Genomic DNA, 142078 nt, shown 5'->3' on the forward strand with positions numbered 1-142078 from the left:
TATCAGTCACGAAACCTGTCATTTCTTACCTGTTTACCTGGTGCATTTCCCATCAGTTACTATGACATTTCCACTTCTAGAAATCCATTCAATTTGTTTGCTAAAGCAAATGCAGGACTAGATTCACCATCAAAATGTCACAGCTCCATGACAGTGATGCTGCACTGGAGCCAGGGGTGTAAAACTGGCAGGTTTCAACAGAAGATTCCACTGAGGGAAATAACTTTTATTTTAATATTTATCAATAGTCTTGTAGCAAAGCAGAACGAGAGAGCTTTGGTTAATGGGAAGCTATTTTGGGAATACTCAAACCTCTCATTCAGCTGGATAAATCTTGATCTATGCCCATTTAGTGAATGCTTATGCGATATTCATCTGAGCCTGGTGGTAGTTGCGCCAAATTCCTGCTGGCTTTCTAGGGAGCACCCTGTCTATTTCGCACAATGCCATAAATGCCCAAGCAGCTGGTGGAGCCTGTCAGCCCCCGTCACGCTTTTTGTGTGGAGTACATGTGAGCAAACACCCCGGCAGTGAAAGGCCAAGCCAACAGCTCCTAGCCTCACAGTTGTCAGCCAAGAGAACAGAAATGAGTTTGTCTTAACTTACAGCTGAAAATCAGACTGCAAATCCTCTCTAATCAGGTTCTCTCACTTCAGCAAGACCCCGGCTGCTCGAAAGGCAAGACACGCTATCACACACATCAAGACACAGCCCATCTGACCTCTGAGCAACAGCTGGATATTGGTTTTCTCCAAATTACTCTGGCTGCAAGCACTATGCAACACAGTGAGGGGAACAGGGAACTCTTCATCAATGGGAATTAGCAGCTGATGCTGCTCTCCCTTTACCTTTCTACATCTCTGCACCCTTAAAATCCCTGACACCAGACCGGCTGCCAGCCCCTGAGTACTTTTTGCTTTTGCCACAGCTGTGCTTTGCCAGGCCTGCTGCATCATACTTGTTTTCTCACTCTGGTCCTATTGCATCAGAAACCCTGGGATGGAGGAGGAGGCAGGATGACAAACACAAGTACCCTTTGCTGCAACACCAACAGAGGCGGAGGAAGGTGCCGTGCCAGGGTGGGGGGGTGGCATTTCCTAAGGGCAGGGTAAAAGTTGTGTGGCACTCCCAGCCCACCCCACATTTGTGTCAGCCTTTTGCTGACATACTTGTAAGCTTGTCGTTGCTGAAGTCTTTTTGGCAGCCAAGTCTTAAATATAGTCTCTAATCACAACTGCACATGCTGTACAATCAGCCTAAAAACTGATTAACTTTTGTATAAGCTTATGTTCAAGGGGCAATTCAAGATTTGGAAGCTGGCACCAGCTCAGGGTCTGAGAATGTGTCTCCTTGTCATGCATACCATAAAAACATAGTATGGCAGACTTAAAAGAGAACCAAATAATATATAATGGGAAATTAGGAGGGAGAACCATGAAACAGCCTTCATAAATTAGGTGGACCATTGGCCTACACTACATATACGTAATACATAATCTGATGGAACAAACTGCTGTGAAAATGCTTATTTCACCTAGGAGTCTTCACATGTTTTATTATTCAGTAGGGGTTTTTTTCCACAAACAGGAAGGTTTTTATTTAATTTTGAGAAAAAGGCAGGAGAGAGAAAAAAGCTCTCTGGTTCATTTCATTTCTGTGGAAGGAAAAGAATGGTGTGGGAGGAGGCATTTGTACTTATCCAAGCCCATCACCAAGGCACCCTGTGAGTTCAATTCAGACACATCAGGGGAGATGTCAGTAACACAGCTAGTTAGGACAGCAGTCATACTTCATGACATAAGCTGATCTACAGCAAGGTCTACAGCTGAGGCCCAGAAAAATAATTCCCCTCTGGAACTGGACTCCAGAAAAATCTTTACCTTTGCTTGAAAGATTTAGCTCTCATCATGCTGGGAGGCACAGAGTTTGACTGGATGGCCCTTTGATCTCTCCTGGTTCTCAGAAACACCATGTGTTTCTGAGCAACTGGATATTATTTTCCATGCGATTCTCCCTACAAAAACACCCCCTTTGTTGGTCCATAGTTCCCACTGGTCATATTTCATATCCCAAGTCCCCAGTGCTCAGTGCCACTTGGTGCACTGAAAGTGAACTGTAAAGCAGCTAGTGTTTGAACAGCTGCCAGGAAGAGCTCCTACTCGAAGGGCTTGCTTTCCCAGGCAGTGGGTGCTTCATCTTTAAAATCAATCTGATGCATTGGCACAAGCCCAGAGCGTGTTAGTCCATCTGCTGCCTAACTCTCCCAGTTTGTTTGCAGAGGCTTGCTGTCAGCTGTTCAGATCCCTCTTTTTCCCCTCCAAGGAATTTCCTTTTTTTTTTTCCCCCCCAAGCCTCCACCAGGATCCCATTAATCCCCACTTTACTTTCACTCTTTTAATCAGCTTCCTGAAAGCCAAGGAAAGAAGCTTAGGAGCACACAGAGCAATTAACACCACATCTTATTCAGCTGGCATGGTGAGCACTGCACAATGGGGTAGGTGAGGCAGGAGAAACTCAGGTTTCTGAGTTTTGCACGGTCAATCCTCAAGCCAAACACTATTTCCTTGTGGAGCTAGAGAACAGGATCCTACATCCCACACTTTCTTCCCACCTACTGCAGAAAACAGTAGACTTCAAATCATTCCTGGTAAGAAACCAGAAGCCTCTCACCTGCTGCCTGGTGGTGGTCCCAGACAAACTCTCACCACTTGGGCACTTGTCTCAGACAGTCAGCTCCTGCAGTGAGTGAGGACTTCTGGGGCTGGGGAGGAGAAAGCACTGCTGATAGATACAGCAATGTGTTCTGTGGCTGCTAGCCACAAGTCTGAGGGCATAAGCTTTTCACAATCCAGGGGTGCCTGGAGTCCCTAGGGAAAGGCTTTCCAAGCTGCATGACAGGTTAACTGCCTGCCAAAGCACAGCCAAACCTGCTCCAACACAGTTTGGGGTAGCATCCACCACTTAACACCTGGCTGAACTCAGGTGTCTGCTAAAGGAACAAGTCTCTGCACTACACTTGGCATTCTACCTCCGTCCCTACCATCCTTCACCACCTTCTGAAGGCTTCATCGCGGGATGAGACCATCTCCCAGGCAGGTTAGATTTACGACTCTTCAATCCCTTGAGTGGAGCCCAAGTAGCTGCAGGAGCAGGATGCAGCTTGTGCATGCCCAGGCTTACTCCTGAAAGACCTCTGGCCATAGTTCTCTGGGAAGAGCTGTATCCAACCCCTTCTCCCTGTTGTCATCTTACTGCAGGGGCTCCACACTGTTGTCTCCTTATCACAAGAGTTTCACACCTTCTTGGTGTTTTCTCATGGACATCTCCTCCAAGCACTGGCTCTTTCTTCTTCACAAAGCAGCCAACTGACTCCAGCTCCCTTCTCACCCAGCCACCCACTCTTCTATAGCACTCTTCTTCTCATTGTTTACAGCTGTAGCCTGTTAAAGTCAGGCCTGTTCCCAATCTCTGATAATTGGCCCTGATGCAACTCCTTAGGGGTAAGATTACTTTCTACACTATCTTTATTTTCTTATATTCTGTCCCCCGACATCTCCCCTTGTCAGTGCAGAGCAGAAGTGAACACCAGCATGGACAGGCCCTGGCCTCAACCCCACAGGGCAGCCACTGGAGGATGGTGTTGTTTTCCCTTTAGGACACCCCAAGGCTGCCAAACACCTCCCCTGGCCAGGGGGAGGGATGGAGCAGGCTATATCAGCACCCAGTTTCTCTCTCTCCACACCTCCCTTCAGTGGCCATGCTGTGTGACACAGAGCCTCAGTCCAGGCTGCAGAGCTCCTGCTGCCCCAGCCCTGAACAAAGGCGGCCATTCAGGCCTGGCCGTGCAGGCCTTTAATGCTACACATGAACATCCACCATTGTTGCCAGCACTACAGCCCAGAGAAATTAAATGCAAATTGTCTTTGCTCCCGAGCACAGATCGCCATTTCTTCAGCCCTGGAAGCCAAACAAACACCCTCTGTACTCCCCATTTTTTCCCTGCACATCACCTGCTTGTCAGCTAATACAGGATTTAGCCTTGGGCACAGCCTGTCCACATGCAGCAGCATACAGATAATCTTCCAGGGCTGTAGCTGCACATGTATCTGATACACTGGGATGTGTCTCAAAATAAAAATATCAAACATCAGTCAGGAGGTCAACAAACAACACATCTAAAAGGCAGCAGATTTCCTGCTTGTAAGGGCAAGCATCACTGCTTCAAAGACTGTCCATCCACAACTCCTCCACAGCCGGGGCAACAGTGATACCATGCTGCCAAACCTTGATGCAAGAAATACTACTTCTCCTGCCATTGTTCCTTTTATCCAGAAATGAGAGGATAAAATTGAACCGATGAACTCAGGCTTGAGATCAAACAAAATTTCCCATGACAATAATCTTTAAAGGTAGGAAATAACTTCCTGAGGATACTGAGAAAGCCCTAGTTTTGGAGTACTTAATCCTGTGACAAAAAACAAACAGCATGCAAAAATTCCCAACTTTTGACAGAACAGGTGACACACCACGTAATTTAAAGAGTTTGGTCTGCCAAGACACTTCTGATGTAAGAGACATCCATCTGTCCAACTGTGAGACCCCTAGATACACAAATGCCTGGATTCCCATTCAACTGGACTTCTGTCAAATATTCTGAACCTCTGCCTACTGCAGCTCTGTCTCCTTGTGACTGGATGTCAATTACCACTGAGATTGTTCAGTGGCACAGTAACAATGATGTGCCCTCCACTCACAGTTCAGATATTTGATTAGCTGCTGCAGCTCAGGAAGACACTGCTTATCAGCCAAGCTGCAGCAGCACACTGCACGCACACTTAGCCTATCACAAAAGTGAGATACAAATGTATTTGCTTAAATCTTTTTCATTGTGGCTTATGCAAACATGCTTCTCCTCAGATTTGGTCACAGTGCACTCGCCTGCCTGAGCCTCCAGCTCATAGCAGGTTGTGCTTTTAGATCCACAAATCTCAAATTCAAGCCTAGATGATGATGATGCCTAAGGCCATGATGTACCAACAGAGGGCACAGAGCTGACAGCAAGACTAAGATTTGGATTTTATATCAGGCTTATCTCTATGGTATCTGATCAGCTCTATCCACTCCCTGCTATCACTTACCTCTGTAAAGCAACAACACTCAGCTTTACAGTTCACAAGCAATGAGGGAGACAAATCTCTAGTTTAGAATAGATGGATCTCCAAATGGCTGATGCACAAAACAAGAAGCTTAATTTAAAACAGCCAAATATGGGGTTTTCCCCCACACTTAGAAATCTTCATCACCTGCACACTACCTCTCTAGCTTCTTCAAAGACACATAGATATTCGCTCTCACAATGCAACAAGGAAAAACTCCATTTCCATGAGTCAGTTCCCGGTGGAGAGCACAGAGAACTGGATAGTCCTCTGCCAAGAGGAAATTATTAAAGCCAGAAATCAGCCAAAACCATATGGTTACAAAATGTTGGGGTTCCCCACCCTCCCAGGGCAGGGAAAGGCAGGGCAGAGTTCTTGCAGATGTTGAGAATCTTTCCTTGGCTCACAAAATGAGATTAGCGCATCTGATCAACTCTTAGCTGTGAAAATACCCAACCCAAGACAGGAGGAACTAAAGGATGAACACAGTGGCATCTGGCTTGATGCAGATGGCCCATCATCAGACTGGCAAATGGCAGGGTTTATAATTTTCATACCACTGCAGAAGACCCCCAGAAGTTGTTGTCAGCAGAACCAGGGAAGGAGAAAGCATTTTGGAAGGTGCACATTGAAAATGAGTTTAAAAAATTGAAACATTCAGAGCAGGTGAAGCTGCTCAGAAGTTTGCTATAGAGACTGGCTTCACCTCAAGTTGTCTTACCCACCACCTTCATTTCTCAGACCAATTTAAGCTCTCAGAAGACTGAGAGTTATGGACACAGTGACCACATCTGGCTGGGGGAATATTTCACCCTCAGTACTGAGCTGCAGCTTTGCTTTTATTTAACAATCACAACAGCAGCCCGCATTTCTGGAACCTAAGGAATGCTGTAGTGCAGGCAGAAATTATTTCTGTAAGCACTGTGCAAACAGAGGAAGTGCACGAAGGGGTGAAACACGGCAGATGCTGGGACATGGCACTTGGGCAGGAGGACAAGCTGCCTGACAGGCGTGACCCTGCCCAGGGCTGAAGAGTAGCACCTGGGCAGGATGCAGGTTCAGGAGCAGAGCTATCCACAGCAGCTGAGCACAGAGCCACCTCAACCTTTGCTCAGTCAGAGAGCAGTGGAAGGCATTACCTTTAATAAAGGCTACAGGAGCACACACCACGTCCCAGCTTGTGTGGCTGCAGTTGGGTAGGGCTCCCCTCGAGTGCTCAACACCTTGAGAGGGAAAAGTGCCTCTTTGGGAAGTGGGAATCCAAGGCAAGGAGAATGCAACCACCCACACTGTAACATATGCCACATAGTCTTCAAGAGCTGCTCTTCAGAGCTCTGGAAGGCCACCACACCAGCTATCATCTGTCAGCTGCAAGAAATTAGTCTCACTGTGGCCTTGCTCACCTGCAGCCTACATTGTCTCCAAAAGAAAGGGAAGACAGGGCTACCATGGCAGGGCTTTTTTCTTTTAGCTTTTTAGCCTAAACTTTTCCCATTCCATACTGAAATTCTCATCCCAGCTGTCTTTGAAAAAACAAAATAAACACATTCTTGAAGTACTATGAATAGAAACAGCAGGGCAGACCTTGGTCTGAACTGAGTTGCACTGGTGATTTCTTCCAGGGAGATTTTGACTTTAACATTTCCTCCTAGCTTGAAACAAAATCCTGAAGCAGACCTGCATCTGAACTTGTGAATGTTTCCTTTTAAAGTTGTCCCAAAAGGATGGACTCCCAAGCTGTCTGGTTCCTAAACAACAGGGGTATTATCACTGAACCTTGAAGTAACAAAGCCTCAGTGGTTTATCTCATTCTCTGAACAAGGCTTAAAGCTCAGTTCTAGCTATAGAGGGAAACTGCATTATAAGCCTTTCAACCATAAACTTTATTTTGTTCTGGTCCAGTTTCACTCCCCTATTTCTCTTTTGCTGCAGAACAACACCCATGTTGCTCTAAGAAAGACAATCCATTCCTGTGTGGAGTCCAAGGCAAGTCTTTAAAGCCAAGGCATGTCTGTTTCGCCACCAAAGGTGTAAATAACTGTAGTACATCTGGCTATCCTTTGGCCAGCTTTAAACAAAGTGTTTGTGATGGCAACCCCTGAGGTGCCAGGGTAATGACAGCTAAAGGGCACCCCCATAACCTCCAAGGGAATTAGTGGCCAGGATTGAAGCTTCACTTTTGGGCTTTGGCATCTGTGGGGAAACAGCCCAGGGCTAGTTTGCCTGCTGGTGCTGTGAGTGCCTCCATCTGCAGCACACACATAGTGTGGGGCAGAGTGGGAGGTGTGACAGGGCTGAGCTCCACCCGGAGCATGCAGGACCAGCAGTGCCCTGCCATTCCAGAGGCAGCTCCTATTGGCTCCATTGACCTAGCTGCATCTCCTTCAGGTGCTACCTTGAGTTTCACCAGCTGTGTTTGTCCTGCCTGTGTGCTAAAGACTACCATCCCACGCAGGGACAGAGAGAGCAGAAGTGTGTTACCTTCTCTGCAACTCAGCATTTTATTTTTAACCATCCTCTCCAGGGTTTTGGGGTAATAGATATGGCTTGGAGTTGTAGGGTCTGAGACAGGACCACAGCTTTGCTCCACTGATGCTGCCATGGGGAAAGTAACCTCCAAGTGAGTGCAGAGAGATTGATACAGCCCTGCACTGCTTTGGTTAAACCAGCTGAAGCTTCTCCATCCCAGGGAAGGGGTGTAGGAATTGCTGTAGGAAGTGATTGCAGTGGTGGAGGGGGGCACCATTCCTGTCACAACAAATAAACTCCGGTCACTTCTCAGTGCACATGTTCATCTCACCCAGTCCCTTTGCAGCCTGCCTGCAGTCCATGGCAAATTCTAGACAGCCAAAGGCAGCAAGGGGAAGAAATGAGCTCCTCTGACAGCCAGGCAGGTGGTTAGGAAGGTTTCTTCCATTCCCATCACCCTGTCCTGTCACAAACACTTCTATTTTAAGTCAAGGTTTTATTCCTTCAAGATTTCAGACTAGGTTAGCTCTTCCAGTCAAAGAGGATGCTGACAAACATCTCCCTGGTCTGACAGAGTCGGAGCAAACCTGTGGGCGTGTCAAATCCACATTAGCTGAAAGAATTCTTACAAAAAACCCCAACCTGCTCCACTTGGCCAGCTACTTTTCATCAAAATGGCACAGGCAGACTCCTTGATCCTTAAATTGGGAATTAAGAGATAGAAGAATAGGACTGATTCCCCATGTTTATTAAAATCTACATTTGAGACTCAGAGCATTTACCCTGCATGCCATTAGCAGTAACATTTTTCTCCCTTACTGCTGTATGGAGGTCAACTTACTCACAATCTGCATTGCTGGAGAGCAGCTCCTGGCTATGCTGGTTTTGGGGTTTTTTTACAACCTCCTCCACTGCATTAAAGAGCCCTTCCAATAACTGGTCTGCTGCTCTGCAAAAGTATTTGCATACCAGAATTGAAAAGCCAGCTCTTAGTCTCCTTTCTAAAAGCTATGGTTCATATACAGTGGCTGGATTCACAGTTAAAAAGAAAACTCAAAACAACACAATCAACCTAACAAGCTTAACCAATAAAATATTAATAGATCTTATTATAATTAACATTATTGGTATTACCCTTGGTGTTATTTTTCTTGGTGTTGATCCTGGTTTAATAGCACTGCTGAGAATCTCTAATTAAAGCACGGATAAAACACAACTCCTGCCCTGAAGAGCTTAATGTCAAAAATTTGGCTTCATGGAAGATATGCTGCAACCACCCACAGGTTATTGGGTTCACTACAGCAGTAACTACATCAAGCTCAATCGACTGTGATGTGATACACAAGAGGTCTGGCAAGATGATCTAGTAGTCCCTCCTGGTCTTAAGCTTGTGAATCTAAATAAACAAGACAGGAAGAAGACAGAGGTGAAATCACTTGGCAAATGGCAGAGCACTGCAAAAAAATCACTAAATCTACAGTGCAGCATCCCAGCCACTAAGTCACTGAGTCTCTGAACTTTTTCAGGAGCATGTACTTTTGCAGAGAAAACCTTTTACATGCTTCCACCAACATTTACTGTAAGAGTATGAGCAAACTGCATGTGTATGATAGCAACCACACATCATGCATTTGTGTGTGCTTTAAGGGCATGAGCAACAATGCTTGAAGGACAAAGATGGAGAAAGATTTCATTTGCTTTAGATGACAGCTTTCAACACCTTAAACTCCGTGACACAGTCTTTCATGACCTTCCTCCACCCCTGCAGCTCACCTGCTGTGAAACACTGCTAGATTATACCAGTTCTCGTAAAAACACCTAAGATACAAGCATATGTAAAAGTCAAACATTCACATAGGCTTTCTTCACCTTGCAATTGCAAGCTATTTTCATGTTCTCCTTTTCTGCAGATCCCAGTCATCCATGACCTCCTTTTTTTTTTTTTGCATTTGCAGGTGCTAGCATAAATGTTACATAGATGTGCAATTCCATGTAGGTTAGGGAAGGCAGTAGCAAGAAAGCCTGCACAGCTGTCAGCTGGGAATTGCAGGGGAGGTGGAGTTACACCTAGAATCAAATTGTTCCTCTCCTTTCACAGCACAGCTTAATTTGCCTTGGTCTCCTGTTCTCATCTCCCTGTTCTTTTTATGTCTTTGCTCTTAAAGTTATTAGGAAAATTATTCATTCAATTGCTGGTAGAAGCTGCCCAAAGATAAATACATTCAGCTTAATAAACCTAGTTAGCAGGATGGAAGGGGAGAATGCCTAATTAATGTATTAATGATTATAATGCCCTTTGAAGATAAAAAGTGCTGGGAGCTCTAAGGGCAAATTTCTGCCCTCTGAAGTCCGTAGGAATCATGTGCAGAAGCTCACTCTAAACATTACCATTGCTACAGTGTGGCAGCAAAAAAGGTGCATGTACCACAAGTCTCCTCATCATCCCAACCTGGATGCAAAGGTGAGCCCATCTTCCAGATACTGCCTGCATTAAGGCAACACAGCTACACAATCTCCTCCAAAAACAGGATCAGAGGGGTGCTGCTATTGCAGGGAGAGGGCATGTGGGTCAAAGGAGGTTTCCAGCTGGTGAAGTTTCCATGGCTCAGAAACAAAACTATTTCTACTCCATAGGTTTATCCTCATCCACACAATACAGCACAGGCTGACATCTGAAGAACAGATTTGCCTCTTGCTGCAGTAAGAAATCTTCCTTTACAGCAAGGGAAAATAAGTTGCTTAGAAAGCCCCTTAGATGTCACTGCACAAACAAAATACAAGCTGCTAATAACAGGTTTCTTAGTCACACTTCCTTTGCATGCAGTACCAGGAGGCACATACTCCAGGCTCTCAGAATTATGGGCTTAGGTTATGGAAACTTTCATGAGCATATTTTAAATTTCAGTCTGAAGGAATCAGGTACTAGCAGCTGACATTTGCATAGCTGTCTCCTGAAAACAGTGAATAATCTCAACAAAGCCTAGAAAAGAGAGTAAAATGCACACTAAAACAAAAATTCACTTACATCTTGTGAGAAGACAAAAGGGGCAGAAATTATGCAGTCAGTCAACATATTTTCTGGTCATCACTGGGGATACTGTGGATCAGCTAAATAATGCTGTATCACTCATCTCTGTAGCAGTGTAAAAAAATATCTCAGCTCCCTTAGATACCCACAGAGCATTAAAAATTCTTCAAACTTCACAAATCTCTTATAGGGAAGCCTCCTGTTTGTGTCAAAGGCCAAAGAAGGCAAGGCTCAGCAAGCAAAGCACACAGGTGACTGCAGCAGGTGCCACACCAAAGCCCCAAGCTTTACTCCAGCCACAGGTGCCCAAAATCAGGTGCACTCCTGAGCCTCAGGAGCAGGAACAAGCAGCAGCCATTTTCATTTGGGCAGACCAGCTGTGCTCAAGGGGCAGTGGTTTTTTGCCAGGCTAAAATCAGCATCTGTTTGTTCTGGTGTCTCTCCTCAAGTGATAAACACGGATGGCTGCTTTCCCTTCAGGGGATTATGGGCTGACAATTACTGGATGAAGAGTGATAAATCAGCCTTCCCTCCATGAGTTAATACACTCTCTGATAAAGCTGAGGCTTTGTTTGCAAAGACCACATAATTTACCGATGGTACTATTGATCAAATTGTCTTTTATAGATTTGTCTCTTATGCCCCAACATGATTTTTTTTTGTTTTGTTTTGTTTTGTTTTTTTTGGGTAACACAGTCCTTTACTCTTCCTTTCTTTTCCTGGAATATTAACAATCCCCAAACCCAAGAATACTTTTCACTGGGGTTACTGGAGGGAACTCCCACGTGCTGCTCTAAAACTGGCATAAAAAACTAAACACAAATCAATCACTTTTTCCTACAATGTTGTTTCTTCTCCCACCCACTGTCTCTCACACCTGGCAGTGTGTTGGGACAGCGAGTGCCCGCTCACAGTTCACACTACTGCACACGTGGTGACCTGCTGCCCAGAAAGGTTTCTAGGTGCTTGGAGCAGACCAAATAAAGCAATAGATGTTTAAGATGTACTGAAAATCAGGAGCAGCCTGGTTTTCAAAGCTGCTCTGCTTTCAGCTACCAGAAACCTTTTTCTGCCTTGTAAGCTGCTGATTCCTAATCAAGTCATCTCAGCAGAGTCTTGATAATGGACTGGATGCATCCTAGACGTCCATTCTTGATCTTTTCCTTCTCTCCCTTCCTACAGCAGAAGCAGCCCATGGTTGTCATGCAATGCATCAGCTTTGTGCGCATTCCTGAGCAGCCCCAGCACGGCTCTGTGAAAGCCTGGAGAACCAGTCCCTCAAGCAGGGGCTGTAAAAACAAAAGCAGGGACACCTGAACCTAACAGAAAACTTGAATGGATGAATTAACAGGGGACCTGTCCCCAGTTTTATCTCCTTTTATTCTTTGCTTAATTTCCAAATCCCCTCTGCCAGCTACCAGCAAAAACACCCTGTCCTCTCGTTTTAGGGAAGAATTTGAAAAGGCATTAGAGGGACCTCCCAGCTGCAAAGAGGGCAGCCTCCACAAGAAGACATCTAATTCAGAGCAGAGCATCTATGGAACTTTTTCCAAGAAGCAATTCTGAATCCAACTTCTACAAAATTTAAATAATGACAACTGTTTTGGGGCAGAAACTGTTCTCCACCAGTCTTAAAAGAGAGGCCATAGAAGGACATGTCAGAATGAAGCTGCCCTGAAATAAACAAGTCTATGCCTAGAAAGGACCAAGCAGTCACCACTTGAAAGCTATTGCAGGCCTGTACCTCTTGCCACTCTACTCTTCCATCAGAAGATTCCTACAAAAGACAAAACTGCTTTGGTCATTTTTGTTTGCTACCATCTTCAGATATAGGTACAAAATGTGAGTATCCTTCTTTAGAAGTAAAGGGATGGCAACACAGCTGAGACACTTGGAGGGCATTTATTTATTCTTCCCAAATTCTCTTGAAGAACTGCCAACGGGTTTGCTGGAGGGCTCTCCTAGACTAAAACTTCTGAAAAGGTCACAGGGACACATTTTCTTTCCCAATTTTTCCATATTTTAAAGTCAATTTACAAAAAAATCTAAAAACTTTCATATTTTTAAAAAAAGATACGTGAATACAAATCAGTACTGCTCCATAGCAAGTCAGGTTTCACTTCCCCTTGTCTGTAACATAAATATTAGTGGGTAGGTACAATAGGAGGAGCCTTCCTTTCTGGAAATTTTGACTGCTAGCAGAATACATCACTGATCATTCAGCAGCAAATGTCAGTACTGCCTACAATGGCACTTTTGCATGTTTCTCATTGAAAAAAAATCAAGCATTCATTTAGCTGGAAAAAAAAATTGTTCTAAGTTGAGGACTCAACCATTTCCCCAGGGAGATTATTCCAATGGCCAATTGTTCTCTCTGAAAAATTTTCCTCTTGCATCCAATTGGAATGTCCCCAGTTTTACCATTACCCTTTGTGTTGTCCATGTGATTCCTTGCAAAAAGAGAGTTTTCATCTCCTTTGTAGACATCCCTCTAAACCTTATCTTCTCAAGGCTAAACAAACCCAGTTGTCTCAACCTTTCCTCCCATGGAAAGCTTCCCTGTCCTTTGATCATTATTGTAGCCCTTCCCTGGACCTTCTCCAGCCTGTCTCCATCCCTTTTGCATAGTGGGGAATGAAATTGATCTCATTATTCCTGATGTGGCCTGACAAGCACTGAATAGAGTGGGATAACCACTTCTTTCCTCTGCTGGTGATGCCCTTGTTGATGGGATTGCTGACTTCTTCCCTCTGCTTCTCCCCACAAGGGCAGATCCCAGCCTGGGCTGGACTCTTGGATTACGTTTTCCCAAGTGCAAGACCCTATGTTTGTCTTTGTTGAACTTCACAAGGTTTTGTTAACCCAGCCTTCCAGCCAATCCAGGTCTTCTTGCAACTTGGCTCTCCTGTCCCAAGTGTTCACTTCCCCACTCAGTTCAGTATCATCAACAAACTGTGTCACTGGAAACATTTAATGGTTCGGTAATAATGGTGTAGAAGTCTCTCAAAGTACTCCTTTATTCATATTATTATGCTTTAACCCACAAAGGTGGCTTTGGAAGGAGGCTTCTGTTATCCAGAAGCTCTGGAACTGCATCAAGTAAACAAATAGGAAGCTACTGATTCATTTCAAGCTTAAAGGAAAGTACTCAGTACATAGTCTCTTCCGAAAAGATATGATCAGGAAAAACAAATTTTGAACAAGTAACACAACTTATAACATCTTAAACCATCATCTTTTTTGACATTTCTATCCACAATTTCAAGGTAAATCAAGTATTAAGCCCCACCGCCAGGCAAGTAGAAAAATCAGCTGATTTTCACAGCAGCTACACAAAAATAAGGGGTAAATAAACCCAGCATGATTTTTGTTGGTTGTGACTGTTCTTGCCTTTCCTGTTTCTTGCTATTTGAGCCAGTTTTGGCACAGCAGACTTGGGCACTGCCCAAGCACCAGGAAAAACACTGCACACAGAGTCACAGGCTGAGCCAGCGGCACAGCCAGCAGGACCCTGAGATCCCAGCCTCCGAGTTCTGCCTACAGGAGGAATTTCTGTCCATGCTGCAGCAAGAAAAGAAGAGATGTGCTGCATCAACAATTGGAAACCTGGCCAAGAATATGTGTTGCAGAAGCCTGTAAGGCCTGGAGATTCACGTGCACAAAGCAAATTGTGATTCCTGGCTTTCACGCGAGACGGTGTTTCTTCCACACCCTTTACCTTCCCGATGCTCAGAGCCCGCAAACTAACCCAGCCTGGGAGGAAGGGCTCCAAAAGTGATTTCAGGCGGTGCTTTGTACCCTTGCAGGATGGCCCCATCGTGTGACAACAGAGGAAACTGCACCCACGTGGGAATGCGCTCGGGAGCACAAAGCCTGCTTTCTCAGCAGGTGGTCCTCTGCCAGTGATTTAATTTAGTCTAGCTAAAAAAAAATCCGGAGCAGTTCTTGGACAAAGACCTGGGATTAGCAAGTGAAAGACAGCCTTCCTTTTAACCCCTTTGCCACTTCTACACAGAAACGCCGCTTTGTGCTTCAGAACTCCACTGCTTGGCAGGGAGAAGGAGGGGGGCTGTGGGGTAAGTGGCAGTTGCACGGGGTGTGTGAAATAAAGGTTTAATTGTGGCAGGATTTCAGATTTTCATTCATCCAAGCACTGTGCCCTTTTGACAGCGGGGGTTTGTTAATTCCATCACCCCTGTACATCTAAGTCAGTTACATATTTTCGCTTCCAAACCAAGAGGTTAAAATTGGTAATAATTTAAAAGTTAGTATTAATGAAACACAACTGATCTCAACTCAACTAGTTTACCCCCTCTGGCTAGTGTTATTTACTGTGGTCTGCACTCAGAAGCGTTTGAGCTGTGTGTGTGGCTTGCACCATATGGCTGCACCAGGGGAGCCCTGACACTCACACGCCAGAGATGCTACCTCACTTCCTTCCTCCCTCCCTTCCTTCCTCCCCCGCTCCAAACCCAGCTCTCTTCTTTTCTGCTGTTCTTTCCACATCCTCTCCCAGTGCTCAAAACCTTCCTTCGATTTCCAGTGTATTAAGGTCTCCACCCCAGAGACCTCCCCTCTTTGGTGCCTCTTTGGATGCCCCCAGCTCCTAGATGATTCCCTTCTGTCACCTATGCCCCACTTCCTGGTGGGGCAGAAGTAATTCCCCTTCCCATTGCTGGCCCACACAAAATAAAATACAGAAGTGGCCCAGTGGTGCACAGGATCCAGCTTGGACAGAGTTAACTTGCTGCGTGGCAGCTTATATGCCACTGTGGTTTGCATTGGGGACTGAAAAAGTGTTAATAACATAGCCCTATTACTTCTGAACATCGCTTCCACAGTACCAAAGCCCTCCAAGATGCTTTTCCAGGATGAGAGGAGGGTCATCCCCAATCCAAAGGATGAAGTTTAGCAAGCCCTGGTCACCTCCCTCATCTGAGCCACACAGAGTCTTTTGACCCAGACAAACTTCATCCTTTGGACCTTGCTATGAGGCAGATGGACCCAGAAAAGTGCTAAGCCACATTCCAGTCTCCCTCTGTCCACACCCTATTTATGGATTAAAGTAAATAATCGTATGAGTATTGAGTTCTTTCTACTACCTACATGTACATGTGAAGACTGTTTTACTGTGCACATAAAAATTAGATCTTAGTATGTATCATTAAAAAAAAAATTAACTTCTGTCATTTAGCCAATGAAAGAGAGTTATTTGATAAAACTTGATAAAGATTCCTGTCAGAAGCTGAGCTGACATGCAAGAAGTCGAGGGCTTACTCTCAACCTATAGTGAATAGAAAGCAACAAGGCTCAGCTTAGACCAAGAAGAGTCTCAGATAGTAACAGTGGTAATTAACATCTGTCACAAGCTAAGCAGAGAGTGACCACAGCTCAGATGACTAAGTGTAACTGCTTAATGACAGTAAATTGAACAGAGCTCCAGGTAGTCAGTCTTTTTGATTATCACGAGATCACAGGATAATACAGTTGGGAAGGAAATTCAATAGGTCAGACCAGGCTGCCCAGGGATGGCTGGACAACAAAACCAATCAAGCAAAGATATATAATCTTCCAAATTTTTTACTTTTACTTCTGCAGGTTTGCACAGTAACCTACTGTACGGCTGTGTGACACTGACAAAGTTCTTCAGTTACAAAATGTAAAATAACAGGGTACAAAATTAAGCACTTTAACTGCTTTAATTGTGCTTACCATGTAAGCAAAAGCAGGGGTTTTAGCCCTCACTGGCTTTTAGACCAGACTATTGCTTCCACAGGAAAGCACCATGACGTGCCAAAGCCTGAAGCCTGACATCTGCTGCCAAATTGCAGTGAGCTCCCCAAGGCTCCCACAGCGTTCACCAGGGGCCAGCAGAGGCACAGCAGTTCTGCCATTTGTGGCACAATGCAGGACCAGAACCAACAGCACAGCACATCCATCCTCCCTCCCTCCCCAGTTCCCTTTTTCCCCATTATGAAGGCTGGCTGTATAGGGATAAATGCAATCCATGTTTAGGACCCTCCTCAAGTTCAATCTTAGTCTTTATCCCAAGCCAAACAGCAATCCAGCATCATCTGAGCACTGCAAGAACAATTCATAACTGATCACGCAGCGCCAGGCAGGATTCATCACGCAGTGTACTTTTCCTCCCCCTGCTTTTTTGCTTTGTGGTAGTGGTTGTAATCATTATACAGATCCTTGAAGACCTGCCTCACACCTGCTGGGAGAGATGCATTTAAGAACTTGATGTCCCGTTCAATGCAAAGGTCAAGGATGTGATATATTCCCTCTGTGAGATGTGTCTTCACAGCTGGATGCAAAGTCACCTGCAAGAAGAACAAAATTGCCTTAAACTTGAAGACAGAAAGGCAAGACAACACCAGTTCCACAGTCAGTATACATTAAATGCTGACAACATTATCCTTTGCATGAGACCATCTGGAACAGCCCATTAGATAAAATCCAAGATTTTGACTTGACTGCAGTATTTTCCTGAATTTTGCAAACGTTCTGCAAAACAAGCACTCTTGCAGTAAAATCCACAGGAGTACTATACACATTGCTGAGGTGGCAAAGACACTAATCATCCTGGAATCACATGGACACTCCTCAGCACAACAACTCTAATTAAAAAACCCTAAAATACTTGCCTTGGATCACACATTTTAGTAGATTCTGTATGTCTTGTATAGCTGTATGCTATTATGTCAGTTTCAAATGAGCACTTCATTTACATTGTGTAGAAACAATTTTGACTTATCACTTAACAATTTCATATTTATCTAACAATATTTTTCTGAGTACTTCAATGTGCACACCTTTATAGAACAAGCCTTCAAAAATCTCAGAAATGTACATTTCCTTAATCTGTTTTAACACCAAGAATCAGGTACCTTGCCTGAAGTCATGCAGAAAGTTGGAGGAATACAAGAAATGAGTCAGGACTCAGCACCCTGCTCCTGACATTACCTCTGCTCAACCCCACAACCAGTAGAACTGCCACTAACAACCAGAAACATCAGCACTGACTCCGGAGCCCTCTGCTGCTCTAGGCTAATTGAAATTTGTCCTGTGCCCACAAATCACTTGCTAAATACTTCACTGCCCAAGACAGTAGTGGCCTCTGGCATCATTGCGTTATTTTTGCTGCAGCACCATGTCTTATCTTTGCTGAATCCCAAAATTAGCTTTATGCCTCCAGATGTGAGCCTCTGCACTCCAGGCATAATGAAAATCACATAAAAAGCCGTCATTAAAATTCAGGCCTCTTTCTTCCTTAGGCAACTAATAAACTTTCTGCTAATGAAGTGCACTCCTCATCACTGTGACAGGCTCCCGCTCTCTTTCTGCCCTAAATGTGGAACAGATAATATGTTTTGTTAGATCCACTAACATAGCAGGGAAAAACATATAGCAGGCATTAAAGCACATAAAATTTCTTTTAGATCTGTGACCCTACAGAGTTTACATGTGCAAGAGGTTGTAATTTTTCCCTTCCCTGTCAGTTGATCAATTGGTTTGTTTACAACAGATGCTATTTCTCCCTACACTGCACAATACAGTTGGAGAACAGCTGAGCATCACAGCTCCCAGTGAATGCACTGGGCTGGGTTCTCCCTTCCTAGAGTAGAGGAATGACTGCAGAGAACAAGGACAGGAAAACCCACAGCTATTGACAATATGGACCAGATGGCCCACTTGGTGATAAGCAGCTATCTCAGAGCTGCAGTTAATGGAACTGCATCCCACACATCACAAATTCATCTGGACCCAAGCCTTACTTGGGCCATTCTTGCTTTGCAGTTTCCTATAAACACCAGTAACACCATGGGAAGCAGAGCCAAAGATTTAAACAGCTGCCACTACTGGCTGGCAGTTAATTATACTTGTAAGTGGTTTACGTTCTATACAGTTAGCACAACCAATTTGTCAAGCATTACAGAGTTCTTGATGTGAGACATTAAATGTGTGAAGAGGTATTCCACTATTGCTGAATTAAGCAACAGCTCACAGGCAACAAGCAGAGAGGACTGCCAACAGTAAGAAAGAGATGCCACCCACTCCAGTAAGGAATCTTTCTAGATTAATACAAAATAATTCATGGTATAAAGAGGGAGGACTGAGGGAGCTGTTACACAACCAGTTTAGGGGTAAGTGACTGCTTAGGCCAGTAGCTTTCATCAGCTCTAGTTCACAGACCCTTAAAAAGGGTTCCAGTAAGTGTGCAGATGCCTACAGAAAGACTTATATCTACTAACATGTTTTTCTCAGTTATCTTTGATGGACCCACGGGGTCTTCATATCACAGGGAGAAAGCCACTGATCCTGACTCGGAAGAGATGAATGGTTAAAAGAGCTTTTCTCTCCCTCTGCAGAGCAACAGGAAAGATGTGTACATGCCCCATTTAAGACAGGCATCTGAGGGCCCTCTTTCCTCTGATATCCATCAATTCTCAGCAGTCTAATGAGCAAATAAATCATCACCTACATGTGATCTATCTATTCTGTCAGACAGAAAACACTCCTTTGCCACAGTGTCTAGAGGCTCACTACACCAATTTCCCCTTCCACACCCAAAGGTTCCATGCATACATTACTGATCTGTGGTTTCAGCTATCATCCATCACTTTCCATTTCCCAGTGAACATCTTGCACAAAACTTTCCTAGCTGTCTCATGAGACTGTGTACTCCCGCTAATACTGAGACAAGTGTCCTTTCAACTTAAAAAGGTTGTTTGACAATTCAAGTCAGGCTTTTATTCAGTGATGACCAGATTACAGATTCACAGACGGCTAAAGGGAACAGAAGCAGTCTTAACAGCAATTTTCCCTTTGCTGAACTACTACATTCACTATGTAAACAATGACCAACTAACCTCTGTAATAATCTTCACGGTTAGTTACACTGGTTACACCACAATCCTTCAGAAACACAGCACCAGTTAGGATTTTCTTTTTGTGAAACAAAAGCTACATTTCCTTTCTGTATTTCAGCCCATTCCCCAGGCCAGAACCACAAATAATCAGTTTGCAGGTACTTGCACCACAAGCAGCATTCAAACCCTGGTGAAATCTACATCTATTAGGCTAAAGAAACTGACAAGCTAAAGTTACCTCTGGGTGAGAGAAAATACTGATCTGGCTCTGGCATCCATAAGAGTAGAAGTGGTTGCTTTCACTAAGGATCACAATGATATCTTTGGTACAGAAGGAGAATTATTGAAAAGCCAGCAATTCTTGCCTGGGCAACATTTTTTTAATTCATTTAATCATTTACACCATATTAAAAGATTCTTTCCAGGAGAATCTTCCACCATTACTTTGCCAGATTTAACTGCTATCAGTCCTGGAGACTATTTGGGAGATAAACTTAACTACCAGATGTATAAGAAAGACATTTTTAACAGTGATAGTGCCAAAACTCTGGAACATGTTGTCCAGAGAGGTGGTGGATATCTCACCCCAGGAAACATTCAAGGCCAAGTTGGATGCAGCTATGATCTATTTCAAGATGTCCCTGCTCATTGTAGAGAAGCTCGACTAGATGACCTTTCAAGGTTATCTTTCAACCTTTTAACCCAAACCATTCTATGATTCTATGAAGAAATGCAACACCCAACATGGCACTAAAGCAAAACAGCTTTGTACCTGGGCAGCCTGCATCTCTGTGAGGTATAACAACTGTAACTTCACAAATTTTACAGAATTTAACAGAGTTGCCTTTGGAACAGAAACACCAGAGCTAGCACAATACCATGGCACTTTCAAGATGGATAAGAACATACCTTCTGCAATTCAGTCACATAGTGAGCCACAATGAAGGCAGAAAACACAGTGAAGTCCTCCATTTCTGCAGCAATGTAAGTATACATCCGTTCCACCAAGTGTGCACATTTCAGTATCATTTCAAACTCATCCATGTTGCCTAAAACACAAATTGAGATGCAGCTTGGCATTTGAGACTTAAAAACATTAGGAAAAAAACCCCAAATAATCATTCCATTTTCCATGATCCTTGAACAATATGAGGCCAAGGACAGCTTGCCTATTTTATCATCTTTTCTTATCAAACCACAGCTAGAGGCCCCCCACAACACACAAAATACATCTCCTAGAGTGGCTACTTTGTAAGAGCATACTGATTCCAATTTCATGTGCACTGCAAGACAAAAATTACTTGTTATAGATGTTGAAGTGCTCACAACAGCAGTTGCAGTCCCTTCCACAATTCAGTCCCAACCAGCACTGTGGAGGAGAGAATGAGGAGACAAGAAAATTGTATTCCCTGCCTAGAGAAAATCAGAAGATGTTTCTTAGAAACAGCATAGTAAGAAAGCTCTTTGATGAGTTCTATTATGTGGAATATAGCAGCAAAAGCTGCATCACTGGAGGTATCTAAAGTGAGACTGCTGAGATCAGCTGAGAATTAACTCAGTAGGCAGAGAATGAAGAGAGCTAGTACAAACAAGGGAGAAGGGAAATCCAGAAATTACTTCCATGTTATCTGTTACAAAACCAGAACAATTCTGCAAAGATAAACAGGATCATTTTCAACATGAGGATGCCATGTACCTGTAAGCTTCATGGGATGATTGCCTTATGCAAATACATTGCAAAAGCAAGAAAATTCTCCAAATCTGGCACCAGTTTAACATACCTTTTCCTCTATCACTGAGCCTCAGCTAATATATTCCTCTACAATGAATACATACACTTATATTTCCCCACAGTTGTGGGCAACGCATCAGCTGAGATAGATCTGAACATGGCACAGGTTGTAGGACATCAGCAAAAAGCTGGGATACAATCAGTTTCAGGCCATGAAGTCAACTTGTCTCAAAACTCCACTATTAATGACAGAATATCTGTGTCCTGACCATCTTAATCATTGTGGACATTTCTGACTTGTCTACTCTGACTATGTAAACTCTTTAATAACTTCCAGTAATAAGTCTGTTTTTCCCCCTTCCTTTTAGGATATTTAATTACCCTTATTTCAAATCCTTGGCCATACAGATATATAATCTAATCCAAATTAATGCTTCAGATACACTTAGCATACAATGGTGACAACTCAGCTCTGTAGTACACATAGTTCCGATCTCAAAAAATTTCATTTAGTAGCATCCATTTGGGATTATAACTGACACACATTAGCATGAATCACTGGAGCACACAGCCACCAATGCCTGCAGACACAGGGGTTGATAGGAAGAGCAGAAATTGAGCACAGTAAGCCTTACTGCTTCCTGTCTACTTGCCAGCCAGTCAGTGAAGAATAACTTATTCACCTAAAGCAATGCTGTCTGCATGCAGCACTCCAGGAGCCCCAGTTATCTTCCTAAACCCACAACCACAAAGATCAGTTTTTCATAAAACCCCAGTTTTTCATAAAGGACAGGTAGAAATGACAGTTTCAATGCCACAGCTAGGTTTTGAGGACTTTGTCCTGCTCAGCATCTCCCCTTCTAAAGTGTATGTATATATAAAGCAAAGGTGGAGAAGATATGGTACCTCTGTCTCCTTTCTGACGCCCCTCATGCATGACAGAAACAACCAGACGATGGAAACTGCTCAGAAAGGATGGTGCTGCTTTCAACAGCACCTGAAAAACACATGAAACAAAAACATGTGAGAATACATAGTATAGGGAGTGGAGAGGGTAGAAACTATCTTTTCATTCTGCACCCTGAGCCATTTGTCCTTCTAGAATCAATCACAGAAAAAGGAAATGTTTTCTCCTAAATCATAAGCAATCCACTGCCAAAGAACAACAGTGCAGGCACAAGCAAAGCAGGAGAGCAACTGAAATTATGTGATTTTAAATGACAAGCAGTACAATGCACTTTCCTACTGTCAAGACAAAATATTTCAAAATAATATTAAAAGAAGTCTATCACTAATACATTTTCTCTTTCAAATCTTTCCCCTTCTCCCACCCAATCACAGATATACCTTTGGATGACACTGCACAATAGAGAAGAGCACTTCATGGACCCCCAGGAAGACACCATGATAGTCTTCTGTCTTCAGATGATCCAGAGGAACTGTTAGAAGAATGCTGAATGCCAATGAAACGTGATGTGGATTCACAAGAATCCCTTCTCCCTGCCTTAGCAGAGTTGCTACAGTCTCTAGAATAGGTATAGCTATGATGGAAATCAGTGCCTGGTCCTGACAGGCCTCTTTGGTTTGCAGCTACAAGACAGGAAACAGACAATGAGAAATGCATTAGCCACTTATCATTAGTTGGAACACCAGAGAACCCTAACCCTGACTGGAGTCAATGGAACTAGACCTGTGCTAGCTGTACTGGCAGGGAGACTCCTGCACCTGAGCCATTTTCATGCACTTGTGCCCTGGGTGAGGATGCATATGATGCATTTCAAACAAACACTGCTGTGAGCATAACTGGAATGACAACTATTCCCCAGCCTCCTGAAAGCCAGCACCTCTTTGCACCTTTCGCACGAATCCAATGATGCAGCTCACTCCTTCACATGCATGCAGACCTATCAGAAGGGGCAGAAACTGCAAGCTTATGATTCCCAGGCACTGCAGAACCAGCTGCTGATAAATTCTTGCCTAGAGATATCATCCCAAGAGAAGAAAAACCTACATCACTAGCTTTATATGCTGTACAAACGAGGGGCAGGTTTGATTTGGCTTGATTAGTTTCATTTAAGTTTCCTTTTCATAATTCAGTGCATTTATATAATTACTTTTTTCTATAGGCATTTGTTTTGTTTTGCTGCTGTTGGCTTCGGCTGCAACACATGGCTGATGGTTATCTTTTCCTTTGGACAGCAGGAAGGATAGGAGACAGACTCCACTCTGCAGTCTGACAAGTTTCTCCCAAGCACCATATTACAGTGGAGTTCCATAAAATTACTGTGCATAAGAAATGGATGACCTGCACACTGCACTCACAGGAGATTTACTTGAGGAAGGAGGAGAAAAAGGGTCTACACAAAAACGCTCAGATGAATCTGGCATGGATGTGTTTAGTTTTTGTTCCTGTGTGCCTCTGTGCACTTTAGCTGTATCCACTAGAGAGTCTAAGGGATAGGAGGGGTAGGTAATGAAGTTACAATAAAGAGATACTTACAGCTAAAGCTGTGATTATCTGTGGGCTGGCAAACCAAAAAGCTTTCCCTTTGTCTCCACTTAATGGGCAGCTGAGCAACAATTTGGTTAGCGTAACAGCTGACAATACTTCCTGCAGAAAGCAGAGGGATCATCAGTCAGGGGTACAAGGCACACTGGCTCCTTTCAAGTACAGAAAAGCTCTTTCAAGGTCAGTGGCACTTCTGAGCATTACCAGAGCCCTGACACATGAAAGGCCTCCCACCAATACCTCTCTTTGGAAATTGTGAAGAAAGCAGCAGCTCAACAGAATTGAATGCACTCAGCAGCGCTGACCCAAATGTACTTTATGCCACATTTGCTTCACAATCAACTTACTGTACAAAAAAGCTTACATGACTTTTGAGAAAGGAAAGCCCCCTCATACAACTGCCACTACGTAACAGAAGGAAGCAGAGGCAATACAAGGATATCGGTACACTATAAATTAAGAATGCTGCTTTTGGCAGCAGGGTTTTTTTAATTGCTAGTTGTTTACACAGACTGATACAAGAAGCATATTGCAAGCTACATTCAGGTGGCAGGAATTCTCTGTGCAGTTCAGGCCATTCTCCAATCAGTGGGTTTTCTATGAAGCATACAGCACACTTTTTTTGCCAAGTGTTCCACACATCAGCACTAGTGCTTAAGCTGCTCTGAAGAAGGGCACATAATTTAAAGATACTGAGTGCTACCTGGGTATTGCTGAGTAGTCTTTAGAGCAACAAGTACCAAAAGTACAGGTGCAGTTTTGGTTTTACTTAAAAATGCCAGCACTTCTAAAAGTGCCTTTAACCTTGTACAAAAGAGCCACAGACAAACACTGACTGCTGGTATCTGTTGTGCAGGAGCTCTGAGCAGCAAGTAGGAAAGAGCTTTCAGCATGGCCTGTAAGACCACAGCTGTGTGATTTCTATTGACAATAAATGGACTCAAGACTGCTGAGTCCTTACAACAGACAAAAAGTTTTTTGAGTAGGTTTCCATGATTTTTCTACCTCTCAATTTATATACAGAACATAATACAGTCAGAAAGCCCTTATCCATGTAAATTAATTTGACCTGATTACTGAACATAAAGCAGGAAGAACAAAAAAAATATTTACAAATCTCATTCAGCCAACAACCTTTTTTTCAAGATACAGCAGACTGCAGAAGGAAGTTGACAACACATTAAACTGTTAAGAAGGCCTTACTTTAGCCTTCTGCTGCCAAATATTCCTCACTTCCAGTCCCTGCAGCACCAGCCTCATTATAGCGTAGAACTCCTCGTCAGAGCAGTTTCCCAGCACCTGGACCAGCACCTCTGTCAGCTCCATCTCCATACTTCGGATCACCTGGGTTGTAATTGCAGGACCTGCATATTCAAGAGACAAAAGCAATCAATTCCCAAGAGAAGGACTTCCACAGGTAAGAATAGGGCAAACTGAAAATAAAACAGTTCTGGGGGTACCTTTTTAACACTCAAATACATAGAGGGCTTGATACTTTACCTTTCTCCCCACTAGTGCACTAAGATGATGATCTCAAGTATATCCTACCCTCAGGTTCTGAGCAGTCATCATACCAATAGAAACTCTTCAGTAATACAGAAAGACTAAACCAAAGGAGCTGCACAAGCCAACGGAGCAGGCTAAACAAGCCACAGGTCTTTTCTATAAATGGTGGCCACAGATCCATCACAAATTATAAAAGCATAAAGCTTTTTCTATGACTACTTAATGGCAATACAAACACTGAGATCACAACTGGACTTCACTTGAACAGTAGTCTCCAAAGCAGGGTGTGCACACCCCAGGGTATGGGAATTATAATAAGTTAAATATTTATTGGGGTATGGGAATTATAATAAGTAAAATATCTTTAATACAAAAAGATATTTTAAATAGATTTTACTTCACCTTTATCTCATGCTTTTGAAACATTTTCTGTATGTGTACTTTACAGTATACATACTGGAGTAGTACATGTATAATTTATAAGTAACTTATATTCAGGCTGTGAGTTCAATTTCTTAGGTTTTTTAAATGATGGGTGTGTGCAATCAGAAATGTTTGGAGATCACTGCACCAGAGCATGCCAGCAATAAGTCTGACAAATGCCAGCAGTTTGAGGAAGTCAAAGAGAACAGTTATTCCGGCTCTGTGTTCATCTCTCTTTCTGAATGAGACAATGTAAAGGAGCCATTAGGTCACACAGCTGCCAGCAGAGGGTTTTCATGTAATTTCCAGCCTTGGCTTTTTATTTGGTGAGGATAAAGGAACCAACCTGTCAATATCCCACAGAATTTATCAGAATTACCACATGGTGTTCATCATCCGTAACAGTTAGGTAACTTCCACTGCTCTATAAATTCACCTACCAGATACAAAAGCAGATGAGTATTTTACTCTAAGATCTGGCCTGGTGCAGATCAGCCGCTTCAGTGGTGCCTACTACAACAATTACACAAGCAGGACACTGCACTTCAGCCCTACCTCCAGTAGTATTACCATGTTCCAGGTACTTTCAAAATGTTCTACCAAGGATGAGTAACTCAGGACCTCAACTTTATTTAAAGATGTTAACATCTATCAGAAGTTCATTGCCACACTAGATGGTGGCTGTGGTCCAGGTACTACAATATTGCCTCCTAGAAAATTTTCCTGTTATGCATTTAAAAAAGGATAGCCTGCTCTTTTAACACAAGTAAACAAATGCAGACTTTTAAAGAAACTGTATGCTTTGCTAAATGGCTTTTAACTCACAAAATTAGCAAAGGATGTGGAGAAAGAGTTTTCATACCAGAGAGAAGCTTTTTTATAGCAAAAACAACCATGAGTGCAGTTTCTTTTTCAGGACACAGCTCTGGCACAGAGCAGAAGACAGTCAGGAACTGCAATGCAAGCTGAAGGAACTGCAGATTGCTCCCTGCACAGGGCAGCTCTTTCAGTATCTGAGAGTAAAACTCTTGGTACAGTTTAACACGGGGCCGCTTCAAAAATCCACTGGGCTCCTTCTGCCAGTCCTTCTTGACAGGATGGCTCAGATCTGCTTTGAGGAGAGTAGTGACAGATGGTATGAATGCCACAGGCAAAGGCTGGTTTGGGGTGCTACTCTGAAGCCCGTGTTCAACAGTTCTGACCATCTGCAGAACCACTGGTTCCAACAGAGCACAAAACACATCCACAGAATGCAGCTTCTTTTCTGGCAGCTGCTGGAGGTGCAGTGTGACAACATGACAGAGTGTGGTGAATGCTGTGAGCAGCAACTGCTCAGCTGCGGGATTCCAGTTTTTCCAGTCCGTGCTTTTGGCTGCACCTGTGTCTGGCCTGCAGCTCACCAGGAAAGACATGAACTTTTCCAAGTTGAGCTTCACACTTTGTCTTCTTTCAATAATCATCTGAAGAAAGTTTTCCAAAAACTCTTGGACTTCTTGGACATATTGTGCCCAATCAGGACCAGTCAAGACATCAGTGAAGAATTTGCAAGCTGTAAGCTGGGAGGTCATGACAGCCTCAAGAACATCACTGGCATGTAACACCTTAAGAACAGAGTTGGAGTTCCTGCCAGCTTGCAGGCACCTCAGGAGGTGGAGGCAAGTACTTAAAACCTTCAGCAATAACAATTTGCTGCAAGAGACACTAGCCCTGGCATTAACTAGCAGGGACAGCAGCACCAGAAAACATCGAGTACAGTCAGAGGGAAGAAAACTGTCTAATTTCAGGAGAGAAACAATTTCTAGTAAATCCAGGCATCTTTGTAGCTGAGGTTCTTTCAGCATGACAGGGCAGCCATTTTTTGCTAACAATACTATACATTGGGCAACTTTCTCCAGTGTTTTCCAAGACAAGCTCAGCTCATCCTTCTGCACTTTGTTTTCTGATGGTACTTCCAATGGGTCAACAGTTTTGCAAGAAGCCATAATTTCTTCATGCCAAGGAATACTGGTCACAGACAGCTGCTGCAGTGGCAGATCTACTGAATCCCTGGGAGCAGTGGGGAGCACCACAGCAAACTGATAAATAAGATGGGTCAGAAAAGCACAGTGCAGGACCCTCATTTCTGGTAGTAGAGAGCTGTGGATGAAACCAAGCGATATCTTTGCAATGCTGATGGAAGGCTCCTGATCCGTGGCAGCTTCCTGATCTTCAGCCAACATCAACGTTTCTAGAAGCACCTTTGCAATGTACTCAACATCTTTTAAGGAAATATATGGCAACAGGATGGTCAGGTTGGACATGATGAGGTGCCAGTGTGCTGTGGGGTAGCTAAGCTCAGTTATTGCACTGATATCTCCATCCCACAGTTCAGATTCTCCTCTGCTCATGGTAGATCTCCCAGACTCCAGGATGAAAGCTGCGGCATGCTGCAAGGCCTGTAGGTCAGCTTCAGTCTGCATTAACATCATCTTCATTTTCTGAAGTGTGAGGAGTTCTAAGCAGTATTTACTAGTGGAGGCAAAACTACTTGCAAGTTCCATAACTCTCCTCCAACTCTGATCCTTCACACCAGGCAGAAAAGCTGAAACGCCCCAGTGCCTTGCAGCAGGTTCAGTAACAGCAGTTTCAGCTGCTAGAGACACGTATTTACTGCAGCTAACACCAAACAGAGCATCTACCTCAACCCAAGTGTAAACAAGGAGGAGAGCAGCATCACTGGCCTTTCTTAGCCAAAGCTCTGACTTTTCTCCCTCTCTCCTAGGAGCCTGCAGCAGCTCCATCAGTGGCAGAATTATTCCCTTCTGTATGTTTGCCATCAAACACTGAGTGCGAAGCACCACAGGGGATGGAGTGACATCATCCAGGCTCCTCATGTTGAACAGAAAGGCATGCAGCACCGAGCACACTGACATCAGCTTCAAGGCCATGTCAACTGACCCTTCAACAGCTGGAATGATAAGGGCCTGGCATTTCTCCACGAAGAGACACAGAATGTCCAGAATCTGGTTGGGTGGCAGTTCAAGAAGGCACTCACGAAGCTTTGGTGTCAGGCCAGCTGAGAAGATAGGCGGCCTCAGTTCATCAACAGCTGGCCGGCAAATGACTGTCAGCACCTCTTCAAAGAGCCGTGGGAACTGCCTCAGCTTGGAGTAGGTCTGGAATATGGTGCTGATGAGAACCTCCTGAGGCTTCTTTGTATGTGGCTCAGAGGCCTCTGCATCAATCCAAGCTGACGACACCAAGTCATCCAGGTCTGGCTCTACTATAAGGTGGTTTAATGACATCAGGAGCTTGAGACACCTGAACCAAGCAGGGATGGAAGCTTGGGAGTGTGTCAGCAGCAGCTGTGCTAGCTTCCTGTAAAACCCAAACTGCACCTCCTTGTGCCGGATACGGTCACTGGCGACATTATAGATGTCATTGCTGAGCACCAAGCTCAGAAGCTGTTCCAAAGCAAACAGTTCCACGCTCCAGTCCACAGGGAAAAGCAAATCACTCTTCCCCTCCTCTTGCAGGTCAGAGAGCCTGAGACAGCCAAAAAGCCTGCTGAGCATGTGGAAACACACAAGGTAGTTTTCTGCCTTACAGTACGAGTCCAGAAAGAGCTTATACAGCAGGGACACCGAACCAGCAACAACTGCTCCATGGAGGGCAGGTTCACACAAGTCACTGCCCAGCTTGGTCTGCACTGTGTTAACTGGTAGCAAAAGAGTTTTCCAAGCTCCTTTCTTCTTCTCCTGGGATTTCTGCTCTGACAGCAGTTCTTCTTTGTAGGATGAGAAAAGCTCAGGCTGAAATAACCCAGCCTGCAGCAAAGTCTCTATTTGGCTTCGTATTTCTCTGCTCAGGTGCTGACACACATGGTTATCATCCGCTTGTGTCCAGCTCCTCACAGTCAGCAAGTGTCTCAAGAGCAAGCATGGCTGGAGCAAGTGACTCGTCACTCGCCCAAACACACGGTTTGGGTTGGCTTGCTGCCTCTGGATCAGCAGGTACTGAGCAAAGGTAAGATGGAGGACGTTGAACAACTGCGAGCCCACAGCATCATCAGAAGCCAGCTGTTGACATGCCAGCTTGGACAGCTTGCTGAGGAGATCAACCAGAAGTTCACACTTTGCTGTGTAAATGATGGACAGTGAAGAAGTAGAAAGAATGCCACTGGAGCAGCTCAGCACAGTGCCAATGTTCTGCTGTGTCTTCTCAGAATAGGCCTCTGATAATCTTTTGTTTATGATCTGAAAAAAGAAACAAAAACAAACCCCAAAACCAGTCAATTTAGCATACAAAGATAAAGCCCATCATAATGAACCAACAACACCTTGTGTGAGCTGCGGCTGCAAGCAAGGGGGTTGTGCCAACAGCTGCTGCTGAGCCTCTCACATCACAGGTTTCAAACTAGAAGCTCCACTGTCCTCGCATTTGTTTGCAGCACCAGATGAGTAAGGAAGCCCTCACGCACACTACTAGCAACAGCATAAGACTATCCACACTTGATCCTAACAGTTCATCCTGCAGAAATGGAGTAGGGGAAAATTTCTTCCCTTCTTGAACGGTCCCCAAAATTACACTCCCAACAACAACAAACCTATACACACAACACATCCCTGCTCTGATACAGAGAGTTTATTTAATAAGAATGTCCATGACTAAATATCATCTTTGTATTTGAAAATGAGACAGTTTCTAGTTCTGGTATCTGGAATGTGAAGCACTATTCTCTTTTCTCTTTGAGGGATACACATTTCTAGAGAAATTATGTTGCATTTCTCTTCCTTTTCTCAAATTTTATGTGTATTTCCCTGCTGTTCTCTTCTTCAATCCACTTTTCACTCGCTCCCTTTTCTCAACTTCAGATAATGTCTGCAAACAACTCAGTAACAATTTTAAAATCTACATCTATTTTGTTAAAAACCTTACCTGTCTCCTTACACCTTATTGGGGATGGTTCATCTCCTCAGCTGCAACAGTGATGGACTAAAACAGACCCTTAAATTCTTCCCACTGGACCCTCTATACCTCTGTCCTTGGTGTTCAGGGTACCCTGTATCTCTGACCTGATCTTCATCCAGACAGGTTTTCACACACAGACCACCTTTAAATTTGGCACACTTTCTGCATAACATCTCTGAAGCCCAGATTTCATCCAACCAATTCTTCATACTTCACAGTTCAATTTCTACATGTAAAGACAATCTTTTCTTGCTTCCCTTCAATCTGATCAAAACTAAAAGGATCATTTCCCCAGTCATTTTCACTGCCTTTGCAGCCACTCACTAATTCTGCCATTTTTAACCTTAGCGCTGCACAAATACAAAATGTACTGCAGGACAGAAATAGAGAAACTTTCAGTACAGGTCCTGCAAACTATCAGATTAAGACATATTTCAGGCAATCTATCAGATTAAGACATATTTCATGCAACATCTGACACTGTGAGGGAGAGTCAAGTACTATAAAAGATACATATTGCTATCCAGAATTTTTCCAGATATCCACAGTCATAGTTACCTCTGCAACTGAAAAACTGAGACCAACTGTCTTCCCACTCTTTAAGAGATCCTGTAGTCTTTTACTATGGATAACATTGTCAAGATATGCCCAGAGTTTTTCAACAACTTCATCCTCCAGTTCATGTTTCTTGTTGTAGTTGGAAACCAACGCTTGGGTTACCCAATCGAGTAAAACCTGTTAACAGAAGGGAAAACAAGAAATCTTTAACAACTCCCAAGCAAAAACAGGACAAAAGCAGTACCTCCTCATAGTTACAGCATTTGTACCTTGAGAACTGTGCTACATCCAAGCAGAACAGCCTCTGAGTGAGCAGCGAAGTCTGCTCCCAAAGGTTTCAATTCCTAAGAGCTTACGCTCTATACCAAATGTTGGACCTGTGCTTGCATGTACCATCCAAAAACAACTTTCAGAAGTGAACATCTTTACTCTCACAACATTCTAATTCTAACAGTTGATACTGGTTGCAAATGCAGTCCTTTAAATCAGTGCTTAGAGAATCAGCTGGTTTTAACTTTCTGACAGTTGCTATTCCACTCACATCCTTCTCTTCATATGTTTAAATTCACTACCTAGAAATTCGGGCCCAGGAATTTAGATGTGTGCAAACTGGAAAAGATTGAAATATACTAATTACTGTTTTAAAACTGAAGTTGTGGTGTATGGCTAAGTTTAATATTTTAAGTAACTTGTTATTTCAAAACTTCTTGTTTGAAATAACAAGAACCTGAAACACAGACCTCAGATGTGCAAACCCTAGGCCCGAAAGTACTACCAGGGCTGGAGGAACAGGACAAGACACCCCTAACCCAGGGAAACACAGCACAGACCTTCAGCAAACAGGATCAAAACAAAAGACTGAGGAGACAGTGTGGGTTCCATGAAAAGAAAACCAAATCACCCTCCAAGCAGCAGTCCATGAATGCACTGTGTGCTCTCTGCTCATGCACAGCAAGTTCTGAGCACCAGAGAACACACATACAGCCTCAGTCAGTCCTCCCATCCTCAAGTTCTTGTTTTTAACTATGCCCAAAAGCATCTGACTTCGGAGCATCCTGTACTGGACGTAAAACCAATGGCAATGACTGTTTGAAAGATGATGATTTCTCATCTCTCTGGGAGACAGAACACAGGCACTACCCTCTCTTAAAGAAAGATTCTTCCATCCTGCACGAATGCAGGGCTTTGTGCTGAGGCTACCTACAATATGTTGTTATAAAAATATTTCCTGTAACGACAAAGAAATCAAAAGCTGATCACAATCCTAAACCAGTGCTATATTTACAGTGCTAACCGCTAGCTAGAAGCTAGATCTGGATTTTAACAACTGATTCATTCATAGCAGTAATCCACCATCGGTATTTTCTTCTTTCATCACTGTTCGCCAGTGAAAAGTACTCACTTGCTCCTTATTAGGCAGGACGCACTGGTGAGAAATCCACGCGAACCGGGCTAGTTTGAGTTTGTCCTCCCAAGAAGTCTTGGCGCTTTTGAGCTTCAGGTAAATCCCGGAGTAGATGGCTGCCATGGGGGCGGCACGTGGGCACAGCGAGGCGGCAGACCCACGTCTGGAAGAAACGCCGAGTAAGGGGAAGGCGGTCGGACGGACGGACGGGCAGCGGCTCCGCACCGGGCACTCGCCCGGCACTCCCGCACGTGGCACCGCTCGGGGCCCGAGCGCCTCCGCCCGCCAGCCGCCCACGGCCCCGCTCCCCAGCGCCCACCTCTCCCCCACCAGCCCCCGGTCCCACTCACCTTCCCCTGCGCTCGCAGGGCCGTCACTGCCCGCTCCCCGCTCCCGGTACGGCCGGGCCCTGCCCGCCGGCCTCCGTCCCCGCCAAGCCGCGCCAGCCGAGCGCCGAGCCCGGGAGGCGGCGCGCTGGGGCGAGCCCGCGCCCATTGGCGGCCAGAGGGCGCTTGCGCGGCCCCGGCCCCGCTCCCGCCCGCCCCAGCGTGTGTCAGCCGGGCCATGGAGCGGCCGCCGCCGCCGCCCGCCGGGCCCCGGGCAGCACCGGCCGCGCCACCGGCACCGGCCCTCAGGGGAGGCGGCAGCGGCGGCGCGCCCGCCGGCAGCGCTCGGCTCCGCTGTGTGCAGTGACAGCGCCCCCCGGCCGCGCCGGCCCCCGCCTGCCTCCCGCCGCCTCCCGCCGCCTGCGATGCTCAGTGAGTGGGGACCGGCCCGGGGCCGCGGCCCGGGGCCCGCACGGGGGGGCGCGGGGGCGGGGCCGGCGGCGGGAGCAGGGCCCGGGCGTCCGCGGGCCGCCTCGTGGCGGAGGCCCGCAGGCCCGGCGCGGCCGGCGGCTCCGGCGGCTCCCGGCAGGGGCACCTCGGGCACGGGCGCGGCCCTGGGGCAGCCCCGGCTGCAGACGGGCCGAGCGCGTGCCCTGCGCCCGGAGGTCGTGGGGGGGCCTCTGGTCGTGATATTCTTCTTTCCCTTGGAAAGTGCGTGGGTTTAATAAGCCTCTTCTTATCGCGCCATCTCTCTTCCCTTTGCTTTTTTTTTTTTTTTTTTTTTTTTTTGCTTTTTTTTTTTTTTAATATTGACAGGAGAAGGCTTTAAGTTTGGCGTCCCTTCAGCGAGCGCCCTTCGGCCCGCGGAGCAGCCGCAGGACAGGCGCGGGCCCCGCAGGGCTCCCGGCCCCGGTGACCCCGGCAGGGCCCACAGGCCGGCAGTGCCCACAGGCCGGCAGTGCCGGGTGGGTCCCGCGGCTCCGCTCGGCCCAGGAAGGGCCCGGCGCTGGCGGAGCCCGAGCCGAGGTGGTGTCAGGGGGGTTGGAGGAAAGCGTGTCCCGCAGGTCCCGCCGAGGACATCGGTGAAGCGCTGCTTTGCACCGACTTGGGGCCGCGGGGGGATCGGGGGGAAACAATGTGGAATTGGCAAAGCGTCTTTCGTGGACGGTGAGCCAGATCTCGGTCCAAATGCAAATGGATTCATGCTCTTTTAAAATCACAGCTGTTCCCTCTCTCCCTCTTCACATGAATGCCACTGCTCAGGCGAAAGCCTTCTCCGTAGTTCCTGCTGCCCTGTTTTCCTATTTTGCACCACTACCGTGCTCTCCAAGTCAACTTGTCATGTTTACTTGCCTGTTTTTGTGAATTGCAGCTGCTGCATGTGCGACATCCTTGGCTCTTAGGTCATGGTTATCTCCATATCAGTTTATCCTTATGTCATTTATTCTGAAATTTTGTATATTTCAGATTATCCTAATGTCACAAAATTAAAAATTGAGACCTATTATTGTTGGTAGGCCCCACATTTCACCTGCAGTGATAAAGGATAAAAGATTATTTTTTGCTGTCCAAAACTGAGGCCTGAGACAGAGTTCTTATTAGAGAATATTCAAAATATGCTTTTGTTTTATGCTTTTATTAGTTTGGGGGTTGGGTGTTTTTTAATCTAGCTCTCTGGTGCTCACAGGTCTTTCCTCAGTCTGTTGGAAGAAAGAGACTGCTGTCCCAGTGTTGGGACAGGAATCCAGAGTCTTTAAAAGCAGTGTTTCCAGTGCTAGTTTTTAAGTTCTTTTTAGTGTGTCTGTACTGGGATTATTTCAAGGCCGTGGAATCTGCCTAAACCTGTACCTGAAATGTAGCATAGGCGGGAAAATAATTTCCTTGGCCCAATGCTTAGTTCACAACTAACTTCCAGCTTTTCCAGGAAGGAGGAATTTGCAATGTGTTTTGTGTTATTAGCCTCTGCTCTGTTCTTTTTTTTTTAGTAGTTCTGGTTCCTCAAAAAAAATTACCTAAACCTTTTTTTAGTGCTCCAGTTTGGAACACTGCAGAAAATGCTGTATTGTAGCTCTGCATTCTCACAATGTGATCTTTCTTCTCTCTTTTCTTATTTATTTTGCTTATCAGTGAAATTAGTTAGCACCATTAGTATTTATTATTCTCTTTGGCTGTTCAAGGAGAATGAGACAACTGGGACTTCTGAACAATTGTTTCAAGCTTAATCCATTTTGTGAACAGGGAACTCTATATGCTTTCAGTTTATTACATATTTTGGAGATTATCCTCAGTTATGAGAGCTAGAATCTTAAAATTGATTGGAAGTTAAAAATTGGAGGCTTGTCCTTTAATGCCTTTAAATTCTGCATCATTGACGTGTTGTGAATTGGTGTAGCTTGGACCTTGAACCAGGCTGACAGTATTTTGGGAGGCCATTCTTATGTTTATTTTATGATACACTCTAATTTTGATTAAAGGCTCAATAAAGAATATTTGTAGGAGCGTTGCTTTTGCTCTTGCACTTTTCCTGAATGCTTTTCCTGCCTTGGTGGCATTGTTCTTTGTAATGCTGAGTGTGAAGTATAAAGGCAAAGTGAAGGAAGAAGCAAAGAGCTGAAATTAGAGTATGGGTGACTGCTGTTTCTGATGCTAATGGGTATTTCTAATGAAGACACACAGTTCCCGTTGTGTCACCTGGGAGGAGGGAAAAAAATCTCCTTGAGATGCTGCTAACATCCCCTACTGTGATTGCAGAGGGGAGTACACAGAGGAGCAAGGAACTGTACAGATTGCATAAATGCCTCGGTGTGGGCCTGGGCAAATCGCCTGCACATGAGTCCGTGCAGCTGGCTGAAATGCAGAATGGTAACAGTACCTTATGAGGCTTAGTTAAAGGGTGTTTTTTAGGAGGGTGCTACATTGCTGGTCCATCCTTGGGTCCACTCTACGTGGTGATCTTGGTAAGAGTTCTGTCTTTCCTACAGTTTTGTGCAGCAGAAGTGTTACACTTGAGACAGTGTCTCAAATACAACTTCTTTGATTGCAGATGAAAAGGAAGTTTGCTTTTGGAGTGAAAGAAGGTGTTGAAAACTTTTTATTTTAATGGGTCTATCTGAAAATGCTTTGAAAACTCCCACCTGTTGATGCCCCTTCCCCACACTCAACAGTTACTTAACCTGTGGGAACAAATGGGAATCTTTTTACGGTTTTCACCCAAGCATGTGGATTTGCAATTCCACATATCTGTTGAAAGTGAACTATTGCTGAAACCTTGCATCCTCATCCACTTGTACCTAACTTCACAGAAGGGTTATTTTTCTAACAAGTGGAATAAGCACTAAAATGTGCATGGGTATTAGAAAAAAACTCATTTGTATTTTTAAAGCTGTCCTTTTGGTAGAAATAAGGGTTCTTACAAAAGGAGGAAGGGCATCCTTGTCTCTCTCAGAGAAGCTGAGTTTCATCAGATTTAGCTGCTCAAACCAGGAAGCACTAGCGCTCAGGAAACATTCATGTCATTGGTAGTGGGGCTGTAAGGTGTTAAACTGTTTCCAGGCAGGCTTTACCTGGTGTTGTGATAGGAAGAAACCCCTGTGGCTTAGTTGTGCTTTTCAGGTTATCTAAACTTGTGTGTAAAGTCAATGGCTGTTGTGAAGGATTGGTGCAGTCAGCGATTACCCAAATAGCAAGGGAGCGGTAGCATTCATCTTACTGAGGTTCCTTTATTACAAGCCAAGGACTAAAGGTAACCTTGGGCTCATTTTGATTTTGAGGTACTTCCAAGCAGTGTTTGTGAGGATGGGTTCCTAAATGTATATTTTAAAAAAAAACCTTCAAAAGATTATTTCTGTTTCAAACTTCTGTAAGAGGGAAGCCTGCATAGGTCAAGGCAGATGATAAAGAAGGCTCTGCTTTTAATTTCCCTCTTTTTTTTCCTGGGGACCGTCTGAGTGAAGTGCCAGAAATCTAGCTCTAACCTTTAAGTTCAGCCAATAAGCTTTTGCTTCTTGGCCTCTCCAAATAGGTTTGCTATATAAAGCATTATGTTTCCAAAATTTCCATCTTTGTATGTTAATTTCTCATTCCACTGAGTCTTCTGGAGGTTTTTTTTTTTGTTGGTTGGTCAAGCAGAGAAACCAGAAAGTGAAGATTACTCAAACTGCTGCTGTCAAAACTCAAGGAGGAGAGATATTCCCTTTTTATGAGCTGTTTTTAACAAAAATGCTTCAGTTCACCATTGTGGTTTTAGTTCAGAATCCTCAAAACTGTTTTTGATTCCTCTGTGAAATCAGTAAAATTAGGCAGCAAAATATCTTCAGGAATCTACAAAATGTCTGGGCCATAGTACTGAGAGGCAAATCCCTGAAGGTTCTGTTTCATACCTCAGCAACAAAACTACAGAGATGTTTGTTTTCTATCAGTATCGATGCACCTGCAGGCTAGGTGGATCTCAGGCTGCCCTGCAAGAGTCTCATCATCTCTTTCCTTCTTTCGAGGTCATGAAACGCGTACGCACAGAGCAGATTCAGATGGCAGTGTCCTGCTACCTCAAGCGCCGTCAGTATGTGGACTCGGAAGGTCCCCTGAAACAAGGGCTGAGGCTATGTCAGACGGCTGAAGAGATGGCAGCTAATCTCACAGGTAATCCTATCGTGTTTTCCATGACTACCTCTTGGCAGAGTTGTGAGCGCGTGTGCTGGCAGCTGTATGAATTTGTCTGCACATGTGGACATTTCTCGTTTGAAATTAAGAAATTTCTCACTGTTAAGTTGACGTGAATTGTGAACTTTGGAAGAATGAAAATGTGGGTGGAAGTGTAACAAGGTGACGTTCATAGTCAATGAAACATCAGGCTTAAATGCCATGTGAGGATAATGGAAAATACACGTTTTATCCCAAATAACATGAAGTCTTGGTGAGTAGTGGTGCTTTGGAATGGAAGGGAGAAGAACCTAGATGAAAAAGGAAGTAGAAGCAGGAAATTCTGCTGTACCTTTGTACTCCAGCAGAGTTATATAATGTGAAATTAAAGTGATAAGGCTGGGTCTTTTTCTGGCATAGTCAGCTTTGTAGTTGTGAGAAGTCTGCTCTTGTCATTTGGGGAAAAAACCCAAAACCTTCAGTGAACGAGAAAAGGCATGGAGGGAGATAAATTTCCTTCTCTTTCTTAAAGACTTCAGAATCCTGCCACACTGCTTGCTTTCCAAATTCTGTCTATGAAAATTGTCATTGTAATTATTATTTTTGTTTCAACAAACTCTGCTGCTGCTTGAGCACATAGAAGTATTGAAAGGATGAAAGCTATGTGGATGTTATAGAGATTAAATTTACTTGTAAAAGTAATAGAAAATACTGGGCTGACATTTTGGGTAAAAAAGCAAGGAGAAACTTTTTTCTCTCAATGAAACTGCCTAGATTATGACAGTATCTCAGACAAAGGGGAGTGGTGGAGTTACTTGTAATATGACTTAATTTGACAAAATATTAGTAGCTATTTAACTGTGTTTGTGGTTAGATAAGGTTGGATGCAGGAACAGATAAAATACTGTGGTAAAATAAAGGTATTCCTTACCTTTACATCTTAGTATTTTTCCTTACCTTTATGTCTTAGTACTTTTCATTTCCTTGCTTTTTTCAGCCTAACAGAAGTTTATTGCAGTCTCTGAAAAAGTACTGGGAAAGATGGGGAAAGAATGAAACCAAAGTAAACTGCTGAATTGTTTTTCAGTGGGAGATTTTTTTGTGAGAAGTGGGTAGAAAGGTCGGTGTCAGAACATGCTCAGAATGTGATACCAGCCATATGAGGAGGACACAGAAGTGTCTGAAGTAGTGGAGATGAACTGAATTACAAGCCCCTTGGAAAAAAAAATAATAAAGAGTGTGAATGAGTGTGTGTTTACATTTTGTCTTTTTTTACTGAAAAAATAAAAATTCCACAAAATATTATTACTAAATTTCATGGTAGTCTGAATCCTCTTGCCAGTGCATGTTTTTTGTAGATGGGCATTGAGAATTTAGTCATCAGTTTTTGTTAGAACTGAAAATGGGCTGCTCTCATGTGTTCAGCTGCTTACTACTTCTTGTCAGATGTGCTTGCAGTGAGCTGTCAGTGAGCATTCTGCAGTTCCAGTAGTGACTGTTAGAAAAATGTCTGTAAAAGTAAACCCAAGCCTGTTACTTAATCTGACAGCAGATGCTGAAAATACTTTCTGCTGCAGTCATCTTAGTTTTGCAAACTGAGTAAAAACTGAGCAGATTGCAAAGCCTGCAGTGCTTTATTTTGGGGAAAGTGATCAAATGTGTTTTTCTGAAGATGTTTTTGCTTGTTCCTTAGCAAAGCTCACCTTCTTTTTTATGTTCAGCTCTACTGTTTGACTTTTAAATTTAACTAGCTTGTGTGAATGGGAGACTTGGAGGGGACTTCAGAAGGTGATCTGGTGCAACCTTTTCTGTGGGAGACGGAGCCCAGATAAGATTATCTAGAATTCTGTCTGATGATATCTGCAGTAAAATATAGCACAGAGCTTCCTTGTGATTATGCCATATTTCTCTAGAAAACAAGAACAATGTCTGAGGACAGAGTGAGTGACCAAGGAACACTGCCCATAGCACTGTGTATGAATATCTGTATATTGTATGTATGTACATAATAATGTACAAAAATATGGACATAAATAATGTACAATTATACATCATCATACTCACCTAAAATAGGAATCAGTTGCTGTTACACAACATTTACAGTAGTCCCACATTTGTTAGCTGGAAGCAATTCTGCTGATAGCCAACACACAAGACCAGGAGGGTACTGTCCATATCCCTGAGTTAGGAGTGAGCTCCTTTGAATATCCTATCAGGTTGCATAGCTGGCTGCACTTACTGGATGTGGAGGAGCAGATATTTCCAATAGATGTTCTTATGACCACTGGGGAAGGTAGAAAAGAAACTGTGGTGGGTTTATTAACATATGAGAAAGATACAGCCAGTGTTTTATTTCTACCAGGTGGAAAATGTGCATGAAATTTTACTCTTGTTTTGGAATCAGTTGACTTCTTGATCCTTTTTGCAGTTCTCATTGGTTTAAAGTTTTGGGAAGGCAAAGAATTAGAATTTATTAGAGCTGTCTGCTATGTAGGGTTCATTTAGCATTTGCTGGATGGGAATAAGCTCTAGCATCATTTACTGCAAGAATAGGCCATAATGGTTACCCAGTCAGAGTGTTTCAAGACAGATAGACAAAGATGATACTCCACTTTCTGAAGCATGAAGTACACCTTAATTTTGGAATTAAGTTGCTTATGCAGAGAAAGTTGTGCCCTGGAGAAAATACCTTATAAAGTCTAGGCCAATGAGTTGTGCTTGCACAGCATGAGCAAGGTGGCAGGCCATTGCCATTCCTGCAGAAATGAGGTCACCAGATCTCTGTGAAGAGTTGATTGTTGCATGTCATCCTGTGATAGACAGCATAAGAGACAGGCCCTCATATTTCTGTATTTCTTGGCTTTTACAAAGAGTTGCATGGGTGACATTGGAAACTGTCAGTGAGTATTCTAGAGTTACTATGTGTGCATACGTGTAGTTTACTTTCTTGTGCTGAATATTGATTATATGCAATTTTACATACAAATAGCAGAGCTTTTTACTTTAGGTATTGAGTCGTACCAGTTTGTGAACATGGAGTTCTTACCATCTTTGAGCTTCTGAAGCAGCCAGGCTGTAGAAAGCTCAGTGTAGCTGTGCCTTTCAGCAAGTTATATTCGTTTATATCTGAACTGATTTAGGAGATGATATCATATTGGTGCTGGAATCTGGTTTTGTTTTGATTTTATTTTTTCCCAAGAGAGAATGATGAGCTCAGCCCATTTCTCTGTTTCAAGAGCTGAATTCAGCTTGCCAAACATACCTCCTGTATTTACATGAACTGAAGGAAGGTAAACCTGTGTCTTAGCAGAGAGAAAGAGAGAGAGGAGTGAGGGAAGAATAGCAGCAGGCTGCCTGTGTACCATGTGCTGATCTCTTTCTAATTAGAGGCATTGAGATGAGCTGGAGGCTGGCCTATCTCTCTGTAGCGTGTGAACATTTGATAATGTTGTTTATAGACTTCCAGGGCTGTCAGACTTGTGCCTCTGTGCATGAGCCAAATGCTGGAACAAAAAGGCCCCCAGTCAATCAAGAGTAGAAAGTCAGAGGATGGAAAGTGGTGCAGGGCAAGGAAGACCAAAATAAGTTGAAGTGAAAGTATTAAAAATAGGGGGTTTGGAGGGGATGAGAGTTATAATTTGAAGAAAAAAAACTGAAAGAGAAATAGTGAAACTCCTTGCTTTTTTGTGCTCTACTTAGAACAGCAAAACTTGGGTTTCTAATCACTGGCATTTGCATGTGCCTGGGGTTCCTTGATGCATGTCTGTAAACTTGCATGAAGTCTCCTGTGGATTCCAGGCCATTAGCAGAACAGGAAAGGTTTGGTGCCGGAGAAGGAGAAGCCAGTTCCCTTCCTAAACAGTTCAGAACCGCTTTTTCCAGAATCTGGTTCTGAAAAAGAGTTTAATGTGGTCTGAGGAGATTGTAACAACTGGGCTTGTGGGCAGTTGTCAGCTCCCCCTTAACCTAAAATCCTCAGGGAGGAGGGAAGATTTTGGTTAAAAATTACAAAGGGTTTGCTTAGACATTCAGTGTTTTCTCCCCCACCTCTGTAAGACTTAATAAATGATAATAATTTGTTGTAAATTATAATGACCGGGACAAGAAATTTGAGAATCTGAAGTAGTGTCACTTTAGACCTTTTCATGATGGTTGGTGCGACTCACTGAAAAAGAAACTTTAATTTGGAGAAAGTTGTATGTTGCTTTCTTCATCTTTTCTGAGTGTAAAGTTGTAAAACCACAGTTGTAAAACTTCTAAGGGGTCTCTGATGGTTGTTACACTGAACTTATTGAGAATTTAATGTTGTATTTGAAAACTTGAAAATGTGTTCTGGGTGGAGCAGGTGAGTTGCTGAGATTTTTAGGGTGGGTTTTAGCTTTCAGTGAGCTTTCTCCTTCATGATCTGTCTAGGTGGTTAATGCCATGTTTAGATGCTTTGGACTATGTCATACCTGAATGGTTTTAAAGATGAAATGTCATCTGAGTGGCTGCATACCTTGGACTTTATGAGAAGCTTTGTTTTCAGACACATATGTAAAAAACCTTAAATCCTTATATAAGTTTTGCTTTTTTTATTTCACAGTCCAATCTGAGTCTGGTTGTGCCAACGTCGTGTCTGCAGCTCCCTGCCTGGCAGAGCCCCAGCAATATGAAGTACAGTTTGGACGATTACGCAATTTTCTGACAGGTAAATCAAAAAACACAGACTGACTTCTTTTGTCATTGAAATGAGTAAAGGGTAATATAGTAAAATTTGAAATCATGTCTCTAACAATGTTTTGATTTCTAGTTTTGAGATTTCAGTTAAAATAGAAATATTTCATTTTTCTGGTTTTGGTTGTTTTCTATGTGCTGAATAGCTTTGCCTTTTATAGATGGCTGGCTCTTTGCTCTTTCTTGTTCAAGCATTTGCACTTTGTAGGTCTTCTAGACAGCACCATTTTTACATAGGACAGGAAGGAAAATCAGTGTTTTATGTGAAAGGCAAGTAACTGAGAAAAGACTGTAGTTCTCTGTTGTATTCTAGTTTAAGGTTTTTAACTTTATCCATAATTGCCTTGTTTTTATGATGATCTGGATTTCTAAGGGAGGATTTGTTCCTGTAAATTTAGCTGTACTAGCTTTGAGAGTGGAGCAATACAGCAAAGTAAAAATTATCTTACTCCATAATGATGCAGAAGTCAAATAATTATTTAATTTTTTTAATAATTATTCTATATTTTTTTAACAAGTACTCTTGGCAATGTCCTTATTTCTTCTATAAGTCTCCAGCATGGGAAGAAGAAAGCAGACAGAATTTTTAAAGAATAGTACCAAGGAAAGTGATGCTGTCGCACACAACATTTGTCCAGTGTAAGGATTTGATCCCACTGTGCATAACATTGGGATTATTATTTCTGATAGTTTTGGAAGGGAAGGGAGCAGGAAGGCAAAGGCAGAAAATAGTGAATTCTTGGAGCCTTGTCATCTACAGCAGTTCAATACCTTTGCACTTTAGTATTTGAAGTAAATCCTTATGGTTTAATAGATTTTTAGAAGTATGATAGCTCTGTTCAGTGCTTGGTGAAGTGCTGGCTTAATGTTTGATGAAGTGCTAGGTTTTGGTATTCAGGTGGACTGCTTTCATCTTTTTTGTCCCTGTTGCTCTAGTTTGATATCTTACACAGATGAACTACCTCTGTTTGTTCAAGGGAGTAGCTTGCCAACCAGCCACAAGGCACAGCAGGGCACTTCCCATTTCTGTGATGCCTGCCCCACTGAGGAGTGGGCAGGGGATTAGTGACACAGAGTAACTTAACTAAGCAGTCTCTAGTTCAACCACCTGTTCAAAGCAGGGCAAGATGGGTGTTTGATCAGGTTGCTCAGAGCCTTTTCCAGTCAGATTTAGAAAATCAAACACTCTGGAGGTTGCTGTGCATCTCTGGGGCCCTGCTGCAATTCAGTGGGAATTTCCCTTGCAGCAGCTTGCCTGTTGTCCTTCCATTGAGCACCTCTGAGAAGAGCTGGCTCCTTTGCCTCTATAATGCCCCACTGGGTACTGAAGGCAAGCAGTTGAATACCCCCTTATTCTTCAAGCTAGGCAGACCCAGCTCCTGTAACCTCTTCATATGTTCCTAGGGAACATTTTCTTTGTTCCTGTTTCTGCTAACTTCCCATCTCTTCCCTTTTTCCCCTACTGCAAAGTGAGGTCCTTCCTCTTGTTTCATTTTTGGGCTAGTGCCCCTGGAGAAAAAAAGAGACCTGCTGACTGCTTAGAATTTTTACTACATGCAGACCACTGTTTTCACTGGCTTTGGCCCAGTTTCAGTGGGACAGGAAGAAGAGTGATGCTCAAGTATGCAAATATGTATGCATACACTGCACTCCATGCATAATCTGTAGTTAGTCCTGTAGAAATGAGACAGAGACACAGTATGGACTAGAGAAAGTCTGGCAGAGTGCTCAACACGAAGGAAAAATAACGTAATGGAAAGGGAAAAAAGAGATCATGCGTTGGTGAGTGGCAGGAGGGAAGAGCATGTTGAAAAACAGCAATGCTTTCTGCATTTTGAGGATCAGCAAATGTTTTTAGGATCAGCAGTGCCTATTTGTTTTCCAGTAATTGGGACCATTTGGTCCTGTAGTAGTAACTCGTTGTGGCCCTGTTTGTTGCTATGGTGTTGGGCAGGCTCTGCTCCTCACAGCTCCCTGCAGCTGGCAAACAGCCCCAGAGAAGCTGAGGAAGGAGGGGTGGAGCTGTTGCACAGAGCAGCCTCTGCAAGGTACTGCACAGCCTAATCGGGGTTTGTTACACTGTGTACTAGGAATTACTGCTGGGATTTGCCTTGGCAGAGACAGAAAAGCATGTACATGGGCAGGCACAGAAATAAAACAGGAGCACAGCATATTGCAGTACATTTTGGAAACTGTAGCTTCCTTTCCCCTGAAGACAAATCAGTTCCATCCAAAGCACCACACTCACGTTTTACTGAAGCTGAGAGGAAAAAAGCTCAGGCCAGATAAGCTAGATAAATAATTTTGGCTTAAACACTTAAAATACTCTTTTAAATATAATTAATACATTTTAAAGTTCATTTATCACAATAAACAAAGGATACAAAGAGCATGCTTTTTCTTTTGAAATAAATGGGGAAAATTCAACTGTCATGTATTTTATGAGGTGGTATATTATTAGTTGTCCCACACCTGAAAAGACTTTTTGAAATATCTGCGTTTTGTTCTGACAAGGTACCTCACTGATGTGGCAATCTCTATTGTACCTCTTTTAGATGACAGAAGTTTGCTTAGATGTGACAGCAAATGTCTCTTTTTTGCTTGCTTTCCAATGTCACTGTCAGGGCTTTCTCAGTAGTCATCCTTGCTCTATTTTATTCCCAATAGGAAGTGGTTTGAGAAGTCATTCAAAGTTTTTTGGTTTTTTTTAATATAGATTCAGATTCTCAGCACAGCCATGAAGTGATGCCTCTTCTGTATCCCCTCTTCGTCTACCTCCATCTGAACATGGTCCAGAATGGCCTAAAAAGCACAGTGGACAGTTTTTACAGCCGCTTCCATGGCATGTTCCTGCAGAATGCCAGCCAGAAGGATATCATTGAACAGTTGCAGACTACCATGACTATTCAAGATATCCTGTCCAACTTGAAGCTCCGGGCTTTTCTGGACAACAAGTATGTCATCCGCCTTCAAGAGGACAGCTACAACTACCTTCTTCGCTACCTCCAAAGTGACAACAACAACGCCCTGTGCAAAGTCCTGACCTTGCACATTCACCTGGATGTGCAGCCTGCCAAGAGGACTGACTACCAGCTCTATGCCGGTGGGAGCTCCTCACGCAACGAGAGCAACGGCCTGGAGCCCAGCGACGTGCCAGCTTCCATTCTGCAGAATGAGGCAGCGCTGGATTTACTGCAGGACAGCATTAAACGCGTCAAGGACGGGCCCCCTTCCTTAACCACCATCTGTTTCTATGCCTTCTATAACACAGAGCAGTTGCTGAACACTGCAGAGATTTCACCAAATAGCAAGCTGCTCGCTGCTGGGTTCGATAATTCATGTGTGAAGCTGTGGAGCCTGCGCTCCAGGAAGTTGAAATCTGAGCCCCACCTTGTTGATGTGTCCCGCATCCGTTTGGCTTGTGACATCCTGGATGAGGAGGTTTGGATACCCTTTTTCCCCCTTCTTCCCCTTCTACTGGCCTGCTTTGAGCATGGAGTGTTGAGTATGTAGTCATGTGCTAGGGAACTCTGAGGCTGTTGCACAACTTGCCTGCCTTGATGCACAGATTTGATAACCTACTGTCATCCTTGTTCTTCCCTGCAGTGGTTGTAAGTGGTAAACTGAGGTGCAATCAGTCTGTGCTTAGGTCATAGATTGTTAGTCCTGGGTGCTGATCCCCTTCCTCCAGCTGTCCTGGAAGAGATGACAGTAGACAGGCAACCCAGAAAGGACAGATGACTAGAGTAGGCTCTCTTCTCTGAGGAGCATCGAGCCTTCTTTGGGATGAGAAGTAGCTCAGAACAGCCAGGCAGAAGGGTGGAGAGAAGGGCAGACGCACAGGAAGAGGAAAATATAGACACGGTAAGGAAAAGAGCTAAAGAAGTCTGATCAGATGCCTGTGCGCAAAACTGTATTTCAGGTGTCACCTTAATTTACCAGAGGTCAAGAGTTATGGAAAAATTATGCAAAATGTCTCTGTTAAGGAATCTGAAGTAGAAACTTTTGAGGTTTCCTACTCCAGAATGCTGGAGAGAAGAACGGGGATGTGTGTACCATTACTTCACATGCAGTGCTAAGTGGCACCTTTTACTTGACCTTTTTTTTTTTTTCTAGTCACAGCTTTTCTTCCCTCTCCACACAACTGCCCAAGCAGCAACTTCTATCTGGTTAGAGATCAAAATTTTGACTCTTCTGTTATTTAATCACTCTTCTCCTTAAAAAAAAAAAAAAACTAACTCATTTGTTCTTGTGTTGAGTGTTTAGCAGGAGAGACCCCTTTTTTCTACTGTTTTTTCTTCTAAAAAATATTTAATGGCAAGGTTCTATTTATTTTGGAAGAGTGCCGAGAGCTTGGTGATTTAGGGATCTGTGATTAGGGATTGCTTTGTTAAACAGCTTGAGAAAAGAGGCAGACATCAAGGTGAGACAGCACAGCAGCATGTTCACTGTTTCCCAGGTTAGCCTTTTTGCAGAGTGAGCAGGTAAGTGGGTCAGACTAGCCCAAAATAGAGTTATGGACTCATTTTCATTGTAAACTGCAAGAGTTCATAGGGCATGTGACTGTGTATTGCCCATCATAGAAGCCAAATATCAGCACCTGCAATAGAGAAAAGTTTGGTAAATCAGCAGGTCACCTTCTTTGGCTCTGGACTGTGGAAAAGTGAGATACTGCCAGGTTATCAGGAGTGTGTGTATTAACTTTTTTTGGCATGTAGTCATAGACTTGCTTATTATACATGTATTAGGAGACAGCCATGGAATCCTGGAATTCATGGAATCCTGAATAGCTTTTGGTGGCTATTGGATGTTTTGTGTACAGGTCTGAAGCAAAAAACTGGTCAAAACCCAGCACAGATCAAAGTAATCATTGCCCTGAATAATTTCCACCACTGACAAAACAAATAGTCACCTGAGCAGGAGTTCAGAATTGAGGGAGGATACCAATACCAGCCTCAACACAAATTTGGTTACCAAATGCAAATGAAAGCTCCTTGACTACAAGAAAATAAAATCAGTTATCTGGGAGCCCTAAGTGGAAATACACAGGCACCTACAGCATTGCAGGTGGGAACAGACCAGCAATTGCATTGATTCCATGGGAGAGGAAGCCATAGATACCAAGACCAACCAGACTACCTTGACTGGGCTGCTGCAGCTCAGTGTGAGCAGGGACTGTATTTCAGATTGTCACGGCAGTCTGATCAGCGGCAATTCAAAGGGATAAAGCTGATTCACACTTTGACAAAGAACAAAAATTCTGAATGCACTTTGACATTACTTCTGTGAGTTCTATGGAATAACTTATGAGGATGTTAAAATTTGGTTTGGTTGATTTCTGTATTGTATAATTAGCTTTGGATAATGTATTTAAATAGTAATGAATTAAATAAGTAATCTTCAGCATGGTTTTTTATTTTCTGCAAGGAAACGGGTCCTTCCTTTTGTGCAGTCACAAAGGTCTAAAATCATGCTAGTTTCAGTGGATGTTGTTCAAGGTGGCACTAAAGCTACTCTGTTGGGTTTATTAATTCTTCTTATGAAGGAGAGTGTGTGTGTGTATATATACATATATGTAAACCAAGGTGAGACTTAGCAAATGTGTTAGAACAAGATTTTTCCTAGTCCATGTGAAGCCTTTTGGTCACTAAGGTCAAAATCATCTTCTAGGTGTAGTTTTACTAAATTTTGCTCAGTGTCATGCTGCAGTGTACTTCACTAATGTAGTCTTGCTTCTTGCAAATAAGAGAGGCTTATTATTTTGGAATACAGTAATTCTGTTTTCTTTATAGTAGCATCTCATAAATGCCACTTTACAGTCTCTCTTACTTTGGGTCCAGTATAAAAATGGAGTTTTGTAGCTGTACAAATGAAAGTATTGTTTGTCTCTGCAATTTTACCATGCTCATTGCTGGTACTCCATAAATCAACATCAGAAAATAATGCTCTGTTCCAAGCGACAACAGTGCCAGCCTTTAAATCCTGTGAAGACTAAGACTTGACCCCATTTAGCTCTGCTTCTAAGGTTCTGCTTTTAAGTGGCAGTGGTCCTTCAAGTGATAATGAGTGGGGATGATGCTTGCTTGATGGCAGATAGGAGGGAATTCTGGAAGTAGCAGTAAAAAATGTCCTGCAAAGTGTGCCATCCTTCTTCTTCATTCCCTGCTAGGGCATCTCTGCTACAGGCAGATATGAGGTCTTCCTTTTGGCATCTTTAGAGCACTGCAGGATGAGAGAGATTATGACGCCCAGGAAAGCCTGTTACTGGTTAGAAAAAAAAAAAGAGGAGGAATGTGAGCTTATGGTTTGTTTCTCCTTGAGGCTATCATTGTTGCTTTTTGAGGCTTGGTGGCTGCACTTGCAGCTGCCTTGCTAATCTGGTCAGCAGAGTAACTTGGATAGGGAGGAAACTGAAAAATGTGGTGACTCAGAAGCATTATAGATGTGCTGTTTTCAGTGAGCTGTGACAGGAGTGTGCAGTTGTGCTAAGTGAGTGTCAAACAGAAAGATAAGATTTGCTACCTGTGACCATATAGGAGTAGGAGTTTCAGTGCTGCAGAAGGTGTTGTCAAGTCTCCTGGTACAGTAATACAAGGAGGGAAGAGGAGGTGCTTGCAGACAGCCCATGTAGCCTTGTATTTGAATGCACAAAATTAAGTACCTGGACTTGCAAAATTTGCAGAAACTGTAGTACAATACAGGCAGCTTGAATGGGCAGTGGTAACTTGTCAGAAATCTTATGGTCATAATTAAATAGTACAAAATGCTGCAGGTATCAGCCATTCTCTTTTAATGTGGCAACACAGCCTAGAGATGCTGTAGATTCCAGTAAGCCATGCTCTATCTGAGGTAGAAAAGCAATTTGAATAAGAATGGTGCCTTGCATGCCAGAGCCTGCAGTTTGTCTCTGCCTCACCTCCATAGCAGAGAGGAAGTTGGCTCCCAGCCCCACCATAACGCTCCCATGGGCACTGAGGAGAAGCAGCATTGTTAAAGATGGCTTGCTGCCTACTACATTCTGTGCTGTTGAGATGGAGAAAGGCAAGGAGATGGCCAAGTCAGAGTTTGCTCACCTCCAGCATGAAATTTGAAACCACTGGAGGAGAAGCACTTTCTGGGCTATTGCTAAGTCCGAAGCCAAACTGTCTGTGGGTCCTGAGGTCTGGGGTGGGGGTGTGGGAGATAGAGGGCTGCTTACAACACACTGACTTCTGCTGCTCTGACTTCTGCTGGTTGTCAACAGTCCAGCAGCCCTGGGGAATTGGGTTTCCTCTCAGGGCAGGAAGTGCTCCTTCTGCAGGAAATGGGCCAGTTCAAGATGATAAATGATAAAGGGGCTGCTCACAAACAAAAGGATGTTGTGTTGAATTTGATATGCAGAGATTGTCTGTGAATGAGTGTTACTGATTCAGTACTAAGGAAAAGTGTCCTCCTGACAGCCCTGAGGAGGGCTGGTGTCAGGCTACTATGCAGTTGTACCCCAAGCAAGGGTCATCTTGTACTGTCAGTGAGACCCATGCTTGTCAGGCAAGGACACTTCTGAGATCTCTTGAAACCTGTGTAGTCTGTAGCCTTAGAGTGTCAGGAGGTGCTACCTGAGTAGGCTTTTAGAGACTCTTACCATCCATCAGGAGATTCCTTTAGCTCAGCTCCCTGAATAGTCTTTAAACACAAAAGTCTTTACTTGTTGACTGTCTGCCCTGGTACTTGAATTGGAGAATAACAGGATAGAAAGGTTTCCAGTGCCATCATTTTTGTGATTGTTCATCTTCTCCTATGCCAAAATAGATACATTGGCCTAAATAAGCTGCATACATTTGCTATTCTCGAAGGTGGTTCTTGGAGGGTGAGGATGTGAAAGCATCCTGATGGAGCTTGGAGGTAGAAATGGGTGTTAGAGCCTTGCTGCATTTCTGTTCACTTGCGGGATTGAGAAAGAAGGTTAAGCAGACAGCTTGTCAAATATGCTTTGTCTTTCCATCTCCTGCCTTTTGTTTAAGATGTCTCTGATTGTTTCCCTTCTCTGGGAGATTCATTTCCAACAATGACCACACAAAAAGAGTAGATGCCAAGAACTGCTTTCAACATCTTAGCCAAGTGTTTCTGTAGTAGAGTGGATAGAGACTATGCATATGTTTTGCTGAAAACATATTTTAGCAAAAGGAAAAATGTCATTAAATATTTTTTCCCCTCTGTGCCTGCAGTCTCAGGTTAGGATGCCTTCTGGACCGAGCATAAGGCTACCAAAATTAAAGTCTTATCTCACCATCTCTTTCAGTATTCACTTGTAGCAAATGTACCAGCAATGTTGGTGTCTCAGAGTTGCACAAACTGTGCCACATCTAAAGTAAATAATCTAACTCATTCTGTACTAGCACCCTCCTGGTTTTCTCGTGGAGGTTTTTATATTTGTTGAACAGATAAACATGCTTTCCTTCCTTGTTTCTTTTTCTTCTTCATGACCAGGAGGAAGAGGATGACAACGCAGGCACAGAAATGAAGATCCTGAGAGGACACTGTGGACCTGTGTATAGCACAAGGTTCCTTTCAGACAGTTCAGGACTCTTATCTTGTTCTGAGGACATGTCCATCAGGTACTGGGACCTCGGAAGCTTTACAAACACTGTGTTGTACCAAGGACATGCCTATCCTGTCTGGGATTTGGATATTAGCCCCTGCAGCCTGTACTTTGCCAGCGGTTCCCACGATCGCACCGCGAGGCTCTGGTCGTTCGATCGGACGTACCCGCTGCGAATATACGCGGGCCATTTGGCCGACGTGGACTGCATCAAGTTCCACCCCAATTCCAACTACTTAGCCACGGGCTCCACGGACAAAACCGTGCGCCTGTGGAGCACCCAGCAGGGCAACTCGGTGCGGCTTTTCACCGGGCACCGGGGCCCCGTGCTGGCGCTCGCCTTCTCCCCCAACGGTAAGTACCTGGCATCGGCAGGTGAAGACCAGCGGCTGAAGCTGTGGGACTTGGCATCAGGAACTCTTTACAAAGAACTGAGGGGGCACACAGACAACATAACTAGCCTTACTTTTAGCCCTGACAGTAGTTTAATTGCTTCGGCGTCGATGGACAATTCGGTTCGGGTCTGGGACATTCGGAACACGTACTGCAACGCCCCTGCAGATGGGTCTTCCAGTGAACTGGTTGGTGTATATACCGGACAGATGAATAATGTACTGAGCGTACAGTTCATGGCCTGTAACCTTCTTCTAGTGACTGGAATTGCACAAGAAAATCAGGAACATTAATTTTGCTTTTTGTCTTAGGGAAGTGGGTGAGTGTCTTGTATGCCAGAGTCCATTGCAAACTGAGATTACTGACTGTGAAACACTTCTCTTCCTCTGCCCCCTTGAAAGGCATGTTCAGAGTGATGCAAATGCTTTAAGATGTCACAAAAACGCCTGTGCTGTTGAACAGAATAAGGAAAAAAAGGAGGATTGATGAAAACACATACACATTTTAATTTTGTACTTTTAGGAATGGGAAAAAGGGGAGTAAATCCAGTAACTTGAGGAAACTGAAAGCCTGGCCCAGACAAGTGAAGCTGCCAACCAGATAAGCTGGTGACCTGCACTTAAATATCCTTCATTGATTGATGGGCACATCTTATCTACTGTTAATTCGGCTTGAGTGTGTGGAGAACTACTGGCCCAGTGGTTTTTGTTTTGTTTTGCTTTTGCTTTCCTGGTATTGCAGAGGACCAGCATTTTTAAGGCCCTTCTATTAAAAGAACATTATGTATTTTCTACAGTGATAGTAGTCCTAACTATTTCAGCTCCCTATAGCACTTCTGGAATATTTTGGACTAAATAAGTAGAAAATACCCTTGTTCTTTTTCAGTAAGGGCAAGGAAATCTGACCTCAGTTGGGGCCCATCTCTGCATTGTTGTTTGGGTTTGGTTCCTGGTACTAGCTGTGATTATGTGTATTTATGTTCCATTAATTAGGAAATTTTCTGACTCTGGTTGCACTGTGTTTTGAGGATGGGAGGACAGTGGGGACAGAGTGGTGGCTTTAAGAATAACAAACAACTTGCCTTGTCTGGAGGGAGGGCACCATAGAATGGAAACAGCCATGTTTGGACTCCTAATGGAAACAGGGCATGGCAACCCACCACTGCACCTCACAGAAAGATTTCCATAAATGGAAGTTGGCAGTATAGGGAGAGGGGGATGAGGAGAAACACACAAAGTGACATGGGAAAAATAGTATTACTAAATTATTGTGTGTACACAGAGGCAGCTCTGCCAGTGTTGGATTTTTCTCAAATGTTGCAATACCGGTTTCATGAACATTTTGTGAGATAAATCATCAGCATTTACAAGGATCTGCAGAAAAAGCACGTTCTAGTTTGTCATTTGGAGAGATTAAATATTTCTGCTTTCTGGAAAGAGTTATTTTGTATTTTGTTTTCTATTAAAAGCATTTAGTTTAAAAAGAAAAATAAAAATTGTTTGGTCCCTTTCTGGGAAGTTCACTCTGACTTTTTGAGAAGAAGAGGGCAGCAGCTTCCCCTACACTGCATGAGACAGATGCCCTTTGAGGCTTTGAGGCTGAATCTGGTGGTCTCGCTCACTTGGTGCTGTTTTGATATCACCCTGCTTGCTTTCCACAGAGCTGATGGGACACATCATGGAATGGGATATTGATCCAGCTTTGTAGGCCAGCTGATATGTATGGGAAGGATCTAGGTACCCCCTGAGGTTAGCACTGCACCTGAAGGCCTCAGTCTGTAGTACTACATGACTTTTACTTTGTGGTTTGATGTGTCAAAATGCCTCTTTCAAGCAGATGTCTTCTAGACAGACTGTGGGTATTAAATGATAATTCCCATCAGCTTCCCTCAGCCCTGCTGGATTTTCATGAGAAAATTGTCTTGAATGTCTAAACAATCTAAGAGTTTAGACAACAACTCACAGTTGCCATTTTATTTTATTGTCTATTTACAAAACAGTAAACTACAAAAATTTTTTATCAGACAAGTGTTTGACCATTCTGGCATTAACCGCGGCATGTGCTGCAGCTCAGTGCTGGGAGTACCAGAAACCCCTCTGTACCCCTTGGAGTTGAATGGCACTGCTGATCTGATGGCTGCATATCAGAAGTGTGAAGCCAGACAAGAATTGGGCATGTTGGGGAAAAATGTATGGAAGACAGTAGTGTTGCTGATGTTTTGTGCTATGCAGGTCTTTAGAGAGACCTCCTTCAGCTCTGTTGAGTCAATACTGACCAAACACATGGTATTTTTCAACCTGCAGTAATCCCTTTGTTTTGAGTGGTTTTGCTGGATTCTGTAGATTCTAGCCCAAAGATTTTATTGTGAAATGACTGTTTTGGCTGAATGCCTATGTGAATACCCAGGAAGGATATGGCCCACCAGTGCTCACTGGAACTCATTTTGCTGTTGGTTGCCGTATGTCCTGAGCAGTGTTTAGATTTAGAGCAGCTGGAGTTTTGGTCCTGAAGGAGAGCAAACAACCAAAAGGGGAGGGGGGAGGAAGGGAAGGGGAGGAGGAAGGGGGAAAGAGTAGGGGGCAGAAGTAAGAGTGAGATGGGCTGAAAACAAAGTTTCCCTTTAACATCTTACTTCTACAGCAGAATTGGGCTTATTACTACTTGGGTTGCTCTGAAGTATTGCATGTAGAAGTGACAAGGGTAACGAGACTTCAGAAGCAAATCCTGTTATATGCACATAGGCTAAAAGATGTAAAAGTGATTCCTGAATTGTTGGAAAAACAATCATTACTTACATGCTTCAAACATATAAGCAGCAGTGTACTGTGTGGAGGGTTTTTGGTGCTCTTTGAAGGAAGCTAGGAAATAATCTAAACTATGAAAAATGTCTGCAGTTGATTGACAGGCTGAATTTTAAGGCAGAATTGGGTGAAAAGTATGAGTGGAAGGAAGGAATACCATAAAGTCTAGCAAAATTTGGACTGTAGTCTCTATTAGCTGTCTAGTTCAGAAATAAGTGTACTTGCATGGACCACTTCCTATTCTAAATATATACCAAAAACCACAAAAGCACTTAAGTTGACATAGTTAAGCACTCAAATGTTAAGAAACATCATAGCAGGATCTTGCAGTTTGTGTGTCCATGTGCAACATAGTTCTCAGCTAGGTAACTGGGTTCTCCTTCCCTTGCAAAACTTTTACTTCATGTGCCTCCTGGATGATGCCCAGGGCACAGGGTGCTGCATGGTCCCAGCCAGTGGCTGTCAGGAGACACTCAGAGGACAAACAGACAGCGGTCCTTTCCTGGTTTACAGAATCCTGTCTTCTCACAGTTAAGTGTGCTGGGGTTTGGGGTTTGTTATAGTAGACCCCTGGCACTGCATGCTATGTAGCTGCTGATGCACTTAGTTTCATCTAAAATAGACTCATCTCTTTTATTAATCATCTATATACTTGTAGCTTCTTCCACAGTTTGCTGCAGCAAGAAGTTCTACACCTTGATTTTATGAGGGGGTAAAAATATTTCCTTGATTTTGACATTTGCTATCTGATAATTTTGTTCTGTTCCCTAACCTCTTGAATTGAAAAAGACAATGAAGAGCAAAACCCCTTTCCAGAGTGTAAGGTAGTCCAGGCCACAGCAGGTATAGACAAAGCTACGGTAAAAGTCCTGATGCTTAGTCACTGAATACTGAGGAAAGGAAAGGGTATGTGCTCTAATAAATTGTTACACCTATTCACAGGTCTAGACTAAAGTTTCCCTTCTCACTTTCAACATAGGCATCTCCCAAGCAGTGTGCTGCCACCCTGTTCAGTCTAAATGTCTTAATTCCTAAAATGGTAAAGTTCATCCTATTCCTCCCCATTCTTGTCACTTTGTGAAAAGATTGTCTCTTAAAAGTGTTTTTAGGTCTAAAAACATTTTACAGAAATGGTATTTCCATTAACAGGTCCCTTGGGTTTGCCAAGAAAAATAAAAAGGACATCAGGCCATGTTGCTAATCTTGTTTCAACACTTGCTGCCTTTTGTTAGACCTCTGGGCTCTGTGGGTTCTTCAAAAAAGTCCTGAAATGGCCTTTCTTCTGAGTGGTGTCTAGTTGCTCATGGTGAGCCAGGCTCTAAAACTGTATCCCTACAAGAGACCGATGTGACAGTAAAATTAAGTGCCTGGATGTCCCTTGCCAAAGACTATCCTGGCATGTTGCACATCAGCTATGGGTTTGGTTTTTTTTAAAGTACTGGATAGGAGCCCAAACTGAAATAAAAACGTTCACCCTGCTCAGTGTACTTCAAGTACAAAATACTTGAAGTAATAAAACCTTTCCTCTGGACTCGTAATTTTTTGCAACAATTTTAAACCTCTGGCTTTCTGTTTCATGGACACTGCTATAAAACAGCACTGAGCAGCAGGTGAACAGAGAAGGTGCTACATTCCAAGTGCATGGTTTAAGGCAAAGTGTTATCTACTGTGTGTTATCCTGAAGAAGCAGTCTCTCGAGACAAGTAGCTGTAGAAGTTATTTCTATAACTTGCTATTACAAGCGTTACTCTTGCATTAAGCTGAGGGTTAGGGGAGGAAAGAGACAATTTCAGAAGCCTACTTTATCAGTAGCCCTGACTTCCTGCCTAGTCCAGTTCCTTTTAGGATAAAATTGTCTTCTTTGCACACACTTGTGATCTTCATTGACGTTGTGGTCTTCTGTTTATGACAAGCCTGATAACAATATTTTAGCATATACAGATGGGAGATCAGCTAACAGCAGGGCTTTATAGTGTTTAGTGCTGTACAAGCACATGGGCAGTGCTCCTCTGACACTGCCTGAGAACAGGAGGAAGTAACTCCATCCTAATCCCTCTACCGGGCTGCCAAAGGGAGGAGGTCTGCTGGAATCGCTATCCCAGCTCTGGAGAATGGCAAGGGAGGCAGCTCAGGAGCTATGAGTGTTAGGGCACAAGACAAGGATCGTGATGGTATCCAGTTCTATTTCTTTGCTATCACTCCTTTCCCCAACAGAGTAGCGATGCTCCTGTTCACTGCCACACATCATGCATCAGCACTTACTCCAGCAGCCCTAGTAGGGCAGCAGTGGGGCTGGTCTGGTCAGGCAGCTAATTGAAATTATCACCCTGCATTCCTTGTAAATGGCCTGTAAATATCAAGCCTGGGATTTGGGTTGGGGTATTTCTTGTTTGTTGTTATTTTGTTTGTTTGATTTTTATTTACTTTTTTATTGTTTTGTTTGGTTTTCCTGTGGCTTAAAATTATTTAACAGAGGTAGGCTGTAGCAGACTGAATTGCCTGTTTCTATCTGAAAGAAACCTTTGATCTTGGGATATTCTTTGGGATCTTGGGATATTCAGGGCTATCTTGAACCCCCTACGCATAATTTGGCAGCTGCCAGATCAGACTCCATTTTTACACTTAGGCAAGTGGGCTACCTAAACAGCAGTGAGTGTCGTAGCTCTAGTCGTAGATACAGCAATACCCCACTGAAATATCCGAAGGCTGGATTGCACATGAATCTTGGGAAGTTCCTGGTAGGAACTGAGGTAGGTGGACACTAAGGGGAGAAAGGCTGCTAGATAACAAACCACTCCTGCCAGGTGTTCCTTGTTCTCTGGACAGCAGTGACACTACCTGTGCCTGGCTTTGCAACAGCCACTGGTGCTTTGTAGTTCATGGAGAGGGACGGGGCAAATAAGGGCAGAAGCTGCTGTGTGCCGCTGCAGTGATAAACTGGGGTCATGCTGTAAGACAACTCCAGACAAACTAGTGCCAACTGCATGTGGAGAATGGCCATTTGTCTGGCATCCAGAAAAGCACAACAAAACTCATGTACTGACAAGCTGCCCTTTAGAACTAGCACAGATCCTTCCGGACCTGCATGTACTTCAACAGCAGGAATCTGCCAAGCCCTAAACACTCGCTCCCAGGGACTGGAGTCGTGAGTGCACGTGTCACTTTGGAGTATTTTAGGGTAACACGTCACAACTTCAGCCCATTACTGCAGTTGAAACAAGGCATGTTTGCACAGCTTTTTTTTTTTTTTTTAATTGGTGACTAGCTTAGCTGGAGACATGTGCAGGACTGCTGCTGCTTTTTGCCATTTTTGCTTAAGGCAATAGCAGAGCAATCTGCATGTGGTTAACAGACTGGAAAAGAATAGCCAGAATTTTAGGCACTCTCTTCCCCCCTGGCAACTCCACTCCACTAGTGCAAATATTTCATGACCTTTTAGGATGACTGTGGAACCATCTGTGAGTTTGGAGGTGATTGTGTGTTTATATATTATTATTTAACTCAGAAATAAAGCCTAAACCAAACAGGACTATAAAGCTGTGCTGCACCTAAACTTTCTGGTGCCTTTGCTAGGCAGATCTCCTTGACGTGCAGGAGGTAGGAAGTGCTTGGCTTTCTCTTTTCTTTTTAAAATTATTTAACCATAAGTTTCACTTCCCCAAAGTCTCTCAAGAGAAAACGTCCTGGGTTTTCCGACAGCCCTCATCCTGCAACCAGCATAGGATAAACATGCTGAGAACCTGCCTTTCTGAAGGACTGTTTGTGTCTCCATGGATAGTTTTACTGCACAGAGAGATCACACACAATTTTAGTGACATTTACATGCAGAGATGCCAGAGCCCCACCTTGCACACCTCACTGCTCAGGTACACTGGGAACTGCATGCTTCATTCAGGTTTAATTTCACAATGGAAATGTTTCATTTTCCTTTAAACGGCTCTTGGAAACAACATGTATGATGGGATTTCAATGCTCTGTTGCTTTTGTATTGATTGCTTCACTCAATGCAAAAACTTTTGTCCCGAAGTGCCTGTTTTTCTCTCCCTGAAGATGCAGAGGCTACAAAACTATTTCAGTAACATGCAATAACTAAATAGAAATTTAATGTTTGCAGTTTAATCTACAACATCTAACCCCATCAGCTTTAGTGCACTCAGTCAGATAACCTGGGGACAGTACAGGTTTAACAGCACCTGAAGCTTCACTGCAAGACACAAACAAGAAGGGTGTGCCCATCTTGTGGTGCTTTCACCTGTATCCTCCCCTGCATTCACTGGGTTTCCCCTCTGCACCTTCCAGCACCCCATATGGGCCAGTGCTGCGGCAGGTCTGGCAAGGCCCTGGCCCTTGGCATCACACCCAGGTTTGAAGTTTGCTCTCTCCTGTGTCCCAGACCCCATTTAATCCCCAGCCCCCCGAGATGAGGGCAGCCACCCGGCAGGTGTGGGGGACGCAGTGCTGGGGAACATCATGGCACACAGCCTGCAGTGGCGTGAGGCTCCTCAGGCCACAGAAGGGTCAGTTCACCAACCCTCTCACTAAAATGCACTGAGTGTTTCTCCCTTTAACAGCCTTGTGTAGCGTTGCCCTAAAACTACACCAGTAGTTTTCCAAAACTAGGTTGTTTAGCCTACGGGAGGCTCAGGGGTGACCTTATTGCCCTCTACAACCACCTGCAAGGAAGGTATAGCCAGGTGGGAGATGGCTTCTTCTCCCAGGAAGTCAGCGACAGGACAAGAGGACACAGTCTTCAGCTGTGCCACGGGAGGTTTAAAGTTGGACACTAGGAGGAATTTCTTCACAGAAAGGGTGATTAGACACTGGAATGGGCTGCCCAGGGAGGCGGTGGAGTCACTGTCCCTGGAGGTGTTTAAGGAACGACTGGATGTGACACATGGTCTAATTGACAGGGTGATGTTTGGTCGTAGGTTGGACCTGATGATCGCAGAGGTCAAACCGATTGATTCCGCCCCTCTGTTTGGGAAACGCGAGTTCGGTCGGGACAATCCCGCGAAAAGGCACCGCCCGGGCCCTCTCCTGGCCCGCGGGAAGCGGCCACGCGCTGCACTGCCTTTTCCAACGGGAGAGAATTACTAAAAAAAAAAAAAAAAAACAAATCGCCCTAAACCTGGGCATGGGGATAGCGCAGCCTAGGCTGCACACAACCCCCACCGCCCCTCACAGGGAGGGCGGCTCGGCCGGCCCCCGGGAGCTCGGCGCGGGAAGCGGCGCCCACAGGCGCCCCGCGCAGGCCGGGCCCTGCCCCCTGGCGGCCTCCGCGCCCGGCGCGCCGCGGTAACACCGGCCGGGCGGCCGTGAGGGCCCCCGAGCGCCGGGAAATGGCTACGGGATTGCGGCTCAAAACACCACTGAGAGGGGGCCGCATTCATGTGTGTAAATAGCTAAAGGTGGTGTGAAGAGGATTTAGCCAGGCTCTTCTCGGTGGTGCCAAGCGTGAGGCAGTGGGCAGATTCTGATACACGGGAATAGATTGTCCAGACAGGTTGTGGGGTCTCCCTCTCTGGAGATGTTAAAGAATCATCTGGACGCAACCCTGTGCCAGGTGCTCTAGAATGATCCTACTTGAGCAGGGAGACTGGACCAGATGACCGTCCATGGTCCTTTTCAGCATGACCCATTCTGTGATTTAATACACAGTACATACACCATGCCCTCCTAGCAGGGCCTGAGAGCAGCATTATGGAGGGCAGGAAGGCTGGGTGAGGGAAAGGAGGAAACCCAGGTACAGGGGTGAGGCTGTGGAGCTACTGCCCTTGCACTGCACGCCTCCCGCGAGGACGGTTTATGAGAATTCACTCAAGTATCAAGGGAGGTCTATGCTAATTCACTCAAATATCACGGGAAACTGCTAAGGTGCTTTTCCCAGGAGGAGGCTTCATTCTTCAGCACTGTTGCTGGGTGTGCTAACCCCTTGATTTCCCTAAATACTGGGAACTTGGCTATATCATTTGCAGTAGTAAAAGCCTGTTTATGTTTTCCTGTTATCTTTTAATACAATTTTACTCATTTGTAGACTTGAAAGCGTGATTGTTCAAACCACTGTGGCAAACCTAGTCTCACAAAATGATGTTAACTAATTTATACGTAAGTTTGACCCAAAATTTTAAAGTACAGGTATCCCTATACTGGGCACTCTGGTGGGGAAAACAGGACAGTCAGTTCCCTGCTCTGGCTGCAGGTACTGTGTGGCCTCAGGAAAGTTATGACTTGGTTTCTTTTTCTTAAATCAGGTTTGGGGCAGGAGATTGTTTGGTAAATTGTTTGCACCTTGAGCAGTGATATTAAAAAAAAATAGTAACGTTAAAGGGGTAAGAAGGGACCTTAAAGACCATCTAGTCCCACCCCCCCTGCAACAGGCAGAGACACCTCCCACTGGATCAGAGCTGCATCCCAACTGGCCTTTAACATTTCCAGGGATGGGGCATCCAGAACTTCTCTGAGTAACCTGTTGCAGTATCTCACCACCCTCACAGTAAACAATTTCTTCCTAATATCTATACTAAATTTCCTCTCTTTCCATTTGACCCCTTTACTAATTCTAATACTGTGGGCTCTAGCCCAAGCATGGGCTCATAAGGCTAGTTTATATCCATTCCTTAGACACCAGCCTGAGCATGGGATCAGGCACATGGTGTCCCCAAAAGGCAGCTCTCCTCTGGATGCACAGTTTCCCTTGTTTGGACCAAGACCAAACCCATGGACACAGGCAGGCAAGGTTCAGTGGCCAGCCTGAGATGGCTGGAGACATTGTGACCCATGCAGGCCTGGAAGGGGGGAACAAGGAACAAGGAAGGGGGCCAAGTCCCTGCTTTCTTCTCCTGGCATCAACTGCCTCAGCTCCCCTTCACTTCCAGGTGGGTCTCTGCCATCACTGGGCAGGGCAGGGCAGGCTCAAACAATCATAGACTTGTTAGGGTTGGAAGGGACCGCTGGAGATTTTCAAGTCCAACCCCATGGCAAGGCAGTCACCTCGAGCAGGTGACACAAGAACACATCCAGGTGGGTTTTGAATGTCTCCAGACAGCTAAAATTCACGACCTCCTCAGTCAGCCTGTTCCAGTGCTCTGCCACCTTCAACGTACAGTTCTTCCTCACATTGAGATGGAACTTCTTATGCTTTCAGTTACAGACACTGCTCCTCGCTGTCTCACAGGGCACCACTGAAAAAAGTCTGGCACCATCCTCTTGGCACCTGCCTTTAAGATATTTGCACGCATTAGCGAGGTCCCCTCTGTCTTCTCGGGCGCCATTTCGGCAGGCCCCGGCCCGCTCCCGTCGCTTCCCGGGCCGGGCGGCGGCAGAGGGCGCTGGCCGGGGCGGCGGGAGGAGGCCGCCAGCCGCAGCCTTATCAGCGCGCCGCAGGCCGGGCCGGTCCCGCGCGGTCGCGGGTTCCCTGCCGCCGGCCCATGGGCGGCGGCGGCGGCTCGGAGGCGCCTCCTCCTCCTCCTCCCGCCGCAGACCCGCGCGGCGGGGACCTGCGACCGCAGCAGCAGCTCGGGTGCCGCGCCGGCCGCATGGCGGGCTACGCGCCGCGCCTGCCCTGGCTGCTGCCGCTGCTGCGCCGGGCGGCGCCGCCCCCCTGGGCTCGGGCGGCCGCCGGGCTCCGCGCCCCGCCGCTCCCGCCCGGCAGGTGCGGAGCGCACCCCGCGCCGCCGCTGCTGCTGCTGCCGCCGCTGCCGCCGAGATCCCCGTCCTACTGCCGCCGCCTCCTCCCCGCCGCGGCGGCGGCGGCGGGCGGCGCCCCGCGTTCCCTGAGCAGCGCGGCGGGCACGGAGCCGCCGCGGGAGGCTGCGGGTGCTCCGCCGCGCTTCGAGGCTCGCAGGCTGCTGGCCCTGGCGCACCCCGAGCGCCGGAGACTGACAGGTACCGGGGCCGCCCCGGGGCTTTGCCCGAGCGGGAGGGGGCGGCGGGCGCCCCGCCCGGAGGGGCTGCCGGGGCCGGGCTGCGCGGCCGGGGTGCGCCCCCGGAGCGGACGCCGCCGGGGCGAAGGAGAAGGTCGTGCTTCCCTGGAGAACCGGCCCTGCTGGCAGCATCCCAGCACAGCGCGGAGTCCTGGAGCGAGCCTTCAATACATGTGAAAAGCTAAAAACATACATTCTGTCCCCTCTTCTCACTTTGCCATCTCTTAATCTGTTCGTTTTTGAAGGGAAGGCAAAAGTTTTGGAAGTTAAAAGAACTCGGTTCCGTTTGTTTAATGCCTCTGTGCATGTTCAGCGCTGGCCTCACAATCTCCCTGAGATAAAATTGAGCACAAGACTACATGAAATTAAGTAAAAAGGGGAACCTGATGAGTTTAATTTTTAAAAATAAATTGGAATTCTTTCCCTCAAGAAATTTTTACTTAAAACTTTTGTAAGGTGTTTTGATGTTTTAGTAAGATATCTAGTGCCTGTGCGGTGAAACCAAAACACTGTGGCTGTATAAATTGCACCCTTAACACCGATATTTTCAGCATAGTATAAATGAACTTTTCCTGACATTTCTTCTCATGGGTTAAAATGATAATAGCTGTTGGTAAGAAAACAATGTCAAATTATTATATGTTTTGGGTTTTTTAAGGTATCTCTGTTGGCAGACAGTATGTGCACTGTCTCATGAGTGAGAGGCCTGTAGTCCTCTGTAAAAACATAGGTAGTTCCTATGGACTGAGTAAATGGTGTTTGAGAGGTGAGGTAGTTAGACATATAAAGAGGTGGTTTGTGGAATGAAAAATACTTTGCACAAAATTTTATTCACACTGGATATTTACGGAGTTTCATTACATGTTGGTACTATGTAGCCAACATAATTTGGATCCAAATGAATGTTTATAGATTTTGGGCTACCTGCTGGTTTTACAATGAAGTTTTAAAAGCCTGTGGTTTTCCCATTTAAATTTAATCAAGTAAACAAATCAGTTATTTTAAGGCTGGCTTTTAGGACCCTAGGCTTCTGTAGAACTGAAAATTTAATTTAGTTCACTTTCCTGGGCACTCGCTGCCAGCTTGTTTATCACAGGCAGGGTTACGGTATGCTTGTTTGTAATTATGTTTTGAAATAGAGAAAAGTATCCTTAGTCTGTGCAGTCTGCTGATGGTTTTATCTAAGTAATCACCTATCACAGTTGCTAAAAACATGCTAAAAACAAAATGGCTTGAATTAAAGTTTAAAAAAACCCTAACACAACAAGTTGATCATATCAAGTCATGATAATGGAAAAAATATGGAAATATAATGACTGCTTTTCAGTGTTTGGTTGGTCTTCATTCTGGGAGAGGAGTGAATTTATGTAGCATTCTTCTTTACTGACACCCTGCTTAAGGGAAAATTTTTAGTTAAGTTGTAATTAGGTGGGGAGATGGAAAAGCTAACAGGGAAAATGCTTTTGGTCATTATAGAGTGCAGGGATAACAAATATGGGTAAAGTGCATTATAGGTGTTTGTAGGGCAATTGCAGGTACCCATTGTATCTAAAATATGTTAAAATAGTTGCATTTTGTTCCTGTTGCAGCTTTGTACAGAGAAGCTAGTCCTCAAAAACCTAGTATGTCTAGGTTTGCTCCATTCAAAAAAAGGAAGATTAACGGTTTCACTATATAGCCGTTAAGCAAATGCTGTGAGATCTCTTCAGAGGTGTTGAGATCTCTTCAGGTGCTGTTCAGTGCTGCAGGAAGGCCGAGTTCTTCCAGGTTTTCTGTATTGTATAGAAGAGGCAGCTGGTAACCTAGGGCTGTAGCAGTACCAGTGTGGAGGGCTGTGTGCCTTTGCTGGCACCCCGCATGGCAGGAGTCAGGATGCTCTGCCTGCTCCTTGCGGCTGTGAGTTGAAATTCACAGTCTCAGAAGGTGAGGTGATGCCGTGAGGACAGTGGAAGAGACTGGGAGCCGAGGAGGATTTATGAGGAAGTTGAGCAAGCCTATCTTCACCTGTCTTGGTGCGCTGGGGAAGTGGTGTCAGCTGATGAGGTGCAGGTCCAGAGGTGAAGGTGACCTGCTCCCCTTGTGATTGGCAGCAGAGGAGAAGGTCCCATCTTGCTCTGTGCAGGACCTCTTCACTGTCCAATGGCTCAGGAAGAAGCGGTGTGCTCTGGCCCAGACTTCCCATGCACTGGCACACAGCACCTCTTGCAGCAGGAGCTTCTGACCCTCTGGAAGCTCCTAGGAATGAAAATTAATGTATCAAATGTCATAATGTCAAAAAAAAAAAGTATCAGCATAATATGTTCCGTGTCCAGTTACTTCTATAGTGGGGTAGAGCTATGAATGTATTTTAAATGGGACATGTGTGTTAAATTTTGTTGTTTGCAATTAAAGTGGTAAAAAAAAAAGCCCAAATACTATGGTGGGAATTCACTCTGTTAGTGACCACAGTTTTGTGTAGTGATTAGGAGTTTGTAAATCCCGTAATACCTCCCAGGTTTAACAAAGGAGAGAAGTAGTTGTAGGAATTCCTTGGCCGATCTGGTGTAGTCAGGTAAGGTAAACCTGCATCTTCAGTTAAATTCAGTTCCTGGGGAAGAGGACAGGACCATTGTTGGAATTATTAAATCCTGCTGTGTGTGTGTGAGACCACAAAAATGCTTTTTCAAAATGATCCCTTTTATATCTTCCTGCCTCCTTGTTTCTCCCCGTGAGAATCTGTCTGTTGCACTTTATCCAAACCACACTCGAAGGAAACAATAGTTGTATTGAATTGTAAAGTAAGCACAAGGAACTCTGAGATTTTTAATCCCATAGCAAAGTGTGCGCCTTCTCTCTATCAAACTTTATATGCACTGAGTAAGAAGTCTTGTTTTGTACACAGGTCTTCTTTAGAGGTATCCAAGAAATGCCTCTAAGGAAGGCATTATTATCTCAGATATTTTATTTGGTAATTTTTGGCAAGTTTGTAATAGCTGCTTTCCTACAGATTAAAATTTCAATTGAGTTAGGAGAGCACAGTTTTATTCATAATCGGATTTTATTTTACTTTAAAATTACACCAGGTGATGCACTTTGATTTTGTTGGAAGGCAATTCTTGTGGTTTTAAAATCGTGATTCCTATATGTATATATATGTAGAGGTAACTTGCTGAGTGTTTTCTCATGTGCAGTCCACCAATAAAATATAGGCTAGGTGCTTTTTGTTGCTTCTCTCCCTAGTTTTTCTTCTGATTTTGTCAATGTTTGGTATGAAATTCACAAAAGGTCCAAGCAGCCTTGCAGCTTTATCACAGAAAGTTTGTTTTTCTGTGTAATTGGTTGTTTATTTTATACTGGGGGTGAACTGTTAGTGAAGCTACTTAAGTAAGATACTGCAGAAACAGTAGCTGCTTATCACTGTGATCAGTTTGGTGCTTAGACCTTAATTTCCTTGGGAATGTTGTTGCTGCATTATTTGTGTGAACTGTAGATATAGAAGGACTAATAGCTAGGTTTGTCTGACATAAAGACTGTCTTCTATACAGGCTAAATGTGAACAAGTTAAATGCACGATAAAAAAAAAGAAGCCATACTCTCTCCTCTAAACCTAGAATTATTCTGTTACTTTCTAGCATTTTGCGAACTGTATTTTTTTTTCTGAGCACAGTAACACCGTTGTTCTTAACAATGTAAGGAGCATGGTTCTAAAAACTTCTTGCATAATAATAGATGCAGTGCAGATGTCATGTGTGAATTTACTTTAACAGAAAGAAAACCACACCACTCACACCTAACCTAGAGCTATACATAACATCATTAAGTGCTCATAATGTACTCTGGAAGAAGATTTTCATCTTGTAGTAAGTATTTGCAGAGCTGACTCTTTGCAGGGTTGATACCCAAAAATATTGTGGTTCAGGATCCACCAAAAGGAAATGAACTTTATTTGACCAAGAAATATAAAATTTACCAGTGCATCTTTCTCCTGTAAAACGGCAATTGAAGAGCCAAATCATCCTGAATGCACATTATAATGTGGTAGGTTTTATTCAGCACTCCAAATGCCCTTGTGGAAGGCCAGTCAGTGTTCAGCTTTAAAATTCCCCACCTATTAAGTAAAACTGCACAGATAACTGATAAAGGATAGACATTCATTGTTACTGGTAGAAAGATATTCCTCACAAATCCAAAGCTTGTTTCTGACCCACCAGCCCTCCATATTTAAATGAAACCAGGACAGTAGCTAAAAGATTTCAGGAAGTAATACTCATAGCTTGTGGAATAGTAAAATCTAACTCCTGTGATCTGTTGCTGGGTTACTATGCCCTGCCAGATCTCATCAATACCTCATTGTTCTGTCTTTCATTCCTGAATGGCTTGGATGATCTTAATTCATCTTTGGTAAAATCCTTATGTATTTGTCTTCAAAACAGCCCCTCACCAAACAGGCTTGCAAGTATTTTCTCTTCATACACTTCCAGATACTCTAGTGGGTGAGAAGGGTGCTCTGGTAAAAACCAGCAAAATTAGAAACATTCACTGTCTTGGTGTTGTTTTTGTGTGTAGAAAATTAATTTATGATTCTTTGGAGTCAGTCTATGTTCTGAAGAGAGGTTTCTGATAGCTCTGCCTAGTTATTGCTTATAAATATCGTGGTTTATCAGTTGACAACCTCATCCTCTTAGGAAGTTGCAGGTTTGCTTTCAAGAAGCAAGTCATGGTGGCCTTAACAGAGAGTATGTTCATCTTAATAGTGATAAAGGCATCACTTTGTGTAGCAATCTGGATTTCTGTGCAAGTAGACAAGCAAAATGTTTGCTTAATGTTTCCAAGAGGGGTTGCTCAGCTGCTGCTGCAGCCAGCTTTCTTTGTCATTGCTCCTGTTGCCACTTTGAAGTCCTGGTTTTATAAGTTCCACTGATCTGCCTCACATTTTGTTTACTGTCATGTCAGAGCCTACCAAAAATTACTTTAAAAAATAAAAGGGTGTGTTGTGGGTCTTTCTTTGATGTCATTTTCTGGGTGACAGAATAAGCCATGTGAAACTAACACTATAGAGTTTACTCTGGCCTTTTTTTCTATCAGCAACAACCTTCAGTGTCACTGGCTTGTCTTCATATCTGGTTGTTGAACACATTGAACTCCTCCCTTCAGCCAGTTATCACCATGACAGCTGCTTTGAAGGAGGCCATGCAATGAATCTGCGCTGGTTCCTATTTTTTCAACTAGTCAACATTTCAAAAGAAACAAAAAAGAGCAGCCACTTGGCAACAGTGCTATTTTCTACTTGGTCTGCTGGCATAATCAATGTGAGAGTTTCAGTTAGGGAACCCTATTGTACATGTGATTTGTGATTAAATTAATAAAGACATGTATGTTGCTTAGTTCAATAGTTTTCAGTTTGGTTTAGATAGTAGTATTTGCTTTTCATTCAACAGTTAAGGCTGTTAGAAGTAATTACAGTGAAACCTGTGCTAGTTTGAATGAAGAAGAACTGAAGATAAATTCAAGCCACTAGACAGAAACATATGAGGGGTTTAGCTATACAGTCGTCTTCCTTCTGTGAATATTTATATCTGCAGTTCATATGTACTGTTCCATCCATAACTGAGAAATTGTCTGGACTCATGGAGACTGAGCTGGTGTGCAGTACTGTGCTTATAATCAATGCTTTTGTCCATCTCCAGCTGCCTTGGAGACCAACCAGCTTTTCCTGACAGGAAATAACCTGGGTTTTATTGGATTTTTCCCTGCTGGCTTCACAGCTTGCATCACCAGTGCTGCCAGGCTGTTAATAAGGTCATTCATTTTTAGCTAATAAGTAATACCCTTATGAGATGTGCCTATGGCATAGATCAATAATTTTGCACCAGAAAGTTTTTCACTTTCTCCTCTGGTTTCTTATAGTTTCTATAGCTTCAAATTAAAGATCCAAATCCTGTATCTTTCACACACTTGCTGGCTGGACTGTAACACAAGGGAAAGATTGCAAATAAATCTTGGCTAAGAGGGACAGGCTGCAGCTATGCATTTTTTGTACACTGAATTCTTCCTTATAAATACACAGCTCTATTTACAGCTCAAGCACAAACTGAAACAAAGCTTTCCATGTGTGTGAAGGTGGTAAGAGGCATCAAACCATTTGTGTCAGGTGTTAGAAATACTGCTTACAGCAGTGTGCAACAGGGAGGCTGGCTGCTGTCTTCATCACAGAAGGGATACAAGAAGCTCAGTAGAATGGATCTAAACTTCAGGACTTTTTCAGCACAGTATATTTTTTGTCTTCAGAGACATTATTTGCTAGTAGTTTTGCAGCAATCCTATGAATGGTTGCTGTAAGTGGGCAGTTCTTGGAAAATGATGCTATATAAATGTCATTGTTTGTTGTGGTTTTCATATCAAGTTTGTTCAGTTTTCAATTAAGATGTGGTTTTTTCTAGCTCTTAGTCTTCCAAGCTTGGCTTGACTTTTTAAAATTAAACTTTGTTCTTGGCTCAAGAAATTTCTTTGCAGATTTAAGTTCAACAGGCTAAGTTGTGGTCCAGTGTAATTTTCATACTTTGTGATACACCTTCAAAAAGCTATATAGTCTGTTCCATGGCTGATCCTGAACCTGGGATTCAAGAACTCTGCTCATCAGCAAATGTACTTCTAATCAAGACTTATGCTATTTTCCTTTTAGACCAATAGTAAAGAGTAAAACTAAATAAATGTTTATAAAATTTAAAATTAAAATAAATCCTCAAGTTTATCAGTTAGGAGGAAATCAAATTTGGGGGATATGTTGGTTTCTGCTTTGTTTGGGTTTTTTTCCCCAATAAAATTGCATAGTTCTCAGATCAGATCTTTACTTCAGACCATTGTTACCTCAAAAACAGACAACTGGAAGCTTCCATACAGTGACAAGCATGAATAATAAAACCCAAACCAAACAGGAGTTGAAGGATTGTAAGAATTAGGTAACTGTCAACGTTCTGTAAGGGTTACACCTGTGAAAAGTTAACCTTTTTGGATGGTTCTGTTGAAGATTAGACAAGAGAAGCGATTCCAGGACTGTGATTGTATGCAGAGGCTTTTCAGAGTCTTAAAATACGCCTTGCCTAAATGAATTTATACAGTGGTTTAAAATACCCCTTTCACTGGGTGTCAACGACTGCTGATTATTTCAATTGGCACTTGCAAGCTTAATAGAAATTTCAAGTGAAAAATCATTTCATTTGTACTATTAACAATCTTGTAAGTTCAGAATAACTTTCCTTTTTCTTGTTGATTTGCAGCTGCTGTTGGCTTTCTGGCAGTTTCCAGTGTCATTACCATGTCAGCTCCTTTCTTTATGGGGAAAGTTATCGACATTATTTATACAAATCCCAGTGAGGATTTCACAGACAGCCTGACCAGCCTGTGTGCCTTGCTGAGTGGAATCTTTTTATGTGGTGGTGCTGCTAATGCTACACGTGTCTACCTCATGCAGACTGCAGGTAAAAACAGAAGCAAAAGTGGTACTGAGAGTCATCTTGTTTCTTGCAGTCAGGGTATCTAATGATCTTAAACAAATTTTTGGCCATGGCCAAGAGATGATTTTGGAATCAGTGCCTTTTTTTAACCAGAGCAAAGGTAAACTAATAGTGCAAAGATAAGTATGCTGGAATGCTCATTTTTATTTGCTGTTAGGTGAGATCTTAAAGATCTCATCTAACACATCTTACCAGACTCTATTCCCTGTAATGTGCCTTGTTCAGTGCTGTGCAGTCCTGTGATTTTTATATTGTTGGTGTCTATGTAAAGTCTCTTGTGTCATGCTTGACTGACTTATGCTTTTGACAGGACAAAGAATTGTGAAACGTTTGAGAGCAACCATGTTCTCCTCTATTGTGAAGCAAGAAACAGCTTTCTTTGACAAGACCAGAACAGGAGAGCTGATAAACCGCTTATCTTCAGATACAGCCCTTTTGGGCCGCTCAGTGACTGAAAACCTTTCCGATGGGCTCAGGGCAGGAGCACAAGCATCTGTGGGGGTTGGAATGATGGTATGGTGGTCTCTTACTTGCTTGACACTACTTGTAGTTTCGCATTTGTTTCAGTTCTATTAGGTGAGTGTGAGTCAGACCTGTAACAATTGTGTGCTCTTGGGTTTGAGTGTATTTCACTGGTTATTTACAACAGATGCAGAGATTATTGCAGTAGGTGATGTGCCTGTAGCCAGCCACTTGATGTTTACTCACAAGCAAAGTTTGGAGGATGATGGATTGATATTAGCTACTGTTCCTACCTAAAGTTATCAAGCGAAATGTAGTAGGCAAATTGCTGAATTCCATTCTTACTGAAGATACTAAAATCAGTGATAACATTCCCATGGTTGAAGGTAAAATATGGTGTAATGGGCCTGATAGGAAATCATTTAAGTTGGTTGATTCTAGTTAAGCAAAGGCAGCACTGCATATCTAAATAATGCCAAGAATTTTTACAAGTATCAGTCTTTCTGCTTTAGTCTGTCAGTAAAGAATATGTTTATGTAGGAGCCTTGTTGATGGAGGCTTCCATTAACAAGGGCAGGGCATCAGTCAATATTCCTTGGTGGTCAGTTGGATTACATGAACATCTGACTTCTCTTAAGGGTTTTTTTTTTGGTGGCCTTAATTTTTTTATGCTTATGCATTGGTGTGGTAATTTCTGCTGTCTGCGTGGAGTTAAAAACAGACAGCAAATAGTCTCCTCATAAAAATAAGCATCCATATTGTCATGAGAAACTGTTGAGAGTTTCCACTATGAAACTTTAAAGCTTTAATATTTAGTCACTGATAAGAATTGCTGATAAGAATGGCTTTCTGTGCTGTCTTACAAAGGGACTCCAAGGCTTTATCTTACCATAGATAAAATGAGATAACTTTATATAATGCATCCTGCTCCAAAATACTGCCATGACACAGTTGTAAGAGGAGTACTATATAAGTTTGCCAAGGAAAGGAAGAAGATATTATAATTAAATAATTATAAAGCCTATCAATTGTGTTGATTTTGAATCTTTCTGGAGATTTTTGTTTTCAATAGAGAAAGCAAGCTGAAATTAAAACACATTACATCTAAAGTCAGTAAATCTTATGAAGAGAACCTCTTTAGGTTCATTAGAAGCAATGGTCATTACAAGTGATAAGTTTTGCAGCAATAAATTAAATACCCTGTTCCACCCGTTCGTGGGTGCTAGGAGTAATGGTGACTCCATCTGTTTGTTCCTCAGTTACCCAGAAGTACTGTATGGTATTTCTCTACTCAGAGCTTCTGTATTACACCATCTATGTAATAGTTGTGAAAGCACTTTAGAAACTGTGTAATAGCTTATGTCTTTCAGCAGCCCCAAGAGATTTCCTGGTAGGCCTGTTTAGTGGCAGGTTAAGGTGCTTGACTAAGACCACACAGAGAACCAGTGAGAAAGCTAGAAATTAAATCCAGATGGCTTTGTCTATAGTCCTTTGTTCTAACTTCCCAAATGCTGTGAAAGAATGGATATTTTGCCTGGAAAAAAATTAAAACATGATAAATGAAAGCATGGCAGCACTAAATCCCTACTAGTTTTAGAAATGTAGCAAGCGAAATTGCACTTCAGTACTCCAGGGATTATTTTTAGTCTGAATGCTAAACTCTGACAATACCTTTTTCTTCTAGTTTTTTGTTTCCCCTAGCCTTGCTGCATTTGTTCTGAGCGTTGTGCCACCCTTGGCTGTCCTGGCTGTGATTTATGGCAGATACTTGCGAAAGCTTACTAAAGTTACTCAAGATTCTCTTGCAGAAGCAACACAGGTAACCTTTCCAGTTAACTTAAAGTTGCTCTAATGTATTGAAGTTAGTATCTCAAAAGTTACAGATCTTCTGAAGACAGTTGTACTGTTAGTTCTGACACCGTGGTTCAGCACCTGAGTAGTATGACAGGTAAATGTCAGTAACACTTATTCACAGATCTCAAAAACAACCATGCTTCCTTTGTCCATAACAATATAACACAGAGATACTAGGCCTTGAGAATTTGGAAACGTAAGAAATTACAAGGAGCTTAGGCTTTAGCTTTGTGAGAGAAGAAAAAAAACAAATCAGCCTATGAAGTCCTGTGGAAGTTGGTACCTGGATTTGGAAACCACTTGGATTATGGTTTTGAGCTTGAAGCTATCTGGAGCATACTAGATGAATGCTTCCTTTGCTAGCAATTCCATCTCTGAAGTGCATCCCTGATGCTTGATCTTACTGTCAGCTCTTAAATGTTTATGGGGCCTGTTTCTTAAACATTTTCCTCAAAGGCTTAGCATGGGGAAACATTATTATAAAGCATGGAAATATAATTAGGAAAGCTGTAGTTAAAATAGTCACAGTTGCCAGCTGTTATAAACTTGGGATGTCCTTTGTAGAACTGCCTAAAAGGAACATTAGCCCTCTTCCGTTTGTCTTCTTCAGACTGTGTTGGTGGGAAGCTTGTGCTTTTGTAAACCAGGTGTGGGACTTCAAATGAACAAGCAATTGTTGTATTCCATTCAAATTTTCAGGTTGAATGGGAGATGAAAGAAGGAACATTATTTTTTGTATTATACTTTTACTTACAAAAGGGGAACTTGTTTTTTCTAAGACCATCACAATGTCCATTAACAACTTAGTGTAAGTGGATACAATTGAGGTATTTTAGAATTAATACTTTGCTGTTTAGAAGTTAAAATACTAAGTTGAAATGAGACATTCCTAGTTGGGCTAAATTAATTCCCAGCATTGCTTTGATCAAATGAGTGGAATTGTTTTAGGAAATAACTGCAGGCTTTTTTGCATGACTTAGTATGGAACAGATACTCTTTATTTTTTCCCTTCCCACATTGTTATTACATATTGTGAATAGTAACTTCCCTATGGGTGTTGTTCACACCAAATTTTTTAACCCTACTTTTATATTTTTCTGTCTCTGCTAGCACTTAAGACAATCTTGAGGATTGTTTTTAAAACTGCCTAGGCATGCAGTTTGTTTTTAACTTAATAGAATTTAAAAAATGGGGTTTGGGGTGGGGAGAGGAAGGCATGAGAAATTTTCCAGTGCTATCCAAAGATATGTAGATTAGTGAAGTGATATTGGTTTAACTTTCAGATGATCTGTAATGTGAGCATTTCAAATTGTGTGTCTCTGTGGATCTGTTTTGTGCTTTGCTTCAATGCAGTTAGCTGAAGAGCGTATTGGAAACATCAGAACAGTTCGAGCTTTTGGGCAAGAAATGGCTGAAATGGAGAAGTATACAAATAAAGTCGATTATGTGCTACAGCTGGCTAGAAAAGAGGCTCTAGCTCGGGCAGGCTTCTTTGGAGCTGTAAGTATATTTAATGAAAGTACACCAACCATGTTATGCTAAGTGTCAATTATTTTAAAACTTCCTATGATATTTAAAAATCTGCAAGTAAATGATTGAGAATAAATTGGACATATAAAACTGTGGGAAGACTGGACTTAAATAAGCCTAAATTGCTGCGAAACTGCATCTCAAGATAAAACAGTATGATAAAGTCACTATAAGCCTCAATTTCTGCACCACACCCCATAGCAGGGGACTACTTATCTGAGGCCACACCTTCTATTCAAGGAATGAAACCAGTGGAGACCTTCCCCTACCCTTAGCATTTAGAGGTTTGGTTCCCCAGTGAGAGGAGATCAATCATAGGAAGGTGGGGAGTGCACAGGTAGGGGAGGAAGGCTTGGATTTTTCCATAACTGTTTGTGTAATTGAATTCTAAAACTGGAACATAACTGCAGACTATCAATTCTTCCTTGGTAATGATGGTTGAGAATAATGTTTAGTGTTCCTTTCCACCATGGGGGAAAAAAAAGCCAAAAAAGAGCTGCTTGCTTTTTGAACACTTGTTGGATAGCACAGTGCCATGGATGTCTGTCTGGCTGTTGGCTGCTTTACATTAGAATTGTTGAATTTACCTCAGTCTTCCAAAAGTCTAGATACCTATAGTGTGAGAGTTCTTTTCATTACAAGGAAAGTTCTGAAACAGCATTTTAGAGGATGAAATGTAATGTATGTGACAAAATCTGCCTTTTCCTTTTTCCTTAGACTGGCCTTTCTGGAAACTTGATTGTCCTCTCAGTGTTATACAAAGGAGGATTACTAATGGGCAGTGCCTACATGACAGTTGGTGAACTCTCCTCTTTCCTAATGTATGCTTTCTGGGTTGGCATAAGCATTGGAGGTATGGAATGGGAAATTAGATTTTCTTCATGTAAAGGCATTATAGTCATTATAGCGGTAGGAGGGAAGTAGCTCTTAAAAAGTCTTCCAAAGGAACTTCTCAAGAAATGATTTTTTTTCTGAAGAGTTAATGAAAGTAATAATCTGTAACTTAATATAAGCCTTCTTTTTCCCCAAAAGAAAGGTTGTTTTTTTTTTCAGTGTGTGCATGTGACAGTATATATTACTTTAATTTTCTTAAAGTCTAAATTAAGATACTTGCTGTATTGTGTAAAGCAATAAAATATTTGGGTCTATGTTAAGCATACTCTGTTTAGAAAGGCATGTAACATTTAGCTGTAATTCAATATAGAGTGTCCTCAACTGGAAGAGTAAAAAAAGTGCCAGCAGAATACTGCACTCAGTGCTAACCTTCTGGTTTTCCTTACTCACTGACTCCTCCTAGAAGCCCACACTCTGTAATCTACTGGCCCAGCAACAAGCTGTTCATCTTTTTGTCAGAGCTGTCTTCATGGCTGCATACAGGCAAAAATGATGATAAGTTGCTCAGAAGCTCTACAATTTACTGGAAGCATTCTTCTTTAAAATGAGCCTGTTCATTCTGATAGACTAGGAGGGCAATGCAGATTTTTCTTTTTTAAGACTAGGCCTGATATCACAAGGAGCACAAAGATGTGTTTGAGGGCAAAATTTAACAAACCTACTTCCTTGTATATCAAATTCCAGTGGCACCCATTCCAACTACCAGCCCCCTTTCTTCTCTGCTTAAATCATTGAAGTTTGGTCAATGGAGAGATACCTGACACTTTGAAAACACAGGGCAAGCTAATATTAAATAAACGAAGACTAGAAGCACTGCTAAAAATATCATTGAATTAACTTTCATTTGCTATAAAAACATACTTTTAAATTCTAGGTCAGATTATTGTAGAATGTAGTTCTGCACAGAACTACAGAGCTCATTCTCATGGGGACTCTGAAGCAGAGGTGCCTTGCCACAAGAGGCCTGCCTTCCTAGATGCCTATAAGGCATATAAATCTTCCAAGGGCTAAGTCTGCTCTGTATATGTCATCAATGCATATAGGAGTCGATGCAACAGCTGTGAAGTTCACTGCATAATCTGTGACTTTGCCCTTCTTTGTTGTAAGTTTGCTGTGTTTTCTTCCAAACACAGAACATGGGTTATGAAAAATAAAAATGTTTTCTAATTTGTGTTTGCTGTCCATATTATATAATGTTTTGTTTATGAGTGGTTGTGGATTTGCAAACTTCAGTGTTTGAGTTCAAAGTTGCTCTGTGAAGCTTATGCCTTCCCCCGCCATGCCCTGCTCTAGGATGTGATTCTGTGTCTCTTTTTTCCAAGCAGACAGCTTCTCACCATGGCTCTAGTGTTGCAAACTTTCAGATAGTCCTCAGCAGCAGCATGATGAAACATCCTGCCTACACTTACAGACTTGTGACCTTAAGCTGAGCTTCTTGCTCTGCAAAAGTAAACCAGTAAATCCATTATATATATATTTAGATTTACATATTTTTATTTGCACCTTCATTTTTCTGCCCTCCTGAAATAATTCTTAAGCACTTTCTAGGAATTCAAAGGTCATGAAATCAGTGTCTTTCTTTTGAAAGGCACACAAAAATTTAAGAAATTGGACATCTTATATCTATGTACTACTCCATTTTTAGTTCTGTTTTTGTTTCTGTGTTTATGTCAGCTGGAAAGCCCTTCAACCAAGCCACTTTCAAGATAATTCACACATCTGCTAAGAACTGGGACCCAGAACTTTGTGCAGGCTTTGTTCTTAGCTTTTGCTTTCTCCAGTACTGTTTGAAGTATTCTGGCATGGGAGATACATTTCTTTCCATTGTCCACTCTCCACACACCTTCTCAAGCATCACTTCAGCCCTGGGTTTTGTGCCCCCTCTCTGCTGCAGCTGACTCAGCCAGGCTACCCTGTATTAATGTAAACTTATCTGACAAAGAAGAGCATTCAGAATGCTCTGTTCTGCTGAATGATCTGGGAATATAGCTGGTAGAATGCAAAGCCATTTTCCTAAAGTTGGATGCTGTTCTTCCTGACAAGTGAATGGGAAAGGCTGTAGTGTATACACATAAGCTGGAGCGTATTAACATTTTCTTTCTTCTGAGTAATTTGTTTTACAGATATAAAGAAGAATGGTGAATAAGGGTTATTGACAGCTCTCAAATGAGACTAGATAGGATTTAACACTTTTAACAGTTTGTTGAAATAAAAATTCTCTACACATCTGATCCTTCAATGCTGCTGCTGAAAAGTATAATGCTATTTTTATCTCTTCTATGTCTTCCATTGCATATGGATGCATAATACTGTTCTGCTTTCTGTTTAGGTCTAAGTTCCTTTTATTCTGAGCTTATGAAAGGACTAGGTGCTGGTGGACGTCTTTGGGAACTTATTGAAAGGAAGCCCCAACTTCCATTTAATGGTAGGTTCTTTGTTTGTTACTGTTTAAAGGTTGATTTTGTCTCATAGGTCAGCAATACTTTAGAAAGGTGTGTGTAACACTTAAAGGTAGTACTGACTTAGATAATTTTCAAAGAAACTAAATATAGTCATAATCATCCTTCTGACTTTACCTAAGTACGAAACAGATGCTGAAAAATTTCTTTAATAAAAAATTTTAGAGACCAAAAGGTTAGCTTAATTAATTACTTTTGGTTTAATTATTTTTTATTTATTTAATTCAGAATATGATTTTGAATCATATTACTTTCTAATTTATGGGACTGAGGACATGGTCATTTCTAGCTTTTTGGAATTTGTTGATGTCATCACTACTTCCTATTGATTCAGCTTTAGAGCGAAAAGAGTGGAAAGAAGAAAAAGGAGAGGAGGGAGGAGCTCTTTGAGATGGCTGTATCTCATATTTCCACTGAACAGTTTACCATGCTCGTCTCTAATGGCTCAGAAATGATCAGAGCTTTCAAAACCAGGTGGTTTTCATTAAGAGTATTGCAAGCTTAAACATTTCATACTGATCCAGTGAAAATCAGCCCATAGTAAGACATGTTGATATGAGTCCTAACTTTCAAACACACAATTTGAGGCCTTTCAGCAGCACATACTAAACTGAGTTTTTGATCTGCCATAGGAATCAGGGACTGAGGCATGACTGGGCAATAAAAGTAAAGGGCAGGGCTGATAGGGGGACTTCTGCTTCTTGGAATAGTATGGATGTGTAGCTACAGCAGGTGTTGCTTTTGGAGTGATTTGCACATTTCTCCTTGCAGTAATACTACCCACATTTCTTCTTCATTTGAGGGGGCAAGATTTTATTTTTGTAGAACTCTGGTTGTTGTTGATGACAGCAGATATCTTGGGAACAAAGAATAATGTCTTTTTTCTTGTGTCTAGAATCCAAACAAGAGACAAGTACATAGCTTTTAGATATTATTACAGTGATGTATAGAGGAAGGACTTGTGGTAGCAGACTTCCTGTATTGCAGTACATTCAGTGTTCCAGGCCATGGATAGAGTGTGCAATAACTGCAACTGAGACTTAAGTTAAGTGATTACTTGATGCTGTGGTAATAAGGATTATGCTGCTAAAACAGGATTTAGCAAACACATTTATTTTCTGAAAAGGAGGTTTACAGGCTATTGTGGAAACATTATAGTGTGTATGTCCATTGGTTAAAATCAAGGAAGGAATCTGGAATTGCATGCTTTTGCCTTTTCCATTCCAATGATACTATCATTAAACTGAAAGCCTGGAGAAGAAATGGAAACCTGGAAAGAAAGAGCAGAACTAGTGAAATCTTGATTGCTACTGATGGGTGTCTTTGTTTCCTATCCACAGTTACTGTTTAACCAAACATTGGCATATGCTACCCCATGCTATGGCTGGTTGGGAGTTACTTGTGTGCTGCATCTGAAAAGAATTAAGGGTTTGAGCTGTGCTTCTCCAGCACAAACAAACATGACTCGGGTATTGCTCTAGTACTGCCAGTTTTTACAAAGTTGGTGGGAACTTCATCTTTTGGGAATGCAGCCCCACTTGTCCAATTAATTTGCTTTGTATGGATGTGTGTCACTGGGTTTTAACAGGGCTTGAAGAAATTTTGTTTCTTTGTCTTAACTATTTATCAGCTTTTTCTAATAATGATATTAAGAAACTTGTTTAAGTCAAATGCTGTGTTCCAGAAAGAAGCTGGTTTTATTTAACTTTGGTAGTTGTTAATTCATGGTGGTTTCATTGATGGAAAATTTCACAAACTGAAATTTTCATTTCAGTGAGCTGTTGCCTAAGAGTTAGACCTCTGATTGGTATTTGAATTTATTAAGTATTCTTTCCACTGAAAGGAGAAAATAAAACTAAAAATTGTCTGTTAGTGCAACAAACGTAGCAGCAGCTTAATTCCAGTGACAGGAACTGCTCTTGTTCAGAGGGGGCTGCTTCAGGTGACTTTTGTGGCTCGGTGAAAGGGCAATAAATGATTTGCAATGTTTATCTTTTTGTGTTCTGTGGCAACGGGACTTTGCCCTTCACCAATGCCTTTTTATTTCATTGCTCCTAATTGACAAAGCTTTAATTGTTTACAGTATGTTCACTAATTCAGATAATTCTATGAGATGTGATTGGTGTTAGTGGCTAGGTATTAGCAAGATGCAAATTCTCCCTCTTGCTGGAGGTAGCCTACAGGTTCCATGCTGGTGAGCAACCTGAAATTGCATTCAGGAATGATTGGTATACCACACTGATTCACTCATGGCTGAAATATAACCACTGTGGTCCTGAATTGTGGCTTGCAGTTATCCATAGATTGAATGTGGAGATAGATACTTCTATTGAGTGTCTGTAAAGCAAGTTCTAGGAGGGCTGAGCTAATTTTTGTTTCTGTTCACTTTTCTGTATTTTATTCTTTGTTATATAGAGGGAATCACATTAGACAAAGACGTATTCAGAGGTGCTTTGGAATTCAAAGATGTTGAATTTGCATATCCAACACGTCCAGAAGTATCCATTTTCAAAGATTTCAGCCTTTCCATTCCAGCTGGCTCCGTTATGGCTCTTGTTGGCCCAAGTGGTACAGGGAAATCAACAATTGTATCCCTTCTGCTGCGGCTGTATGATCCTATCTCAGGTATGGTTTGTGTATAACTCTCATTTGGAACAGTTCATGCTTTGCATCTCAGATAAACCTTATAAACAGCTGGGGTTCCTGTGCTTGAGCTCCATGTCTCCTTCTGGGGTATATGGTTACCTTGTGGTGGTGCCTGCATAGCTTTGCATTTCTGACCCACCAGTAGAGTGTGTGATTCCCCAGGGGTTGTCATTCTCAGCTGTTCCTTCAGACACTTTCAGTATGTGTCAAACACACTTGATTTCACTGTTTCCTAACTTAAGGTACTATCACCGTTGATGGCTTTGATATCCGTCAGTTAAATCCACTGTGGTTCAGGACAAAGATTGGAACAGTAAGTCAGGTAAGGAAGAAAAAGAAATCCAAGTGGATGAAATTTTGTGATCAACTACCTTTTCCTCACTTTCCTTCTTTTTAAAAAGACATAATCTTGCTTCTCCGTGAAATCCCTCCATCTCACCATAACTGCTGTTGCACATGTTTTGTTCTAAAAATAAGTATTTAGAGCCAGTTCCAGTATTCAATAGTCTGTTTTTACATAATCACAGAGATCCAAAATGTTAGTATAGAAGAAAAGTGTGCAGGTGGAGACTGGAAAGTAAATTGCTGTAAATTGTGTAGGTATGACCAACCTAATGCTTGCTATAATTTGTTGAAGAAAGTAACAAAAATCTTAACACTTAATTACCTTTTCTATTGATAAAAGTCACACAATCATATTTTACACAACCATTTAAAAAATTGACCTTCTGTGCTCTGAATAGTTTCCAGGAAACCATAATCTCCATTAGGAAAGCATGAAAATACATCACAGGTAGCACGCACTTACTTTTATAGTAAGTATCACCTTCCTAGCAACCTCCAGACTCTGGAAGTCAATGGTGTCTTAAAAATAAACAATTTCATCAACTAAAATGTTCATTCCCTCGTCTCCCCAGATACTTCACAGTGCAATTAACTGTTAGGTTGATGTTCTGATTAAAAGCATAAGAGTAACTGAGTATTTGTTGCATTTCAAAACAATTTCCTTATGTAATAATGCCACCAAAAGCTTTTCTGCAAAAATTATTTTCTTGTTGGCACATTAGCATTTTTCTTTTTGAAATAATCTATTCCATTTAAATAACCAGTAGGAGGTCAATACTGGTATTCAAAGAACATGACTTTACTTTTTAAACAGAGCTCACTTACCTTATTTTAGACATTTTCCCATTGTACATCACTTGTCCTATCACAGTTCTCTGTTGCAAGCTTGAATACAAATTAAATGCACATAATGCCATAGAATCTGTGTAGAGATTAAGAAAAGAATCACCATTGTTGGAAATCACAGAATAGTTTGGGTTGGAAGGGACCTTTAAATGTCATCTAATCCAATCCCCCTGCATTGAGGAAGCACAACTAGATGTGGTTGGTCAGAGCCCCATGCTTGAGTGAGCCTGACTTGGAATGTTTCCAAGGATGGAGCATCCACTACCTCTCTGGGAAACCTCTTCCAGTGTTTCACCACCTGCATTGTAAAAAAGTCTTCCTTATATCTAATCTAAACCAACTCACCTTTAGTTTAAAACCATCACCCCTTGTCCCATGACAACAGGACCTGCTAAAAAGTGTTTCCATTTTTCTTAGAGCCCCCACTTTAAGTCCTGTAACACAACCATCATGTCCCTCTGGAGCCTTTTCTTCTCCAGGCTGAACAGCCCCATCTCTCTCAGCCTCCCCTCACAGGATAGGTGCTCTATCCCTTCCATTGTGATGATATGAGGCAAAATACAAAGGAAGGACTTTTGATGTTTGAATGTATAGCTCTTCCTAAGCTCTTCCTAAAATATTAGGAATTGATAGTTATGTTTTGTCAGTTAAAAAAGCAACTTAATTTTTAATTGGTTTTCACTGTCCACGTTGGTGTTAGGGGAGGAGGTTTTTTATTAGTCTTTTATTCAATTAACTCTAGCTTATGTATTATTTTTATGGATATTGTAGGTGGAGTCTTGTAAGTGGGATTTATGTTATCTGACATGCTAGATAACACGTGCACACAATTACAGATCTACCATACCAGTTATGTGTTTGCATTTGTCAGGAACCAATTCTCTTCTCCTGTTCTATTGCTGAAAATATTGCCTATGGTGCAGAGGATCCTTCTACTGTGACTGCAGAGGAGATTCAGAAAGTTGCTGAAATAGCAAATGCTGCTAATTTTATCAGAGATTTTCCAAAAGGGTTTGACACTGTAGTTGGAGAAAAAGGAGTTTTGCTTTCAGGTACATCCTTATTTTGCTTATTTTAAAAATCTTGATGCTACTGAGTGATGTAAAAATTCTGTCATTTTTTGTTACTATTTTTTTCTCCAAGCTGTGGCCTGCCATAAGTATTAAGAGAATCCACCCTTCATTCCCCACTAAAGTACATGGACCTAATTCTGCTCAGCCCAGGCATTTAGTTAAAATTACCTGACATCTGTTTTCCTGTTTCAATTTACTGATTATTTTTCCCCAGGTGGACAGAAGCAGCGAATTGCAATTGCTCGAGCTCTGCTCAAGGTAAGCCAGCACCCAAATAACTATTTAATTACTTCTTGGGGGGAATTAGGAGGGATTAACAAGGATGAGGTATTTCAATGGGAGAGGCAGGAAAATATTTTGAAAAGGGAAAACTCTATCTTTTATGTTAATGAAGGGCTGAGTGACTTAATTAATGACAACTTACTTAATGTCAGTGCTTCTCCCTATATTTTAGCCATGTTTTTTGAAAGACTGATGTTAAATCATTGTAAAATGGCCCATTTCCATAAGATGAGGTCAAGGAATGAAGGAAGACTTTAAAAATGTGATGCTATTAAACACATATATGACATGACTCTGTTCAGATCTCTGTCATTCATGGGTTAATTTTTCTGGGTTGCAGTTTACTAGGACTTCAGATGCCTTGTCTTAGCTTTGAGGGGAGATGGCCTGGATTTGGACCAAGGTGATATTTCAGGCAGAATGTAGTGTCATGTTTTTCTTTGAAGATTGGTGTGGGCCTAGCTTCAGGGCAGGCTCTGTGCTGCAAAAATTTAAGGGGGCATCTGAGGATCAGAACAACAGACAGTTTGGTTCAGGGACAGCCACAGGGGCTTGCAAGAAGGCAGTTTGGTGCTGATGCTCAGCTGGAAGTTTTGATCCTTGCTGAACACAGTTTACATTCATGTTAAGCCACACAGGTGTCTGTAGCAGCCTGGCATGCCCAGTTCTGCTAGATTAATAGGAATTTCATTACACATGTTCTCTTTTACCACTGATGCTGAGAAGCTGATTCTATTTCAAGCCATGCATTTTATACGGTTCATGGGATTAAAGACTTAATGTTGTGGAAGTAAAAAGGTTATAAAAAATAAATGAGTAGTTGATATACTGGGATATTTGAGGGTTTAGTGAAGTCCTGTCTGTCCCAGATAAAGAGTAAAGCTTTTACTCTCAACTTTATCAAGGAAGTTTGGTTATTTTCTGTAATTCAGTAGTGAATTCTTCTAAGGGATTTGAGTGCTGGTAATTTTTTTTTTTTATAATCTAACTGGGAGAAGTTCTTAAATGCTAGTTCTTAAGTACTATGTGTTTTACCTGTGAGTGAAATACTGCTTGTTGGTAGGGCTTGGTTACTTTCAGTTACTAAGACAGTTTTATATAGCAGACTGATTGCAAGCAGAGGGTAGCTGAGCCTCTGTGAAAGAGCCACATAACAATGTAGAACTTTTGACCACAGTGCTGCCAAGAATGCCTTAAAAATCATCTCACCCCCTTTAGTTTGTATCTTTCAAATGGCTGTCCAGGAATAGTATTTTGCTGTTCGAGTTTGGAAAATTTGAAAATGGAGGAGTATTGGTTCCGTTTTGTCCTCTTAGCATTTAGATTTCTCAGAAGTAATGCTTTGAATGACACTTTTGATGAAGTAGGTACTCTTACTTGGAGTTTTAAGCTATATGAATCCTCTTCTCTATTGACATAAATATTCAGATCTTGTTTAATTGTTATTATAACCAATTTTACTTTCTTTTTCAGAATCCTAAAATTCTTTTGTTAGATGAAGCAACAAGGTAAGAAGAAAAAGAAACTTAAAAATTATGTACCTGTAAAACTCAGATTTGGGAATTGTTCCCTGTTTTCTTTCCATCTTCTTTTCTTTCCATCTTCTTTTCTTTCCCTTTTCTTTTCTTTCTCTTTTCGTTTCTTTTCTTTAATTTTCTTTTCTCATTATACATTATCTAGCCCCTTATTGCTCTCTAGTCACAAAAAAGAATGTGCCTTCTAGAATGTGTGACTTGTTTAGGAAACCTATAATAAAAAGTGTTTATGCAAAGCAGAAAGGATAGCTGGTACATTGTGATTTTTCATGGAGCTACATTCATAATATGTAACATGACTTTGAAACATCTGCTGAAGGCTTTTTGGGATCTTTAGTTTAAACTTAGATTCTCGTGTAAAAGAAATAGGATTATTGTGCAGTGTAACTGATTTTTTTTCCACCTACTTACTTTGGTGTTATTTCTCAATGCTTATTTTTGCATATGAGAATATGTCATGCCTATAACTTGGAAGTGAGCACTGAGCATGTTCATTAAACTTTCCTGCAGTTGCAGTGGTTCATCTTCACCACACATAGAGAGGGTTTGCAGTTTTGGCAAAATAAGCCTCATGCATACAAAACCAACCTGCCTTACAATAACAAATCTCCTCCTCTCTCCCATCCCCACCCCATTTGTTGCTAGTGCTTTGGATGCTGAAAATGAGTATCTGGTGCAAGAAGCTCTGGACCGGCTGATGGAAGGGAGGACAGTCCTAATCATTGCTCACCGTCTGTCTACTATTCAAAATGCTGATTTCGTTGCAGTCCTTGGCCAGGGTAAAATTCTGGAATGTGGGAAACATGAGGAACTACTTGCAAATCCAAATGGACTTTTCAGGAAACTAATGCAGAAACAAGCTTTTCTTCAGAATAATGATACTTTTGCATTGGATTTACAATCCAGAGGAAAGGATATATTAAAAGAAAATGTATGAGACAATGTATGAATAATTACAAACTTCAAAGACTATAACTTATGTTTCAGTTATGTAAAGTAAATGTTATATTTTTCCAAAATGTACAAAATATTCTTTTGAAACTTAAATGTGTTTAAACTTTTTATTGAAAGCTTTTTAATAACTATTGTAACTTTTAAAAATATCTGTCACACTGGGATAATTTCAGGGTATAGATTTTTCTGCTTGTGTTATTTTGAGGCTGTCTAGAATCTTGTTTCCTGTAATACTCTATATGAAGATGTGTTCCATTCTCAAGTAAGTTCAGTATTTTAAAGGTAATTAAATGACAATCTTATCATTTTCATATCATTGTCTCTCTCATTCCCAGGAACTTTCATGTTTTGTGCTTGTCATTAGTCTTAAAATGCTGGAATTCAATGCATGACACTAACACACTCTGAAAGTTCTGTCTGACTTCCACTACACAGTCCTTCCAGTTACTGTTTGTTCTGAAATGTGATTATGTGTTCTGAACTTGACTATGATCTCCATCTACAGTTCCTGTAGAGAATTACATATTAAGACACATTTTAGAGAGTATGAAAGCACAAGTTGGAGGAAAGTTCTTTAATAAAACAAAATGGAAAAAAAGGCAACCAAACAAAATAACTGACTTTACAAAAGCACAAAGGAAGTGTATTACTATATGAAGTCACATAGGAAAATCGAAAATTTGCATGTGTTTTCTTCTCTTTTCTATCTTCCCATTTCTTTAGTTTCACTTCCTTTCTAAGATGATGTCCAAAACAACATGACCTCCCACATATGTTTTTGTCCTTTTTAAAGGCATATGTAAGTTTTGTATTGTTAATTAAAATTTCAGTGATAGAAATCATGAGTTTTGCCTAACTACTCTATTAGAAACAACCAGTAAACAACCTTCTCAAGGACAACTAGTAAAATAGCAGCATTACATTAATTTGAATAACTGCAGGGGGATATGTTTGGCAGTGAAAAGTTTCCCTCATGTTTCTGATTGAAGAGTCTCTTTCAATAGAATCTCTGGAGATGCAAAACCCCACAAGGAGATTTTACAAAGCTAGAAACTTCAAGTCACATTAAAACTCATCCATGCTAGGAAAACTTGTGGCTGGAAGACCTTATTGGCAATACCTGAAATACCTAGTGCTGGGCAAGCTTAAAATGTTAGTGCCATTAATGGCACCTTGTGGAATATAGTGAAAGTATTAGAGAATAAAAATAAAATGACATCCAGATGTGATTGTATCTTCAGATAAAATTTTCCTAGAAGCATATGTTGTACTAAAGATATGCAAAAACTGTTTGTGACCCAATGTTTAATTTCAATGTGGACTATTAGTTAATGTATTTAGAGGGGTTTGCATCTGTAATCCTCACTCATGTAATTTCTCCTTACCTGAGATCTAATGAGCCCCTTTATCCCTGTATTTACACGGGTTACAGGAATTACTTGCAGCTGAACTGAATGAGTGTTTCATGTCTTGTGCTCATTAGTTGTCCTGGCAGGTATTGCAGCTGACAAAGAAGTGGAAAAGCTACACAAAAGCTCTAGTTCACCAAAAGGCAAATGTTTGTCATAGCAGGTACATTGGTTAGCAGACTTTATTTGAGTTAGAACCATCAAAAAACTTCTTGGGATATTTATGGGACAGTCAAGAACTGGTTAAGTCTCTAACTGGTATGAGTACAAATTATTTCTGTGTAGCAAATGAGATTTGAATGTTGAATTGTGTCCCTCTCCTGAAGATGGAGCTCTTACAGGGCTGGGACAGCCAAAGGAAGCCAACTAATTCCCTGAGGAAGTGTAGCTGCATATAGATAGGGTTCAATCAGCAAAACACAACTGCTCATGCTGCATCGCTTAAAATATTTTAGGAATGAGCTGTGAAGAGGAGCTTTCAGTTTTTCAAATAATTTGAATGTCACCAATCATCAATGTTGGGAAATGTGGATGTCATCTTGAATTTTCTTCCAGATTTTTCTGTATTTGCTTATTTGTGTGTGCATTTCCTAGTTTGTTTTTCTTGATGAAGTGACAGTAACCTGATGATTTAGCATCATATGTATAATGAAGGCTATATAGAAAGATACTATATTAATGTAGCAATATAGTGATACTCCACTAAATTTTAGTATTTTGCTTTTTGCATAAAATCAAAGCCAAAGGAGCTTATTTGAATGAAAAAGACAAAGCACTGACACTGACAGGTGCCTCATACTTCAGTCCTGCCAGATGAACCATCTCAAATTTATTTCATCTGCATTTGGGATTCATAGGGGACCACAATCCACATAAAAAGCCTAACAGCCCTGAATCTATTATCAAAGAACACAGTTTGAAAAGTTATATGATTTTTTTAATATTCTATTTTTAGTTAATTTAGCTTAACTGATTTGCTTTGTTGTTAATATACACTCAACTTCTTCCCCAAGAGGGTGGTACGTAATTTCTGAGCTATTTCTTGCCAGCTGATGCCATTGAGCATTTAGATCCCCTTGAAGGCCAAAATCTATTTTTATACTATAGAATAGCTGTAGTGCCTGGTTGTTATTTACCATGGATGTGAAATGTACCAAAGTCTGCACGGAATATGGTTTTGTATATTTATTTATTTAATTAATTAGAAATTTGGGGACAAACACAGGTATACACAGGCTATTTTAAACATAAATGCGTCCTGAAAAAATGATCTTTGAACAGCTGCTACAGAAAAATGCGTCCTTCCAAATGGTCTTTGAACAGCTGCTTTTTGATCACATCCAGCTGGTTAGTGCCAGCTAATCGCAGGAACTCAGCAAGGAATGGTACCCAAAGGGAAAGGAAGACACCGAAGGACGGAGCACAGCTTCAGGAAGATCTGAGTGAGAGGACCGTGTCTCACTTTGGCGCTGAAGACCGGCGGCGCTGAGGAGCAGCCCGGGTCGCCATTCACCCCCACAGTGCCGGGCCGGGTGCCCTGCACCAGCGGCCGCTGCGGGGTTGCCACCGCTCCCCAGCAGGGGCCGCGCCGCGCTCGGATTCTGTTCGGCGCCACCCGGAGCCGTTCGGCTCCTCCCGGCTCCTCCCAGCTCCTCCCGGTCTCATTCGGCTCCGTTCGGCTCCTCCCGGGCTCTCTCGGCTCCGCTCGGCTCCTCCCAGCTCCTCCCGGTCTCACTCGGCTCCGTTCGGCTCCTCCCAGCTCCTCCCGGTCTCACTCGGCTTCTGCCGGCTCCGCCCAGCTCCTCCCGGTCGCCCTCTGCTCCGCTCGGCCCCCGGCCGTTCCCGCTCGGCCCCGCCCCGCGGTGACGCGCTCAGCGGGCGCCCGGCGGGAGCGCGGTGCCGGTGCCGCTCCCGCATCCACAGCCATGTTCCCGTCGACTCCCGCCTCGCCGCGGACCCCAGGCGGGTCGGCCCGCAGGCCCCTGGGCAGCGCCGCACCCAGCCCTCTCTCCCGGCCGGGCGGCAAGAAGGGCCTGCCGGTCGTGGCGGCAGCCGCCTCCCCGGTGCTGTTCTCGCCGGCGGCGCGGAGGAGCGGCTCCCTCTCGGCGCGGTGAGTCCCGGCCCTGCCCGCTGTTGGGTGCCCGAGCCAGTGTGGGGTACATTACAGTTCTGTGCATTAAAGCCGTACATACACTGCACCACGTGTTCGGCGTTATGGGTACCCCTTATTAGCTTATGAATTCGCGGATTCCGCAGATATGTCCCTGTGTGATACAAGTATGATATATGAAAATTATAAGAACTTCCGTATTTATAAGGAAGATAAAATAGTCAAAGTTCAGGCATTTCACACCCACCCCTCTCCCACCTTCTTCCCCTGTCTTCTCCTTTCCATAGAGATCAAAACTGAGATACGGCATGAGCCCAGAGCAGTTTCAGGCTTCATAATCTCTTTTCTTGGGAGCAGCTATTTGTTGTGTAGTTGAGATAAAGAGGATTGCCCATGTTCAGTTTTGGAGAACTTTTACTTCAAGCCTGCTTAATAATTTTTGCTAACTGGGTGCAAGGATTGTCCACTAGCTATGAATCAGCTTTTGCTATTTCACGCAGGGAGGTCTGAGACATCATTGTGAGGAGAAATAAAAAGAGGGCATTAACTTGTAAAAGCAGAGAAATTTGCCCACCTCATTGTGTTCAGAAGACAATACAGACATGTTGAATGTCTTTATTCTGTAGATAACCAGAGTGTAGAGAAGTTGAACAGTGAGTTTGTTGCTGGTGGAGTAATGCATATTCAAAGTCAGTTCTTTAAAGAATTTGATGACAGCTAGTGACTTGTAAGGAAGCCAGCAAGTTATTGCTGTAGGTGGTGTTCCCAGAGAAAGTATATTTATTTTACATAAATCTGTTTCTAAAGAGAGACTCATGAAGTAAATGTCTGCTGAAACTGATGAATAAACAATAAAAAGTTAACTGTAACTTTGTTTTGTTTAAGAGCAACTCCTACCAGAGTTATCCAGCTTCCTACAGCAACTGAGACTATTAACTATGATGTTAAGGCTTTTGGATCCTCTCTGCCTGTTAAGGTTATGGAAGCCCTGAAGAAGGCTGATGGTAAGAACTGATGTTATTTTTCTCCATGAAAATTGACAGATGAGAAAATTCTTAATGTGTTGTTGATGCCATTGAAATGCTGACTTTACAGGGGAAGCTAAAATGTCTGTGCCTTGCTTTGAATCCAGCCTGGTTTTCTATGTAACAATAATTATAATAATGCCCATGTGGGTGTGAATCCATGATAATACCCTTCAGGTGCTGCTTATGCAATTAATTGTGAAAAAACAAAGGTATAAGGAAAGCTAATAGTAGATTGTTAATAGCTTTTACTTATTGATTTTTCCTTACCTTTTTGATTTTGCTGTGTCCTAGAGTGGATGCTTAATACTTTTCTTTATTTCAATTCCCATTTGTTATCTCTTCCAAGAGCCCTAGTCATGCAAACCTTTCCCTGAGGTCAAGAAATTGGTCTCCTGAACAATTTTTTCTCTGTGTCTAAGTTTTTCCTTTATAGTAGATACAAGAGGAACCAAATATGTATTGTAAAAATTATGTTAAATTATTGAGCGATTTACAGAGCTATTATAATCTACTCTAAATACATAGAAATGGGTTTTGGGGTTGTCTTCATTCTCAAAGGTTGAGGGTTTATGAAATGGATTTTTAAACTAGATGTAGTAATTTGATATGTTAATCATATAGATGGAAATTCTAACATGAGAACTAGTTTAATAGAAAATGTTTCTTATTTTCATGTAAGAATAAAAGTTTATTGGTTTAAATGTTACTCTACAGTGTTTTAAAAATCTGAATGCGTTAAAGAAGTTACTTTTTTATGTAGCTGATGACCAGCTGAGTGTTCAAGTGGATGAAAGTGGATGGGCCTGGCTTGTTCATAAGGAGAGGCTGATTATTTGGAAGATTGGTCAGTCTGCAGTAGCTAAGGTAACTAAAGGGTCAAGATGGAAAGTCTGTACTTTATAACTGTTTCAACTATAGTTATGCAGTTATGGGGTTGGGTTTTTTTTCAGGTGGAGTTTGTCTGGTTTCCCCCAAAAAGAAGCAGCATTGATATGAAGTCATGAAGCTTTTGAGAGAGCTTATAGTTTTTATATCCTTCTCTTCAGTTTTAATTTCACCTTGGCACTAAGATTAATTCTTCGTATTTTAGTAGGTGTGGCTCTTTGGTTGCATAGTCTTGATAAAGATATTTTGATAATTAAAATCTAGTTGATATGTTATGGATTGGTTTAGGTTATTCTGGGACCAATTTTCAATTTGCAGCAAGCCCCAAAAACACGGTTCATTTCAGAGGTACTGAACATATGTTACGCCTAGATTTCTTAGGTCAAGAATTTTTGTATCCCTCTGGACAGTATTTCTTTCAGCATCATTTCAGAGATGGTCAGGGAAAAACAAAATCAAAGTTACAAAATCAGTTTCTTTCAATCAGGACAATGTATGTTCATTATGCAGGTCCTGCACTTACAGGGGAGTGTCAGGTGTACACATTCTGGCACCTGAAGAGATTTTTCAAGGGATTAAAATTTTTCTGGTTGTTTAACTTCCAGGGCATAGGGGAGTGAATGTTTCCTCTCTCTACCCTGTTAGTACCTAATAAATTCTCTCAAGCATTTCTAGTTTAATATTTTTTTAATGTCATGTTAAGGAATAGTCAAATAATCCATTATTGCTATGTTGTGAGAAACACTCAGAAATAACTACAGAAAACGAGTGATATTTTAAAATTTCAAGATGTTTTTTAGCTGTTTGCTGGTTGTGACAACCTTCTTGAAATTGTTTCATTACCTTTTTTTTTGGTTCTCATACAGTGTCTTGGTTAGTTGAAATGTAGTTTTTAGCAGGGTCAAAAAGTCCAAAGACTTTGAGGAATAAGTTCTTCCAGTCTCATATTTATTATGACATCTCTTTTTTCTTCCAGTTATCTCTGTGCAAGGAATTGCAGCTGCCACCCAGTGACTTCCAATGGAGTTCTAGTTTAGCAGCTATATCTTGTCTCAATTCTTCAGGTGAAGCACCTTCTCTTCAGGTGACCAAATTTTACATTTTAGTGTGTTTAAAAGTGGCATAAGAATAACTTTGAATATATCCTTTTTTTGTGAAAAGAATATATTCAAAGTATTTGAAAACATTTGATGGTACACTATCTATTCAGAAGGTCAGGATTGATAGTTAGCAGTAAATATCTTTGAAGTAAACAAACTTCTGCTAGTCCTTTTAAATTGTACCTTGTGCATCCTATAGGATCAGATTAAATAATAGTTTTTCTAAGGATTACCTAAAAATGCAATAAACTCAGAGGTGTTGTGTTAACAAACACCAGGGCAATCAAAACTGGGGTCAGACCAAGTGCAGTTTAAGTGCTGGCTGAAAACATTGTTCAGTGGATTAATTCCCAGTATCCATAGCTGAGAGGCAAACCCCAGCACCCTCCCTTGGCTGCTCTCTGTAAGGAATTTGACACTGGAAGGACAGACTGAATCTGTCTTGACTGATGAGTTTCCTAAGTGGTTTTTTCCCTGAGTTACTGTATTGGAGGGTGAGGTTCAAAGATCAGTTGTGTTCTGAAAGTGTGTTAACGTGCCTGTTACTATCATTCATGAAAAAACCTCTCATTTTCAGCTTAGATTTCAGTTAATATATGTGATGCTCTGATAAAACTGGCTAATAAGCTGTGCAGCACAGAATATGTAATATGATCTTTTCTTTTGATTTGTTGTTGTGTTACTCTTCCAGATGATAAAATGCAATCTTAGTATTTTGGGATTATTTTATAAAACCTGAAATGTTCTGACTTAGTTTAAGAGGAAGTAACACACCTAACCCTAAAGCTTTATTATATTTTTTTATTTCATCATTCTTTAACTTGTGAACTAAAAGTCAATGTCTAGTAAAAAATTGGTTAGAAAACTCCAAGGAGCTCTATAACAATTCCCCTACAGTTCTTCTACTGTTCTGTGATTTTTACTTTTTTTTAACAACCAGTTGATTAAGTACAATGCTTTTCTCTAAATCTCTACCTGAACAGTCTCTTGCTTCACACTTTTAATTTGGTATCTGTGATTTCCTGAGTTACGTTGTAGGCCTATGCCTTTGAAAAGAAGAGCTGCCATGTGATTTGATATTTCTCTTAAAGACACTAGAGCAGTTTCTTTGCTAAATTATGATCTGTATTTGAAGCCTTCCATAGTAACTTTTAACTATTGGCATCTGAAATTCTCCACAGGCCCCTTTCTGGTTTACAACTGTAAGTTTTGTTTGCATTTCAGCAGCAGACCCTGAATTATCAGGAACAAGCACCAGTAGAAAAAGTGTTCAGTAGGAAAATAAATGTGTATAACATTCCCTGCACTAATTAAGTTGTGCTACAGAATGTTTTTGTGATTCAGTTCCAGGTCTATCTGTGTTATCCATGTGTATTTGCTACTTTGTCATGTCTTTGTCAACCACAGCCTTGATGTGTAAAATAAGTTAGAGCTTTAGTCTGATTTAATATTATTATTATCATCATCATCATCATCTTGCCTGTTCTCTTAATTGCTTTTTCACTTCAAGTCTCTGGCAATAATGGTGGCTACCAGTGAAGGTTCTGTGCGCTACTGGCCCAATCTTGCACATGAAGGATCCTATACAGACACTTTCACAGACTTTGGAGGCTCTCTGTGCAGTTTCCTCACAGCAGTAAAGGTAAAACAGTATGATTTATATTAAAATACTGGTTTTATTCCTAATCTAAAGGTGGAAAAGTATGCTCTACTTTATTATTCTTAAATCTGCAATAAATGTGGTGCAGGTAACACTATTTTTTGTCATTAGGTTCCAATGGTTATGTGAGAGTTTAGTTCTGTTTATTAACTGAAATTGAATTTCATAGATAAAAATGTTACATAAAGCTAAGAAAATGAGTCTCTGCCAGTGTCATGTACCGATGAGATGTTTGTCTTTTTCTAAGGATGCCTTGTGTCTTGTTCAGCATTTACCCATATGAGCTGTCATAAGGAATTTTAGCTGACAGTAGAGTTTTCTAGAACGTGATTTTTATTCTTTTTATTGTGGTTGCTTTTTTTTAATGTAGGTGCTTTCTCTTTTTTTAGGGGGGAAGCTTTATTTTATCATCTTCCAGAGGTCAGCTAGTCCGATTGATACCTGATAGTTCTGGCAAGATTCATCAACATGCCCTGCCACAGGGGCAGGGCATGTTTTCTGGAATTGGTAGAAAGGTTTCTTCTTTCCTGGGTATATTGTCTCCTGGAAGTGATGCAGTGGTAAGCTTGAGAAGCATTCATCTTCTTTAATTTCTCTTTGTAATTTCTAGCCTGTGTTTTAAAAAGGAAAAAGAAAAGATTGTATAAAGATGACATGACAAAAAACATGACTCACTCAGCTCATTTATGTTACTTGTATTTCTTTGAAATTTGAAACAAAAACAGAAACCAAATAAATCTGTATGTTTTGTGAAGGCAAATGCTGGCTTACTCTTTAGCTCTGAATAAAAGGCAACTTTGGAACAGTAGTCCTTCCTTGGGAGTATACAATGATTGCATGTCCTGCCCCTTTCTAGTGATAGCCTCATTACTAATTGAAGAAACCAGCCTGTAATTCTTTTCTGATTTAGCACTACCAAGGATTAGATGATTGGCTTGAGTTTTGTCAATGAACCCCACAGAAGTTGGCAGGAAGTACAATAAATGTTTTTAGTGTAGGTGTTCTTTTATCTATAAAATTAGACTCTCTTGGAAGTAATCATAATGCTCATCTTGAGTGCAACTTTTGTAGATTGCCCAAGGAAGTGACTCTTTGTGGACTGAGGGTGGTTTTGATTTTTCTGTCCAAATATTCAGGTTTTCCTTTAAGTTTTTTAGCTTTTTCATTTTTTAAATGCAGATTTCTAGTGTTCTTTGGGATAGAGAGAGATCAAGCTTTTACATGCTGACAACTTCAAATCTAAACAAATGGGAGATTGATGATTCATCAGAACGTTACATTCTCAGCTGGGATATCAACAGGATCCTGAAAGAACATATTACAGATGCAATTTGGGTAAGTCAGCCCAACTGGAAAGAGTTAGTGTGTTTGTTTCAATTGATAGCCTGTTTATATTGAGTTACACAACAGCTGTATTTCTTTTTTTAGGGATCTGAAAGTAACTATGAAGATATTAAAGGAGGAGTAAATATACAATACATGGATTTGCAAGAGAATCGGTAAGGAAGTACACTTGCATCTGGTAAGACCTTCATTAATGAGATAAATCTGTTTTCCTGCAGAAACTTCATGTAAGGAATTGCAGTTTAATTTTACTGGAGTGGAACTGTTGATAAAATAAGTACCTTATATCAGGTAATTAGGTTATCCTATATTTCATGCTATCATCTTTTTAGCTTTACAAATCCTTTACCTGATAATAATTCCCTTTACCTTTTTTTTGTGTCATTTTATCAGGATTGTGTATTTGTTTTGTCTTGATTTTACAAAGACAAAAAATAAGCAACTGTAACTTGTTCCAGCAGATGCAGACAATTTCGTATCTCTTGCATTTGAATTAATTACATGATATTAAAATTGTCTTGGTTCAGTTTTGTACTGCAATATAAATACTGTTAATAAAGTAACCTGGAAGAACAAAAAGCGTGGTTTTTCTTTCTAAAAGAGTAAAAGATTGAACAAGATCTAGTTGAGATTGTAGTTAGAATTTTTTTTTTTTTGAGTGATAATTTTTGAGCAAGTAAAACATGTAATAATCAAGTAAAAAAAACAAGTAAAAATGTAATAATCATCTCTCAATGGTGTGGTGTCTGTTGTTGAACAGTGATGGGCTGGTCATACTTGCTGCAGCATGGCATCCTGGAGATCGTCCGTGTCTTGTCTACTACACTCTGATAACCGTAGAAGATAAAGGCTGTCAGATGTCTGATGATGTTGTTGTGGAGGTCACACAGTATAATCCAACTTTTCAGGTATGCTGATGGAGGTTCTGATACCAATTTAAGATTAAGTTCAGAGTCAGGTTTTTGTCTAAAGGAAAATTGGCTTCCATTGGAAGTATGTATTTGTAATACTCTGAGGAAAATGTGTACCAGCATCTCTTAATGTTTAATACTAACTGTATGAAAAGTTTGTGCTTTGCATTTTAAGTTATAAGATAAAACCCTCAAAAATAAGTGTAATCTGATTTTTTTAAATTTTTGTGCTGTCTTTGAAAGTTTCTACAGAGTGATTTTATCCTATGCTCTTGTAATCCATTTAGAACAGATCTCAAACTCTGAGACTCTTGTTGTTGGACACAGAATTATGAGATCTCTTTTTTGGTACTTGGTGGGCAGCTGGCTTGCTGAGAGGGGAGGACATTGGTTGTGTGTGGAGTACATTGTTTGACTGTGTGTTCTGGAAGCATAAATCTGGGGATTAGATTGCTTTGGTAAACTTCTCCCACTCTTCCCTCTCTCCCCACTGCCTGTAATGGCATCTTAAAGCTCAAAGGTGGAAGAAGAGTGTGAAAACTATTGAATAATTGATCTGTTTACTTATCTCTCCATGTGAAATTATCAAGAGTGTAATGCATATGAAAGGGGAAAAAACCCCCACGATCTAAAATTTTAGGGCACATTGAAAGTGATTTTGTTTGGTTTTTTAGGTTGTAAGTTACATCCATACCTCATTGTTAAAAACTAAAACAAGTTCAGGAGCATGGATTAGCATTTAAAATTTTAAACATTTAATGGATTGATTATATATGTGATATTGTCTGTATTCATCACTTTCAGTCAGAAGATGAAGTGTTGTGCTGCCTGGTAGTCCCAGATTACTTCAGCCATGCTGCTTACCTTTACAAGGAAGATGAAGTGTTTGCTTGTTCCACTGGAACTGGCAGAATTTCCTTACCACAGGAAAAAATCATATTTGGCATACAAGGTAACTTACTGTGGAGGGAAATCACATTTTTTTGGTACGTCTTGATTCAATATTTTCACAGTATTTAGATATCTCAGAGAGCAGTGTCATGCTTGTGCTCCTTTATTAAATGTTTTAAGGTGACAATGTCTCTTGAGTGTATGGAGAAGTGCTGATGTGACAGCCAGTCACGTTGTTACTCTACAGTGTTTCAAATGAAAATGAAGCAGATCCCTTTTCTTGGTATATTAAAGGATGGGAGATTTTGCTTGTGGAGCTTTTTCCTTGGTTTTTCCCTTTCCTAATGTTCACTGTGGGTTGATATTTTTCCTTGAAGTTAACTCAATGCCAGATGTTTCTAGGTATGTCATCCATGACCTTCAGAGGTGTTTTTAAGTACAGCAGGAGCATCAGTCCTTAGGTAGAATTTGAATTAACTGAATCTTGAAGTTTTTCTTTGTTTCTTCTCTTTTCTTTCCTTTTTTTTTAACACTTGCAGTATCTGGAAGTCTACATCTAGAGTAGCAAATAGTTCCACAATTTTTCTAAGTCAAGTTCAGTTATCAATTACTGTTGGTTTATTAATGACAAAAGTCAATAATTGTTTATGAAACTCTTAGGTGTTGGCCTTTAAATAAAGTGGTAATTATGTGCTTGCTTTTTTTCCCCTCTCCTTATTTCAGGAGATAGTATTTTAGGAGCAGGATCCTGTAATAGCCTTCCCATCTTCTTTGCCAAAAAAAGTGGACTTGTCACTATCTTGTCCAGGGAAAATATTTCTGTGCTTCCTGAAGACCTGGAAGATGCCCTGTCCTCTTCTATTGCTGGAGCAAGAAGTGAGGTAATGGTTGTTTGCTTGCCTGTTGAAAACAGGGTACAAATAAGGTGGTTTTTTATTTTTGAATTTTCACTGTGGAATTCTTTGCTTGTTTGTGTTTAAAACTTTTTTTTAAAATAGAAATTCAAACACTTGTAATGAAGGCAGTTTTCAAAACAAAGTTTTTTACATCTGCCAGTTTGAGTAACTTTTTTTTTTCGTTTGTTTCACAGTCAAGGTTTCCATGAAATTTGCTTTTTTTCCTTATAGGTGTGTTGCTGTCAATCACTAGGCCTAATATAACACTATAATCAGTTGTTATTTTTAACTGATATTTTAGTAGAAGTCCTTTGTGTGACTGGGCTGATGAAACTGTTTTTTTCTTAACAAACTAGTTTCTAGTTTAGTTTGTTTGCAGTTAAACTGTTCTTGTGGGTGATAGTTCTTAGGAATACCTTTTGAATCCTGTCAGAAATGGTGGGTTTGAATCTTCAAATAATTATCATTAAAAATCAGATGGGCAGAGTAAGCTGGTGTAAGTTCCTTTGCAAATGGTGTGAATTTTGGTCAAATCTCTGTGTGACTTTCATTATAACCTATCTTAAAGGTTTATGTTTGACATACTAAACACAACTACTTCCAGGTGGTAATTTTATTTTAAATCTCTGGCATTGCTACTTTAAAAAATTGTTTTCATTTCATAATGAAGATTATTATTTGTCTTGCAGCTGAAGTTTTTTTTTTTGCGTTTTCAGAGTCCTGCATTTGATGCAACAGGCAGGCTAGAAGTTATAGCTCAAGAAGATAAAACCAAATTATTGAAAGCTGCTTTTCTACAGTACTGCAGGTAGAAATCACACTTCATTTTTGAGACTGTTTGCTGTTTTTGAATCCACTCTGGTATTTGAGTAAGAGATTGTCTTGGTTAGGATATTCCTGTGCTGTTTTAGTTGTAGTTTTTTTAATGACACACATCCTAATTAGGAGAGCATTAAATGCAACTTGGGCTAGTGTAGAAGGGATGTGTGCTAGAAAGGAGCAGACTTCTGTAATTTCAATCATTTGTCACTTACTCTGTGTAAATTCTATGGGTATGTTTGTGCCAGTGAAACAACTTTCAGCTTTGCATTTTGACTTCCTTATTCTTTAATAAGTGGTGTTTTGTTGTTGAAAAAAACTTTTTTGTCCTCATTTTTATTTGCCTAACTGTTTTCAGTAATACTTTTAAGTGTACTTATGGCCATGAATATTGACTGGTATGGCAGACTTTGGGCAGGATGATTTTTTCTTTTAGATTGGCTGATATGGAAGAATTAGTGGAACAAAATACCCTGTTTGTCAAACTATCCTGATAAAAACAATTGAAGTGTGGGGAGGCATGTGATGCTCCTGAAAGGTTTGATGTTGAGTGATGGAAGCAAAGAAGGAAAAGCAGAAAGAAGATAAACACATCTGTAGGCTTAGATTAATTATATTTAGAGGGGATTGTTGTCAATATTTATGTATTTAAAAAGCAAAGTGAACAACCCACACACCCTCTTAAGACTAATCTCCTTAAAGAGTTTTAAAACTTGGAAAGAGCAGGTTCAAGATAAGAAGAGGGTAGGAATGCTTTTGCCATGGAACTTCATGTGAGGTAAAAGATAAGGAAGGGGATTAGACAGAGAGAATAAAGATACCAATACAAGATCTGTAAACAGGCACAGAATTTAGACAAATTCTGCATGTGTTCAGAAGTGTCATTAAACAGAACCTGCTGAACATGGCTGGTATAGCTGTGGTCTGAGAGCATAGTTAACAAATAGTGTTATTGAGGATGTGTACAAGGGGCTTGGAGACAGAAGGAAGTGGGAGGTAGTAAGAAAAAAAAGTATTAATATCTCGTAATGTATTTTTATTTCAATAAAAATCTGGGCTATATTTATGAAAGTAGTAGAAAATAATAATTTTATGTATATAGTAGTTACTCTGGAATTTTTTCCAGAAAATGTTGTTCTGGTAAAATGAATGGAGCAGTATTCCACAGAACATATATAGCAATTGGCTTGTCCAGATGGCCAATGAGTTGATGCAGACCAAATAATGGAAGGTTGTGCAGCCACTGGGAGTGTAAAGCGTACCAGCTGTACAGTGAGCTCTGGCAGCTTTGTAGACCTGGTGATCTTTAGAGGAGATAGGAAGTTCTGTGGAAAGTCCAAGTTGACCCTTTTTGAGGGCACTTCATGATTGGAAGGAGCTAATAAAGTCCCATGTAATTTCCTTAGAAACACATCCTGCTGGGTAGTAAAGATGGGACATAGTTTTTAATAGAAGATTCAGTTTATTCCAGTTTTTCAAAAGTATCCTTTGTTTTAGTTTCCCTTTGTGCAATTTCTGGATGCACTGCTAGGTTGTTTGTTTTTCTGGGTTTTTTTAATTCGTAGACATCTTGGTCATTTAAATGTTCAAACTGACAGTTTCATGAAAAATATAAATACCTCCAGTGTTGGACTGACAATATCCCCTCTCAGTCAGAAGACTATAATTTTTTAGTATATACACAAAATCAAATATATACAAAATCAAATATACACAAAATCAAATCCCTGGGTTTTGTGTATATTGCATAATTCCTACACAGAGATACAACTTCATACTTTGAAGGTCTGTGTTCGGTTGCTTCTTGCTCTTTTACTTACTGATATGAATAAGAGGGGATTCTTTGAAATGATAGGCAATAAGAATAATGCATTATATTTGCTGAAGCATTTTCCTGAGAGCCTTTATGAGCTTCCCCTCTATTGCCATTAGGGAGTGCTTGAGAAAATGACAAAATTTTAAAGCAAGCAATAGAAATTTAGTGATTTAAGTACTAGATACATCCAGGCTTAGCTCTGTGTGATGAGTCTTTTCTCTTAAATGATAATAATAGAGGTAATTAAAAAAAGGGTGCCTTGACTCTTGGCGTGTGCTTTTTTGATTTATAAGTTGTGCAGCCTTTTTGCTTTTAAAGAATTGGAGTACCTTTTATCCACAGTTAGTTTAGAGAGAGTTCAAAAAATACTTGATGTATATAATCTAAAGGACTTCATAAAAAGTGAATCAGAAAATCCTATTAACTGAGGGGTTTTTTTTTAGGATCCTGTTGGTTGATTTTATTTAGTGTACTTTATTTCATTTATTTCAGGAAAGATATAGTCAATGCACAAAGCATGGTAATGGAGCTCTTTCCAAGTAATGCAGACCTGGAGTCTGATGCTGAGCTGGATAGAGCAGTAACTCAGATCAGTGGGGACTTAATGGATGATTACCCTGCCTCTGATCCAAGATGGGCTGAATCTGTACCTGAAGGTAAATATAACATGTTGGCTTTTGAGCTTTTTGGTTTGTGGTTTTGTTTGGTTGGTTTGGGGATTTTTTTTAATTGTTGTTTTTTTCGGGGTTTTTTTGTTGTTGTTTTCTCTGAAGTAGTCTCTATAACATTCTAGATAACATTATACTTTAAGCTTTGCAAAGAAGGCATAAGTGTCCCTTGCCCTCTATCACCACTAGACACATTTCCACAAAGACTTAAAGATGCATCTTTTGATATTACCAGATAAGCTTGCAGTCTGCTGCGATTAGTTCTTGACTCTTCATGCAGTAAACACAAACAGCAAGGAAAAAATATTTCTGAGAAGGGTACTTTGTGCAAGGATCAGGTTGTGTTACTCTATAGCATTTCTATGATTCCTTGTGTAGTTTTGAATAATTTTCCAAAAAATGGTTGTGTTAAGAGCAAGAGCTTGTTTGTTCATTGTTAGCCCCTTTGTCAGTGTGACTGCACAGCTGTTCACCTTGGATCCTGGGTAGAGTGAACTGGTATTCCTCTGGGACTTTTGTATTTATATCTGCCTGAAAGAGGACTAGAGAAATTGGTTTATGGGTATTTGTTGTACATAAAGCATTAAAGCAGACATGTTTTTAGCAAGAAACTTCTTTGTTCATGTATTGGTGTCTCTTACAAGTTTTAATTTGAAAGTGGCCTCAAACCTCTAGGCAGTAGCTGCCAGTTACAGAGTAGAGGCTTAGTTTGAAAGTTCATGTAAATAGTTACAGTTGGATGATGTTTTGTTGTTTGTGTGGGGCAGCCAGTTGGAAATTGTTAGGCATCACATCCTCACTATTTTCTGAATCAACTTTATTTTTAATTTGGCAGCCTGTCTGTGCTTATTCCTGACTAAAGCCAGAAATGAAAATTGATAGCTTCTTGGAAATCGTCTTGCTAAGTTTGCTCAGTGATAGCTTTTCCAAGTTTTTGTCTTGATATTATAAGCAGACTTAGTTTATACAAAAAATCTGGATGCAGAGTCAATTAGATCTATCAAATAGATTAGAGCCTGCTAACACTGTAGCTTCTAGTAGCTGTGGTCTAATGCATAATAAATTTAGCAATAGCTAGTCCACCACAAGGATAAAAATATAAGTCTGGATCCTACTAAAACTAGAATATGCTCGTGAGTTGCTATTTTAGCAACATAATGAATTGAATATTTCAGAATACTGCTGATCTAAAGATACTTTATTTCTTCTAAAAGCTTTTCTTCAGCCGTTATAGAGTTGAAAAAGAGTAAAAATAACATGGTAACCAGTATATAAATGTGTGTGCATATACTGTAAAAAGTACCAGTGTGGTACTACTATAAAAATTGACAGATTAGTTTAACTCAGAGGCACAAAACATCCAGAAATTAAGATATAAAGTGCTCTGACCTAAGATTTTACTTTTTTTAGAAGCAGCTGGTTTCAGCAACACATCTCTCATTCTTCTTCATCAGCTAGAGGATAAGACAAAAGCACACTCATTCTTCATTGAGTTTCTTCATCAGGTAAGTCCTACTGTTCTTGTGGTATCAGCACACACAGTTTATTACTTTGTCTTGATCCCTCTAGAACACTGTTTAAAGTGCATGGGGTGTTTTGTTTTGGTGTCTTTTAATAAAAGGTCGGTGTGTTTGAGCGTCTGGGCAGTTTTCCAGTGCGAGGGATGCCGATGGCCACCCGACTGCTGCTCTGTGAGCACGCAGAGAAACTGGCAGCAGCTATTGTTCTCAAGAATCACCACTCCAGGCTGCCTGAGCTGGTGAATGCTGCTATATTGATTGCATTGAACAAAAGGGAATGTGATGTTCCACCAAGCCTTACCCCTGCTGATGTGTTCTTCAGGGAGGTAAGAAACCTGCCTTTCCCGAATTACTGTATGGCCTTGCACGTAGTAAATGTTACAGTGCTTTGAAATGCACTTTGAAACTTTTCCCTGTAAAACTATAAAAGTCAATTCAAATTTACACAACTACCCTTTAAATAGGGATAATGTGGTAGTATTTTCCTCACTTTGATGTATGTACTTTTTTGTGTCTGCAGCTGAAACGCAATTTCTGACAAATTTTATGTAGCAGAAGTTACAATTTCCAACTACCCAACATGGATAAGCAATGAAAAGGACAACTGAAATTCTCTGACACATAAGATGCATGCTAAATTATAATTTTTAAGTGATGAACTGAAGATTTTGAAGCTTTCCAGGCAGGAGAGCTGCTTTGATGAGCTGTCCTGGATGAAATTATATTAGTTCAGTCACTTACAATTTTTGTCCTCTCTAACATTAGTCAAGCTAAGTTAGTTCTCCGTTTATGCTGCATTCCGGTCAAGTGCTCTGTCTGTCTTTCTTCCTTCTTAAGAAGAACTATGCACAAAACATTTATTTTTAGGAAGTTTTTTACTGCAGAGAACAATAGTTGCTAAGGGAGAAAAATAAATATAAAAGAAAACAGAAATAATAGTCTGCTATTTTAAAGCAGATATGTTATCCAGTATACTTTATGTAACAAAGATTCTGCTGCCAGATATTTCAGAAGATGATGGAGGAATATGCTTAATGGAAGTGTATGGAGTTGTCTTCAGAAATGAGGATTTTTTTCCTTTTCCTTTCAGATTTAAGTCCAGAAAGAAGGTATTTTTTTGTAGTTTTAAGTATTCGATGAACCATAAGCTGGTTATCATTATGCATTAGGTTAGTTGATACCTTTTAATATTTCTGGCTGTTTATGTGGTTTATACTAATGTACTTATTTTCTATATAGCTCTTGTCTTTCAGGTATCAGCTGATAGTGGACATGTTAGTGTTCAGTGTAACTTTTGTTTCTGTCTTCAAGGTATCCCAGATAGATTCCATCTTTGAATGCTTATTAGAAGAGGAGGAGCAAATCCTGAAAGACATGCCTATTGAATCAATTGAGTGGGCCCAGATAGTTGTCAATGTGAACAACATCATTAAGGTACAGAACTGCCTTAACCAAGATGTTTGTGGGAGGGGAAGATAAGCCTTGAAGGGAACAGAAGTTGTTGAGTGTAGCACATCCGAGTTACTGACACGTGAAAAAAAATAAATGTGCTTTTCACATGTCCATATACAGCAGGAAAGAAAAGACAACCTTGGGTGGAATTAGGGATGTTCCTTTTCCTCCTGAGCCACTGTTAAAGATAATTTGAGAAGTTGCAGCTTTGTTGGAAGTTGTGAAGTCGTGAATATATAGCAAAGATTGAAGAATTTGTGTTTGAGCCCTGAGGTTTCTTGCTCAGTTAATATGTCCCCATCTGTCCATCTGAGAAAGAGGTATAGAAAGAATGTGGATATTGAAGGAACATCTCAGAATTACAAAAGACAGCATCTTTTTGTGGTCTGTGTGTTCTGAGGTAGACTTTAAAATACTGACATCCTTACCTTTCACTAGGATATGCTACAAGCTGCCTGTCAGTATCGTCAGTCTAGAGCCTCTTTATACAAAACAGGAGAACTTCCAGAAAGAGAACCTGAATATATTCCATGGACAGGTGAGAAAATACTATTACAAGTTCATAAGTTTCAGAACAGATGAATTTCAGTCTGAATTTTAAGCTTTCTGTTAAAAGCTGCTACAGGGTTGTCAATGAGAGTAAGTGAAAATTAGGTTTTCATTTGGGGAATGAAATGGGATGAATCAATGAACTCTTAGTTTTCCAGTACTGATGATGCTTTTTTTAAAAAATTGCATTGCAAATTTGGCTGTAAAACCACAAATTTGGGAAAGAAAACTAGTTTTAGAATTTTTATAGATTTTTTTAATGCATTGGTTCTGGTTGGCAGATCTGTGGGGTACATAACATTAAAATAAATCACAAAATGTGATCCATAGCTGTTTTAAAAGGACTGATGATTCTCTACTTGCAGAAATGTTGTTTTGTTTTGATGGTTTAATAGTGTGAAAAACTATCAGAACAAATGTTCTCAGAAGCAGGCACTTTCAAATTGATGCTTAAGCTTCCTTGTAGCCTCTACATGTAAAATACTTTCGTTTAGTGCTTCTAAGACAGAAATCTTGAATTCCGTATTCCTCCTCACAAAAGCAGGACCCATGCAAACTCTTTTCATCTTGTGTTTTGATGACTATATCAAAGTATTTAAATCAGGTAAACAGAAGTCACCTTTTCCTTGTGTGTATTCTCTTACTTTGCTTAGAAATAGTGCAAGTAATTATTTTCTTCTGAAAAAAGAGCTGATGTTGGTAGCTGGCAGCATAGATCTGCATAGTTCAGGCTTTTAGTTGGCCTCAGTTTAATATGTAAAACTAGATGGGAGCAGTTGTTTATTGCTGGGCGTGGAATGATGATGGCATTACTTTGATTTTCAGAACAAAACCATTTATTGGCTTTTTTTCCCTTGTATTTATTTTATTGTACATAGTAATGTTTTTCTTTCGCTTTGCCGCAGATTGCTGTGGTGATTGGATTATTGCTTTAATGTTCCCTGTGTTGTTTTCCCCAGCCTCCAGCAGCCTGCGCGCGGCGATAGCGCGGCAGCACGGCACCATCCTGAAGGTGGTGTATCCCCAGGTGGACAGCAACCTGCGCAGCGTGCTGGCCGAGCAGCTGGTGGCACTGCTGGATTGCCTCCTGGATGGCTACGTGGCTCAGCTGAAGTCCGTGGATCGCCTGGCCGACCAGGAGCGCTACAGCAGCGTGGAAATGGAATATGTGCAGAAAAGATCCGAGCTCTTGTCCCCTCTCCGTGAGTGCTCTCCGTGGTCTTTAACACAAAGATTAAATGGTCTGTTCGATGAGGAAATGACACCAATTTGGAGTAAATGGCATCTGTGTATGAATTCTGTTTGCTTTACACAGTTGCTTCCAGAGTACAAATGGCTGGTCTATGATTTAATGAGATAATTACAAAATAAAAGCAGATTACAAGTTAGCATCCAGGACCACATTCCGTGCCTGTACCTCTTGTTAGACATCTGGGTGATTGAACTTTCGTCTTCTGCTAACTTGTTGCATTTTTCTGGCAGTTTTTTATCGTGCACTGCAGGGCTGAAAGTAGCCTATAAATGGATTCTAAATGTTTATATTGTTGCAAGCTGAGATAAACTTATATGCCTGAAAGCTTGTTATCAGTGAATAGTTACTTTTTGAAGCCAAATTATTTAATAATCATACTCATTGTTTAACATGTTGGATGTGGTCAAGTCCTGAATCAGTAAGCCGTAGAAAAGCTCCCTTTTAAAATGGAAATGAGGTAGTGTAAATGCATTTTAGTAACTTTAAAAAGTTTAAATTTTTTGGCTGAGGTAAATTATATAAATAGTGATGTGATATCTATATATATATATAGATATAGATATCACTATTTATATAATTTAATGATAATATATAACTAATGATAATATTTGAACATTCCTAGAAAAAGCTTCATCAAACTATCACTGCTCACGTTCATGGCTTCTGTTAGGTTATAAATACATTTTGTATCATTATGTTCAATCTAAGGTTCATATTTCCTTACAAACAGAACTAAGTCTTCTGCTGACTCTTACATTTTTAACTGAACAAAAAGGAAGATTCTAAATAATTTCTCTTCAATGCAAGTCCAATTATCCTTATTTATTCTGTGCCTTTTCAAAAGCCTATGGCTGCTGCTTTTTTGCTCTGTGCATTTAAGTGGCTGTTATTGTAGATGTTAAGTCATGTAATTGCATCCCCCAGTGCAAACAGCAGATGATGTTAACTTCCAGAAGAAATAGAAGACATGATGCCATTTAGTATCCCCTTTTTCCCTCTTATGCTGTGGGACAGAGGTGGTGGGTCTGTGACCGTGCATGTGCACGGGAGATTTATGCAGGAGGGGAATGTTCTTTGGGAATGTGTGAGTATCTCCTCAATTGCCACACTTGAAACTTGTTTTCATTTTTCTGGTCTCAGACAAAGGTGAGCTCCTTTGATAAAACTTCTTTTTCTTGGTCACTTAGTTTCCCTGGGACAGTACCAGTTGGCATCTGCTTTAGCAGAGAAGTACTGTGACTTTGATATCCTGGTGCAAATGTGTGAGCAGACAGACAACCAGGCCAGATTGCAACGCTACATGACTCAGTTTGCAGATCAGGCAAGTCTCTTCTATTTCCTTTAGCTAGTGTTTCATAATAAGTTTGTACCTGAAATGTTGCAAAATTTATTATTTCTTTCTGGGGTTTCTTTTCCTGATTTTTTTTTAATGCTTATGTCATTATGTATACATACAGGAGTGATGTGGAAAATTGAAGTCGATATTCACTGTAAAATATTCAGTGGAGTATTTTACATTGAGAAGGCAAAGCTAGCCAGCAGAAATAAAGGTACTGCCTGTATGGGCAGTGCCTTTTTATGGGACCTTTTTGTGCCCCAGACATGTTTTCTCACTCTTAGCGTTTTGTGATTTCTTCACTCAGGTGCTGTTGTCATTACACTGTTGTTTTATTAAACTAACATAATATAAAATGGAGGATAATTTCCAAAAGAGATGAAATTGTTAAACGTATACATAGAAAAGTAATTAATGTGTTAATATAAAAGTAGTTAGGAACAGTAGGATGGTAGGGCTGTTGCTTTGGGGTTTTTTGCATTGTCCTGCTACATATTTGTTGGATGGTTTTCCCACTGTATGTTAAAAACTAGTGTAAAAAGTAAGTGTGCTGAAATATTAGAAAGCTTAAGGAAAAGGTGGTAGAGATTACTCAAAATGTGTGGGACTAAAACAAAAAGGTGTTAATTTGAGAACTGGTGAAATGAGTTTGTTTAGCTTTCCACAACTATTGGGGAAAGAGAAATCCTGCAGTCTACATGTTTCCTAGTAGAGTACATAAAGATTGTTTAAATGACAAAAACCAGAAGTATCAGTAATAGACAGAAATTACAGCAAACGTTTTAAATAGTGCATCTTAAAATACTCATCCTGTCTGTCAAAGTGGATAAATTACCATTTTTTTTCCTCTTCAAATGCTTTATTTTAAAGCAGAAATTAAAAACTTCCTGAAAAGAAGTTACTGTGGCAAATATAGAGCTGAATAGATAAATCTAATGGATAGGCTATCAGACTGATAGCCTCTTCAGACTTCATTTTTAAATTGTTAATGCAATTAAAATTTAGCGTTACTCCAATATTGTCCTGAAAAGACTAAATTGAATTTGGAACAGAAATCCTGGTTAGTTATTTCACATTCAAGTTTTTGAGGATAAAATAGGGTGTTTGTTTCTTTTTAAAAAAGAGAGGTTATTTTAAACAATGTCTGAGAGAAGGAAGGTTACAGGTTAATTTGTAGGTAGGAGGCAATGTTTCAAAACCAGTGACAGCTGAAGTAGACTTGTTTATGGAAGGAAATAGTAAGCATGGAGTTTCGAAGGAGGCAAAGAAACAGGTCTGAAAATGAGACAAGAAGAATTAGGTTTTATGTAATTCCTGTTCATGTGTATTAACATGAAGAATTTGCTTTTGGCACTTCCATCACTTTAATTGAAGGATTCTGTGTTTATCAGCATCTGTTGCAGAGAGCTCATGAATGCTTTAAGCACCTGTTAGGACTCTTAAGGGGATTTTATCAACACCGTAATTTCTGTCATGTGTGTGTGTGGCTTTATCAAGAAGGTTCTTACTATTTTCTTACTAATTGTATTTTATAAAGCGCTTAGAAGGCAAGCCAGATATGAAATGTAACTTTTAAATTTGTTCATATTTCTGTTATGTTCAGAACTTCTCAGATTTCCTGTTCCGCTGGTATCTGGAAAAAGGAAAGCGAGGAAAGCTGTTATCCCAGCCTATTGCTCAGCATGGACAGCTGGCCAATTTCTTGCAAGCACATGAACATCTGAGCTGGTTACATGACATCAATAGCCAGGATTTGCAAAAGGTGGGGTTTCTTAAATACAGCCAAATGGAAATACCCCATGTTGAACAGGTCAGGTACATATTCAAGTAGGTAATTTACTGAGTTATGACTCTTCCCCATCAAAAGGCAGCTTGTCCAGGTGAGTTACGAGAAAGATTGCAGATAAAATAATTTGGTACTTTTGTAGTACCAAAAGCCTCCCTTCAGGCACCATCTGGTATCTCTGGTAAGTCACTGCACTATGTAATGGAAATTAGGGCTGCTTTTCATCCCTGGCTGGTGGCTAGTACTTCTTACTGAGGAAGTTTGGTTTGGCTACATGATCGCAACTTTGATGGAATTGGGGATTTATAGGGAATATCAATAGCATTATAATATTGTCCAGCCAGGGAAAAACTGAAACTTCTCTTTCAAGACTAACATCTTAAAGCTAAGGAGTTTGGAGGTATCATGAAAGTACAAAAGCTGTTGGTAACTTTAATCACTTACATTCATAGTTTAAAGTATTTTTAATAGCAAATGTGCATGTGGATATATTAATGTGGCATTGTTTTTAAACGTGATCATTTGTTGTCTTCTGGACTTTCAATTTGCATCACCTCTTCTTCCTGGTCAGTCTTTCCATCATTCTGCTAGACTTAAAAATGCATTTCATTTAACAGTTAAAACTATTTCAAATAAAAAATGGCTTCTTTCAATCCACATGCACGTTTGTTAAGCATGAAAGCCATGGAAACATTTATCCTGCTGCAAATTAATGTTCATAGAATAGCTGTATCCCTCTTATACAAACAAAAAAAGTCCCAGTCACCAACCCCAACCAAAACAAATAAAAACCACTCTGAGAATATTGTAATATTCCATTTGTGTCAATTGAGGTTTTCTGTGTCATGTCAAAGCACTTTGAAGAGGGGGTAAGGATTCTAAAATATACATTTAATTCTGTGTAGATAGTTTATTTCTGAGTAAGTGCTCAGAAACTGTTCCTTTGTCTGATAAACAAATTCTTGCCTCTGTATTTGGTTACTGCAATTCTTGTTTTTCAAATTCTCAAATTAACAGGTAAAAACAATCTCCATGAAGAAGTGCTCTGTCAAAACATATTTGCCTGGCTTTTACTGCAAAGAATTTAATTAGATCCTAAAAATACAATATGTGAAGTTGCAGTTTATCCTTTGAGAATGCAGTAGGTTTTTTTTTTATTTGCAATGAAAAGATTTTTTAAATGTTTTGCTGAAAGAGAGAGCATCTTCTTGGAGGCTGTAATGCAGAGTTTCACTGTACAAATTGTACAACTTTTAAAATTAAGGGTTATAGTATTGCAAACAATAAATAGCTGTGAGACTTCTGTTCAGATAAAATTCTTATCTGTTAAACATCTAATCCTAATTTACAAAACTGATTTCTAATCTGTATTTATTTTAGGCTCACAGAACGTTGCAGACTTTAGCAAATATGGAGACACGATATTTTGCAAAGAAGAAAACACTTCTTGGCTTGAGCAAATTAGCTGCACTGGCATCAGACTTCTCGGAAGACATACTACAAGAGAAAATAGAAGGTAAGAAATAAAAACAGGACAAAGTGAAGGAAAGACTTACTAAATTACTGAATTAGAATCCCATTAATTTTGGAGATTGATTTTTCTATGTTGAGGGTGCTGACTTAGTGTGGTAAGGATTAATAGGCTGATGATTTTGCTCATTTTAGGAAGCGCAAGGAAGACAGTGTGAGGCAATAAACTGAGTGTTCACTTTCATATGTGAGTTAGGACTAGGAGCATGGCAAATCTGTACCTTTCCACTTTTTCTACTAACATGTATACTATTGGCAGAAATAACAAGCTGCACCTGTACTTTGAGAAGTGGCTGAAAGTTGTCAGCCATTCACACTGAATGTATTTTAATGAATCTACATTTTATATTTCAGATGCAAGGTAAAAATTAGTAATTTCTTAGAGCCCGTTTATAGAATGGCTTTCACTTTTGAATTATTCTCAAGTCCTGAAGCTCTTAGGCTATACAAGGAAATCCTGTAACTGTAGTGCAGTAATGCAGTTGCAAAAATATACAGTTGTGATCAAGAAATGCTTTCTCAGGGTTTTGCTTTTTATGTAGGAGGGTTACGATGACAGTGTTTCACTGTACTCTATCTGAAATTATGTGAACAGGAAAAGTACAAATATCTATCCTGCTTCATTACCAAGTGCAGTGGTTTCACTGCTCTGCCATTCCTACCCCTTTGGAAAATACTGTTTGTGTGGCACATGTGCTGTGAGTTTGAGAAAAAGGAATTTTGCAGTACTGGTTAAAGGATTCTGGCCACCAGGGGGAGGCTTTGGAATATGACTCAGGGTTTCTGCTCAAGCTTACTTAACCATACTTACCAAGCATATTTAACCATCTATGTAATGAATAATTCTTATATCCTGTTGAAAAAGCCTGGTAATAATTACGTTAAGTAGGCTTTAAAAATTATTTTTAGCTCATAATAATAATGTATTATCTGCTTTTTAAGTTGTATAGCATTGCGTGAAATCTTGAAGTTTAAATCTGTTTTTTATCACCGTGAAAATGCCTATACTGATGTGAAGAATCTCACCTTTAAATAGGAAAGTTTAAAAGTAACAAATGAGATAATCAAAGCTTTATTTCAGTTTCTGCTTCATTACACATTTCTGTGTGGCACATGATGTAGTTATTAAAACTTAAACTCTTCATGTATCACTTTCCTGTTGATAAAGAAAGACTAATTATTTCTGCTACATTTTGCTTATTCCTCTAAACAGATAAAATGCTCCACAGAATTATTTTCCCTATTCTAACAGGCAGTGAAAGTTAGTGGGAAGGGCAGGGTTCATATAGTATGGTTGATATTATTCCATTTTGGATGTCTCAGACTAGCAAGTTTCTCATCCTAAAGCAGCTCATACTGGCAAGTATAAAACAGTCAAAAATTGAACAGTTCATGAGATGGGATATGTCCATGGCACAGCTACCTCAAGTTGCAACCAACTCATTTTCCTGTGCAGTGCAACAGCTTCCACCCAATTCTTTGTATTAATTTTGAAGTTTTGGGGCAAAATTAGAGTTATGCATTTTCATTACACAAGGGACATGAGTGGAAAGTAAGAACTGGTTCCCTGGGAAGGCAGTATTGAAGTGGAAGTATTTCTGTACTTTGGGAACGTGGATGAGAGTCCAAAGAGAATGCTTCATAACATACGCTTGTAGGCTTGAATAATATTGTGCTTGACAGTTGCTGTTGTGCCACAAAATTTATTATTACATTTTAGTAACATGAAACATTCATTTCCTTAAATGACTACAAGAAATATCAGAGCAGGAGCGCTTTTTGTTACATCAGGAGACACTTCCCGAACAACTCCTGGCAGAGAAGCAGTTGAACCTCAACGATATGCCAGTACTGTCTGCATCTCAGCTCATTGATGTAAGTGTCCCATGTTGTCTTCATTACACAGGTACACTTCCAGTGTGTTTTCTGCCCCTTTGTGGTCAAATAAATCAGAAGGTCACAGCTGCCTTTATCCCTTATATAACTTGCTAAGCACCTAAAGATCTGATCTATGAATTAGTTTGACTTCACTTAGTTTCTACCAGCAAACATCAGAATGATGGGTTTGGTCCTAGTTTTTTTCTGTTGAATGTGTGCTTTGGAGTGCTGCTGCAAGAAAAAGCAAATCAGATCAGTGCCAGAAGTTGATTTACTGGTCTAAACAAGGTTTTGGATGTGAGACACCAAAGGATATTTTTACCTTCCTTTGCATTCTTGGTAGGGCAGAAGTTGGAAGGCAGAATGAACAAACACTTCTACCCTAGTGGAGAAGGATGCTGCAAGATAGAAAAAGGAAGTACTAGAAGCAGGAAGAGGCTTTTGATCACCTGTTGCAAAGAGGCACCAGAAGTCTTTCTACTTTTATTTTCTTTTACAAAAATCCAACCCCTCATGAAACAAAAATTAGCATTGTTCCAGTACTGGGATGAGTGATAGTGCTGATTCCTTTTTCACACTCCTTTCTGGGATCAGCCAGGAACCAGTAACCTTACCGATTCTGCCTTGTTTGCCACATTTTTTACCATCCACATAAAAAATACTCCGCGAATAACAGCAATACATTGTAAAAGAAGTCACTTATATCTGGGTGTCAATATTTCTGTATTTTTCTGTAATCCTGTGGAAAATCAAAGGCTAGCATGTAAACAAGCTGCTTGTTTACATTCTGGTCATTTTCTTAGAACTGTGCTAATAGCAGATTGTGAAGTGCTTACCTGTGTCTTTAAGTAAGGCTATCTGTGGGATTAGGGAAGGGTAGGAAGTGTCAGTCAGGACTTGGCAAGTGCTGGCACCACAACAGTTTTCCTTCTGAATTCTCTCTTATTGTCAAACTAGTGTTAATACTTGCTACTTGCAATGCAAAAATGAAACTCAGAAAGCGTAAATTAAAATAGTGCTAATGTTAATTTTTCTTTGAAGCACTAATTTATAGTTGGGTGATATGAAATACTGAGGGGAACTTGTTGTTTTTAAGGGGTGAAAGGCAGCACATGTGCTGAAGTTCTGCTTTGAGCTTAATTACCGAAATAATTCGGAGAGCTTATTTGTGGAGCTGAGCTCTGCCTACAGTAGTCCAGGAATGTTACAGCCTTAAATGGCACTTAAATTTGAAACCCAGCAGCCTTGTATCCAGTATCATTTGTCCACAGGCCATTGTCACGTAGGTGGAATGCTGCTCTAAAACCTTAAGTATATTCCTTACTATAAAAATACTAGCGGTTGAATCAAGACATATTTTCATGAGAAGGTCATGTAAGTCAAAAATATGTGGTGGTCTTCCCACAGTGGGTTGTCTCTGATACCAGTTACGTTAGTTTGTAGGCTAAAAATAATTCTCCATGTTAATCTCTGATTTCATAGTTGTTCATATGTGATGAGAACAGAAGAGCCAATGAATATGACTTCAAGAAAGCGCTTGATCTGCTGGAATATATTGATGAGGTAGGAAAACTTTTTGAAGGATTTCTAACCTAGAGACTTTTTTATTATTATTTAAGCTAGGGTGGTGCATCTGTAGTTAATTAACATATTAGTTTAGTGTATGGTAATTAAAGCAACCCCAATGTGTTTTTTCAGTTTGTTTTTAAGTCATTGGAGGCATAATGCCAAATGTAGTTTAGATAATTTAAGAAAAATTACACTCTTCATCTTCACTTCCCATTTATAGTCTATAGTTTCTTTTTAGAGCCTCGCTTCCCTACAGGCTATCTCCAAACAGGACAAAGATTAACTTGTTTTCATAGTTCAGTTCTTGTGTCTTCCCTCTTGACAGTTTCACTGACTGTCATGAGGTAATGTGGGATAGTCACCACTTTCTAACATGTAAATAGCTTTGAACCACAGATTTGCCATATGCTTTTTTCCAATTGTATTCTTTTTCCTTCTCAATAAAATAAATGTTACTCTAAACCCATGCAACTTCAAATTTTTTTTTCCCAGAGGTATTAAAATTCCTAACAACTTATGTAGAACCATTCAGCACAAATCAGAGGTGGTGGTTTCTGTGCAATGCCGAAACTTCCCTTTTCAAATCAAATGTATATCTTTGAAAACATTTACTAATGTATTTGTATAAGATATGTCCTAATGTGGACACTAGTGCATGTTATGGCAAGTTAGCTTTGCCATACCAAAAAAAGAGCTTTGACTCTACTCATCATATAGCGCATGGTAAAATAAAATTTGCCTAGAATACAATGTTTTACAAATTGGTTTTTTTTTGCCCTTTTACAAGCTGTGTTAGTTGGTTGTCAGCAGTCAAATGATGCTGTAGAAAGTCAGAATCCAAGATTTCAAATGAAAACAAACAGTGTTTGGTGTTTCAGAAGTCCAATCAGATCATCTGTTAAGGCAGCATTTGTTAAAAATTGCATTTGGTGATTGAAGAATCTAATTCATTGGTACAATCTGCATGATAGTGTGATTATTTCTTTGTAAAAAACCCTAGAATTTTAATATGCCTGTCTTTTCACCTTATATGAATTGAAGGAAGAAGAAGTGAATGTAAATGATCTTAAACTCAAAATTCTCTGTAAGGCTCTCCAAAGAGATGGGTAAGTATAAATATAAGTTCCTGAGACACAGCTCTTCCAGAATTATATCTTAATGCACTATTCTCTAACTCACAAAAAATACTTAATTTCAGAGGATAAGGTTAGTAAAGTATAATGTGTCTGATCAGAACATGTATTCTTATTTGAAAAGTGAGACTACAACAAAAAAAAATCTGCAGTACTTTGTTGGTGTATCTCACTGGCAACCTACTGTGCAGTCCTGGCACCTGATGCAGAAATGAACCCATGCAGCTTTTAGGTTTTGTTCTTGAACCCTTTCCTGAAGTAAAAGAAGTGACCAATGCTGAACTTTAACCTTTTTTTTTCCTTTGAAGCATCTCAAGTAGAAGCTTTTTAATAAGATTACATAGGCAGAGGTCACTCCTGCAAGCTTTTATTTCACTTGGATTTTACCATTGAACCACACTGGCAGTTTCATGACCTTTTTGAGTTAAAACTGCATTTTTGGTTGTAAGAGATCAAAGCCTTAGAAAAGCCACTCTTGTGGATGTTTAAAACCAAATACAGGCAGAATCCAGTTGGTCACAGGGATCTTCTCATCAAGCAGTGGTACTGTTCTCTTTCCCAGGTTAAATAACACAAGTGGCATTTCCTCCCTTTTCTTTCCAACTCTCAAAGTCTCCTGACTTTCCTAACTCCCACCTATGTTCCAAGAGGAAGCTAAGGAAGAAAAGATGAGGAGAGAATACATTCCAAATGCACTGTGCCGTTTGTGATTAAAATGGAAATAAGCAGCATTTGGATTGGATTCACGCTTATGCATAGGATAGATTCCAAATGGCAGTGGTGTCTAGGAAATAATTCCTAATTGCATGGCTAAGTTATGTCCATGTATAACACAAATCATAAGCAGAGAGAGGTTCACACTATTTCAAGTGTTTTCCATTCCTGTAATTTTAAAGGCAGAAGAATTCAGAGCTCATGCATGGCACCAGTCCAGTTATTGGTTTATGATTTATCTACCCTGGACAAGCACAGGGTTTTGAATGGGATATTTTAACGGTTCAAACACGTACAATGGTGACAAGATTTTGGCCACTCTGGCAGATAAGCAGAGGCAATTTGAGATACAGACTCTACACTGGATAGTGGGTAGAAAACTTGATGTCCCAGCTGAGTTTCCAGTCCAGCAAGGCTCACAAAGGCTTACAGTAAGGTGGTGTTAACTTTCATCTGTGTGCAAAAGTAAACATTAGAGATGTGACAGTTCCTACTTTTGAGGATGGCCTGTGGTTTCTAACTTGAGGGCTACAGATGGTGAGAAGGTTCTTGGGTAGGATGGAAAGCCTTACTGAGTCAGCTCCTGATGCTCTGCTTGTGTCCTTACTGTCCTCCTCTGTGCCCAAGGGGAGAAAATCCCCCTTCCCTCCCTCCTTTCCTCACATTCTTCCCAGTGGAATTAAAGATGTAATCCTAGACATTTAGGAGCTGAAGAGACATCCAGGGTAAAACCAGTGAAGTACAGAGCATTTGTCAATAATAGCTTCTGGATCTAGATTCAGATCTGTTATAGGCATGTCCCACAGGCCTGTGGTAGTTTAGGGCGTGATATGAGAACCAGTTTTGTCTGACAGCTTAGCACATGGAACAGGAAATTTTAACAACTGAAAGGTTAGAATCACAGCAAAACAAGTTAGGTTGGTGTTGAGTTTAAGCTGGAGCATATAAAGCTCTGCAAGGATGAAAAATTGTCATTTAAAACAATCTTCCTCTTAGAAAAATCTGTTTGGGATTTTTTTTTTAATCACAGATGAGACTGGTATTCATGAGTCATTTAATCACAGAGTAGATAACCTTTGTTTTGTGATTGTGTGTGTTGTTACAGGCCTGCAGCTTAGATCTTGCAATTTTTCCCCATTTCTTTTCTCAGTGTTTGATATTTGTTTCGTTTTGATTTTTTTTTTCACACTGGAAAATTGCTTCTCTTGCTTTATTCTACCAAAATTACTTTTGTCGCCTCAGTTGTAAAATATAATTGCGCACAATAGGTAGTGCTTATCTCAATGGATAATACTTCTGTATTATCAAAGAAATAATGTTGTTTTGTTGTGATTTTTAATGGTTTTAAAAATGGGAAACATTTCTGTTTTCCTTCTAACTAGACTACATTGTAGTAGAGCAGTTTTGTTCCAGTTTTACTGGAATAATGACTAATTAACACAAGGTAGAAAAAAAACCTCTTGCTTTGAGCTATAACCAAGCACATAATGCTTCCATATGGACATGTATTAATCACCTTTGATAATTTATCAACTTTTCCGGTGATTTGGGGTTTTTCTTGTTAGTGTTTCTATTATTTTGTTTGTGTAATTCTTTCCTAAAATTATTCTTTGACTTGCAGATGGTCCTATTCAGATGGTAGAGATGATCCAATTGAAGCATCTAAAGATAGTATATTTGTGAAAATACTACAAAAACTGTTGAAAGAAGGTAAAGTGTACTTAAATATAATTGAATGAAATTGTTGTTTCAAAAGCTGCTTAAGATCAATATGTAAAAAGTAGCATTATTAGATTCTCAGAGTAATAAAAAATTCATTCCACTAGGCAGTTAAAATCATTTGAAGCTAATTCTATCTCTGTAAGCTGTTCAGGGAGATAAGAGATGAGCAGATTTCTTGGTTGTAATCTTAGTATCTTTAAGTTATTTGCTCAGTAGAGCACTGAACACATTTTTAGCAGTTGCTTACTATTCAGTAAAGTTGGTCTTCTGGGGGTAAATATGTCTCTTCTGTAAGGTACAGCATTAGTAACTAATTGACTGTCACTCAGTAGAACTTAATCTATTTTAGCCAATTTTTTTTGCTTTTGTTTTTTTCTTTCCAAAAGCCAAACCAAAAAAAATACACCTCCCATTCTCCATTTAAAGCTGACTATAGGAAGTTATGGCCGTGGAATTTACAGCTGGAGGAGGGAGGGAGAGAAGGGAAGCAACTGGGAGTCAAAGCCTGTTTCAAATATTACTGCATAGAAACTTTTTGCAGAACACATAAGGCTTCATGTGAAAAACACAAAACTTAAGTACTTCAGAAAAGTTCCAGTTTTGTGTGTTCAATCCTGTCAATTCCCTTGCATTCTTTTAAGACTTGCACACCCTATGCTGGAACTGTTGCAATTGATATATAGTTATTGTATGACTGAGCTTTCTTTTTTCTTGCCTTTCTTTTATTTTTATTTATTTTACTTTGATGAAGTGCTGTGTAAGGACTTGGATTTATGGTTTAATCATTGAATTACTGAACTCTAGATAAAAAAAAAAAATTAACTCTGTTTTACAGGCTACTTAAGCTATATTGTATTTCTTGACGTGTATAATAGAGTCAGAGCTTCCCAATTCCAAAAGAGTAATTTAGCTGTGAGGCAGGCAGGGTGTTTACTTAAAAATTATATTAACTGCTAATGCAAAGTACTTCAATCAGAGATATAATAATTGTTTTTTTTTTTTTGTTTTGTAGGAGTTCAGTTAAGTGAGTATTTACCAGAGGTGAAGGACTTGCTTCAAGCAAATGAACTTGGCAACTTGAAATACAACTCTTACTTTGAATTTGTGTTAAAAGCAAACTATGAACTCTATGTTCAGGGACAAGCATGATTCTCACTGGGATTTTAAAATATTTTTTCTAAAGAACTCTTAAATTCATGTTTACTTTTTTATATTCTGTTTGGTTTTTTGCTAAAGCTTTGTGATAAAGTCTGTATGCGTAATAATACATGGTCTTGAATGTATAGACATTGATGCTTTAGTCAAGGCACACAGAGTTGTGTTTTCAGGTGAAATAAAAATAAAGTTTTAATTTTCTGTGCCTTTCATAAAATTGCGAGTTTGTTCTGTATCTGTGACCTGTCTGAGACTCAAGGATACACACAGGGTGAAAATCACACACAGGGTGAAAATCAAGGACCCACTGCAGAGGGTGGGAAACCTGTGTTGTCACTGCTGGGGCTGTGATTTCAGTTCAGAGAAAATACTGAACACATTGGTGCTGGGTGACTGTGTGCATTACTTGAGAAACAACAGGTAATTCTATCAGATTACTCCACTCTTTCTTTTTACAATACTTCTTGCCTAGTAGAAACTAGGTAATTTCAGCTTTGCATTTTTGTTATTTGCACACAAAGGATAACTGGCTTGTCACTGATCACTCAGCTTGTCTGTGACAGAAAGGAATAAAGTGCAGCTCTCCTTCAAGGCCTTCTGGTCCAGTAAATACTCCATTCTTTCAGTTCATATCTCTTAAATTAAACTTTTTCCAAACATTTTAGTATTGTATCCATTTAACTTCCCTTTAAGCTATTTCTAGCATACATGTAAAATGGGATTAGCAGCTCACCATGCAGTAATTCACAGCAACTGCTTGTGCTTAGGCGCAGAAGAAACCTCGAAAGCATTTATGAAGGTGTGGGAGTACAGCATGATCTTCCTTACTCCCTTGCCTTGTCTCTACTGGTAGGCGCTACTAATTTCCTTCTATTCCTTTTTAACCCCACTGCCCCAGTTAGTTATCTCTGACATAGGAATAATTTTTTAGGAAAACAATTTCTCAATTATTCTGATTAACAGCAGAATTTCAATAAAAGTTACTGCTATCTGATGTGTTGCACCTTTCTTTTACATGTAGCTCAAGAGCCAGAAACTGACTGCAGAGCAACTTGCACGCCCTTATGTTTTACTTGTCTGGCTCCATGCCTGCTGCAACAACTTGATCTAACAGCTGAGAAGGTCAGAAGTTAAATTGGTTGAAGAGAATCCAGTTTCTAGTTTTAAAAGCACAGCTCCCCTTCTGTGGCTTCCCCTCCTCCCTGTACTAATACAGCAAGCTGGGCTGAGAGTCTGAACATGTTTGGAAGAATAGATTTATGTAGAGAGGTTCAAACTAATATGGGAAAGAAATGCACTAGCAGTCATCTTCTAAGATTGTTCTGAGCAGCGAGCTTTGCTCTTCTTGCATGTAGTCTTGCATGGCTGGGAAGTGTGAGTGTAACTCCCAGCTCTGGCTTCAAAGGAGTCACTCGTTTAAAGCCTTGGAGGAATTCCACGTGTTCGCCTGAATGTCACTTTGAGGGCGGTTTCACATCTATAAACTTAGCCGGGTTTTGGGAGAAAGGGACTAATGGAAGAAGTGATTGCTTGCCCCTGCCAAAATATGTTCTGCCATAACTCTTCCTAGACTCCTGAATTTTGCTTGAAGAGCAATCTCTGACTGTCCACCATATATCACTCTGGGGATATCTCATATCTTCCTAGACTGTTGGCCAGTTCTCTGTGTTCTGTCAGGAGTGGCAGGGCAAGCAGTTCTGATCACCCTTATCCATTGTTTCAAAGTGCCTGGGTTCCCTGCTGGATCATGTTTATCATGGCTGGTGTAAAAGTATTATCCAGGTTTTTGGGAAAGGATGAGCTGTGTAGGGTTTTCAACTGTTCTACTCTCCTGCTGGGTTGGGAGGCACTTGGCGTTTATACAGCAGCTTTCCATCTGACTATTGCCAAAACAGAAGGCTACTTACAATGAGTTTACTTAAACAAAGCCTCATTAAAATAACTTCCATGTCTAAACAGATGTTTAATGTTCTTGTACTAGTAATGTTGAACTGGTTCTCTATTCTGTTGGAAAGTTTGAAGAGTCTGGGACTCAGGGTTATTCCTCCTCTCTGTCCTCTGCTTCATTATGTAATAAACTGTGCTGGTGCAGAACTCTTGTCTCAGATTACTGCTCCAGGAGGATGCCTTCATTTACCACTGCATATGGAAGGTGGCAAATGCCACAGCTATAGCTTGTTTCTAAGTGTAACAAAAACAAACTTGTGACAAAAAGATGAGGGTTAAAACTGCCTGAGGGGGATGGATAACTCCTCTTGAATAAGGATATAGGTTGCGTCTTAAATAGTTATTTTCTCAGTAATGGAGAGCACACAAGGTACAGGAGATACACATTTGCATCCTTTGTTGTCACCAGAGCAGCAGGAAAGTTTTTCAGTTCTTATTTGTGCTCAGTTTCAGAAGCTATGCATGGTGGATAGTGAGTTCTTTGTGCCCTGTACTGGAAACTAACTCCAACTGAGACAAAACCCACATTCATTTAGTGAATCCAGATAAACATCAGATCTACCTGCAGAAAATTATATTTTACTTAGAAGTGGGAGAATTTGACATTGCCATTTGGGTACTGTGCTGTAAATTAGATTGGGGTAGAGAGAAAATAAAAGGGAACAGAAGGGATAGAGTGGGTTTATGCTTGCATCATGTTTCATTGCAGGATTAAGGATGTTTATCTTTCAGTGGTGTTCAAGTTTCGGTTACTTGATTTCTGATTCAACACAACCAGCCATATTTTGGAAACCACGATGAAGCACTACAGTTCTGTAAATAGATTTGGTGGTTGTGATGCCTTTAAGTGCTCTCGGGGCTTCCGATTTTTGTACTGCCAGTTGTTGATGACAGAACTGAAGAATAATACAAGTTGAGGAACAGGGCGAGAGAAGAGCACATTTTAATAACAACTTGATGCGAATTCAAAATCTATAGCAGAAGGAATTAAGTGGCTGCCAGAGGTAAAGAAGAATGCTGTCAACCCGGAGGATGCAGAAGTTAAACAGAGGAGAAGAAAAGTTGTCTGCTTCTCTGTTGAGCTGTCTGCTCTGCCTTACAGTGGAGGAAATCACCTGCAGAAGCACCTTCACTCGCAGGAGACTCCTCAGAGCACAGTGCTTCTAGCCTACTGTTCCTCTTCCTTCTTGCCTGACTCCTCAAATTTTCAAAGGATTTACACTTGACTGTGTCCTCAGGGAGGATCATGAAGGTTGATTTGCATCAACATGGTGTCAGGGTTGCAAATCTGCTTGCATTACTGTTTCTTCTCTCCGTTGGAAACCAAGTATCTGTAAAATCTTCCAAGTGTCCCACGTGGAACCTCTGCCTAAATACCCATAGCTGAAGGAGATGAACTGTTCTTTTTCACTTGCATAGTACCTTCAGCTCGTCAGAGATGACTTGCCTGTGAGACCACACTCCTTTTGGAAAGGGTGAGCCACAGGGATGGCTGAAGGGTTCCCGTGTTGCCTGGCCAAGCTCAGCGGCCAGCAATGGGCACTTGTAATGGCACCAGCATTCACCACTACGTCAGGCTTCTGGGATCAGACCAGGATTAATCCTTTACCGGGCTTCTCTTCAGGCATTTGTCTGACAGATGTTATCCCGTGCATTTATTTTCCATTTTTAAATCACAGCAAGGAAACCATGCACGGCTTTAACTTCATGTGTAAAGTTGTGTGTTTTGCATGGGCTGTCGCCGTGTGCCCTGCAAGCCAGGGATCCACCTTGTCACTTCACTTCTCTCCCAGTTCCCTTTCTCCCCCTGGGCTCACCTACAGCCGTGGGAAGGCCCGGGAGGGGCGCGTTTCCCTTCGCAGCCCCGAGCCTGGGCACGTGGTGGCCGCGGAGCCGATGCCCGCTCTCCCCGTGCCCCGCCGAGCCCCGCGGCGCTCCCGGCCGCCCCCACCTGCTTTGCCCTTAACGGGGCCGGTGCTGCCGGGGGATTATTTCGGCCCGGGCCGCGGGCGGTGGCGGGGGGGGCTCGGCAGACGCGCCTTATACGGCCGGGCCCGGCTCACCTGGGCCGGGGCCAGGAGCGCCTTCTTTGGGCACCGCCGGGCCGGGGCCGCGCCGGGCCCGGCACCAAATATGGGGACGGCCGGGGCCGCATTCCTGGGGGCCGGTCGCTGCCGCCGCCCGCCGTGATAAAAGGCTCGGCGGCGGCCGCGGCGGCCACGAGTGACCCGGCGAGGAGCGGAGCCTCTCTCTGCCCGACGCGCGCAGCCCGCAGCCAGCCCAGGTAAGCCCCGGCCCCGCCGCCGCCGCCACCGCCACCGCCCGCGGCTGCCGAGCGCCGTGAGGCTCAGCCCCGCTGCCTGTGCCCCGCAGACACAGCCGAGACCATGTGTGACGAGGACGAGACCACCGCGCTCGTGTGCGACAACGGCTCCGGCCTGGTGAAGGCTGGCTTCGCCGGGGACGATGCCCCCAGGGCCGTGTTCCCCTCCATCGTTGGCCGCCCCCGCCACCAGGTACGGCGCGCTCCCCCTCCGAGCCTCTCCGCACGCCCTGCCACGGCCGTGGCTGCGGATCCCTGCTGCCTTCCAGCCCTCGGCATCCTCCCGTCCTGCTGGGGAGCCCCGAGCTGCTGCCCGTGGAGAGGTGGCTGAGCCCCTGCTTTCCTCCCCTGCAGGGCGTCATGGTGGGTATGGGTCAGAAGGACTCCTACGTAGGAGACGAAGCCCAGAGCAAGAGAGGTATCCTGACCCTGAAGTACCCCATTGAGCACGGCATCATCACAAACTGGGATGACATGGAGAAGATCTGGCACCACACCTTCTACAATGAGCTGCGTGTTGCCCCAGAGGAGCACCCCACTCTGCTCACTGAGGCCCCCCTTAACCCCAAAGCCAACCGTGAAAAGATGACCCAAATCATGTTTGAGACCTTCAACGTCCCTGCCATGTATGTGGCCATCCAGGCTGTGCTGTCCCTGTACGCCTCTGGTCGTACCACTGGTGAGTGCAAAGTGCTGCTGGCTCCTCTTCCCCGAGCAGGGACGCCCAGGACTGGTCCCCTACCTCTGACAAGCACTGCCCCCAGGGCAGGACCCTCTGCGGCCACATCTCTTACACGGCTGTTTCTTGTCTCCGCAGGTATCGTGCTGGACTCTGGTGATGGTGTGACACACAATGTCCCCATCTATGAAGGGTACGCCCTGCCCCATGCCATCATGCGCTTGGATCTGGCTGGCCGGGACCTCACGGATTACCTGATGAAGATCCTGACTGAGCGTGGCTATTCCTTTGTCACCACAGGTAAGCACCATTCCTCCTCCAAAAAGTTCCCTCTCGCTTCCAGCCCTCGCACTTCTAGAGATGCTCTCGCCCCGTTGCAAGCCCCGAAAACAGTTCTTGGGGGGAGCTTATGTGTGCTTGGGGGTCTGAGTGCCAGCAGAGCTATGGAGGCAGTGCAAGTGCTCCCTGTTCCTCCTCTGCAAACACTGATGCCTTTGCTCCCCCCTGACAGCTGAACGTGAGATTGTCCGTGACATCAAGGAGAAGCTGTGCTATGTGGCTCTGGACTTTGAGAACGAGATGGCCACCGCTGCCTCTTCCTCCTCCCTGGAGAAGAGTTATGAGCTACCTGATGGGCAGGTCATCACCATCGGCAATGAGCGTTTCCGCTGCCCAGAAACCCTCTTCCAGCCTTCCTTCATTGGTGCGTGCCCCCCTCCCTCTCTCTTCCCTTGGCAGCTCTCCTCTCCTCTCTCCAGAGTCACCCTGCAGAGCTCTCGCTTTGTGCTTAACCTGTGCCTGCCTGTTTCTCCCAGGTATGGAGTCTGCAGGTATCCATGAGACCACCTACAACAGCATCATGAAGTGTGACATTGACATCAGGAAGGACCTGTACGCCAACAACGTCATGTCTGGGGGTACCACCATGTACCCAGGTATTGCTGACCGCATGCAGAAGGAGATCACAGCCCTGGCCCCCAGCACGATGAAGATCAAGGTAAGGCAGGAGCATGCAGCTCCTGGGAGCAGCTGGATGGGGCTGTGCCCAGCCCCGTTCCCACCCCCATGGCAGAGTCCTGTGTACTGATCCCAGCTCTCTCGGTGTTTTCCAGATCATTGCCCCGCCTGAGCGTAAGTACTCCGTCTGGATCGGCGGCTCCATCCTGGCCTCCCTGTCCACCTTCCAGCAGATGTGGATCACAAAGCAGGAATATGATGAAGCTGGCCCATCCATTGTCCACCGTAAATGCTTCTAAACATGTTTACATGATCACTTTGCCAACCACGCTCAGGATGACAACCTTCAAGGTTGCAGGCTGCTGAGGGCCTGCAACAGCCATGTAACTTTCTATTTTGTAACAATTTCTGGTTACTGTTGCTGCAAAGCTTCATGTGACACAGTGTATGTAAAGTGTACATAAATTAATTTATTTTATCTTGTTTTGTTTGTTTTTAAAACCAATGCCCTGTGGAAGGAAAAAAAAACTTCAAGAAGCATTAAATCATCAGTCATTCTGTCACACTCTTAATGCTGTCATTTGTCATCTTTTGCTCGGGTTCTTCCATCGCTTGTGGGTTTGGCGTGGGGATGGCGGGGCTGAAGTCCCCAGATAGGAGGGGGGCTGGGGAGGGGGCAGGACCCCAGCCAGAGGAGCCAGCTCTGTGACTCCTTGGGCTGCAGGCTGCTCGGTGGCACTGAGGGCAGTGCAGCATCATCACGCTGCTGCAAGGGGGGTGCCCTGACACTCTGCAGTGTGCCGGTCCCAGGCGGGAAAGGGTTACCTGGAGCCTTCGCTTGCAAACATTTCTTTTGGCTCAGCCTGCCAAAAAAGTAGCCCTGGCATGCTCCCGAGGAAGGCAAGGCTTGTGCTGAGGGCAGGTGGCGGGTGCAGGTTAAATAAAGAGCTTTCCACTCCACTTATGGGAGCCCACCTGCCGCGGTGCTGTCCCGGGGGGCCGGGGGCAGCCAGGGCCACTTCCTCACCCTGCCTGACACGCTTGCCCTTGCCTGTGGTCACGCACGGGGAGCTGCCTGCTGAGGAACCACCCCCTCCTCTGCCCCCTCGAACCACCCCTGCCCTTCCTGGGATCACGTCCTGTGCTCAGGAACTCCCCAGGAGCCCGAAGGAAAATCCAAGGGGCTTCCCCTCACCGCGGACATTTGCCTGCCCTGTTTGCCAGTGAGGAGGCAGAGCCGACTGGGAGGAGGGAAAGATGCTCCTGGCCTGTCTCATTTCTCTCTTACAGGCAAGGGGGCTCCGGGACCCCTTTATTTCCAGCATTCACACACACACATACACACACACACACACACACACACACACACACACACACACACCAGGTGTTCCCTCTGGGAGCTTCCCTCCCTCTGGGAGCCATCCTAAAGCCCTGCCAGGCTTGGCACATGTTCCCAGGTCAGGACACACGTGCAGGAGCCACCAGCCTTTGAAGGGGTGGAGCACAGGACCCTGTCATTAAGCAGTGCCTGAGCTTTGGGGTGTTCTTTTGCTGTGGGACACAGCAGTACTCAGGAAAGAAGAGATGATTTTCAGATGAACTTCCAGCCCAGGAAGGTTTTTTGCTCTGCTGTGGCTATGCTAAGGGTGCATTTGTTTTGCATTTTGGCTGGTTTTAGTTGCATTAAATGAGACCGATACACGAGCTCACTTTTTTGTTTAGCACTATCCCAAAGCAAAAGCCTGTGGGAGGAGCTGTCCTGGTCCTTCCCTGGCACCTGAGAGCAGGGAGGGCCACAGGGCAGCCCTAAGGGCTCTCAGTGCCTGGGGAGGGACTGGAAATCAGCTGCTTTTCAGAAAACAGTTGCTTCTAAAAAGGCAAACACGAACTTTTGTTGCCATTTATGTAGCAGCACATACTCTATCTGTCAGCTCCCTGTTGGGATTTTGGGGGGTGCTCAGCATTAAGTCCTCAGTACCTGGCCCCTGATCTCAGGTTCAGTTGTGCCTTAGGTGGTGTTGTGAGATGGATTTTAGGACCTGCTTCTGCTATTTAACTAAAAGATTAGTTTAAAAACACAGATAAAAGTTAGCTTAGAACAGTAGCCTCGTGAGTTAGACAGCATTCTCAGACTCCACTTTTCACCTATAATATTAATTTATGGCCTTAAACCCACAATGGAACGGGCTGATTTTTGAAAGGGCAAGTGTTTCTGAGCCAGCCACTCATCTCCAACCTGATCAAAATCAAAGGCATCGGGAAGTACTTACTCCTTCTAAATGAAGACCTATATTTTGCAGTGCCAAACTTGGGTTTAGCACAGCTGTGGACAGGGGTGAGTCCTTCTGCTTTGCACTGAAACTGCCTTGCACTGAGAGGCTGATGCTGCCACTGCCATGTCATTGTCTGCTGCCTCTAACAGGAGTTTTGGTCTCACTCTAACACACAGCATCAGGTATTCTCCTCAGCCCCTGTGCCAGTTTCCTCCTGTTGAAGATAAATGACCTAAAGTACATTCTTACAGCTGAAAAGAAATGACTGGTTTGTTGTTTTTGTTGCTTAATCAGTGAACAGGGATGCCATGAGTCTTCAGCCTATGAAATCACCCTGTTCAGGTTTTAATTTCAAACTGAAACACTCTCTTTATCCTGAAACCAGTCTTTATTTGGCCTTGGGGTTTTCATTAATATTTTTAGCAATTGAAGACACAGATTGTTTGGAAACAGGTGAGTTGGGTTTTCATATGGCTCACAAGCCCCATTGCTGGGAAGGTGGTTTGGAGGATTTTGCTTGTGTGCAGTGGCCTGGGTTTGGTGTTTATTGTGCAGTTCTCAGGTATTTCATTGCCCTCCCTGTGCCTCTGACAGCGCTGTTGGCAGCAGGCAAGGATCCCCAGGACCGAAAGGATCCCCTAGACCAGCATCCTCTGTTTTGAGACAGGCAAAGGGATAAATGGGGCATCAGAGGAGAAAAAGGGGATCAAGGAAGGATGCAGGACACTCACACACTGTGGAAGGGAGGGTAACAAAGGAGAATGGCTCTTCCCTGCACCAAAAACATCCTCTGCAGCTCACTGCTGGCTCCAGAGCCATCTGCATCCAGGGCTGGACCAGTGTTGGTCCATAACCTCAGTCTACATCCAGTGGGCAAGGTAAGAAGCTGCCCTCGGTCCAAATATCACCAAGAGATGGAAAATCTCAAGAGAGGAAGAGTCCTTGAAAGGACAAAAATTATGTGGGGCTGTTTACATGAGCTTGGGAGGCACAGTCCTGACTGGGTTTTGATGCAAGCTTTCCCCAGATCTACAGATGCCTGGGCCATTACCTCAATTATATCAGGAGCTGAGGGAAAACCTGGGTTCTGAGGGAAAGTCTCAAGGGAGCCTCTGAACGAAAGAGCACAGGAAATCCTGGAGAAGATGAGCACACTGGAGGGGTTTCCTAATTTTATTTTGGTACAGATTTTGCTGAAGTGGAAATCTGCATTTGCACAGAGAGCAGATGTGGCCCAGGATGGGCTACCCTCCCACCATGGTGATGGCTTTGTGCAAAGGGAGCTGGCACCCCAACACACTTCTCCCCTTGGCTTCCAAAACTGCAGAAACAAAAAGCGCTCTGACCCACAGCATCTGCTGGGCTGGGCTTTGCTGGGGGGACCCAAACACCCCCTCAGACCTGGCATCAGTGCAGCCCCACTGTGTACTCTGCTGGCTGTGTGCCTCCCATGGAGGTTTGGCCAGTAATATTTATTAAAAGAATTTTACCAAAGGGACAAAATAGAGGCCACTTGAAGATTAGCATCACTTTTCACAGGAAACTCCTAAAGTGAGGCATTCAATGAAGACCTTCAAAAATTCAAACAATTTTATTTTATAGGAAAATTTTGTGCTGTTTCTATTTCATTAATCCACAGGGAAAAATAATTGAACATTTCTTGTTAGGGTTTACTTGTTTATTTATTTATTTTGAACCAAATAGGCATTTTTTCTTAAAAAAAAAAAAAAAAAAAAAAAAAAAAAAAGACCTATGCAATTGTATGGATTTTCATGGCTGATCTCCTGGGGCTGGAAAATGGAGTGCACAAGGGTGACTGTAACCTATTGATGAGGCAGTGGATAACTGCAGGCAGTGCTGGTGTGCAGGGCTCCCATGTGGGGCAGATGCCACTCAGTGTGGGCTGCTTTAGCAACAGGACCATTGGAAATGTCCCCCAGCCTTGAGTGCTTCCCTGGGAATTGCTGGTGGCTTTGGGGATCCTCTTCAGACCCTCATGGGTAGAACATATTTTGGAGGGACCAAAATGTTCTGGCTGCAGGCTTGGGGAAGTATCTGTATTTGCAGCTCGCTAAGACTCTGTTTTTCATTTGTCCAGGATCTGAAAATTAAGCAGTTGCTGATTGCTCTGTGGCAGGGGAAGCTGGAGCGTCGCTGGCTCCCACTCGGGCTGCGGGGTGTGTGTGATGGGGATGAACAGATGTTGGGGAAATCTTTAATTTCCCCCTCCAGGACACCCTGTCAGCCCTAAACTACCCTGCCCAGTGCAGATGTGGGGCCAGCAGTGCTCAAACCCCCTTGCTGGCTGTGGTGGCTCTGGCAGCTCACCCTGTGTGCTTGCAGGGCCCACGGCCAAGCCCCGTCGTGTCTCGGCTGCTCAAGGCCACGCTCTGAAAATAAACCTGCAGCTTGGAGGCAGCTCTGGCTGCTGGTGTTCAGGGAGTGCCACAGGCAGCCCGGGAATGAGCCTCTCTGTAACCCCACCGCAGGGAGCTGCATATATATAGATCCCTGGAAGCAGTTTTCTTCCTTGGCACATCACTCCCACCCATAATTCACTCCAAACAAACACTCCCCTGTGCCCTCACTGCTTGGCTTCCAGCAGCTTCTCTCTCCTCCAGGGTAAACAAGGCTTTCAAGCTGAGAAATCTGCTGCTGGAGGGAGGAGGGCAAAGGGGGAAGATGGCCTTGTAAGAAGACTCTCGGATGCTGAGCAGCCCGGAGTCAGCACCAGCCCTGGAGCCCGGCTCACAGGCACGGGGAGCTGGGCTGTGCTTGCACTGGAGCTCACTCCCTGTCACCCTCCTGCTGGGCTGTCCCCTCACCAGAGCAGCTGTAAGACTTCAGGTGTGTGAGAAGATCCCTGTGTGGGTGCAGCTCTGCTCTTTTCCCAGGGGAAGAGCTGCCCTGGAGCAGGCAGGCAGGGACAAGGGTGCTCCCATGGGCAGAGAGGTGGTGGTCACAGGAGGGTCACCCTTCCCCTCACACCACTGCTTCTCAAACCCCAGACACAGGCACTATCTCATCTATTTGAGTGCAGAATAAAGGCAGTTTGCTGCTCAAAGGGAGTACTGACTAAAGGGAGCTTGCACTGCTGCTTGGGGTGGCCAGCGCTGAGCTGCTGGTGCTGCACTGGGGAGGGCAGAGCTGGGGAGGGGAAGGGCAATGCAAGAACCACAGCACTGCCAGCCGTGCTGAGGGGGACAGACAGACAGACAGACAGACAATGGCAGAACAGCCCTGCTCTTCCCAAACCTCCCTGGGCCTGCCTACAGAGGGAAGGAAGGAGATCTGAAGCAGATGTGCTGCAGTGACATTACACAAAAGAAGCCCTCAAGGTTTCCCAGGGCAACTGTACCTGCTTCTATAAGACTTTTAAATTCCCTTTAGCAGGAATAATCACAACAAAGAGTTACAATAACAGAGGCATAAGAGTCTAAAAGGGTTTGAGTTTGCTAGCATTGAACAATGCTGCCACTGTGCCTGCAGAGCACCACCTAAGGGCACTGTGGGGAGCTCTGCCTGCCCTGCACTACCTTCTGTGCTGAAAATTGGGAGGTGCAGGTGCTAAAGCTGCCCACTTTCTCACCACAACTTTTTCAGAGTGGTCTGGGGGACTGAGGCACTTTTCCAAAGATGAGGTATTTTCTCTACAGGGATTTCTTGTCCTGGAAGCCCTTATCCTCAACACTAGAAAAATTTTAAAACAAAAAAAAATTCTACTAAGAGCTACCAGAAATTCCATATCCCAATCATTTTGAAATTGTGATGGTGTTATTCCTACTTAATCCCAGCAGCACTGCAGCAGGTGGCAGGCCATGTTTCTGTGACTGCAGGAACCAAGCAGTTCACACTGGAAAGTTGATTTTCTCCCTCCTTTCTCCTTTCCCCTACCAAGCCTCCATCAGTTCTCCTCTGTGACCATGAGCAAGTCAACATTCACAGCTCTGTTTGTTGCCAGCAAAGTGACTTTCCTATTTTCCATCTCAAAGGAAGATAAAGAAGAATAGCTAATGCCCATAAAGGGTTTTGAGATGTTGTCATATAGAAGGTGTTTGGGGAATGTGAAATACTTGTGATCCTAAATTTAGCTCTGAAAGTCATACACACCAGTTTCCTGGCACAAATACCAGAGAAAGTCTTGAAATCTGAACGTTTTCCAATTGCAGCCACAAGCTGGAGGCTGCAGTAGCCACAGGTGGCTCTGGAACCTCAGGCTGTGCCTCCTGCAGGTCCCTTGCCTTGCTGAGAGCCCTGACCTCCCTCCCAAGCTGCTCCCACCAGCACCAGAACTCCAGCGGTTTCTGTCCTTGTTCTGGGTGTGGTGCCTCTATATTGGGCCTCCAGCAGTCCTTTGTGATAAGATTATTTTTCAAATCTAATAGAAGTGACAAATTTAGGAGAATTACAGTGTTCAAACCAGTCTGCTCAGGGACTATATACAAAATCTTTCTTGGGATAAATCTTTTAGGAGAAACATGGTGATTGATTTTAGATCTTCTGCTTTGAGATATATTCCTTCCTTCTTTCCTTAATTTTTGTTAGGCCACTGAAGACAGCCTGTCCTGGCCAAGACTGCATGGCCAAGGTGTTATGATTCCTCTGTTCACATTTGATGGGTTAAATGCCACACAGGTTAATGAAGAAGATTGGTTCTGCTTAGACAGCAAAATATGGTATTAAGTGGAACTTGGAGCTAAATTCCAAAGTCAATTTTAAAGGGGTGTAATTTAATCCTTGAGCTACTTATCTTCTGCTGACACGTTGCTTTATCTTTTTTAGTGCCTGCTGCACAAGTGCCTGAGTGGAGGAGCAATTGTTTGACAGAAAGTTGATGCAACCCCTGTCACAAAACCTTGATCAGAATCCAGAAACCAGGTGTGGCTCTGCCCAAACTGGAGGTTCTTGGTTTCTTCCCCAGTTGCAGCCTCCCATGGCAAAGGCTGCAGCAGGGCATGGGTAGCCCGGGGAGTGCACCTGCTGAATGTGCATCACTGTTTAAAAATAAAAAGGGGAGAGAAAAGAATAACATGGAAAATATTGCAAGGTCAGCAGATGGCAGGGGAAGGGCTCATGCCTGGGCAGGGGAGTTTGGGCAAGGACAGGACAAATCCTGGGATGGAGGCATAGCCACGTAAAGGGGAGGTGTCTGGGATGTTCTGCAGCACAGAAGTAATGGAGAAGGCTCTGGGCGCTGCAGTGGCATTACACTCAGTATTAATTTCTGTTTGTGTGTGTTGGGTTGGCTCCGTTTCAGCATGGCAGCAAAGTTTCAGCCCGTGTAGCCAGTCTCAGGCACCCCCTGCTGCCATGTAAACGTGCTGGAGCTGATTCAGTCCCCCCGAATCTGAGGGGGACCTGCAGATTTGAGTAATTTTTAAGTGCTTGAATGATCAGGTCCCAGATCAAGTAAAAAAGCCATAGTAATAAAAGCAATCACAAGAGGAAGCAGAAAGGAGAAAGAAGGAATAATTAATTTTGCTGCTGTAGGTCCAGAACCGGGCATGGCTTGAGGCATGGAATATGTAAGATGTATGCATTGAATCACTTGCCTGTTCTGTAGAGATTTTATTGCTCATTTCATAATTCCCATCTATTTTTTTTTTTCATTTTCTGCGGAAGAATCTGTCTGAATTAAGGATCAGTTGAGCAAATGAGGGTATAGAAGAAAACTGAAGAGCAGCAAGACCCAAGTCTGGACCACAGGTGTTCTGTAGGAGTTGTAGTTTTGACAAATAAGATACATGGGTGGAAAAAAAAGCATTAAGAGAGAAAATATTTTATGACATAATCGTTGTGCCATTGACTTTGTGCTGGGAAAGATGCTGAGCTGCAGTGCTGGAAGCAATGGCAGGCTCAAGCTCCAAGGAGAGGTTTCCTTTCTGACCCTGGTTTATCTCTGACCAGCACAATGGTGAGTGGCTTTGGAATAGTTTTGGAGAAAGCAGCATGAATACACTGAGTGCACATGGGAAGGGGGTTTTTATATGGGAGGTGTAACTGTAAGGAGGGTTTGGTGTTGCTAAATGAATATTTAAAGCAAGTGTCTGACAAGTTCTTCACTGGGAGTTTGACTTGTGAGTCATGTTGTACAGTCCCCAGCCATGCCCCTCTCTATTTATAAAGCCATGCCTTGCTATATCTGACTCTCTAAATAAGCCTTCAAGTTGTGGGGGAGATTCTAATGGCACAGTGTGGGAACCAGGGAACAGTTTGAAGGGGTAAGGGAAGTTGGAAAGGACACCACAAGTCACTATATGCTGACTGCCCTCTGAAGGCCAGATCAAATGGGCTGCTGGCCTTTCTCACCATGAAAAAGTCCAGGGGGCAGGGGTGGGTGGCTTCAGTCTGCTGGGCACAAGGGGGAGGAAGAAGAGCAGAGTGAAGGTTTGTCTGAACCCAGCCCCTGCAGGTGTTGCAGGATGTGTGGAGATCACTGCAGGAAAGCATGCCAGCCATCCCAACAGGCAGTGCTTTTCTCCCTGCGCACCGTGCCTGGAGGGAGGCTGGGGAGCTGCTGGAGCTGCTGCCTGCCCAGCCATGGAGTGGATGCAGCCTCAGGGGGTCCCTGCTGGCATCTGCCCTGGCCCTGCACACACGGGGGCCCTTTCCAGGTCACTGCCCCCAGCTGGCTACGGCTGCGGGGCGCCTCGGTGCTGACAGGGCTGAGATGTGCACGACAGGAGGGACTCATCTCCAGAGCTGCATCCTCCTCCCCAGCTGGCTGGAGTGCAATAAAGCCTGTTTCCAAATGCTGACAACTTAGTGGTTATCAAGTGGGTGCAGGATGGGGGAGATGAGGCAAAAGCACATGAGGAATGCATGGAAATTGTACTGGGAAGCACAGCAGGGGTGCCAATAAAGGTAGAAGGAAGAGTCCTGGCCTGCTTCATCTATCTCCTCTTCACAGACAACAGGCAAGGAGGGACAAACACATGAAAATTGCTTTTAAAGAGTGGTTTGGATGAATGCATAATTTTATTTTTTCCCTGCCAGTCCTTTTTCCATAGTGATCATCTGCAAATGACTGGTAAATGAGAGAAGAGGACTGAATGTGGGACATATGTACATCCTGAGCCTGCCTTTGCAGAAGTGGGACCCCATCACATGGAAGGGTTACCTGGGGAGACAAACACCATCACTCCAAATATCCCCCCTTCCTCCTTCTTCCTCCCATTTTCTATACTGACATGATGCCATATGGTCTGGACCATCCCTTTGGTCAGCTGGGGTCACCCATCCCGGCTGTGTCCCCTCCCAGACTCCCACTCTCCCAGCTTCCTCACCAGGGTGGCAATAGAAACAGCAGAAAAGGCTTTGGCTCTGTGTAAGCCCTGCTCAGCAATAACAAAGACATCTCCACATTATCAACCCTGTGTTCTGCACACATCCAAAACACAGCCCACTGTGAACAAAATTACCTCCACCTCAGCCAAACCAGCACCTTGGGAAGCAGAGCAGTGGGGTTACAGCATCCCCTGTTTCTGAGACTTCAGTGACTGAAGGAACTGCATTTATTCCTGCTCCACCTTTCTGTGTGCAGGAGCTAACTGCATTCTGCTGGATGTGGTTTGGCTCTGCGGGAGTTCACAGAAAGCCAGTTTCTTTCTGTCCAGCTCAGCAGGGCAGCACTGCCACAGTGTTCATTCACCTATCCTGAGTGCCCTCCTCCAAAGAGGTTTTGGAGCAGACCATGGGGCTGAGCACCACGGGGACAGCATCTGAAGCAGTCACACAGGGCTCTACACCTACAAATGAATGAGTGTTTCATCCATTTGAGCCAGAGCAATGTTTCTCTGGTCTTTCAGGGCATGGGGAGCAGGACTGTGGGGTTGACAAGGGTGCCCACACAGCTGTGGGAGTGCCAGGAGAGCCTCAAACTCCCATTCTCCTCTCTCAGGGGTAAAGCCAGCCACCTCAGCAGCCCCTGCTAGCAAAATGCCCTGCTCAGTAACTTCTCCTATGAGCTTGTCTCAGTGAAGCTTTTCTAGTTCTGTATCCCCCAAGCTTCTCACAGTGTCCATCATCTCTGACCCAGGGCAGGTGGGGCAGCAGGTGAGTGTTGTTGCTGGGGCAGGATGTGACTGGCTCCACAACCAGCTCCTTCCCTACACCACCCTTGGCCCCCTTCAGTGGCAAAATCAGCACAGAACTTTCCAGAGGGAGCCTGGCTGATGCTTACAGTGATGCTCCTGGACATGGATGGCTCACTTGATGTGGGGTGGGGGGACAAGGGGCTCAGGGCTCCAGGGTGGATTTTTGCAGGGAGGAGTCTGGTTCACAGGAGGCTCAGGCTGGGGAGATGAAAGCCAGCCTAACACTGCTCTCCAGAGCCAGCAGGATCCCCGTGCTGAGTGGATAATTCATTATAAATAATACATGCAGATGTCAGCACTCTCTGGAGGAGCAGCTCACAAGTGGTGCACAGGTTCTCCTCAAGAGCATCCATTTGTCAAAACCATTCTCAAGATAATTTCTGGTGCCTCAGAGGGGTGCTGGGTTTTAAGTGGGGCTTTTTCCACCGGGCACAGGTTTTGCTTGCTCCCCGTCCTCTGAGAACTGAAATCTGAGCGCCAAGCCATGTGACAGCAGAACTGAGGTACCCTTCTTGCAGGGATGCTGCAGGATCCACAGCTGCTTTTTGATTGCAGCAGGACTTTTTGGTGACTGCCCTTGAGAGGAGGCTGCTCTGCTGGAGGATGGAGAGCACTAGAGAGGACAAACAGGTGCCCGGAGACAAATGTATTAAAATTTTAATCTGGGGAAATGGCTAGAGTGTTTGCTTTTATGTAGTTCAGTACTGGGTTTGCTGAACAGCTGGATTACCTCCCAGGAAATGATGAGGAAACCCTTAGGACACGATGGGCGATTTTACAGAACGCAGTGCGATGTGAGGGGCTGCAGACACACGCCCTGCTGCCCACCAAGGGAGGCTTTACCTACATGGCTGGGGGAGGCCTGGGCTGGCGGGTGTTGGGGGTGCAGGACAATGCCACACAGGCCAGGATGGCTGGCACGCAGCTCTGGTGGCCTCACAGCGGTGCTGACAGGGCCGCCACCAGCGGGTCCCCGGCGTGCGCCTCACCGTCCCCGGGGTGTCCTGCTGCTCCTGGCCTTGCAGCAGCGCTTCCTGCAGCCGAGCTTATCCAGCCAGGCCCAGAAGGTTCTTTTCCAAAAGGAAAACTGCAAAGCTGGTGAGCGGTCGGCAGTGCTTAGCAGGTATGTGTGTGCTCGGGCTGCTGGCCGGGGCTGCTGCCGAGGCAAAGGAAGGGGCACGATAAGACTTTAATCTCCCTCCTCACTGCGGGATAAACCAACCCTGGCTGCGCGGCATTTCCCAGCCCGGTAGCCAAAAGGCTGATCCCTACAGCTCTCGGGGGGTTTGCACATCTGCAGGCTCCCAGGGGTTAAAAATAGGTCCCACCCCGCCGATGGCACATTTCATGTCCATTTAAAGGTGTGCCATGCATTTCCATCCTCCCTGAGACCTGAGCAGATGCCTTCATGGTGCTGGCATTTTGTTCAAGGCTCTTTCTCGTTGCTAAGCCCGTGGCTGCCCGGGCTGGCTCCCCTCTCTGAGCGCTATTTTGGGGGGCTGCCTGTGCCCCCGGCTGCCCTGCTCTGAACAGCAGCTGCACTGTGACCCTGGCATGGCTGTGGTGCTGCTGCCCCGACACACAGCCAGCAGATCATGGGCTTGTGTTTCTGAGCAAGTCAGGGAGCTGCTCTCTAAAGGAGTAAAGTGTTCTTAATTTTTTTTAACTAGCCAGAGAATGGCTGTTAGAAAAGCACCATCCTTTCTGCTACTCGTTGGTGCTGGCCGTGTTGGGATGGTTGTGCTGCCGTTCGGGGTGCACATCCCAGCAGCGTTCCTCTGGCACACGTGGTGCTCCAAGCGTCCTCCAGGTGTGCTGTAGGAAACATCTGGGGCTACACCTCTGTGCTCCGGGCACCACAGCTCCAGTGAGCCCAGCCCTGCCCGGCCCCTTTGGAGCTGCAGGGGTGGGTTCCTGCAGTGCCCCCTCCCCACGGGTGGCACGGTCTGGCCCCAGGTGTTCCGGGTTGCAGGTCAGGGAATTCCCCACACACGGCTCCTGGGGCCAGGGAGGCTGCTGAGGGTGTGCATGGGGTGATTACAGCACACAGCCGGGCACCTGAGCACATTTGGAAGAAGCAAAAGCAAAGAGGAGCTGCTGGCGGTTCTGCTGTGGAGAAGAGCAGTGAGTGGGGCTGGCACTGATGTGGTGGCACTGGTCTGCACCCTCTGAGGCATGTGCTGCTGCTGCTTTGGCAGGGAAAAGGGAGCAGGGAGCAAGGCAGGGGGGTACCAGCAGGTTTCCTTCCCAGAGTGATGCTGGCAGGAGCCGTGTGCTGCTTGAAAAGGGGATTTCTCTGCTGGCATCCGCCAGCTCACGCACAGACCAGGCCACGACCTCATGCCATGTGAAACACAAGAAAACTTGGATAATCTCCAAAGGGTGGATGAAATTCCCATATCAAGCAAGCTTCACTGTAGCTCTGCTGAAGTCCAGAGAGGTTTGCCTTTGTGGGAGGACCTGGGTACTTTTATAAGGGGCTCCATTCCTCCCCCAGGAGCCCCCAGCCAGTCAGCGTGGCTGAGACCATATTAGGGATGCCTCTCCCCAGCCTGAGCTCCTTGTTTCCACCAGGTTCCCCCCAGGAAGGCTCCCTGCAAGGTTCCCCCTGCACTGTCTTAAAGAGGCAATGAGGGCAGCATCTTTGGGGTGAGGCAGGGAAAAATGGACCCCACTGCTCGTCCTCCAACCCAGCACTTGTCCCAAATGGGTAAAAGTGAGGACAAGCCAAGGTGCCAGCAGGGAGAGAAGGGGGAGCTGTCAGCCCAGCCTACTGCTTTGACTTTCCAGCTCGCCTTTGCCTTCCTCACCACCATTTCCCTTTTTATTTCTGCTGCCCCTGCGCAATTTTGGAAGCAATTTGGAAACTCAGCTCAGCAGCTGAGCCTTACCCCTGTTCAGAGCTGAACCCTCGATGTGACTGGCTTTATTTGGGATGAAGTTTTGCACCAAGAGGCTGGCACTCCTGCTCATCTGCAGGGTGCTGCTGAGGACAGCTACACCCCTCTCAGGAGCTCCCTGCACAGTTTTCCTCTCGTCCCCAATGGGGTATCCTCCTCCACCCCATGTGCTCATCAGGAGCTGGGGCATCCCTTGGGACTGCTTCTCTAGGCGATCTGGGAAAGAACTTCAAAAACATTAGTTTTTCTGAACTGGTGCTGGAGGTGCTTCAGCAAAAATGAGGTAGCTGTGGCAATCTTCAGTGACCAATCTCAAAGCTCATGGTCATGGCACTGGGATCCATTAAAGGAGTTTATATCCAAATGAAGGTTTTTTGTGTTGAAGACCCACTTGTTTCCAGGGGGAGGAACAATGAGATTAGGTTGCAGAGATTTCATAAACTGACAGTGAAATCAGCCCAGAGCCAGCACTGAGCTGCCCATAATTTCTGGTGTTTAGAAGTAGGTTTGGTAATGTGAACTTGAGCCAGCCTTGTTCCCAAGCCTCCTCATTGCAAATTCTGTGAAGCTTTTTCAAGTATTTAATTATTCTCTATAGATCATTTGTTATTACCCATCAATTTACTGCTTGGAAACTGATCCATCACTGTGCAGGCTGCTGTTGGCTGCAGGACTGGCACTGAGCCACCATATGGGGAATTGTGAGGCATGGGTTCCCATGCTGGAAGAAACCTTCCAAAGCCATGGGAACAGCTTCTGTCCCACCAGCCAGAGGCTGCCTCTAGCCCAGCAGAGATGGTCTGAAGGGCAGATCTTTCAGAACTCATCATTTCAGCAGCACTCCCTTGCTGCTGTGAGACTGAGAGCAGGTTGCAGCACAGGTGTCTCTGTTTTGCCCCCAAAATTTATGTTCTCTCAGTGACAGATGGGCTCTCAGACACAGCCTTTAAATGGTGCAGATTTTGAATCCCTTGCTTGTGACAAATGCTGTACCAGCCTCTTGGGTGTCATCCCAAAAGGAGAGGAAGATGTGCTGGGATTGAAAAAGGAATATGAACAGAAACAACAACCAGAGTGATCCTGTCCAGTGGCCAGATGGCTGCCCCAGAGCTCCAGAGGGAAGGGAGTGTGAGCCAAGAGCAGCTTTGGGCAGCCGTGTGAGCTTGAGATGAGACTGAAGGAAAGTGTGTGGGCACAGATCCCTCTCCATCACCTGTCTCTGCCTGGGTGGCTGCACTTGGGCTGCCTCCTGCCCTGACTCCTGGAGGTGGCGTCCTGCAGGTGCTGCTGAGACCACGAACTCTGCAATATCTCACACACTGCACGTGACTGTGCTGGACTCTGCCACTTGGAGCATGGTGCATGTCTGCCTTGATGACTTTCTTGGGAACAAGATCCCACCACAGGGTGAACTGCCTCAATCCCTGTTCACCTTTTCTTTCAGGGGAACTTCATAAATGACATGAGTTATTCTTGACAGACATTCAAAACCCAGGCATTCTCAGATTGGGTTTGTTTCGAACCACCCCTTTAAGCATGGTGAAGAAGAGGTGAATGCAGATGTCCACAGTGGCCCCAAGCCTGTAGCAGAGCCTTTAGTTTGGAAGGAATACATGTGGGTTTTTAGACAGCAGCCAACTCTGGATTTACTCCCCATTCACTAGGGAAAAAGAGATGTGGTGAGCAGTCACCTCCACAGGTGCCCACACCCCACTGTTTTTAAGGACCTGTGGGAAACCCTCATGAAGAGCACTCAGGCTGTAGCTGAGAGTGGGGTGTCCTGCACTGCCCTGGGGCTGCACACCTGGGAGCCAGCTCCTGCCTTGGCCAAGGGACAGGCAGCTGCTGAGCAGGGACCCAGGGGTCAGCAGCGGGCCTGCTGCTCACTGGGGCTGCTCAGGCAGGACATACAAAGGGACAGGTGGGAAATGTCTCCCAACTCTCCTGCCTCTTACTCAGCTGGCATGTAAACTCGGGTTTTTCTCAGACTCAGTGGGCAGCCTGCAAATGTGTTGCTGGGGGCAGCGCACCCCATTAGTGCAGGCTGTGAGATCTGCTCCCTTGCTAGGAACTGCTCACTTGACCAGCCAACACTGGTGTGCAACCTTGCAAACTTCAGGGGCCAGGGGAAAAAAAAGGGGAAAAACAGAGCTGATAGCAGTTTGGAGTTTGCCACTGTGACAATTTAAAACTGGGAGCTGAGCTGTGCGAGCAGCCAGCCTCACTGGGTGCCCAGTCCGAGATTCAGGACTGCAGAAGCCAGAAGGCACTCAGGGGTGGGAAAAGCCTCTCCCTGCTCCTGGCCACATTCCTAGCACACAACCCAAGAAGCTGCATCTCTCTTTTCTCTTTTAGCAAGGTGGACCTTTGAAAAGGCTCAGAGGGGTTGCTAAGGTTGCTGTGAGCTCTGCTGCTGTGGGTGCTTGGAGGCACAGCCACTGAGGTGTAACAGCAAAAAGTGTCAAGCTGCTCCAAGAAACAATGTGAGACTTGCACAGATAACAGGATTTGTGATCAGAGCTGCCAGAGAGGGGTTGCAGGGCTTCCCCAGCAGGCTGCAACTCACAACAGCTGTGGTCAAATCTCCCAGAACTCTGGATACCAGGATCAGGCAGCTCTGGGAGACTTCTGCAGTCGTGTGCACTTCTGCTGACCTACCTGTCCCTAAGAGCATCTGAACCAACTCTTCTGAGCCTTCTCCCCTGACAGCATTAACCTATGGGCAGCTGGTGTAGGCCTAAAAAGATTAAAAGCCCATGAAACCAAAGCACATGCATCTGCAGGATTAGCCAGGCTACTATGAGCAATGTGATGGTTTGTTTTGTGAAGTGACTGGGACAGCTACCACCAGTATTTGGCAAAGATACACTGATCTAGGTGAAAGCAGAGTTTACGTGTCTAAAAAGATTGTGTTTTTCCCTATCTGGCAAAATTTTCTCACTGATTTGGAGTTTATGCTGTTAAATACTGTAAATAAATATTTATGCTGTTAAATAATGTAAATAAATATTTTAAAATGCATTTCTTTTTAAGAAGCAACTTATTTGTTTTCCCTGGTTTTCTTCTCCTCCAGACTTTACCCAAGCAAACTCAGCAGCCCAGTTTCAGACTCTGACAGCTGCTGATTTGGCTGGGGGCCAGTCTGTGGATCTGAAAGATGTGTTGACATGTAATTTTCCCACTCCTACTGCATGTGAACTGTCCACTATTCCCCTTATTGCCTGGAGCTAGGAGAGGTGACACAGCAAAAGACTGCAAGCCAAAACCATGTGGAAATGACCCCTGTGGTTACCCAGTGTTTTTCTGGACCACACTCCACAAAATAAGATCCATGCTCATTTTTCATTACCTGATACTTTTTGCATAAAGCTCTTTGCTCTGGACTTTGCTGTGGTTATTTCAGACAGAAATAAAGCTGTTTCCCAGCCCTGGCTGCTGCCCTCCTTGGTGGGAATGGTGCCCCCATTCAAATGGGGGTAGTGGAGGAAACTGGGACTCCTGGGGTTTGGCATCAGTCAGTCATGTGTCATGGATCTGGTCAGAAACTCTTGGCCACCTGGTTTGCTACGTGTGGAAAAACAATAATAGGGATTAAGAGGCATGAATAAGATCCTCAGGGAAAAAGTGCCTTTAAAGGAAAAAAAAGCGAGTTTAGAATTTCAGTGTTATGATTCAAATGGTGCCTTTATTTCATTTTTTAATGAAGGCAAAAATGCAGCAAAGTATGCAAGGGAAGAAATTCTGATGTTAGTATCAGCCTCATAAATGTTGTACTTCCTCATTTAGGAATCATTTAATAACTGGCTTTTCTCAGTACGTGGAAGTCTCTGCCATGAGGTATTGAAGCCAAAACTCATTAGGATTAAATTAATAATAATGTTTATACAGCTACACTGAGAATATCCAGAGCTGCAGTGTCGAGGATGGGAAATGATTCTTGTCTGGCACATACTGAGCTGCTTGGCTGCAGCTGGAGGGGTGAGGGAGGAGCTGCTCTTTGCCCAGGATGGTCTCAGCATCCTGCCCTGCAGCTGCAGAATGTCTCTGGAGCTGGTTTGTGGTGCTGGGCCCGGGGTTGGGGTTCTTTTTTCCATATTCCATAAAGGCCCATATCCATATTCCATTCCAGGGCCCAGCCTGGCGGTCGCTGCACTGTACGTGTCAAGATTAAATTGTGGCAACAATGGGGAAGGTGCCTGGCGGCCACACCCAGGCTTTTGCTTGCATCAGCCTCAGGTAACGTGTGAAGTACAATATCAGCTCTGCTGGGGGTCTCTGCACACTTCTGTCACAAATCTTATCGCACAAGTGGTCCCCAGTGGGTTTCCAAGCCCTGCAGCTGCCCCTTCCCCAGGCACTGGGGGATGCACAGGCAAACTTGGATTGGGAGGGTTGCACTGTGAAGGAGAAACCTGGGCAGGAGCATGAAGGTGCAGCTTTCCCCATACCACAGGGGCTGGGTGCTCATTGTCATGTCAGCAAGAGTGCTAACATCGTGCCTGTGCAGTACAATGGAGAGGATGGGTGGAGGCCGCTGCTAACAGCACCCATCTTCACGTGTTAGTCGTGAAACATTGACACCTTGCCCGTTGTTTTGAAGATTAGGTGCCTCCTCTGAAGAGTGCAGAGCTTAGGGGAAAAAACTGCAGAAAATGGAACTCACAGACTGTGTGCCAGGATCTGGAAGCTGTCACACCGGCATTTCCTGTGTGATGGATGAGGCATGGATTAATGACTGAGCAGTAGGTTCATGAGCACCCCAGGAGAAGTTTGGTTCTGCAAAAGGCAATTCCTTCCTGACAGAGAAGCCATCAAAGAGCATCCATACACCTCTGATATAAATCAGTCTGTTTAAAAGTCTTTTAAAGTCTCTTTAAACTGTGTGTCATGGTTCAACCCCAGCTGGCAACTCAGTACCTTGCAGTCCTTGCTCAATCCTCTCACTCCTTGGGAGGATGGGAGGAGAAACAGGAGAAAAGAACAGGTAAAACTTGTGGGTTGAGATAAGAACAGCTCAATGACTGAAATAAAGTGAAATATAATAATGCCAATTATAATAATAACATATAATGATAGCAATAAAAATGAGTGGAAGAGAGAGCTAGAACCCAAGAGAAACCAGTGCTGCACAGTACAATTGCTCACCATCCACTGACTGATGCTCAGCCTACCCATGAGCAGTGACCAGCGGCTCCTGGGCAACTCCCCCAGCTCATACGCTGGACATAATGTTTGATGGTGTGGAATATCCCTTTGGCCAGTTTGGGTCAGCTGTCCTGGCCATGCTGCCTCCCAGCTTCTGGTGCTCCTGCTCCCTGGCAGAGCATGGGAAACTGAAAAGTCCTTGATTGAGAGTAATCAGTGATTACCAACATTATTGTCTTACTGAATCCAACACACAGCACTGTACC

The 142078-nt window shown here is 42.7% G+C and overlaps 5 protein-coding genes across 7 annotated transcripts; 4 read left to right on the forward strand and 1 right to left on the reverse strand.

Annotated features, from left to right (window-relative positions):
• Positions 1-16610: 16610 nt before the first annotated feature.
• Positions 16611-33076, reverse strand: URB2 (URB2 ribosome biogenesis homolog). Of its 2 annotated transcripts, XM_059468359.1 has the most exons (10): positions 32963-33076; positions 32610-32775; positions 31208-31384; positions 26562-29934; positions 24974-25134; positions 23762-23872; positions 22609-22851; positions 22168-22258; positions 20439-20578; positions 16611-16979 (listed from the first exon to the last, which is right to left on the reverse strand). In XM_059468359.1, the coding sequence occupies exons 2-10, from the start codon at positions 32733-32735 to the stop codon at positions 16782-16784; spliced, it is 4620 nt and encodes a 1539-aa protein (XP_059324342.1). In that variant the 5' UTR covers positions 32736-32775; positions 32963-33076; the 3' UTR covers positions 16611-16781. The 2 variants fall into 2 exon arrangements, with proteins under 2 accessions (XP_059324342.1, XP_059324343.1); XM_059468360.1 differs by lacking the exons at positions 16611-16979; positions 20439-20578; positions 22168-22258; positions 22609-22851 and having other exon boundaries at positions 23784-23872; positions 24950-25134.
• Positions 33077-33203: 127 nt separating this feature from the next.
• Positions 33204-52780, forward strand: TAF5L (TATA-box binding protein associated factor 5 like). 2 transcript variants are annotated; one of them, XM_059468377.1, is made up of 5 exons: positions 33204-33370; positions 37432-37576; positions 42162-42266; positions 45009-45733; positions 50759-52780. In XM_059468377.1, exons 2-5 carry the CDS (start codon positions 37435-37437, stop codon positions 51554-51556), a joined length of 1770 nt encoding a protein of 589 aa, XP_059324360.1. In that variant the 5' UTR covers positions 33204-33370; positions 37432-37434; the 3' UTR covers positions 51557-52780. The 2 variants fall into 2 exon arrangements, with proteins under 2 accessions (XP_059324360.1, XP_059324359.1); XM_059468376.1 differs by lacking the exon at positions 33204-33370 and having other exon boundaries at positions 34096-37576.
• Positions 52781-61599: 8819 nt separating this feature from the next.
• Positions 61600-85198, forward strand: ABCB10 (ATP binding cassette subfamily B member 10). Its single transcript, XM_059469424.1, has 13 exons — positions 61600-61948; positions 69243-69443; positions 69790-69992; positions 71626-71760; positions 73149-73295; positions 74043-74178; positions 76549-76644; positions 79094-79303; positions 79567-79646; positions 81387-81567; positions 81803-81846; positions 83344-83378; positions 84051-85198. The coding sequence occupies exons 1-13, from the start codon at positions 61600-61602 to the stop codon at positions 84340-84342; spliced, it is 2109 nt and encodes a 702-aa protein (XP_059325407.1). The 3' UTR covers positions 84343-85198.
• A 2254-nt stretch (positions 85199-87452) lies between these two features.
• Positions 87453-117709, forward strand: NUP133 (nucleoporin 133). The gene is made up of 26 exons (XM_059468171.1): positions 87453-87878; positions 88764-88882; positions 89667-89770; positions 90768-90875; positions 92402-92533; positions 92941-93111; positions 93731-93886; positions 93980-94050; positions 94656-94803; positions 95611-95758; positions 96421-96578; positions 97310-97401; positions 99721-99884; positions 101307-101401; positions 101518-101742; positions 102728-102850; positions 103307-103406; positions 104377-104619; positions 105857-105990; positions 107609-107767; positions 109172-109307; positions 111078-111196; positions 112682-112762; positions 113810-113874; positions 116237-116325; positions 117350-117709. Exons 1-26 carry the CDS (start codon positions 87694-87696, stop codon positions 117484-117486), a joined length of 3462 nt encoding a protein of 1153 aa, XP_059324154.1. The 5' UTR covers positions 87453-87693; the 3' UTR covers positions 117487-117709.
• A 3843-nt stretch (positions 117710-121552) lies between these two features.
• ACTA1 (actin alpha 1, skeletal muscle) lies at positions 121553-123970 on the forward strand. The gene is made up of 7 exons (XM_059469154.1): positions 121553-121723; positions 121813-121955; positions 122117-122441; positions 122580-122741; positions 122953-123144; positions 123257-123438; positions 123554-123970. The coding sequence occupies exons 2-7, from the start codon at positions 121827-121829 to the stop codon at positions 123695-123697; spliced, it is 1134 nt and encodes a 377-aa protein (XP_059325137.1). The 5' UTR covers positions 121553-121723; positions 121813-121826; the 3' UTR covers positions 123698-123970.
• The last annotated feature ends 18108 nt before the right edge of the window (positions 123971-142078 follow it).

The sequence above is a fragment of the Ammospiza nelsoni genome, chromosome 3, assembly GCF_027579445.1.
Source record: "Ammospiza nelsoni isolate bAmmNel1 chromosome 3, bAmmNel1.pri, whole genome shotgun sequence".
Lineage (NCBI taxonomy): Eukaryota > Metazoa > Chordata > Aves > Passeriformes > Passerellidae > Ammospiza > Ammospiza nelsoni.

Coding starts and splice junctions, on each gene's coding strand:
- NUP133 (XM_059468171.1), top strand. CDS start 87,694: ATGTTCCCGTCGACTCCCGCCTCGCCGCGGACCCCAGGCGGGTCGGCC. Junction 101,402..101,517: donor TCATTGAGTTTCTTCATCAG/GTAAGTCCTACT, acceptor TTTTAATAAAAG/GTCGGTGTGTTTGAGCGTCT. Junction 107,768..109,171: donor ATAGCCAGGATTTGCAAAAG/GTGGGGTTTCTT, acceptor TATTTATTTTAG/GCTCACAGAACGTTGCAGAC.
- TAF5L (XM_059468376.1), top strand. CDS start 37,339: ATGTTTGTTTTCTATCAGTATCGATGCACCTGCAGGCTAGGTGGATCT. Junction 37,577..42,161: donor GATGGCAGCTAATCTCACAG/GTAATCCTATCG, acceptor TTTATTTCACAG/TCCAATCTGAGTCTGGTTGT. Junction 45,734..50,758: donor GTGACATCCTGGATGAGGAG/GTTTGGATACCC, acceptor CTTCATGACCAG/GAGGAAGAGGATGACAACGC.
- ABCB10 (XM_059469424.1), top strand. CDS start 61,600: ATGGCGGGCTACGCGCCGCGCCTGCCCTGGCTGCTGCCGCTGCTGCGC. Junction 61,949..69,242: donor CGAGCGCCGGAGACTGACAG/GTACCGGGGCCG, acceptor GTTGATTTGCAG/CTGCTGTTGGCTTTCTGGCA. Junction 81,847..83,343: donor TTGCTCGAGCTCTGCTCAAG/GTAAGCCAGCAC, acceptor TTTCTTTTTCAG/AATCCTAAAATTCTTTTGTT.
- URB2 (XM_059468359.1), bottom strand. CDS start 32,735: ATGGCAGCCATCTACTCCGGGATTTACCTGAAGCTCAAAAGCGCCAAG. Junction 29,935..31,207: donor TCAGTTTTTCAGTTGCAGAG/GTAACTATGACT, acceptor TTCTTTTTTCAG/ATCATAAACAAAAGATTATC. Junction 16,980..20,438: donor ATGTGACTGAATTGCAGAAG/GTATGTTCTTAT, acceptor TTCTTCTTGCAG/GTGACTTTGCATCCAGCTGT.
- ACTA1 (XM_059469154.1), top strand. CDS start 121,827: ATGTGTGACGAGGACGAGACCACCGCGCTCGTGTGCGACAACGGCTCC. Junction 122,742..122,952: donor CTATTCCTTTGTCACCACAG/GTAAGCACCATT, acceptor CCCCCCTGACAG/CTGAACGTGAGATTGTCCGT. Junction 123,145..123,256: donor CTTCCAGCCTTCCTTCATTG/GTGCGTGCCCCC, acceptor TGTTTCTCCCAG/GTATGGAGTCTGCAGGTATC.